The sequence below is a fragment of the Dreissena polymorpha genome, chromosome 12 (assembly GCF_020536995.1).
Source record: "Dreissena polymorpha isolate Duluth1 chromosome 12, UMN_Dpol_1.0, whole genome shotgun sequence".
Lineage (NCBI taxonomy): Eukaryota > Metazoa > Mollusca > Bivalvia > Myida > Dreissenidae > Dreissena > Dreissena polymorpha.
Window position 1 is genome coordinate 13,056,371 of NC_068366.1, and position 129,000 is coordinate 13,185,370.

At 36.4% G+C, this 129,000-nt stretch overlaps 4 protein-coding genes across 35 annotated transcripts; all 4 read right to left on the reverse strand.

Moving 5' to 3' along the window:
* Positions 1 to 204: 204 nt before the first annotated feature.
* LOC127852283 (sushi, von Willebrand factor type A, EGF and pentraxin domain-containing protein 1-like) lies at positions 205 to 34,300 on the reverse strand. 17 transcript variants are annotated; one of them, XM_052386182.1, is made up of 21 exons: positions 34,133 to 34,300; positions 30,373 to 30,588; positions 29,958 to 30,173; positions 27,635 to 27,811; positions 25,554 to 25,730; positions 24,851 to 25,027; positions 23,860 to 24,036; positions 22,905 to 23,081; positions 22,193 to 22,369; positions 21,201 to 21,377; positions 20,249 to 20,425; positions 19,539 to 19,715; positions 18,547 to 18,720; positions 7,986 to 8,162; positions 7,121 to 7,297; positions 5,891 to 6,012; positions 5,210 to 5,542; positions 4,661 to 4,862; positions 1,917 to 2,086; positions 1,453 to 1,574; positions 205 to 1,328 (listed from the first exon to the last, which is right to left on the reverse strand). In XM_052386182.1, exons 1-21 carry the CDS (start codon positions 34,224 to 34,226, stop codon positions 1,076 to 1,078), a joined length of 3,849 nt encoding a protein of 1,282 aa, XP_052242142.1. In that variant the 5' UTR covers positions 34,227 to 34,300; the 3' UTR covers positions 205 to 1,075. The 17 variants fall into 17 exon arrangements, with proteins under 17 accessions (XP_052242142.1, XP_052242143.1, XP_052242146.1 ...); XM_052386183.1 differs by lacking the exon at positions 34,133 to 34,300 and adding an exon at positions 32,203 to 32,317; XM_052386186.1 differs by lacking the exons at positions 24,851 to 25,027; positions 25,554 to 25,730.
* A 3,141-nt stretch (positions 34,301 to 37,441) lies between these two features.
* LOC127852288 (mucin-like protein) lies at positions 37,442 to 43,263 on the reverse strand. 2 transcript variants are annotated; one of them, XM_052386207.1, is made up of 10 exons: positions 43,123 to 43,263; positions 42,479 to 42,599; positions 41,910 to 42,044; positions 41,456 to 41,581; positions 40,508 to 40,629; positions 39,876 to 40,208; positions 39,329 to 39,530; positions 38,766 to 38,935; positions 38,259 to 38,380; positions 37,442 to 38,108 (listed from the first exon to the last, which is right to left on the reverse strand). In XM_052386207.1, exons 2-10 carry the CDS (start codon positions 42,591 to 42,593, stop codon positions 37,709 to 37,711), a joined length of 1,725 nt encoding a protein of 574 aa, XP_052242167.1. In that variant the 5' UTR covers positions 42,594 to 42,599; positions 43,123 to 43,263; the 3' UTR covers positions 37,442 to 37,708. The 2 variants fall into 2 exon arrangements, with proteins under 2 accessions (XP_052242167.1, XP_052242168.1); XM_052386208.1 differs by having other exon boundaries at positions 37,929 to 38,108; positions 38,236 to 38,380.
* An 8,237-nt stretch (positions 43,264 to 51,500) lies between these two features.
* On the reverse strand, positions 51,501 to 90,810 carry LOC127852289 (CUB and sushi domain-containing protein 1-like). Of its 15 annotated transcripts, XM_052386209.1 has the most exons (6): positions 70,964 to 71,177; positions 69,440 to 69,667; positions 60,302 to 60,529; positions 58,786 to 59,013; positions 52,137 to 52,329; positions 51,501 to 51,639 (listed from the first exon to the last, which is right to left on the reverse strand). In XM_052386209.1, the coding sequence occupies exons 1-5, from the start codon at positions 71,091 to 71,093 to the stop codon at positions 52,208 to 52,210; spliced, it is 936 nt and encodes a 311-aa protein (XP_052242169.1). In that variant the 5' UTR covers positions 71,094 to 71,177; the 3' UTR covers positions 51,501 to 51,639; positions 52,137 to 52,207. The 15 variants fall into 15 exon arrangements, 2 of the variants coding, with proteins under 2 accessions (XP_052242169.1, XP_052242170.1); XR_008036163.1 differs by lacking the exons at positions 60,302 to 60,529; positions 69,440 to 69,667 and adding an exon at positions 66,399 to 66,517 and having other exon boundaries at positions 71,083 to 71,195; XM_052386210.1 differs by lacking the exon at positions 60,302 to 60,529 and having other exon boundaries at positions 70,964 to 71,176.
* A 24,493-nt stretch (positions 90,811 to 115,303) lies between these two features.
* Positions 115,304 to 119,119, reverse strand: LOC127852292 (anoctamin-3-like). The gene is made up of 4 exons (XM_052386213.1): positions 118,902 to 119,119; positions 117,422 to 117,545; positions 116,203 to 116,316; positions 115,304 to 115,612 (listed from the first exon to the last, which is right to left on the reverse strand). The coding sequence occupies exons 2-4, from the start codon at positions 117,491 to 117,493 to the stop codon at positions 115,442 to 115,444; spliced, it is 357 nt and encodes a 118-aa protein (XP_052242173.1). The 5' UTR covers positions 117,494 to 117,545; positions 118,902 to 119,119; the 3' UTR covers positions 115,304 to 115,441.
* Between the last annotated feature and the right edge of the window lie 9,881 nt (positions 119,120 to 129,000).

The window sequence follows — 129,000 nt, forward strand, 5'->3', positions numbered from 1 at the left end:
AAAATGTGTTATAACCGTATTACCTATTGGGCATTGGGCGGTAGTTGCTTTTTGAACATTTTATGTATGTGTCGCATATTTTCGGACATGATATAATATGTTAAGGTCTCTAGTTTGCATCTATGTCAGTTACTTGTAAAGTGTCAACCGGTGGTCAGTTTGTTGATCTGGCTGACATGCATTTAATTGTCAATTAGAAAATAATAGCCGATGCAGATTTATTAATATTAGAAAAACCAATAGTTCAACTATGACGTTACTTAAATACATAATACATAAAATATGACATTCTTACATCCATAACTCAATTATTAAAGTTCAGTAACGTATACGTTTTATGCAAACAAAAATATAGAGGTTAAAATATAACTTTAAGTACGGTTTATATAAAGGAATAATTGTAACAATGTTGATAGGGTGCATTAGAAGCAACTAGATAACAAAATGACAGCGACATTTTTCCGTTATGAAAACCTTCCCTTTTTCAGGTCTACAACACAAAATTTGGTGAAATAAACGAGCGAGTTGTGCGCGAGTGTACAATATGCACGTGTAATGCTGTACATGAGAGATTATAAGAAGCACCCTTAAACTTACAAACTTCATTTCCAACATTAGTGTGTTCATATCGCCCGAGTTTAAGTTTATTGTAGAATGACTCAATAAGCGGCACAATTGAACACCAAGTATTGAACTGTTGCATATGTTAACACTGGATGTTTAATACATTTTCTCATCATCACCCAATACACACGCTACAATAATATTACAACATGTGTAATAAGTATGGAAACAATCATGTTTAGTACAGGACAAAATCAAAACATAAACTGCATCACACTTACACATAACATCACACAAATTATACAAATGGTAAATCCATTGCAAGTAATATGATTACCGTTGGGAGAAATTATATATGATTTTCTATCCGAACCCAAACATCTTCTTCAAATCTCTGTACATAGGTATAAACATCCGACACGTTATAAACACTGTCAATATTCGATTCGGATTTTCTCTGCTCACCATAATTTTGTACATTTCCCAAGACCCGATTTCGAAAATTGGTCGCTTATTTCTCCACATCCACCGACAAGTCTTCAATCTTTGGGCAGTCTTTTTTGTCCGCCATTTGTATTTCATCACTGATCGTGTATCTTGAGCAGTCATCAGGAGGGTTGATCTGCTGGTACAGGTGACAGTATTTCTGGCTTCCCTCAGGAGAGCAGCACTGGTAGTAACCCTCATGGAGGAGTGATGCAATGGTGGAGTTCTCAAACTCCGCTGCTACAGCCCCCGGATACTGAGACTCCAATTTGCTGAACCTGAAAACGTTGTATTTTCAAAAATTAAAACACAAGACGCTGCCCATAGTATGAACAAACGGGTATCGCCTGAATCGAATAAATTACTTATTTAAATTTACTTGAATCAAATATGTTAACTCACATGTAGCAGCATCTTTGTTTGATCCCGTAGACGCTGAAGAACCAGGACTCGTAGCATGTGGTGTGGGTGAACTTGGTTCCGATACCAGGTAATATCTCATCTTTCCGAGTAAACATGTAATCCTTAAACATAACAATGCTGAGGATGAATACAGCCACTACTCTATATCTGTATCTTGGTTAATGTTTCTAAGCTCAACACACATACACAAAATAAAGCATATCCTTGAAGTAGGTCTTATACACAGGCAATCTCATTTACAAATGACGAACACAGGAGGAAATGGCCTATAAGAAGTGTTCTTTTCTTGGTAACTGTATATGAACACACTTCATTCAACCCTATTAATATAGTAAATATAGTATATTGTACTAAATTAATCATCAATAATAATTAATATTTTAGGTCGTAATGCTGTCGTCTTCATAAACTTATTGAAGCTAATATATGATAACACCTCGTACCTCTAACATAAGCACCTCTTGGCAGGGACAGGGTAATGCATAGACTAGCTGTTCTGTAATCCAGCTCTTTAATGTGTAGTTATTTGCCATTACAAATTGCAAACATCTAGTCTCGTTCAACATGGAGACTGTTATAGCTGTAACGTTGTACAGCCATCGACCGGGGAACGCTATAAAAAATTCAATAAATGAAAATTCAATATAAAAATCATTTATATAAAATAATAAATAAATAAAGCAACTTTTGAAATAGATGATCGAGCTACAAAATAGACCCTTTTCACAATAGGCCAAAATTGATAAGAGCGCAAAGTCACGTGACTCGCAGAACTCCAGAACGAGGCTGAACGTGTATAAATGTCCAATACTCCCGCGCAACGCCGCATCTGATTCCAGCCTTTCACTTTTTTGAACATTCGGCGATTCAACGACTTAGAAAACACAATATGACATTGTCAGAATAAGTTATAAATATGCAATTCACATTATTAGTGTCAATACATTAAACAAATTGTATTGAATAATTTAATAAAGTACTTGTTTTTCTCCTTTTTTTTAAACATTTGACACGCTTTGTTAGAGCTTTTTTATCGCGCTGTTTGAAAAAAAGATCTATCTTGTTTATTGATACATATGTGGTTAAGTAGCCCCTGTGTTCCGGATAAACCAATTATCTCGTTATGATCAGATACTGTGCCGACAAATACTAAATAAGAGCATGGTGTCATAAACCACCCGTGGTAGATGCCTGGTCATTGAACACCATGTTATGGTACCCCAATGTCTTATCGTGGTAGAAGTATTACGTAGTCATTTCTAAGACTAATGTACCGCCAAATACTCAAACTAAATACTGTATAGATATTAACCAGTTTTAATCATAATACTACAGTGAATGCTGGACATTTGTCCTAGCCTATTTTCCACACAGGCGGACATTCGTCCCTATGTTTTTGACAACCTGAACATTCGTGCCTTCTTTATTTTGACAATGCACATACTGATTCCTACATAATTTCGACAGCCTGGACATTCGTTCCTTCGTTATTTGGACAGTCCGTAGATTCGTTCCGGAATAATTGCTATCCCGGTCATTATTATCAAATTTTAACAAAATAATATGGCACTCTGGGCATTTTATCCGGTATTTTAATATGTCCTTATTGAAATAGTTAAAAATTATGTTCCTATATTTTGTGTATATTTTATATTGTGTATATTTAATATTGTTGTAAGATTTTATCGTGATCATGAGAATGATAACGTTAAAAATAATCGAATATATCGACTTACACTGAGATCTGTAATTTGCCAAAATGCAGAATTCTGGGCGTTAAAACTATGTAGGAGTATATATATCCGGTCTTTCAAAATAATGTTGGAACGATTGTCCGGGATGTCTAAATAGCGTGGGATTGAATGTCCGGGTAGTTAAAACAACGCATGAACTAATGTCCGCCTTGTCAAAATTAGCGTAGGAACAATTTTCCCAGTGAAAGAATATTCGGAAACATAATTAAGTGCTTAATACTTATATATAAATTTGAAATATTTATAAGCTTTTATGTTAAACCCGAAACCTATTTAGCGGGTACCGCTTACATAAAACTCCGTCCTTACATAGTCTTATTAAGAGTGTTCGTTAGTGTATGAAAGAACACAATTAAAACAAGAATTTTCATTGACCACAACGGGGTTAAAGAATGTTTCCGAAAAATCAAGACACACACACACACACACAAGAGAGATTTATGGCGTTCGTTTTTTCTCCTGTTTAAAAGAATTCTTCAATATTGTTTTTCACTGTAAAAGCACATTAATAAAAGTTAAACGTTAAACATGTATCACTTGCTTTGCATTTTCTATCGCTTTATCTTATGATTGAGTCAACACACATTTTACACGTTCAATCGTTCGTGAAAAATGGTACAGATAAACAAACATAACTTTGAGAATTTAAGTTATATAATAACCTTTTGTATTATACGACTTTTGTATGTCTTTGTTTTGTGAAATTATCAATGTTTATACTTTAGATCACATATGCTTTGATGACAATGGGTATCTTGAATTTGAATCAAGATTAAATTAAATGTATATACACGTATACACTAGTGGTACTATATACTATGGCTTTGAAATATGACTTGGGTGTGAGAATGTTTATTTCATAACCCATCATCAATATATTGACTAAACAACACATCCATGTATGCATATGTTTGCCGTAATTGTAACCAGTGTCAGTATTTATGAAAATTCCGAATAAAATCATAAAACTAAACTGGTTCATAATCATCGATATGCTCCGCCAAAGATCTATACACGTTCATCCTCGTTCTAAACTTCGACGCGTCACGTGATATCTAAAAATAGCAACAGCGGTAGTATTGTGAAACTGGTCTATTGATGTGTTACTCCAGCAGCTGGAGTTTTACTTCTTTATATTAAGATATGTAACCAAAAACAAATCCCAAAGTTATTGCATATTATAGATTAATCTTACACATAAACACTAACAAGTACCTACTATAACAATTTTGCGATGTTATTGTTTCATTACAAATAATAATGTAGATATTAAACTTAAACTAAAACAAAGTCTAAAATGTCTGTACTCCTTACGCGTTTATGAAAATGTGTAACTGTTTGTATCTTCAATGAAAATAATCTGATTAATATTTGATCACACTTTATGATGGCGTCCGCACTCACAACATATAAAAGTTGTCAAATAAAATTACCAGGGTTCACGTTGGATTCCTTAATTAGATTTGTAAAGTTGTTTCTTGTAGACAGAACGGATGCGGAATAGTCCAAATGCGTGTAACCACTGGCAACAGATACTTCCGGTAATGGTCTGATGCTGAACTGTTCTCTGTCGTAGTTGAACATAATGTACGTAAACATACCGTCTGTCACTAATATAACCTGCATCGAAAGGTTCTGTAAACAAACGAGCATAACTCAAAACTACATAACAATTGATGTGCTGAAAGAGAATAAAAAATATTGACAATAAAAGAAAAAACATTAAAAATGCATCTTAAAATAAATAATAACCATATTTAATATACCTACAATGTATTCATGTTTGTGACGTTTTTTAACTAAAGTACTCTAATTTTAGGCGTGGATATATGAAAAACTTCACAAAATTTGTATCACAATAACGCAAACAGAATCTAATGTACTGATATTATAATCGGTTTACACGTTATGTTCTAAGTTGAAAGCCATACAAGTATTGATAAGCGTCACGAAGATAAATTACAAAGTGTTTTGTGATTAACCTGATGATTGACGAGTTCATATCCGGGTTCGTATGGCGAGTGGACAGTCACGTGTTTCCACGTGGCGACCAGGGCCACACTGACATTGAACTCAGTTTGGTTAGTGTATTGGCGAACGCGGTCCTGAATTTTTAAAACGTCAGCCTTGTCTCTATCAGTTAAAACGTGGATCCACAGTCCACCATTAGATATATTTCTGCTGTCAATGTCAGTCCACAGCGGAGCAATGACGATATGTTTCTGAATGGCAGCTGTCCACTCGCTGGGAGTTTCGCCACCATATTGATTGTAGAGTGGCTGGAAGTCGAGAGCGATGAACCCATTCATGCTTGGCTGGAACAAACAGCAGCAACAAAATGGCAGCTCGTTAAAGTGACCAAATGCTAATTGTATAGTAACGAAAGTCATAATGAGAAATATTTATAATTTAATTTAATCATAATGTGCTAGCGTCATCTAGGTAGGGTCGGTATCCTGTATTCCATGGTACTTGTTTTAATAAAATACTACTATTTATGGATTAGAAGAACGTTTTAATAAATGACGATTTGACACCAGTTAAAGAACAATATTGAATGAAACATTTCGTAATTAAGAACTGTTTTATATGTTAACTGTTCAGTTTCCATTTGTTGAATACGTAACGTAAATACGATAGGAACATAATAATAAAAATGATACCCTGAATAACGTGTAGTATGTTCCAAAGTAAGGAAACCTGTTGGGTATTTGAAATGTATCCAAGATGTTGTTGTCACCATTGAATCTTGTTCCATTTGTTTCAAATGAAATGATCACAGGCTCTAAAACAATGAGAGTCAACATTAATACAGAATCGATTGAAGTGACATATTGTGATTATGATTCGACCAATTTACATTGTCAAATACCATAACTTAAAACGACTATACAAACCAAGTATATATGGACAAGAAGACCACAAAATGATTTGTTTAAGCCAATAACTATAATACGTGTACACATACATAATAAAATACAATTTTGTTTCCAATGACGAGCTTATACACAACATATATTGAACCTAATGTTAAAGTCTGAACAAAAGCAAATCGAAGAAGAATAAATAGGTATTACAGGAGATTAAATAGGTTTTAAGAAGTGTCATAGCATGTGTCAAACGATTAACTTATGCATACCGAAACAATCGAGAAAAGCGTTACCTTGCACAAGTTAAGGCGGACATGAATAGTTATAACTTCCCATAAGGTTTACACAACGAGCATGTTCACCACATGGGTGTGGTTCTAAACATTCATTGATATCTACATAATATAACATTATATATAGATGTTTAAATACACAGGTATTCAGTGCGAATCCAAAGGCGCTCGACTTTGATTTTAAAACGTCTTTGAAATGTGTTTATTCAATAAACAAAATCGTATTTGAATTAATAGGAAATAAATTAATGTGTGTTTGTTCGGTAGTATTTTTATTGATGTATTTGTGCTTAAAAGTCGGGAAAGTTTATAAACATAAACATATTCGCTTACGGATTCATTTAGAACACGGTGCACTATCATTATGCGCTTCCTTTATGTCACCAGCAGACACTTGGTGATAACCTTTTGACACTGCACTATGTCAAACTGACGTGCAATTTACTATGTGTAATATCGTCCACTGTATATTACCATTTAGGCCACCATTAGGCCAATTGATTTATCTGATAAATCCACAAAATTAAACGTCACGTGCTTGCTGTTGTTACTCAATGACATAAATAATACTTGTATGTATATGTGTTATGATTGTGTATTTATTCGAATTGAATCGTTTTTGAATACTATTATATTAATGTTTCATCGATTTTCTCTGAAAACAAAATGCATATGACATTTTCCTAAAACGGAGTTTCGCCATGGAATGGTTCAACTAAAATAAGATGACCTTTTATAGCGCAGCTTCCATCGAGACCCCTCCATGATCCGTTCGAAAGGCATTTAGTACTGCTATTTCTTCCAGTAAAATGGTATCCAGTGGTACAGGAACAACGTCCAATCGATCTGAACGTAGTGCTGGTAGCTATACATGTGCCGTGTGCTAAATCAGGAGGAGGTCCACAGTCTGTTGAAACAAACGTATAATATTTGACATATAGAGACATGTTTCATTTGCAATCTTATGCCCTGTATATACATTACACGTAAGCATCGCCACGCTTTGAAAAGCATACAGGAATTGATGTGTGTTTTGAAAGTGCGATGCAATAAGATAAATCTTGTTTTTCACAAAGCGTTAAATTAGTATAGCTGGGCTTCAATGACAGTTCAAGTACCCATCAATGTATACAAACTGACGCCAGTGTGAATGGACTGGTTAAAGGTGGCGATACAAAATATTCATGTGTGTCATTTTATTGCGAGTCTTTGAAAATTCTCGTAGTTTTTACAGTTGATGACTTGTCAAAAGCCAATGACTTCGAAACACAATGACTATTGTGGGTTTTTCTTTTTTAGTAGTTTAATTAAACATGTAAGTAAATTAACTTTACAAAAACAAAGATCAAAATAAGTTTTCGTAAACAACCCCATAAAACATTAAAAAAATAAATTAAAAATATCTTTATTGTCCTTTGTGGCTTTGAGGCAAGATTAGCAAACTCTATTATGCTAATTTGGTTAAAGAACGTCAAATCGTCCCCTTTTTAAAAAACAATTGTCAATAGAAATGTATTGTTTAAAACACAATTATAACGTGCAGTTAATTGCGTGCTTCGTTTACATCGTCCTGTGTTTTAAATATATATCGTCACCTTTTATTTTGCAATTTGGAACTTCTGGTCGCCATGTAGATAATGCCGTACAGATTGATGTGTTTGCTCCCACCAGCTCGTAGCCATCGTGGCATGAAAATGTTACCGTTGACAAATAAACTGTGCCGTTTGAAGTGTCATCATGGCGATTTGGATCAGCGATTGGATTTTCACAGTCTAAAATTAACGATTTTGAACTCATGCGGAAAATGTAAAATAGTCTACTGCGGCGATGAATAAAACATCGCGTATGACAAAATTAATTAGACAAAGGGACAACTTCATTCAGCAGAATACATAATATTGCATGACACATGTTCGATAAGAATTGGGAAACCCGCCACTCTTGTCTGCTTAATATATGTGACCGGGTCGACTTTCTCCCGATTTGTTTAGTGGTTAATAACCCTTACCTATTATTTTAACATTATATCGTCCCATTGGTGCAAAAAATTTCTAATTTCAATGTTACATGGTATCTTTTTGCACCAAAGGGGCGATATTTTCTTGATCGTGGTCACATGATCAAATTGGTGGGAAATGCAAGCAGATATTTGCTTTTATGTAATAATCGAGTTCAAGTTCACTCTAGTGGTCAGTTTTGGTTCTTGTGTTTGTATTTTATTGTATGTTATTGAAAACGGTTGCAATGCATTGTTTTCTTGGTATGTCGTTTGAGGTTTGAACATCTTTAATGTTCAAATCACAGGATTTCGCGAATGTTCAGAATTGCAGCAAAAAAAAAAAAACACTTTTAAATAGCAACTTATACATTCAGTTGAAACTTCATAATATCTGATTGCATGCTCTAATTTACAGCACCAGTATGTTGAAAGGAGAGAGACGGATGTGAAGAGAAAAGGGACTCAATTCCATAAATTGATCCTGTCAGATTTTCTCTGGGATAAACTGATTTTTGAATATTAGTATGTTTTATTAAATAACATTATTGAAAAAAAGTGATCTGTGAACTATAATATCTTGTTTATGATATTGTCATGTTAATTGGGACAATACACACTCATAACCACGAGGGTTACAAATGGCGCCCAACGGAAATAACCCACGGATGTAGGACTCCCGTCAGAAAACGCATTCTGTTTGACCATCGTCACCGGTATGCAGCTGTCAGGTGAGCCTAGGCTACACTTTGTACATGTACAAGACATCACCACTCCTCGCGAGGATTTCTTCTAGACCCAGCACTTCATGTGAACAATTTTAAACGCACACAACTATTGTGCAATCAGGACTTGAAACAGTGTTTCTATTTTAAGGCATTGTGTTGCAGTGGCCAAAAAAAGAAAAACATCAGATTTGTAAGTACTATTTTTATAGGAAATTTTGCAGTTGTTACAGTTTTTATTTTGGCCATATTTTATTATTTTCTTAAAAAAGGGGGGGGGGTGTTGAAAAAAAACTAAAACATCTTGTGTATTTCCATTGTGTATGATATTTTAATTGTGAAAGTGTTTTTTGAAGAGCTTTCACAGGATACACTTGAATTAAATGGTGGCCGAATACAGTATTTAATATTGGCATTCTTTTAATACTAACATTTCATTAATTGTCACATTGCTGCTATATTGAATTTACTTTTATTACTGTTCATACCATTTCATAGTGTTGCAACCGTTTCAGTTATTCAATTGCTGACCCTGACCCATAATCCATATTTTCTGTTGTCGGATTTGTGAAAAAAATCCATGATTTTGGTGTTCCCGGTTATTATCTGGAATATCTGTCCGTGTTGACCTTAAAGTGTACAATTTGGACCTGACATTTCATGACGATTGACAAGTAAATAGTTCAGTAGTTTTTATTATGTAGCATTCGAATTGTAGTTAGAATTTGTAGTTGTGCAGACTATAAGAATAATTACTTAAACTCCTTCAGTTTTCGAACAAAAGTATTTTATTGCAGTATGTTGTAATACATATTGTAATTTTTAAATTAATAAACAATTATTCAATCATTATCAATATTAATATTGTTCTGTTTAAATTTCAGTTTTGTCAGATATTTGGCCAGAATAATATTACGTTCTTTTCAGAAATAAGAGTTCATACATATATATATATGCAAATACATGTATGACCGACACATTTCATAGTTTGATAAAGTGTTTTGTTCATCGTACTCTGAACGACAGGATATATTACAATATAAAGAAGTAAAACTCCAGCTGCTGGAGCAGTATTGAATTTTCATTAAAAACAATTAGTTGGTCCTTTATTTAAGGCAAGTGACCGATTGCCTTAACAGTACAAAACAGCACAATACAGCACAATACAAACCAACATAAACACAAAATATGAATAAAGCTGGGGTCACCGCCTTGGAACGGTCAATGCAAAGCATTGGGGGTTTGAACCTGGTTATGAGCGCTCAACCTCACAAGCATGATTTATTTTACCGTAAAGTTTTTCTACTTCATAATAAGCGAACATTTTGCAATGCCGTAGTTACCATAAAGTTATTTAAAATAATTTAGTAAATTAAATCAAAGTCAATAATTTAATTAAATACACTTAAACTGTTCAAAGAGATACATATTTTAATAAAATTAATTTAAAACAGAAAAAAGTTATTTAATTAAACTTTGCTAATTGAACTAGAAATTGTTCTTAATTACATTGATCATAGCAGTGATAAGTGTATGCCAGTTATAACTTTAACATAAAGTATACCGCTATTACATTTCGAGATAAGTGAATTTTATTGTGAATGAATGTTATCATGATTGTACTATTTTGAGTTGTTTGAATTTTTAAGTTTTTGTACAATAGGTTGTTTTGGATATTGAAATTTACCGCCATAGTGATAATCTTCTGCCATTCAGTGCACCACAGGTGTATTAAAGACTTATTAAAAAGTGATTTTGACTTTTATTTGTTAAATACTATCAAAAGTGAATGACATTAAGTGTGTGTGTATAGTTAAAGACATTTAAGTGCTTACGTGGAAATATTTGTGAAATGGATCAGGAACCTGATGTGCAACAAGAAGAATGAAAATTCAACATGGCGACAGGCCATGAAGTCTTAACAAAGGACGAAGTTAGGTTGTTGGAAGCCTTGAAAATGTTCGGTTTCCAACCGAAGTGTGACACTCCACAGGATATGCTGAGGATTGCACAAGCGTTTGGAATTGTGAAAGGTGAAGAGTCGGAACATGTTGTGCCTAAAGCAACTGAAGTTAAAGTGGGACATCAATATACAAAACTGTCTACATTCTTCAGAGATCAAGGGAAAAGGGAAGTCACATGGGATACTTTCAAGTATGAGGTGAAGGCGACAGTTAACAGCAAAGTGTTAAAATCAGAACAAATTTGATTGGGTGTTCGACGTGCTGTGAAAGGAAGTGCTGGGGATGTACTGCGTCTTCTAGGACATGATGTGACTCTTGAACAAGTTATGCAGAATTTTGAAAGGCACATATGGTAGTATAAAGTCGCGGGAAAGAATAATGCGGAAATTTTATTCTAGCCAGCAAGAGACAGGAGAGTCTGTGACAGTATTTGTCGCTAGGCTAAAAGAACTGTTTGAAACTGCCATACATTTGAAGGCTTTGAAACGATCCGACATGGATGTGTTGAAAACTGTTCTGCATGCCGGATTAAAAAAGGATTTGAAACATCTGTCAACTTACCAATGCGACAAGTTAGTAGAGTACGATGAATGTAAGCGTGAATTACGGAAGATAGAAGCAGACATGAAGGAAACTTGCTGTAAATGTTGACAAGAAAGAGCAGTCTGATCTATCAGAAATGAAATATTTTCTTAAACAATTGAACCAGCGAATAGAGCAGCTGGAGAAAAAGTAGGAAGCGCCCCAGTATTATGCAGGAAAGAATTATTACAGGGGTCAGGGTCGTGGTGCCTATGCAACAAGTAGTTACAGAGGTGGTTGTGGCACTTCTTATGATAGAGGCAGTGGCCGTTGTACTTCTTATAGGGGCAGGGGTGCTTATGCACCTAGAGGAAGCTTTAGACCTCAAAGCATAGCGTTCGATATAGAATGCTATCAATGCCATCAAAAAGGGCATGTTATGAATGACTGTCCTGCAAACGCAGAGGTCATATTGTTTCAAATGTAGAGAATAAGGGCACAAACAATTTAAATGCCCAAAAGTGTAAGTTCCTCGATTACAGGGTCGAACATTGGTAAAAATAGGATAGACCCTCAACTTGTTGGCATAACAAATGAAGCCATAGTTTATATTCATGACATCAAGACAACTGCACCTTTAGACACAGGCAGTTGTGTCAGTGTTTTATCGGAGTTTTTTCATAAAACTCAACTGGGAAATATTAAGATTCAACCTTTAAACACTCTAATGAAAATTGAATGCGATGATTGAAAAGAAGTGCCCTATATTGGATATATTGAAATTGATTTGAAGATTGATGAAGGTTTTCCTAGGTCTTCATTGAAACATTGTTTGTTTCTTGTGTCACCTGATACTCATTATTCTACCAGAGTACCAGTGACCATAGGCACCAGTATATTACAATAATATTTGACTAAATGTCAACATAACTTTGGAGATACTTTTCTGCAAAAAGTTAAACTACACACTCCTTGGTACCTTAGTTTTAGGACCATGGTTATAAGAGAAAAAGACCTTAAAAAGAATAAAGATGACATTGCAATAATAAGATGTGCAGTTCCGCACAAAGTTTTGATAAAGCCAAATGAATGTTTGGAACTAAATGGGTACATTGACCGGACTGTGAATTACCCTGATATAACAGCATTGTTGCAGGAGTCAGAACACAGCAACGTGCCATCATATGTCGATGTGACACCGGCAGTTGTGAATGTGAAGTCAGATCAGACAAATGTTATTGTTACATTATCTAATCTGACAACCAACACTGTTGTTATTTCACCAAAAGCTATATTGTGTGAACTGCAACCAGTAACGGTTACAAAAGAGGAAAATTGCACTCTCAATACTGAACATTAGAAAGTAATTGACAAATTGAACATTGATGAACACCGAATATTGTCAACTGAACAGAGAGAAAAGTTAAAAGACTTACTTAGGACACATAAAGGGATTTTGTCAACTTCAGAAAACGACATAGGAGTATGCAACAAAATAAAACATAGGCTAGACTTAATAGATGAAAGACCCTTTAAGCAAAGACATCGAAGAATTCCAGCTGCAATGATAAGAAGTAAGACAACACATTAACCAGCTTTTAGAGGGGGGGGGATAATTAGACCATCAAAATCACCATGGACAAGCAATGTTGTATTGGTAAGAAAGAAAAATGGTAATCTTAGGATGTGCGTTGACTATACAATGTTGAATAATAAAACAGTTAAAAACGCATATGCATTACCAAGAATCGAAGAAGTGTTTGGCTGTTTACATGGAGCAAAGTTTTTTTCTACTATTGACATGAAATCTGGGTATCACCCGGTTGAGGTAGAGGAAAGCCACAAGGAACGCACAGGATTCACAGTTGGTGCCTTATGATTCTACGAGTTCAACAAAATGCCGTTCGTGTTGAGCAATTCGCCCGCCACTTATCAAAGATTAATGGGGGAATGTCTACAAGGTCTGAACATGAAAATCTGTGTAATATTTCTGGATGACCAAATTATATATAGTAAAACATATGAAGAACATTTAGAGGGATTAAACATCATACTTGACAGATTGAAATCATGTAACCTGAAGCTGAGAAATGCTCTTTTTTCCAGACAAAAGTCAATTTTCTAGGTCATGTGGTCAGTGCAGATGGTATTGAAACAGACCCTGCAAAAATACAAAAAGTAAAGGACTGGCCTACACCTAAAAATGCGGATGAGCTTCGCTCATTTCTAGCCTTTGCGGGATATTACCGCAGATTTGTTAAGAATTTTAGCAAAATCACAAGGCCATTATCAGAATTGCTTCCTCCAACATCAGTTAAAAAGGGCAAAGCAAAACAGCATACACTTTGGAAATGGACTAACAATGAACAAGAGATATTTGATAAATTAAAGCAAATTGTATGCTCTCCTCCAATTTTAGCAAATCCTGATCTCAATAAATCATTTGCGTTGCATACTGACGCGTCAACAAAAGCTTTAGGTGCTGTTCTATACCAGACTCAAGAAGATAAGAAACGAGTCATTGCTAATGCAAGCCGCACCTTGAACAAAGCAGAAAGAAATTACAGTGCCTTTAAGTTGGAATTCATAGCCCTTAAGTGGACAGTGACTGAAACGTTTTCAGACTTCCTATATCTAAATCATTGTTCAGTAATTACTGATAATAATCCGCTTACTCATATCCTATCTAGTGCAAAGCAGGATGCAACTAATCAAAGGTGGGTAGCTCCATTTGGGTAGTACTCAGTTGATATAATTTACAGACCAGACTTGCAAAATAAAGATGCTGATGAGATGAGTAGGTATCCATATGAACTTATTGTAAATAACAATATAGAAATGGTAAAAATTGATGAACAAACTGTATAGGGCAATATGTAACGGTATGTTTACTGTTAATTCCTACATTGAAACTTTGCCAATGGGCACACTTAATTTTTAGAAAATAGATGAAATAGGTCAAGGACTTGCGCAAAATGAATTAAGAGAAATCAGAAAAATGCAAAGGCAAGATCAGTTCATTGATCGTTGGAGAAAATACCAAAAAGATGAGACAATTCCATCTGTATTTATGACAAAACATGATTTGATTATGAAAAAACAATTTAACAATTTTAAAATTAAACGTGGAATTCTTTATAGAATAATACATGATGAAGATCAAGTGATAGAACAACTAGTTGTACCAGACTGCTACAAAAATGATATCCTAATAGGAGTACATGACAATGAAGGACATGGACATCCCGGAAAAGAAAGAACTATGAGGTTGATAACGGAGTGATTTTATTGGTCAGGGATGTCATCTGAAATAGATAAGTATGTGACAAACTGTGATAGATGTTTAAAACGGAAGTATGTTGTAGCTAGAGCTCCACTTGTGAGTATTACCACAACATATCCGTTGGAATTAGTCTGTTTTGACTACTTGACTCTGGAGCCATCAAAAGGAGGCATCAGTAATATCTTAGTTATCACAGATCATTGCACAAAATATGCTGTTGCCTTACCAACAAAAAAATCAAACGGCGAAAACAACTGCAGAAGCGTTTTACAACAACTTTGTAGTGACTTATGGAAATACTCACACGTTTACATTCGGATCAGGATGCTAATTTTGAGAGTGACATTATAAAAGAACTCTGTAAATTAACAGACATTAAAAACAGCCATACAACAGCTTATCATCCTCAAGGCAATTCAGGCCATGAAAGATTTAATCGAACCTTATTGGATATGCTTGGAACTTTGAATATTGAACAGAAAGAGATTGGAAAAAGTACATTGGACATCTTGTATATTTTTATAACTGTGTACCGCGTGACTCAACAAGGTATTCACCATATCAATTAATGTTTGGAAGAAAGCCAAGTCTTCCTATTAATGCAACGTTTGAAAAAATCAGAGACCAAACAGTTAGTAAGGAGACAGATGGCTACATTAAAGAGCTGAAGGAAAAAATTAAAACTACAAGAAAGATAGTACAAATTCATATAGTAAAAGCCAAAACTAAACAGAAAAACGGCTATGACAAAAAGGCAAAAGCAGTCAAAATATATGTGGGAGTTAAAGTACAGTTAAACGACTGGCATTTGATGGCAAACATAAAATTGAAGACAAATATGAAAATGAAGTATATAAAGCTGTACAACAGCGAAGGGATTACATACCTGTATTCAAAGTCAGAAATAAAGATCTTGGAAAAGAAAAAGTATTGCATCGAAACCATGTGTTTCGAATAGAGGGACAGGAGAATGAAAGTGACGAATTGATTGCTGAACAGTGCAAAGAATATGAAACCGAGGTTTCAGTGAAACGGAGTTAGGTGACGTCACCAGAAATGATGATTCCGAAAGTGAAGAGGAAGCGTACTTTGTAGATACTAAATTGGCACATGGGGACGCCCATGCTTCAGTCACAAAGAATCAAGATATTGAAAATCTGAGTGTTGATTCAGAATCAGTGTCTGGAACAAATGTAGAGTCAACTAATGTTACAGTGGGAGAAGCTGTAAGTAATCAACCTGAAGGGTTAGATACAACAGAGAATGTTGAGCACAAAGCTGATAATTCAGAGACTAGTGAGGATATTCTACAAGATGAAGCGTCTGCGAATACATGAATAGCATCTGAACATATAGAGGCAAATTATAAAGGAACACTGGATAAGAATAAAGGAAGATGTGGTTCAGAAATAAATGCAGAAAGTTCAAGACAGGAAATATATCATGCAAGAAGTGTTAAGAGTAAAACACCGCCTGTTCCTGAACTTCGTAGATCTGAGAGGACTAAAAAACCACCCGATAGATATGGTGCTTATCTTAGGACCTCAACAACACCAGAATCACTAGAAAGTAAAATACAGACTTTAAATGTTTTACTTAATTCAAGGGTTTTGGAGAATATGGATGTTGAAATGGCCAATAAGTTAGTTGCGGCAATATTTATTTTAACAACTGACATAATTTGATGTGTTTTACATTGATTTTAAATATGTGTGTAAACTTGTATATAGTTTTAACAATTTACAGGTGAAATGATTACATCAAAGAAGTATTATATAGGCATTATTGTCTGATTATAATATTTGGTTTCATAATTAATATCATTTCACAACATGTAAATGTTTAATGCTATGTTGGGTATTGAATCAGTTATATACATGTCATAATATTGTTGTACGTACATGAATGTTTTAGATTGTATTAATGTTTAATTGTGATACATGCATAACTGTGTATTGCTTACAGTTAGTATCAAGCTGTCACATAGTATATGATAGAAATTGCGTTTATCTTAAATATGAAATAAATATATTTTTGCATAACTGAAGAAACAAAACAGAAACAAAAAACATCATTAAAATATTATTAAATTAGTTATTATAATTTAAATTAATCAAAACAATATTAATATGAATTTTACGAAATATACTCAATGTAATTGTATGTCTTTAATATAAATGTATACAATAAGAAAACTAAATTTAATACAATGTAAATGATAAATAAATAAAATAAATATATTTTAGATTTTAAAAGACCTGCGAGGTCGCAGTTAAAAGGTGGGGAGGAGGAGTTCGGATACGTCGATGCAGTTACTATTATGTAGGGATTAAATGTAATGGGGTTGACATTGTTTAGTCGTTAAGATCTTGTATAGTATTATTTGTAATAAGTACAATGCAGTTGCTTTTAGTCAGTTCCTATAAGATAATTTATGGTAGACTGACGGTTTTGACAGATTGGGTAAATGGCGGGACGTTATTTCTCGAAGTGGGGGAGTATGTGACCGGGTCGACTTTCTACCGATTTGTTTAGTGGTTTATAATCCTTACCTATTATTTAAACATTTTCTTGAGTATGGTCAGTGGTCACATAAACAAATCGGAGGGAAAAGCAAGCGGACATTTGCTTTTATGTCATAATCGAGTTCAAGTTCACTCTAGTGGTCAGTATTGGTTCTTATGTTTGTATTTTATTGTATGTAATTGAAAACGGTTGCAATGCATTGTTTTCTTTGCATGTCGTTGGAGGTTTGAACATCTTTAATGTTCAGATCACAGGATTTCGCGAATGTTCAGAATGGCAGCAAATTAATAAATTCACTTTTAAATAGCAACTAATACATTCAGTTGAAACACAATAATATCTGTTTGCATGCTCTAACTTACAGCACCAGAATGTTGAAAGGAGAGAGACGGATGTGAAGAGAAAAGGGACTCAATTCCATAAATTGGTAAGGATCGTATGCATTGTATCATTTTGTTGAATGAAATATGTTTAACTCATTATTTGGAAGGTTTTTGATTCTGCGTTTCTGTATTTATGATTATTGTTGTCATTGTTGTACCTGAATCTTATATGAGCAGTTGAGTCGTATAACATACATGTTAAGGCCACTAGAACAGAACTATTGTTTTATTGTTGAGTATTTTATTATTTTATATATTTCAGATCCTGTCAGATTTTTCTGGGATGAACTGATATTTGAATATAAGTCTGTATTATTAAATAACATTACTAAAAGAAGTGAAATTTGAACTATGATATCTTGTTTATGATATTTACCTGTTAATTGGAATAATACACACTCATAACCACGAGGGTAACATATATACTATATACAGGAATTTGTGTTTTTTGTAAGTAACCATATTAGTAGTAAAATTGAAAACTGATAGAAAAGAGAAGATCCACTGCAAAAGCTGTTTTAATGACACTTACTTCACTTGTATGTATACGGTTGTTATTGTGGATTTGTTTTTCGAATTGAAAATTTTATTTAAACTACTATGTTTCAACACTCTAATGTTGCTCTGACAACATAATCCATTTGCATCATTTACAGCTAAACACAAAGGATACACTAACGACGCAATTTGTTCTTGCCACAAAAAATGTTACTTATGCAGGTTTTGTCATGAAACGGGTTAAATTTAATAAGATTACTTTTAATAGTACATATGCCATCGGGACCTCTCCATGATCCGTTCGCGAGACATTCGATGCTATTTTGTCCAGTCAAAGTGTATCCAGTGATACAAGAGCACAGTCCAATAGATTGGAACGTAGTGTTGGTAGCAATGCATGTGCCGTATGCTAAATCAGGAGGATGTCCACAATCTGTTGAAACAAAAGTATACCATAAGAAAAATAGAGATGTGTTTTATTTGCAATATTGATTTTTTTGTTTATGAATGACAAATTAGCCACCAAACAATATCGAAACATCAATCATGTTCATATTGAATTGCAATGCCATATGTGACATCGTGCTTTGCACTCAAAGATATATCTTAAACTAAAAAAACTTAACAGTGCACGTTGCCATAAATTTATACAAACCTACTTTAATATGAATTTTCTGGTTCAATGTTGTGATTAAAAATATGCATGTGTATGTCTGTTTATAGCGAGTTTTCGTTAGGTCCAGATGTGCTGAAAATTGATAACTTATCTCAAACAGATGACTTGGATACCCAATGACCATGGTATATTCACTTTTACATAGCATTAGTATTTCTGTTAAATATGTGCGAAATTTATCATCATCAAGACAAAAATCATAATGAGTGTGCTTAAACAAGCTCAGAAAGCAATGTTACAGATGCCCAGATCATTATCGCACTGTCGCAAATTACGATTGCCTTCGCTTTTACCTTATTAAATGTACTGTATAGTCTGAATCAAACGCTGTCGCACATTCGGAGGAATTAACCTGCTGATTAATAATATCAGAATCCATCCATTCCATTCTTAGGTGAGGCAATGCAGAATGTTGGCATTCAATCACATGATTTATTTCTTTCGCAAACTTAAAATCGTTTTATTTTCATCAAATAGAAATGGTAATTATTGCATATTCCTTTGGCTAATATTATAAAAGTAGTAAAAAGCGCGTTACGTTTACTTCGTCCAGTGTATGAAATGTAAATGGTCACCTTTTATTTTGCAATTTGGAACTTCTGGTCTCCATTTTGACAATTCCGTGCAGCCTGATGTGTTTGCTCCCACCAATTCATAGCCATCGTTACACAAAAATGTTACCGTTGACAAAAAAACTGTGCCGTTTGAAGTGTCATCGTGGCGATGTGGATCAGCCAGTGGATTGCCACAATCTTAAAACACAATATTGAACATTAGCGCAAAATGTACAATCGTCTACTTCAGCAATGTACAAAAAGTCGCGCATGGACACTTTAATCGGACATGTTGAGTTACTTGGCTAAAATCACGACGTAATATGGCATGAGATATTTTTACCTAATCTGGAGAAAAGCCATACCTATCAAAATATATATAATATTCAGGGAAAATGTGTATTTCTTTTAAGGAAGTAGTCCTACTATAATGTTTAAAAACTGAGTGCTTAATTTAAAACCCAAAAAGGAAAAAAAGGCGTCCCAAGACAAACGCTGTCTTATTTACACGAATATCACTTGAGTTTATACGTGTTGTAATTGTGTATTTTTCGCATTTACTTTTTAACAACTGCTTTTATTTTGTTCCATAGTATTCCCGTTGGTTTGACAACACAATACATTTAAATTATTAACAAAAACATTACGCCAACGAGGGATTTTGTTCATGCCTCTCATGATGTCACATATGCAGATGTTGTCATTAACCGGTTCAAATATAATACCATTACTTTTTATAGTGCAGTTGCCATCGGGAACTCTCCATGATCCGTTCGCGAGACATTCAATGCTGTTATTTCGTCCAGTAAAAGTGTATCCAGTGTTACAGGAGCACCGTCCAGTAGATAGGTACGTAGTCTTGGTAGTAATGCATGTGCCATATGACCAATAAGGGGGAGGTCCACAATCTGTTGAAGCATAAGTATAGTAAAGAAATAAAGATACGTTTTTCGTTTGCAGTCGAGAGCTTTGTTCTGAAATACAAACAATCGCCAGTACGCTATTGCAATAATATAGCAATTGATGCTCATTTTGAATTGCGATATTGTTGGATTTATCATTTTTTGCACACGAAGGTGTAGAATATATGATTGTGCTTAAAAAAACAGTTCAAGTACCCGTAAATCGGCACAACTACACGATACTGTGAATGACTGGTTTGAGGTGATGATATAACATAAAGCATTTGCAAATATGTTTATTTTGAATTCATTTTGGTCCTGTTGTGTGTAGTAATAAGGACTGGTTATAAGTCACTGACTTGGGAAGATAATTATTGTGCTGTTCTTAGATTTTTCAGAACCTAACCTAACCTATGAACAATTTGCATTTATTAATACAAAGATCTAAATTAGTGTGCTCAAACAATCCTATAAAACAAGCGTGAACGATTCAGAGAACATAATCGTAACGTCGCAAATAACAACACATTTGTATTTGCATTTCTTTTATTTTGGTCAGATTAAGTCAGAATAAACAAACGTCACACCTTCGGCGCTAATTAGGCAGTAAATAACTACTGAATCCATTTATTCTAGTATGTGAATACACGGAAAGATTGGCATACAATCTTATTCCAATTATTCACAAAAATATAACGACAACGACGAATTATATTCATTTCACCAATGATGTCACGTATGCAGGGTTTGTTATGGAACGGTTCAAATATGATAATATTACTTTTTATAGTGCAGCTACCATCGGGACCTCTCCATGATCCGTTCGCGAGACATTCAATGCCGCTATTTCGTCCAGTAAAAGTGTATCCAGTGTTACAGGAGCACAGTCCGATAGATTGGAACGTAGAGTTTGTAGCAATGCATGTGCCGTATGCTAAATCAGGAGGATGTCCACAATCTGTTGAAACAAAAGTATACTACAAGAAATATAGAGACGTGTTTTATTTGCAACCTTGATTTTGTTTAAGAAATGACAAATAAGCCACCAAACAATATCGAAATATCAATCATGTTCATTTTGAATTGCAATGCCATTTGAAAAATCGTGCTTTGCACTTATACGTATCATATCTAAAACTAAACAAACTTGACAGTGCACGTACCCATACATTGACACAAACCTACTTAAATATCAATTTACTGGTCCAAGGTTGTGATTAAAACTATGCAAATGTATGATTGTTTATAGCGAGTTTGCGTTAGATCCAGATGTGCTTAACTTTGATAATTTGTCTCAAGCAGATGACATGGATACCCAATGACCATGGTATGTTTACCTTTTCATTACATTAGTACATTAATTATATATGTGCAAAATATACTATCATCAAGACAAAAAGCCAAATGAGTGTGCTTAAACAAGCCCATAAAGGAAAGTTACATTTGCCCAGATCGTTATCGCACTGTCGCAAATTACGATTGCCTGCACCTTAACCTTATTAAATGTACTGTATAGTCAGAATCAAACGCTGTCGCACATTCGGAGGAATTAACCTGCTCATTAATAATATCAGAATCCATCCATTCTGAGGTGAGGCAATGCAGAATATTGGCATTCAATCACATGATTAATTTCTTTCGCAAACTTAAAATCGTTGTATTTTCATCAAATAGAAATGGTGATTATAGACATATTCCTTTGGCTAATATTATAAAAGTAGTAAAAAGCGCGTTACGTTTATTTCGTCCAGTGTATGAAATGTAAATGGTCACCTTTTATTTTGCAATTTGGAACTTCTGGTCTCCATTTTGACAATTCCGTACATACTGATGTGTTTGCTCCCACCAATTCATAGCCATCGTTACACAAAAATGTTACCGTTGACAAAAAAACTGTGCTGTTTGAAGTGTCATCGTGGCGATGTGGATCAGCCAGTGGATTGCCACAATCTTAAAACACAATATTGAATATAAGCGCAAAATGTACAATCGTCTACTTCAGCAATGTACAAAACGCCGCGCATGGAAACATTACTCGGACATATTGAGTTACTTGGCTAAAATCACGACGTAATATGGCATGAGTCATTTTTACCTAATAATCTGGAGAAAAGCCATGCTTATCAAAATATATACTATTCAGGGAAAATGTGTATTTCTTTTAAGAAAGTAGTCCTACTATGATGTTTAAAAAATGAGTGCTTGAATTGAAACCCAAAAAGGAGAAAAAGGCGTCCCAAGACAAACGCTGTCTTATTTACACTAATATCACTTAAGTTTATACGTGTTGTAATTGTGTATTTTTCGCATTGACTTTATAACAGCTGCTTTTATTTTGTTCCATAGTATTCCCGTTGAATTGACAACACAATGCATTTGAATTATTCGCAGAAACATTAAAATGTACGAGGGATTTTGTTCATGCCTCTCATGATGTCACTTATGCAGATTTTGTCATTGAACGGTTCAAATATAAAAACAGTACTTTTTATAGTGCAGTTGCCATCGGGAACTCTCCATGATCCGTTCGCGAGACATTCAATGCTGGTATTTCGTCCAGTAAAAGTGTATCCAGTGTTACAGGAGCACCGTCCAGTAGATTGGTACGTAGTCTTGGTAGTAATGCATGTGCCGTATGCCCAATAAGGAGGAGGTCCACAATCTGTTGAAGCATAAGTATAATAGAAGAAATTAAAATACGTTTTTCGTTTTCAGTCGTGAGCTTTGTTCTAAAATACAAACAATCGCCAGAACGCTATTGCAATAATATAGCCATTGATGCTCATTAAGAATTGCGATATTGTTGGATTAATCTTTTTTTTGCACATGAAAGTGTAGAATATATGATTGTGCTTAAATAAACAGTTCAAGTACCCGTACATCGGCACAACTACACGATACTGTGAATTGACTGGTTATAGGTGATGATATAACATAAGGCATTTGCAAATATGTTTATTTTGAATTCATTTTGGTCCTGTTGTGTGTAGTAATAAGGACTGGTTATAAGTCACTGACTTGGGAAGATATTTATTGTGTTGTTCTTAGATTTGTCAGAACCTTACCTAACCTATGAACAATTTGCATTTATTAATACAAAGATCTAAATTAGTGTGCTCAAACAATCCTATAAAACAAGCGTGAACGATTCAGAGAACATAATCGTAACGTCGCAAAAAACAACAAATCTTTATTTGAATTTCTTTTATTTTGGTCAGATCAAGTCAGAATAAACAAACGTAACACTTTCGGCGCTAATTAGGCAGTAAATAACTACTGAATCCATTTATTCTAGTATGTGGATACACGGAAAGATTGGCATACAATCTTATTCCAATTATTCACAAAAATATAACGACAACAACGAATTATATTCATTTCACCAATGATGTCACGTAAGCCGGGTTTGTTATGGAACGGTTTAAATATGACATTATTACTTTTTATAGTGCAGCTACCATCGGGACCTGTCCATGATCCGTTCGCGAGACATTCAATGCCGCTATTTTGTCCAGTAAAAGTATATCCAGTGTTACAGGAGCACAGCACAATAGATTTGAATGTAGTGTTGATAGCAATGCATGTGCCGTATGCTAAATCAGGAGGATGGCCACAATCTGTTGAAACAAAAGTATACTAAAAGTAAAATAGAGACTTGTTTTATTTTCAACCTTGATTTTGTTTAAGAAATGAAAAATAATCCACCAAACTATACCGAAACATCAATCATGTTCATTTTTAATTGCAATTCCATTTGAGAAAGTGTGCTTTGCACTCATACGTATCATATCTAAAACTAAACAAACTCAACCATGCACGTACCCATAAATTGACACAAACCTACTTTAATATGAATTTACTGGTTCAAGATTGTGATTAAAAATAAGCATGTCTATGTTTGTTTATAGCGAGTTTGCGTTATGTTCAGATGTGCTTAACTTTGATAATTTGTCTCAAGCAGATGACTTGGATACCCAATTACCATGGTATGTTTACCTTTTCATTACATTAGTACATTAATTATATATGTGCAAAATATACTATCATCAAGACAAAAATCAAAATGAGTGTGCTTAAACAAGCCCAAAAGGCAATGTTACAGATGCCCAGATCATTCTCGCACTGTCGCAAATTACAATTGCCTTCACTTTTACCTTGTTAAATGTACTATATAGTCAGAATCAAACGCTGTCGCACATTCGGCGGCATAAACATGCTTACTTATAATATCTGAAGCCATCCATTCTGAGGTGAGACAATACAGAAATTTGCATTCAATCAAATGATAAATTTCTTTCGCAAACTTAAAATTGTTGTCTTTACATCAAATAGAAATGATGAATATAGACATATTCCTTAAGCTAATATTATAAAAGCAGTAAATAGCGTGTTACGTGTACTGAGTTCAGTATATGAAATGTAAATTGTCACCTTTTATTTTGCAATTTGGAACATCTGGTCGCCATTTAGACAATTCCGTACATACTGATGTGTTTGCTCCCACCAATTCATAGCCATCGTTACAACAAAATGTTACCGTTGACAAAAAAACTGTGCCGTTTGATGTGTCATCGTGGCGATGTGGATCAGCTAGTGGATTGCCACAATCTTAAAACACAATACTGAACATAAGCGCAAATGTAAAATCGTCTACTTCAGCAATGTACAAAAAGTCGCGCATGGAAACATTACTCGGACATATGGACTTACTTTGCTAAGATAACTACGTAATATGCCTTGAGACATTTTTACCTAATCTGGAGAAAAGCCATACCTATCAAAATATATATACTATTCAGGGAATTGAGTATTTCTTTTCGGGAAGTAATATGATGTTTAATAAATGAGTACTTGAATTGAACCCTTAAAAGAAGAAAAAGGCCGTCCCACGCCAAACGCTTTCTTAATGACACTAATATCACTTGTGTTTATACGTGCTGTAATTGTTTATTTTTCGCATTTACTTTTTAAAAGATGCTTTTATTTTGTTTCATAATATTCCCGTTGGTTTGACAACACAATTCGTTTGAATTATTCACAAAAACATTACGCCAACGACGGATTTTGTCCATGCCCCTCATGATGTCACTTATGCAGATTTTGTCATTGACCGGTTCAAATATACTAATATTACTTTTTATAGTGCAGTTGCCATCGGGAACTCTCCATGATCCGTTCGCAAGACATTCAATGCTGTTATTTCGTCCAGTAAAAGTGTATCCAGTGTTACAGGAGCACAGTCCAATAGATTGGTACGTAGTGTTGGTTGCAATGCATGTGCCGTGTGCCCAGTCAAGAGGAGGTCCACAATCTGTTGAAACAAATGTATAAAAGAAGAAAAACAGACACGTTTTTCATTTCCAGTCGAGAGTTTAGTTCTGAAATACAAACCATCACCAGTACGATATCGCAATTATATAGCAATTTATGCTCTTTTTGAATTGCGATGTTGTTGGATAAATCTTTTTTTTGCACACGAAAGTATACAATATATTATTGTGCTTAATAAACAATTCAAGTACCCGTAAAAAAGTACATCTAATCGATACTGTGAATTGACTGGTTTTAGGTGATGATACAACATAAGGCATTTGCAAGTATGTTTATTTTGAATTTAGTTTTGTCCTTTTGTGTGTATTAATAAGGACTGGTGGTAAGTCACTGACTTGATAAGACAATGATTGTTTTGTTTTTAGTTTTTTCAGAACATAACATAACATATTAACAATTTACATTTATTAAGGTAGCGCACCCGTAATGAGCACTTCGCAAATAGTATCATATGTATGATTTTCCTAATCAGAATCATTTCACTGAACTACATGCAAATGTTTGGGTAGGCTTTCCATGCTTTAAAAAAAAAATATACTGATTTTTTCAAAACAACCCCACGCTCGGCTTTTGTCCAGTTTATTTGCACCCCTGGAGTATATGAAAGTTCCATAATTCATCTAGATTTCCAAATATGGGCATGCAGTTGGCGTGTACCAATGCCGTAAAGGTGTTTAAAGTTTAAACAATATGAAATAAGTATTCATTTACAGACATTTATTTTTTATAACGTGTTATCTACGGAACAGCGCCATGAAAAGTAAGTGGTTTCAGCAAAGTAGAAAATGGGTTGGTTAAAAAGAACGTGTCATAAAATTCAAAATAGTATCATTTAAGTAATATTTTGAACTTAGTTTTATAGAAAATATCAAGAAATAGAGACATTAAGTGTTTACTTTTTGAAATAAAAATAAAAAAGCAACATGCATTATTCGTATTTTCAGCAGTAAATCACCCAATTTAGCCATAACGTTGTTTTAATTTTAATAATTGAAGAATGTGCATAAAAACTGCAACATATTTAACAATAAACATAGCTTATATGCTATATTAAATCAAATTACGTTAGAAAAAAAAAAACGCGCCGCAAAAAGTATGCGAGGTTGGCAGGATTCGAACCTGCGCGAGGAGATCCCAAAATATTTCAAGTTTATCGCCTTAACCACTCGGTCACGACAGCTTCCTATTAGTAAAGGATTAAATTTGATATAAACACGTTAACAGTTAAAAAAGACTGATATTTAAAGGCATCGCGAAATTGTATTTTTTTAGATGATATTTGGATCAAAGTCAATATTTTAGTAAACATACTGTATTATAAAGGAATTACGTAAACATATATCAAAATTCTAAGTTTGAAAAAGATAAAATTCATCTCTCGGAAATAACCGAACATTGAAGATCGGCAATGATCGTAAAATAAATCGCGGGAAATCATTACGGGTGCTCTACCTTAAGACAAATATGTAAATAAATGTGCTCGAATAATCCTATAAAACAATCGTATACGATTCCCAGAACATTAGCGCAACGTCGGAAAAGACAACAAATGTTCATTTGACTTAATTTTATTTTGGTTAGATCGATTCAGAATATAAAAAACGTCACCCTTTCGTCGCTAATCGGGCAGTAAATAAATACCAAATCCATTTATTCTAGTATGTGGATACACGGAAAGATTGGCATACAATCTTATTCCAATTATTCACCAAATAATAACGCCAGTGACGAATTATACTAATGTTAGCAATGATATCACGTAGGTTTTGATATGAGACGTTTCAAATATAAACATAGAAACATATTTCTGTAATCAATTTTATTACTTGCTGTAGGTGGCGTGTCAATTGTATATTGTGGAGCGTTTAAAATCTATATTGTCACCTTTTATTTTGCAACGAGGAACTTCTGGTCGCCATTTGGACAAATCCGTACAGAGGGATGTGTTTGCTCCAACCAGCTCGTAGCCATCGTTACACGAAAAAAATACCGTTGACAAATAAACTGTGCCGTTAGAAATGTCATCACGGCGATTTGGATCAGGTAATGGATTGCCACAGTCTAAAAATAATATTGAACATTAGCTGAAATGCAAAATCATCTACTGCAGAAATGTACAAAATGTCGCGGATGAAAATATTGATCGGACAAAGTTAACTTGGGTAAGATGGCTTCATTATATGACACAAGACATTTTCCCTTAATAAGCTTTTGAATATTCAATAATTGTCTTACAAGATATAAAATTGAAGGATGTCAATTTCTTTTGAAGAATAGCTATATATGCAGCGCCACTTTTCCCTTTTCAAAGGCTTAAGATGTCATGCCCCTTATTTATAGCATCTTAATTGCCACGTGACTAAAATTCTTAGGTGAATAGTATCAGAGTTTGTCCCAAAGGCAGCGAAGGTGCGTGCGGTGTTGATTTAGCCATACGTGAATAACCCGCTATCAATATCAGTCGATAATGTTGATAGCTCTGTTATACCAAGTACAATAATTGGTCCGTAAATCGGAGACACTTATTTCGGAGACGTCTGATGAAAGTCTTGTGAAATTCTCGTTGAAATTATGCATTTCATGCATAAAACAGTAAAATCAAAACATGTATTTCTAAAATTAATTTGATTTAAAATAAAACAGCTGTGTCTGTATCGTAATGGTCTTTTGCATAAGTAATTATTGAAATAAGTATTGTACCGCATACTAATTAAACAAAATGTGAATCGCTTATTATGCGGTTTTAGATTGCTATGCGAACCTGTTACTTGCATAATTTAAACACGATGGCCGACAATATAGCAAAGAATTATGACTCGGCAAAAATGACAAATTACAATCGATTAACGACGGACATCTTACAGTTAAAAGGGATTATTGAATTGATAATTAACTATGCATTGCATTAATTACAAACAACGTATATCTACAAAGTGTATGTATGTCGCGGAAACGAGTGTCATATGACAAGATGGACGTACGAAAATAGGATAAGACAAACATGGTTTCATTTATATGTTAGTGGATCTGTGTTTTATCACATGCATGCGCATATATTGCTTTATTGTGCAGTTCGTGTTGAACCGATTACTAAAACAGCATAGAACTGAAATGGACGACAAGATAAAAATACAAAATTTGATTAGAGTTAGTTACATACATCAATTACACGTAAGTGTGCCTGTTTATGTTTTTATGTTTTTCCCACAACTGCTACGGATGTGATTAAATGTTTCTCCTGAAACCATTTTGTTTACGGATCGTTTCGCCCTTTTTTGCCTAAATTGCCAAAACTGCTCGTCATACCTCTTGGGAAAACTTTTTAAAATTTTTATTTTATATTTAATCATTGAGTGGTTAATTCAAAACCCAAAATGAATAAAGGAGGCGTGTCACGACAAACGCTGTATAAATGACACAAATATACCTTGGGTATGTGACCACCAAACACAAGTTTTATATTCACTTGAAGACTATTAAATTCCGCCACTAGAAATGTAAATTTGAATCGACATTGGAATGCCGCAGTCTCAAATACATATTTGTCTTTTTGTTTAAGTTGTTTATAGGATTCCCCATAATTACCATGCGATAATCAGGAGCATTTATGAAGAGTTATGAGTAATGGTAAAATAATTAATTTACAAGACTTTCTCCATTTTTCGTCTGCCAGACATTAAGACGTTCGTAGTGGTAGTCGCTTTAGCTGTAGTATGTCTAGTGGAAGTCGAGTTGGTTGTATAAAGTCTAGTGGTAGTGGCGTTTGTTATAGGATATCAAGTGGAAGTCGCGTTAGTTGGAGGATGTCTAGTGGTAGTCGCGTTAGTTGTAGGAGGTCAAGTTGTAGTCGCGTTTGTTGTAGAAAGTCAAGTAGAAGTCGCGTTAGTTAAATTTGGTATTGTGGCAGTTGCATTTATTGTAAAAGGTATTGTGGTAGTCGAGTTGCACGACATATACAGAAAAGTTTAATCGCACTTGAATCACTTATAACCATATATTAAAATACCGTTCTATAGACCTTAAGCTTTTAAATAGTTTAAAACGCGAAATTGTTTTGTTTACTATGATCTACATTTCTTGATGTACCCGTATAAATGCACGCATTTCAAAATGTGTTTGTAATAGGTAAGCTCAACGTGGTAGCTTAAATCAAATCATCGAATTTGTAAATGCAAAAAACAACTAATATAGAAGTTTGGTTCGTTACCTTTTTTTTGGCATGCGCCTTCCGCTACTTCGGCCACCCAAACACCTTGCTCGCATTTAACCGAGAAATGATCATTGGAACTATTATGAGAAATTGCTTCATATCCATTCAGACAGTGTGCAGTTACTGTTGACAAAGAACTTGGCAAATATTCAATGCGTTGTATATTTTCCCCGTTTGTTTTCCATGTATCATTGTTGGAAATGTCTGGGCAAACTAAAAATGTCGTTTATACTCATTCAAAGTAAACATCAATAACCGTACATTCATGTATAACAATGACCTAGTGTGATATCATCTTCATTAAAATAACACGTTTTACAAAATAAAGTTTGATTAAATAATATGTTGGTCGAATGTATATGCATATATGATACCTTAATGTCGTATTGCTTATATTTCTTTTAATACGTACCAACTTCCATGCAAGGTGAAGCAAACGTCCATGACCCATTTATGCAGTCCATTGGAAAACGATTGCTATATTTCTGTTGAAAAAGCACAAAACCTTGATAGCCGGGCTCACATTGCACAGAGGCTCGAAAGCGGTTTGAGGAACGTACATACTTGATTTCTTGTATGTGTGGTCCGATCGCTTGCCAATTGGTATGATTGTCGAGGTCTAGACAACCTATGAAAAAAAACAACTTAAATAGTACAATTTGTTAATAAAATAAATATACATATCCTTTATCGACATAAATGAAATGTTGAGAATTTGAAACTGTGGTCCTAAATATTACGGTATCATGTGGTATCGTTTCCTTGAAATCCAACTGAGTCTCTTGGATGTAGCGCTTACAAAGTGGTTGCGGCACAAATATTTTAGGTTAAGTACCACAATTTTGATAACAACATACGTCGTTTAATATACATGAGTCATGTTTTCGTGTGTTTATTTTCATTTCTAAGACATAAATATTTTTCAGTTGAGTTGTATTGAAGTTAAAAACAGATTGCGCCATTGGTAAAATCAATGCGTAATTAAGTTCGTTTACATCGTGAAGGCGAATTCTGACGTTACCAATATTTTTTTTTAACGCCAGTAGTGGTAGCACAAAATACATATACGCCGATTGCCGTTGTTAATGATATTTCTCTTGTGAATTATATTTTTAAAGCAATATTCAAATCTGTTAAAGTAAAGGCAAAACAGTCTTTATGAGATTAAATAACACCTTTTTAAATTTAATGGTAACAACTATACTCATTTTATGTTATTTAAAACGTGGCACCGATATACATTATAAGTTTTCTATCCGATATGATAGTATACGCGAAAACTTATAAAACAAAGATAGTTATTGTAAAACAAACAAACAGAAATCAAATAAACACACAATTACCCACACTTTGATTACGACTCGAATCCAACGCACAGTCGAATAATTATAATAATTCAGTAAGGGGTTGGTTAAGGGTAAGATCTAGGATAACCTATGTGTCAGTTTAGAGTTTATTGTTAAATTGTCTAATTGGCATGAAGCCATGTTCATTTGTTAAATATATTTTTATGTGGACATTTCAGAAAGTCGCCAAATATAATTAACTATAAGCAGGGTGCTGCACAATACTATCGCGCTTTTAATCTCTATTATATGTATTTAACTTTGCATACATAAAACACATTTATCACACAGCTGTTATAAGCAGACACATTATTAATACAAATAATAAATATGTACTCGTACTTGGCATATAAAACGATTCAGTTGAACTTAAAGTGGTAACATTACTATTTAATGTTACTTTTTACAACACTATAGTATTAATTCAATTAACTATTTAATTTAAAACATATGCGGTTATGAAATATTTATATTTACGTGCACTGCTACTTATTTACCACTTTACATGAACAAAAATTAAGTAATTCCTGGTGCGCTGAGGATTTTAGAGCAAACTGAACTGTTATAGCTTTTGTTTAACGTACCTTTTCAGTTGTTGCTTTTTGGTCTGTTTTTAATATGCAATCAATAAATTACATTTAATAAATTCATATCGAATGCTGGGAAGTTTTACTCCGTTTTTTCCTCGGATCATTCACATACATTTGTGGAATAAAAATAATTAATTACGTTTAGAAAACACGAAAAAAGTACGTGTTAATGATAACAAGCCATGTACTTTAAACATTTCTTCCATTAAAACGTATACTACAACCTTTTTTAAACTGCAATGTGTTTATTACACTATTAATAATTTAACGATACATCAACTGAAGTTAGAAAAACAAACAACATACCAAAAAGGTCAATGCAGTTGGATAAATTTAATCCGGAAAACAGAAACATCAACATACGTAACATGATTGCCCCAATGATGTCTGCACGCAATACAAATAATTTCGGAAACGAGGAATGTCCTTATCTTTGATTCGTGTTCCATTCGATGACGTAATCAACTGCCCGACATATTAGAAAGTAAAGACGAATTGTATTTCATAGGCGTAAGCGTCGAATTGTGCCTCCGGTGCATACGCTGCATTTAGCGCGATTTTAATTATGATCGGACGCACTCGCACATAACTTTTATAAAATTATTATACAACAAATGATAATAGATATTGGCATTTTCTTAAGTTTGTCACTAAATGCCTTTGATTGATAGCGGTAAATATCGACAAATATCGTAGCCTATACCTAAAATACAATACATGAACAATAAAATACAAAGAAGAAAGTTAACCTCCATCGAGATATGAATTGAAAAGCGACTGTATTGATAACTCGGCCATCCGTACTTTTATATTTTTACTGAATTAAACTTTCAACTGTAAAGGCTATGGATTTTTATAAGAGGTTAAAGAAACAACAAACATACTCAAACGTACTTAATCGTGTGACGTTCGTATTTAATAAATTTCAAATGATATTTGCTCATACACGATCAGGTATTTTTAGTTTTTGTCTAACATTTTATCTTATTTAGAGGTTCTGTAATTAACATTCGGCTGGTTAACAATACATTTACACTTAAAACGTCTATCGAGTCGGGGAACAATGAAGAACCCTTAAAATGTGGACCACAATTAAATGATTTCATTCGGATTAAAACAACGTTAATATTACGGTATACCGTAAGTGCCATCCTGTTTACACAATAAAAGCCAGAGAGCGACAATGCGATAGCGCGATAGTAAGTTAGCGAAAATGCGATAGTACGATTGCGACAAAACGATAAAACGATGGCGACAATGCGAAAGTACGATGGCGACAATGCGACAACGCGATAGTCCGATGGCGACAATGCGAAAATACGATGGTGACAGTGCGATAATGCGATGGCGACAGTGCTATAGTACGATGGTGGCAATGCGAAAATGCGATATTGCGATAATACGATGACGTAAGTGCGACAATATGATGGCGACAGTGCGATAGTACGTTGGCAATAATGCGACAATGCGATATTGCGATAGTACGATGGCTGCAGTGCGACGATACGATGGCGACAGTGCGATAGCACGATGATCACAATGCGATAATATGATAAAGAAAGTACGACAACGCGATAGTACGATTGCGACAATGCGATCGTACGATTGCGACAATGCGATGATACGATGGCCACAGTGCGATATGACTTTCGCATTGTCGCCATCGTACTATCGCGTTGTCGCAATGTCGCCATCGTACTATCGCGTTGTCGTACTGTCGTCATCGTATTATCGCATTTTCGCCATCGTACTATCGCATTGTCGCCATCGTACAATTGCATTGCCGTCATCGTACTATCGCGTAACCTCGATGGCCCTAACGGTATTCCGTATAATATAGATATGTTAATATGTTCTGCATTATAACCATTAATAGGAAGCTTAGTTTAAAGCAAGTGTTTTACATTATTATAAAATATCCTTTTGAAAAATAAATTCCACCGTTAATACAACATGAAGAAGCAATTCGTCGGTGTCACAATGATTGTGTTTTATAGCAAGAAAAATATATTCTTCTTTTTAATTGAATTTATCGTTTAAATTATTAATGTTTCTATTATTTTAGGTAAACTAGTAAAAAAACCAATACTAATTATGTTTAGACCAATATCCATGACGACTGACATGCTTATGTTCATTCTTTTTGTACTGGCTCAACGTATTCAATAAGTAAACTTACTTAAGAATATTTTTTGACAAAAGCTGATAACGGAAAATGTAAGATCTAAAAAATTACCGTTATTCTCTGCATTAGATGATGCGCTACAGAAAACCCCTATGTAAATCGCGACTAGAAATGCTGACATCGTTGTCGTCTTGACATTCGCCATAACACAATTGTCACATTGTCATCGGTGAAATTGATTCGTGTTATCTTATCTATTCACCACAAACTCTCTGAGTAACGAGATCTGGTCATGGTTTTGATTAAGATTGCAGAGCTGTCTTTTAAACATTGCCAATTAAATGCAGTCGACAGCCAGTATTTTCGTATGACATAACCTTTATAAACTATTGTGCGTTCCATTTGAATGAATATTCATTTAAAAAACCTCTAAAAGCAAACTAAATATTTTGAGTTAAATGTATGCAACACATATTATCAAGGTATCTCTAATATAAAAAGTTGCAGAATAAATGTACACATTCACAAGCCGCTTTTGTCTTCCGTTTGCAGGGATGTCAACATGCAACATGCATCTTTTCCTAAAAGATGTTTTCTATCTATGATTGTTATATCATTTGATATTGTCTTGCAAACTAAATGTCTTTATCCGACCAACGTTAAGTTTAACTTAAGCATTATATTATTAAGGAGACATCGCCCGAACGTTAAGCCGTCGGTTGTCAATTTTACACGTTCGGCGTGTCTTTATTTCAACAGTTGATGGGTTCACAGTCAGAATGGCATTTAGATGCGACACAGTTTGAGGTATTGCAAAACCTACGTTAAATGTGTATCGATTTAGATGACATACAAGGGTACAAGAAATGCGAGTAATACGTATTCCGAAAACATGACAACGTTCCTGTCTGCACATTCTACCCATATCTTCTATTTATAATGAAACTGTTCATACGCCATGGGTTGCAATGCATCCCAAGACCAGAAACTTTCGATGCCCCCCAAATAGGAATCGAGCGCGCCCTTCTTACATACTCTCCTGACTTGAACAAACCATGCGTATAACAACACCGTGTCAAATTATACACCAATATACACAATCATTCAGTTCTAAAGTTTTATTGAGTGATTTTATTTACTTGCATTTCTCTCTGTGTTTAAGCAAGTAAAATATCCTGTCCTGGACTTTCTTTAGGTCAACTGTAGATTACAATACTGGCTATCAATTTTACTGCATAAATATATTTAATAAGATGAAATTGGCGACAGTCTTGGCGCAACGTTATTTCCGTGGCCAATCAATTATTTTAATATCTTTATTTTGAATTCTGGTGAAAAAGAATTAAAATACACTTTAGCGTCCTATGTATACATCGCAAATGCGCGAGATCTTCGTGCCTGTTTTTGAAAGCAAAATACATATACATTGGAGTTCGCGTTGATCTTTTTTTTAAATGTATATGCTCTTTTGCTTCAGACAAGGAACCTCAAGTAGGACGTGTCTTACGTATCGTGTATTTCTTTCTCAGCCATCTCCTGATTAACGTCAGTTTTTGAATATGATCCTTAATAAAGTTAGTGTATGTTTGTCATTTCAATCGGTTGCATTTCTGCATTTTCGAATATAAAAGAAATACGTATTATACATGTTTGCTTACAAATGATATTGCTTTTTTTTTAAATCACCGGGGAAAACTCAGAGACATTCGGACATTTTCAATTTCAACATATTAACAATATTAAACAAATCTGTTATGTAAAACATCATTCACTTTTAAACGTAACTTAATGCAGTTTTCACAAGTGAAAGATGATTTTTTGGATAGGATGATATTTAAACGGCAATGTTCTCAAGTATAGCTTGGTTTACGACGTGCATGAAGGCAAGGTGGCACAAATAGGTGCGGAGCTTCCCTCTTAAGGATTGTATTTAATTGAGATACAACATCTACAGATATGGTAAGTTCATATGTAGATAATCATTGAGATGGAACGGCGCCAATTGCCGCCGTTATGTCATACGTCAGAATAATATTATTTTTAGACAAAGGATATGTATAGAATAATTGATTGCTGAAATACAAAGCTACAGATGCTAGAATTGAGTGTGGCAACATCCGAGACAGATGCTATCTCTGACATTTTAAGTTTGTGCCGAGCTGGTTGGTTGACGAAAGGATTATTCTTTAAAAGTCTCGTTCTTAACCGTTACGAGTCTTTAGAAGTTAAACCTGTCAAAATAACTTCGTGTATTGCATACACTTACACGAATGTGAGATGTTCCCTGTTTAAGCCTCACTCTCTGCTCTCTGTGTTCGTTCTCAGGTATCTTTAATAAGTCCTTTTCAAAACGTGCTTACATCAAGCAGAACACCTTACTGTTTAAAATATAATTTCCATTATGTTTCTTATCGCAATATTCCAATTTTCATATTTATCAATACAACCAAGATTGTTGGCGTCAAGAAGCTGTGTTAGGCATCAATAAACATTTATGATATGTTTTCATATTTTCTTCAAATTACATTGATAATGTACGTTTGGTGTATGCCATGGTGTGAATGCCAGAAAGGTGTGACATTTTGATGCTAGTTTTGCGCGGTAAAATATGTTGTTATCGTAGTATTAAATGGGCCATGACAAAAGTTGCTTTGGATATATTTTAGGTTTGTGTAGTTAGTGTTCTTTTTGTAAATCGTAGGTCAGCGTGCTTAGATTAATATTAGTTAACTATTATGAAAATGTGCAATCGTCGGATATGGTGTTATTGTTGTATGTTTCACATATTTTAGGACATAATATTTTAAGAGTTTCATGGGTCAGTGGTAGTTACTTTTTCAGGCTGTACAACTGATTGTCATTTTGTTGCTATGTCTGACGTGAATATAATTGTCAATTGCTAGAGAATAGCCGAGGCAGATTTATTATTTTTTGAAAAAAGAAAGGTAAAACAATCACGTCGGTTTAATCAATCATACAAAAATGATGAATTCTAACATACATGAATAATTTTTTGCTAAGTTCAAAAAAGTGTACGTTTAATGTAATCACAATTATAGAAGGTTTCATATGACGAGTGTGTTTATTTAATTAAGGTATACATGTAGGGATTAATGTAACTATTTTGATACAGCGCAGCAACTTGATAACACAAATGACATCGAAAGTCTTGCCGTTAAGAATGTAAACCTTCTACCATAAAACCTTAAGTGAATTAAAGGAGCAATTGATGAGCGATTTGTACAACTTGTACGTGAAAGGCTCTTAATGAGGGGCAGATAATTATAAATAGCCTTACACTTAAAACTTCATTATCAACATTAGTGTGTTCATTTCGCCCGATCTTTAGTTTATTACTAAATGAAACAATACGCGGCTCAATCGAGCACCAAGTATTGAATTCAATAAAGGGAGAAGACGTTTTAAAATTGAGAATAATGTGTATATATTACTACCTTTTCTGATTAATATGTCAACACACGATGTTAATACTGTTATCATCATCACACAATACACACACTACACTAACACTGCAACATGTTCTATATGTATGGAAACTATAATGTTTATGACTGGAAAAAAATCACCACATATATTTCTTCAAACTTACACGCTACTGCACACAAATTATGCAATACGTCAATTCATGTCAAGTTATATGATTACCTTCGGGAAAAATCCTATTTTTTATCCGAACCCAAACATCTTTTTCAGATTTCTGTACATAGTCATAAACATGGACACGTTATTAACACTGTCAACATTTGATTCGGATTTTCTCTGCTCACCATCACTTTGTACATTTCTCACGACCCGATTTCGAGGATTCGTTGCTAATTTCTCCACATCCACCGACACGTCTTCAATCTGTGGAGTGTCTTTCTTGTCCTCCAGTGGTATCTCATCGCTGATCGTGTATCTGGAGCAGTCATCAGGCGTGTTGATCTGCTGGTACAAGTGACAGTATTTATGGCTGCCTTCAGGAGAGCAGCACTGGTAGTAGCCTTCCTGGAGGAGTGATGCAATGGTGGTGTTCTCAAACTCCGCTGCTACAGCCCCCGGATACTGAGACTGTAGTTTGCTGAACCTGAAAACACGTTATTTTCAAAGTAACAGTTAAAAACACGGATTGAACAATTAAAACACAAGACACACAACACAATATGAACACACGGATGTCGCCTGAGTTAAACAAATTCCTAATATAATTTTACTTAAATTAAATATGCTAACTAACAAGTAGCAGCATCTCTGTTTGATCCCGTAGGCGCTGAAGAACCAGGACTCGTAGCATGTCGTGTGGGTGAACTTGGTTCCAATACCAGGTAATATCTCATCTTTCCGAGTAAACGTGTAATCCTAAAACATATAACAATACAAAGGATGAATACGGCCACCAGTTTATATCTGCCCCGTGGTCTATGTTTATAAGCTAAATGAACGAAATACTTAATAATGAAGTCCGTGGATATTATGACACTTAGCACAAATGGATAAACATATGCTTGTAGTAGGTCTTTCATACAGGCAATCCTATTTAAAAATAGCATACAAAGGAGAAAATGGCCTATAAGTAATGCTCTTCTATTGGTTACTGTATATAAACACACTTCACTTAAACCTAGTAATTGAATAAATATAGTTAATTGTACTAAATAAATTATCAATAATAGTTAATATGTAATTCTTGAATGAAGCTGAAATCATACACAAATTAGAGCTAACACACAGTTGAATTTCCTACCTCCAGCATAAGCACCTCTTGGCAGGGGCATGGTAATGCAAACACAAGCTGTTCTGTTATCCAGCTCTTTAATGTGCGGTTATTTTCCTTCACAAACTGCAAACATCTGGTCTCATTCCACATTGAGGCGGTTATAGTTGTAACGTTATACAGCCATCGGCCCGGGAATCCTATGCAAAAGACAACATTGAGTAAACACTTTTATCAAATTATAACGCAAACAAGCAACTTTAAAATGATGATAACAAACTTACTGAGTAATTAACTATTGAATAAAACCAGACGGCCTTTTCCAAACGTTACCATATATCATATTTCTATCCGAAACCATAGCCTATTTAGTCAATAACTTAAGCGCACTTGGATTTGTTTTCGTAACAAAAAATAAAGGTTATATTGAATATTTAATATCATTTTTTAAACTGTAGTATTGCTACAAAGTCCTTACAAGTTTCCTGAAGTTGCAGCTGTTTATATCTGTATTTAGTCTGATTAGATTACAATATAAACACTCTTCATGATAATATTCATTCTTCGAATATTGTAGTGGTATCATAAATTACCCGGGTAAACGTTTGATTCCTTATTTAGATTTGTAAAGTTGTTTCTTGTTGACAGAACGGATGCGGAATAGTCCAAATGCGTGAAACCACTTGCAACAGGTACTTCCGTTAGTGGTCTGATGCTGAATTGTTCTCTGTCGTAGTTGAACATAATGTACGTGTACATACCATCTGTCACTAATATGACTTGCATGGAAAGGTTCTGTAAATGCAATAGCAAAATTCATATATAAATAGAAGTGGATGTGCTGAAAATAAACCATGCATATTTTTAATAAAAAATACATTAAAATTGCATCTTCGAATCAACTGTAATTAACTTAAATGTACTTGTAATTGTTTTATTGTGTCTTCGTTTTAAACGAAGTTACACTAATTTCTGTCTGATTATGGTCAGTGTTAAATGACGAATATTGCGAAAAACTTCAATAGATTGGTTATAACAAAAAGCGAGCAGAAACTGGTGTACTGGTGTGATGTGCACAGGTAAGTCATACATATTTCATAATTGTCAAAAATATCGATTAAAACACTATTTGTAATTAACCTGATGATTGACGAGTTCATATCCGGGCTCGTAAGGTGAGTGAATAGTAACGTGTTTCCACGTGGCGACCAAGGCCACACTGACATTGAACTCGGTCTGGTTGGTGTATTGGCGAACGAGGTCCTGGATTTTTGCCACGTCAGACTTGTCTTTGTCAGTCAACACGTGAATCCAAAGACCACCATTTGATATATTTCGGCTGTCAATGTTAGTCCATAGCGGGGCAATGACGATATGCTTCTGAATAGCAGCTGTCCATTCGCTGGGAGTTTCGCCCCCATATTGATTGTAAAGTGGCTGGAAGTCGAGAGCGAGGAATCCATCCATGCTTGGCTGGAACACACAACGCTTTTGTTTGAAACATTGCACAGTTTAGATAAATCAAAATGTGCGAGCGTCATCCAGAAAGGGTCGGTACACTTCTATTACATTGTATAAATTTAAATTAAATGCTAGCATTTATTGAATACACACGATGTTAAAATAAGGTAGGATGTGACATCAGTTAAAGAACAATATTTAGGGACAAACCTGTAATTACACATTGTTTAATATCGGTAAGGCTTTGCTTCCATGTGTCTAATATGTAACGTACATACCATTGGAATATTATACTAAAATGGATACACTACCCTGAATAACGTGAAGTATGTTCCAAAGTACGGAAACCTGTTGGGTATTTGAAATGTATCTAAGATTTCGTTGTCACCATTGAATCTTGTACCATTGGTTTCAAATGAAATGATTACAGGCTCTAAAACAATGAGAATCAACATGAACGGACAATCGATTAAAATGATATATTGTGTTCATGACCAATTAACATTTTCAAATACATAACCTCAAAGCGACTTAACAAACAAGGCATATATAAGCAAGTAGAATACACAATGGATTTTAAAAACTTAAATTAGAATACACATAAATGTATCCAATTGAATACACGTTTGTGCCCAATGAGGTTCAAATGCACAGCACATATTTATTTTACTGTTTTAATCTATAACAAAACTTATCGACGAAGAATAAATAGGTATTAAAGGGGCCTTTTCACGTTTGGGTAAATTGTCAAAATTGAAAAAAAGTAGTTTCAGATTCGCAAATTTTCGTTTTAGTTATGATATTTGTGAGGAAACACTAATACTGAACATTTACCATGCTCTAAAATAGTCATTGTATGCATCTTTTGACGATTTAAAAACCCGAAAATTATAAAGCGATGCAACGCAAAACGAATGAATAATTTGGTTCTGTTGTTGTCCTTATATTTCGTGAATCTAAGAGGATTGCTTATATAAATTAAACAATACACCTGGCATTGTATTTGGAAGAATGGCCGAGTGGTCTATGTGATAGACTTTTTACTCCAGGACTCCAGGGGTCATTGGTTCGAGCCTTGGGTTACCTTTTTTGTTCTTTTTTTTATTTTATTCTTGATTTTTTACTGGAGCTTTTTGTATCCAATGTTTACATTTATCAATATAAAGCATTTAATGACAAACTTCAAAACATGCCAAAATCTGTGAAAAGGCCCCTTTAATTAGTTTCATAACATGTTTTAAACGATAACTGATTCTTACCGAAACAGCCAAGGAAAGCGTTACCCTGTGGGTATTGAGGTGGGCATGAGCAGTTATAACTTCCAAAAAGGTTTGTGCAATGAGCATGTTCACCACATGGGTGTGGTTCCAAACATTCATTAATATCTGCAAAAAATACATAATTATAGATGTTAAATGACACAGATTCTCAGTTAGTCTTTGACATTAAATAGTTTTTGAAATGTACTGAACACTATGTCAAGTTGTGTGGTGATAATAAAATGATTCCTTAAAATGAAAATAACTTATATTCAGTTGAAATAACATGCGAGCATACAGTGCACCGTCTTGTTATGGCAACACGTTAAAATAACATTTTTCAACATTGAGCTCATCCGTTTTCACATATGCTTCACAGATACAGATGTATACGTTTTGTTCGCATTACAAATAAACTAATAAGATAGTAAAAAATAACACAATTCGCCCATACCATTATCACATTTTGTGCCGTTCCATCCCTTGTTGCATATACAAATATAACCACCCTGCAAGTTAACGCATGCGCGCGTTTTGTTGAGCCAGAAACTGCACTGGGTATTCGGAGGGTCCTCGCATTCGTTGTGATCTGTAGTAATTTATTGATGAAATAAACATAACATAATCCAGCGTTTTGGATATTGCACATTGATAGCAATCGGTTTTCGATAAGGAAGCTTCACAAAGGAAACAGCATTTGCCTCAGAAAGACGCGTACTAGTTTGTCTTTTTGTCAACGAGACAACGTGCATTTTGTTTTATAGTTATAACCAAACATGCCATAGTGCTGCTAGTTCTTAACTGAAAGGCCGTATTTGTCTAAAATAATAAGACTTATTGCTTGACTTGGATACTAGGTACGTTCAAGATGTGCGGTTTAGAAGTATTACCTTTTAATAGTAAATAAAGGATCTTATATTAAAACGATATTCCATATTTTATTCTTAAAGAATAAATATAAATGGTCAGTCGAATATGACTTTATGATTTTGCTAAATCGGAAAATATGTCCAATGATCTCACCTTCACACCTTCGACCTCTGTTCCCTTCTAGGTCATCATAACCCTCGATGCACTTGCACGTGTAGCTTCCCGGAGTGTTAGTGACAGTCGTTTTGATCGCGCTTTTGGCATTCATCTATATCTATGTGCATAGGTAAAAATCAAGTCATACAGGATGTTGAACAAAAAAGTGAATACCAATTTTAATCTTAAACTTGTATTACTGCTACTTCTACTTTAACTCGATAACGAAGTGATTCTTAAATGTACTAACATAGTTATCCGAATGTGGTATGGTATTATAATTCAAGTCAAAAGCAACAATTATTCCAAAAATAATATAACAGTAAATAAGCTAGATTTGTTATTAAAACCAAATTTAATGTGCATGTTTTTAAATTATTATATTAATTAACACGTGCACATGAAAGAAAACATTTAGTTTTTTTTACAAAACAATAAACCTTCAAAAAAACTTCGAATGATGACAACTCGTGGCTTACCTAATAAAATACGTATAACCTCAAAATTCAGCTTGCAACAAACGAGAATATTATAAATGGCTATTAATCATGAATGTCAAAATTACCAAATACGACAACACATATTATTTATACAACGTATCCTTATACATTATCAGCGAGCGTTGTTTGTAAAACAATTACCAGTGCAGTTTGGTGGATTATTATTCCACAGACCACTGCTGTTACACTTCAGAGTGGTTACGTCAACGGTGTGGTAGCCAGTGTTACAGGTATAGTTTACAGTGCTCTCAAACGTCCAAGGTCCACGCGATACTTTTCCGTGATTGATGTCATGAGGTCTTTCACATTCTGAAGGATAATGTATGTTTAGTTTTGGGATATTACTTCAGTATTAAAAGAACGGTGAGGAATTATTAGATAATACATTTGTAGGTATAACATGCGGCAAAAACAATGTTTATGTATGCAATAATGGACCCTTAGCGACATAAACAGTGAAATAAGTATAATCTAATGATAATGACATTCAAGAACACGTATCGAATGTTAATTTAATAATAAATTTAAATTTTGGTCAGGTATACATGGCTAATAAACACACGTCAATTAATTAGGCTTATTAATATAAACAAGTAAACAACAACAACAACAACAGTAAACTTGTTGGCGTGAACCTGTTTCACATAAAGTGTTAGACTTTAACATCTATTTGAAATCGTAGGAGTGTGCTTTGGCTTTGTAATACCTTTTCTTTCGCACCCATGTGGCACGTCCCAAAAGCCGCTATCAGTGCATGGAATGTGTTCGACCGTTTTATTGTTGTCGTATAGCCCATGTAGACGGTATCCGTCAATGCACTGAACCTTGGCAGATGACTGATACGTTGTGCCATTAAGAAACGTCACGTTGGCATTTCCTTGGTTCAACTCTCTTCCACAATCTTTTAAAATAAAGTGCTTGTTATATAGCAATACACATATACATGAAATATGATTTTTTTAAACTTAAATAAATGCATACTTGCTATTAAAACTATTATTTTTATTATACATGTATCCGTATTTTACTAATGTAATGACGCGTTTGTTTTTGGTCATTTTAAAGTCTTTCTTAATATTAGCAGATATTAAATAATATAACTAAGAACTTAAAAAATGATAATATGATTACAGAGTTACCTAATAAAACCATACCTTTGATTTAATTTGACTATACCTACACACAAATGTACATAAAACGCATGTTTTTACGGATCAAATTTTAAGCTCGTTTCAAAGTGTTCAACCTTTCCGTTCACAGCCCAATGAAATTTGCCAGGATCCGCTTGAGAGACACTGGATTTGTTCATCAATTTGATGATTTTCATGAAGTATGTAGAGCCGATACCCGGTAAGGCATGCCACAGTGGCGTGGGCCTCGTATAAAGTATTGCCAGATGGTTGGAGGCTAACATTCGCGTTGTTAATGGTTACAGGTGATCCACAGTCTATAATATAACAGTCTATACTATAACATAATTCTACACATGATAAATATGTAGAGCATATTTGTTCTAAAGACGATTCTGCTCTTTAGTTAGGGACTTTCAAAATTATAACTAAAAAGTTTCGGTAAATAAGCTAACGCTATTGTTACCATGTACATTTTTATAAATAAAAATAATAACACATGCATTCAGGGCAAAATATATTAGGCAAAATTGACTGCCTATGCTTGATGAATGTGTGAAAAAATTTCAAATAGAAAACACAGCAAAAGTACAGTTATATAAAAAAGAGATCAATAAACACAACACTCACAAGTCATGTACTTAAGCAAGAACTCAATAGCCATACATTTAGAAACAAGACAAACACATGAAACAATAAACAACAATGTATACAACTGAGATAGCAGCCAAGTCAGCCGTGTGGATATTTATATTTAATAATTGTTCATTTGCATTGCATTTGAAGTTATATTTTTACCATAGTATCACACAATGAAACAAAATCGTTTGAAATACATTATATTATTAAGCACCTTTTCGTTCACATCCTAATGCTTGAGACCATTTCCCCGTGTCCAGACACTGTATTTCCTCCGATACGTTGTCATTCGTGTTTCTTCCTTTGATGCGGTAACCCTCCCGACATGTGCTGACTGCTATTGCTTCGTAAAGATTACCGTTCAAGTAATTAACACTCGCATGAACGGGTTGTTCTTTGTCTAAACAATCTGAAATTCATCACTATTTTAATAATGTAATTATTCACTTCAACGAAGACATTGAATAGTTCTTAGCGAATTGCAAACCATGTATATTATTTATACGGAATTAAAAGCGTAACTTTTTTACGGAATGGTTATGGTAAAACATGTTAAGTTAATATAATGGTTTGTGCTTGATGATTTAGCATTATACTTTCAAAACGAAACTTGTATTCATATTATAGTGATTCCGATGCGGAGTTCGGTTATACATGTAAGAATTAAACAGGTAAGTTTCAGAGTATGTTAAATTATAAAAACATTGATATAACGTTTATATTGGGAGTGATACGTAGGTTTGTAAGTTATAGATACAAACATACCTTTTCGTACACAATCACTTGGAAGTTGCCATCTGCCCGTAGACTCACACTTCACAGTTTGATTGACGATGTTGTTGCCTTTAGTGCCGTTAATTACATAGCCAGGGGAGCATTTTATAGAGGCAGTGTCATGGTACAGTCGCCCATAATATGTTACATTACCGTTATTAACTTTGATATCCGTTGGACATTCTAATAATAATAATAATAATAATAATAATAATAATAATAATAATAATAAAAATAATAATCATAGTAAGAAAAAGCATTCTTATTATTAAATATTTATAAAACCATTATTATACACTATATATCTTCTAAATTATCTTGGTAATAATTATACGAACATCATTACCTTTTTTGATACATCCTAGTGGTGTCGACCAATGACCATCCGCCTGGCATTTTATCTCTTCTTTAGTAACGTTATTGTTATGACTACCATTTATTCGATATCCTTCTTCGCACTGAACTATTACCGAAGATTCAAACCGTGTCTCATTTGTCCAGAGCACATAAGCGTTATCGTATGACTCTTTTTTTCCGCAGTCTATAATAGAACGTGAAAGTCATTTATAACACTCACACATTCACACGAAATAATAATAAATTAACAATAACAAAATGCCTGCACGAAAATATGTTCGATAATGTATTCAAAACAAGTAAACTATATACAAAACATCCAACCTAAATTCCAGAAGAAAGTAGTATATTTTGACTTAAACATATGCAGCTCTTCGACAATAACACTTGTACACAATAACACCATCGTTTGAAATTAAATAAATGAACAAGTGTGTTCTGACATCTAAAATACCGTTCTATACATGATTACATGCGTGCACTAGCACTAATTGTGCAAGCATTGACGAAAAAACCTTATTTTAAAGCAATCAATTAATTGAAAGGTATATAGGCATGCATCAATACCTTTCTTTTCACAACCATCATATTCAGACCAGTTGCCGTAGGAAGTGCACGTTATGTTTTCCGCTGTTAACCAGTTATTGTTACCACCGATTATTCTGTACCCATCTTTACATTTTACAGTTGCTATTGACTCGTACACTGTTCCGGTCCAGAAAGTAACATTCGCGAATTCGGGCAAAACTTTATCAAAACAATCTGAAATTCAAGGGGCTTATATAAAGTTTACAACATTAACAAATGAACAGAGGGTCATACCATATAAGTTATTTTAAAGAATTAGGCCGTTATGTACGAAAGATCTGGGCCGAACGTCTATAACAAGCCCACTGCCGAAATTATCGTTCGAGAGCTTTTTCCCCGAGACGCGTTATACAGCTAGGGTCAATGATAGACGTTCGACCCAACTCTGTATTATTGTATAAAACACACATTATCATATTTTGTTAATTCACTATAATGTTTTACAAAACAAGTGCTCCACACTTTTATGTCCATTCTACTGAATCTGATGACTTAAATTATATGATGAAACACACAATTTTTAGATAGACTATCTGCATTATCGGGATACCAATTTTGACGACGTATTTTTGTTTTTGAAAAGTAAAGTAATAAAACAAGTTGAATACATAAGCAGTTAACGCATCCAAAATAAATGTCGGATTGCGTGTATTTCAGGCATAATTTGAAACTGTAATAACAATTACATAAATCGATATGACCAGAGAGTAAATCGTGTTTGTTGTAAGAATGGTTGGCATTCGATACAGATGTTTTCAAAAATATACTGTCGTCTACATTAAATTCAGATTAATGTATGGAGGAACAGAAAATGATACAGCAGAGCGCTTTATTGTTTTGTTATAAATTATCATTAAAGGTATCATTGAGTTAAGCGCCCTGTTCATAAGATTTTGTATGATGACTCATTTTAAATCTTAAACAGTTTGATCGACCTAAACAACAGTTTCAAGTGTATTCAATAAGTCAAGTTTACAAATTATGTGTTTCTTTGAATCATTGCATTGTCTATGTACATGCTTATTTGTGGCTTAATTTTATGTATCACCATTTACTAAATACTGAGCGTGGACATTTTGATCAGTTGACCTTCCTCGATCGGATTCATTTCATTTTAATTAGCGATAATGACGTTAATGACTTTAAACGTGTCACAAACGCTGACATATTTTCTTTTGAAGATACGCCCACACGTATCCCCGGAAAACAAACCTTCTCAACACTTTATTATTTGTTTACTCGCAGCGGGCCGCTTTTATTATATCAAAGGCAATTACCGCTATCAGACGCTTTAACCGCAAAATAGACGGACACATGATGTGCTGTGTTTTTAAGTTTCGCGACTCGAGACTACTGACGCGTGACCGTTGATTTCAGTTCAAACATGAATTTTGGAGTGGAATATAGTGGCCGTAAGCCGTTATGGACAGGTGGCCGTTATTTTCAAGTGAAATAGAGAGTGTTTTTCGTCGGGGGGATTCCAGACTGACCGTTGCCGTTAATTTCAGGTGGCCGTTAGGTCAGTTTCGACTGTATATAAATCAGATCGGGCCGATGTGATCAGCGCTTAATCAAAACATATAAATAAAACATTGTGTTTTACTGGCTTATACGCGAAAGTGCACTGAATTATACCCAAAATTAACGTTGACATATGCGGAAGATGCAGCGTATTCCTGGCTAAATTGTCAACAAAGACAGGTAAGTATGACAATTACTGATGTTCATTAACGTAACACTTTGGCATAGCAACTAATGATATACGTCAAACGTCAATATGTAAATTAAAGATTATATAAGAAGACCCGAAAACAAATGAACAGCACTATCTCATAAACATGAAACAGGATAAGGAAATAGCATTTTTGCAAATGGAGAGAAAAAAATATACATGACTTCTACTTTACAATATTGAAAAAGTAATTCATATTTATAATGAAATCATTAGAAATATCAGGCAACTGCAAAAAAACGCAAGCGTTTGCGTTTTAAAAAGGTCCGCATATTGATTTACTAATCCGCTCGTGACGTCAGTTTGTGGTTATTTTAAGTTAAATTTTTATCAATCGTTAATAATCAGGGCTGTTATTGGATATACACTCTTTTGCATATCAAGTGTTAAGACCGAGTAGCGCAACGCAATGCTATCTGTGAAAGTAACCGGGACCACACATAATCTAATATGAAACAGTTTTCACTTATGTGTACAATGTATACTTAACAATAAATAAATTACAGTATAACTACGCATGTTCATTGAATGTTGTCGACGTTTGATGTTGCTTTTAAACAGTGTATACCCTGTGTCGCCTGAATGATACATCTTAAACGATGCGTTCGTTTATTGAAGTACTCCGATACCTTTAATTGTACAGTTGACATCAAGTGGTGTCCAGCTACTGTTGGCAAGACAATGTCTTATGTCGGTACCGTACAGCGTATACTCCGCGTCACACGAATACCGAACCGTCGACTCGTAGGTCGTTGTGCCGTTCAAAAGGGTATAGTTACCATTTGAGATCGGGCTCGGATCTTTACAATCTGCCAAGAATGCCAATATGTGACTAATTCCCTTACCAAAATGACTTACTCCCGCTTGTATGCGGCTTATATGCGAAGTATAAGGGAGTTATATGCGGTTTATAAACCGTTTATAAGTCGCATATAAGCATTCAAATATCTTGTATAAGCGAGATATAAGTATAAGGCAGTTATAAGCGAGATGTAAGTCTAGAAATGTTTCGCATATAAGCGGCTTATATTCGGTTTATAAACTGCATATAACTCCCTTATAATATAGCCAAAGCTATCCACCCTTTTCTTTCGCTTATATGCGGCTTATACACCGCTTATATCCAAGCCTCAAACTGACCAATCAGTTGACATTTTTGTCACATGACCAAGATTGACCAATCAGAGCAACACAATACAATAACAAGTTTGAAATTTTCCGTCAAACACTGATGTCCCACGCTGTGGGAGCGTTCTTTCGTTCTCCCATATAGACACCAAGTACTGGTTCTAGGCCCAGGAAACGGACTCGAGAGCATTTCAAATAAGTAGGAATTACTTTCTATGCAATCGAGCTAAAATAAATAGGTTTAAACTAAACTAAACTGATGTGTGTCTTTTTAATGATTTCTAACAATGATGCCCAATAAAGAGGTAAATATATAAATCTTTCTAATCAGATACTGTTAATGCTGTGTATTTCATTATAATTTAACAAAATAACACATTCATTTTGATGAATAAGGTATTAAATTAGGGCATAGTCACAGTTTGTCAAAAGTGGGTGGGGTAATGGCCAGTGTTTTCTTGAAAACAATGTCATAAACTCAATAGAATAATTGGTAATATTTATCTATTTTATTAGATAAAATAATGATATATAGTTAAATGATGTCCGTCTGACTAATAAAATGTTATCATGATTTTGAGTTTTTTTTGTTTTCAAGAAGGTTTATATATGCGCGCGTGACGTATTCGTTATTTACATGTAAGAAATCTTAAGTGATGAAAGTGATGTTTGATCGCCCGTTAAGTGACGTTTGCTATTGTAAGTTATTACTTCTTTTCTAAATATATTTTTAACTTTTATTGGTTGCAATACACTCGTTGAAGGCTTATCTATTTGGTTATGTAACATTCAAAGCATGATAACTTGAATAAAAGGAGTTTATGACAAAACAATTTTTAACAGGTTCCCTACCCACTTGCAGGTGTGATGAACCCTTAAACTGATAAAGCAGCAAAAATTTAATTATGTTGCTGTGACGGGTAAATGTTTTCTAGCATATGCCGTTTTTTAGCTCTACTGACCGAAGGCTGCAAGAACTTATGTGATGGTATGGTTTACGTCGTCAGTCCGTGCGTCCGTCCGTGTAAGCGGCTTATATGCAAACTGCTCAATTTCTTTATAGCTTGCATATAAATCGCTTATATGGCGCATAAGCGGCTTATATGCAAACTGCTCGATAACTTTACAGTCAGCTTATAAACCGCATATAAATCGCATATAACTCCCTTATATCCCGCTTATATGTATCCAATTTCTATATGCGGCTTATACGTCGCTTACATCTCATTTGCATGTAAAATCCCAACATGCGGCTTATAAGCGACTTATATGCGAAACTTGTAAACCGCTTATATGCGACATATATTTTTTGGTAAGGGTAAGCTCGAATAAATTATTTGAAACAGGATGGAATTAATTTAATGAAGCATTTATTATGTATGTTAACAATAAAGATAAACTTATGAACGTTTTTACATACTAAATATATATGGGAGAGATTGTACAATTGCTAATTAATTTTTAATGTGAACAAAAGTAAATCATTTAAAAATGTATAAGCACTTTAAGTCGTGCGTATTCAATAACAGCACATTGCACATACTTTTAATTATGCATGTCGGTGGTAGATCACTCCATTTCTTGTTTGCGTAACAAAGACGGGATACATTTCCAAGCAGCGTGTATCCAGCCTCACACGAGTACACGGCGACCGAAAGATATGTTGTTCCGTTAGAGGTATCCACATGTCCGTGTTGCGGTTGTGTCAAGTTCCCACAATCTAATAAAATTTGGACAAACAAATTTCGTTGCTTTTATTTTCTGGCAGCATCGCATTAATTATCAGTTATTACATAATTTGTTTGCATAATGGAACAATTTAATATGAATTATGTATTTGACTTATTAATTGTGTATTTATTTGCTTTACTGATAATTTAGGATCAACCTTTGAGTCTTTTCTTGTCGGTTTTATAAGCTCAAACAGCTGTCTTATGTTATCTTGTTACTTTTGTGGATACGATACATTTTGATATGATGAGATTCTCGATATAAAACGTGTTTCATCATTTGTTCCACTGCGTTATATAAGCTATGTAAACCTTTCCAATGTTTCAAGTTGTTTCTTACAATGACTTTCTAATTAATATATTGCGTGCTTATGCAGAATCAATAAATGTGAGTTTTGTTTTACCATTGACTTTGCACTCTGGTGTCGGGCGGTTCCAGGTGTTGTTGTTAAGGCATGTTGTTTTACTGTTTCCGACTACAGTGTAGCCAATATCACAGTAGAATGTGGCCGTGTTTCCTACAGCGGTTCCATTCGAGATATTCACCCAGCCATGGTCTGGATCAAAGGTCTTCCACAATCTGTAACATTGTGAGTATAGCTCGGTATCCTAAGATAATATGTATTTAAAGCACATCAGTATTTCTTTTTTGAGCCGATTATATGTCAAATAAAATCACCATGAACTTGTCATGATTATTTAAATCACGTGAGTAGGGAATGAATGGAGGAATGTCTCCTATGTTGCAAGTAGTAAACAAAAAAAGAATCCAAAACAAAGGCGAATATGTTGCGCATTAAAAAAAAAAGAATGCAACGTAGAATGTTTTTATTTAATTGTTGTTTTCTACCTCGATATATTACTATTATGGTTTTGTTAATGTAATTATATTTTTTAATAAAAATCTTGGAAATTCTGAAAACTTGGATCTAATGACTTCATATAATGCTTTTTAGTCTGGTTTCACAAAATATGCAATGAGTTCTTTAACGATGTTCTGTTGTTTTACGACAACAATTGTTGTGTACGGATGCACTGTAATAGTGAAAAACACAACTATTTTTAGGATCAGTGTACCTTTTGGTTCGCAGCCAGACGTTTTTCCCCAACGGCCATCGGAACCACAAGTTATATTCTCCGATACATGTTTATGTGGGGTCCCACGATTCTGTATCCGTCATTGCAATGACATCTCCAAAGAGGGTTCCACTATGCCATGTTATTTGTGCATAATCGGAGTTTTGGTCATCGAGTGTAAATTTACCGCAATCTAAAACATATAGATATTAACGTTTAATTAGTATATTACGCGTTATAAACACACTCGTTTATAATCAGACATGTTTCGCAAGATATAATTTCGTAAGACGATCATCGCAACTCAGCACGATCATCTACGAATGTAAAATGATTAACCTCTCGTGATAATATGTAAGCAATAAGCAAAATTGATTATTGTGCATCAACATTTATGTTAACAATACTGTCATCGAAATGCAAAGATAGTTTTTGTGTCGCCTGTCTATGGTCAGGGGTTATTTAGGTGCAACTTGCTTCGGCGGTGTCGGCGGCGGCGTCACACTTTTCGAAAAAGGCTCATAACTTCTGTGTCCCGTCAGATATTGCTTTCATATTTGGTATGCATGTGTATATGGAAAACACCGTTCCATGCGCATACAATTTTTGACCCCTGTGACCTTTACCTTGAACTTGAGGGCAACGTTAACGTTTCGAAATCTGCGACCGCGATTCAAAAAAGGCTCATACCTACTGTGTCCCTTCAGATATTTCTTTCATATTAGGTACGCATGTGTATCTTGACAACACCTTTCCATGCGCATGGAATTTATGGAACTTGGGGACCGCGTTCAGGTATCGAAATATGCGACCGCGATTCAAAAAAAGCTCATAACGTTTGTGTCCCCTCAGATATTGCTTTTATATTTGGTACGCATGCGTATCTGGACAAGACCTTTCCATGCGCATAAAAGTTTTGACCCCTATGACCTTGACCTTGAACTTAGGGTCCGCGTTTAAATTTCGAAATCTGCGACCGCGACCCAAAAAAGGTTGATTACTTCTATGTCTTGAGCTTTACTTCAAACATTTTTTGATAGCTTTTGTTTTGCCCCTGGCATCTACGATGCGGGAGGCATGTAGCGTTTGTCCTGTCCGTCCGTCCGTCAGTAAGAAAATCTTGATTAACCCATTTTGACCGTTTCGTCTGACCTCAATACCGCTTGCTACAGAGCTTCGATAATTGCATGGATGTTGTCTTTCATCACCCTGCACACATGCTACCATCAGGCGACACATCCAAATCGCGGGGTTCTAGTTAAATATATAAGTAATCATTTAGTTCGGAATAAAAAGTACATCCTGAAAAAAGTTCACGTTCATGAATATTATTAATTACTGAATATAACCGCAAAAGTAATTTATATTAATGTTTTTTTTACAACCAATTGAGCTTATCCATTACATACATTTATTCAAATCTGAAATGATTATTGTTATAGCTAATCACCAAAATGAATCTAATTCCAAGTTTGATATCTTATTCCACATTCTCATAATACAGCATGAGTTGTCATTACTGTTATGTTCAATGACACGGAATATTTTTTTTTCAATCCCATCCAATACTGAAATACTTACGCAAGTCATTGATTGCTATTGATTATTTGATAGAGTAAGCATTACTCCTGATTTTATTGATGTGTTCTTAATAGAATTATAAACATGTAACCTAAGTGTTTATATAGCAAGAGCATTAGACTTCTTGGAAACCTCTATTAAAGTATCTAGCATTGATTGATCATTTTATTTAGCTAGCATTGTTTGATCATGGATCAAAACATATTATAAGATGCATTACTTACAAAATCAGTAATTAAAATAAGTACGTATCTAGTACAACTTATAGACTTTTTAATTTTATTATAAATAAAAGAAGATAAATACATAAACAAAAATACATAAACAAATAAATTAATAAATAAATAAATAAATATATATATATATATATATATATATATATATATATATATATATATATATATATATATATATATATATATATATATTATTGAATATATGATTATATTATGTTATCACACGAATCTGTTGAAAAACGATATATTAAATTATATTATGATGTAGTAATAGTAAATAACACTTAAACTTATAATAATGATGATTATACTAATTCTAGTTGTAGAAGCAGTAGTGATAGAAGTAGTAGTATTGCTGTAATAAATAAATAAATATATATATATATATATATATATATATATATAGGCATTTCCCCAGGCGGTTTTAGCACAGCGGGCCCGCGGTGCCTGGACTTCAAAATCCATTTCGCCGCGGCGCTTGATTTTCCGATCATGATGCCGAAACGCCGAAAAGTTTACAGTCCCTTGTAATTTCTGATCCGTCTGTATTCGGCCAACGACCAATCCGTATAAGCTGTGTGTGCAAAGGCTTAGATAAGACGCGAGCACGATTTACGGGTCGTTTATAGGTGTCAACTATGGTGTTTGCCCCCTAATAATGGTCGATAATGATCGATTATTACTGGTGCACATGGCTTAAGAGCAATTAAAGGTATGCGCGATTTTGTTGATGTTTTATTTTAGTTGCAAACAACTATTTCAGCGGTGTTTCAAGAGTAGTCACTGTTGTTTGTTGCGGTAGTGTGTACTATAATAACAGAACAGAAATTGTGTTTTATTATGACGTGCAGTATAATAAAACAAACAAAGCATGATTAAGATGATTCATGTCACGTCAATCATATAATTTTTGTAAAATACGGTATACATTTAAGCGTAATTGAAGTTATATTTACGGTTAATTGAAGTCAACTCTCATTTGATTGCTCCCTAAAACTTAAATGTTTTCACACTATTTCAAACGCGACTAAAATTAACAGCACCAACATTTAATGCATTCACATCAAATAGTTTATTCGATATTTTCGGAATACGATATATATCTGCAACAAAGTTATCTTTAGTTTGTGGGCACGCCAGAATGCTACGATCTAAGATACGACCAGTCCCTGTGCCTGGAAAATCTTCAGTTACCCATTTCATTGTCAGTACTACTAATAATCGTGTCTGTCAGAGAGTGCAATGAATGAAAGTTTCCAGGACGTTTAAATGATCCTCTAACCTCTGACCCACCAAACAAGCGACTCAAACAGCGAGCCAGTGGGTTCGACAGTAGTTGGACGAAATATTGTCCATGGGTAACACATTTTGAAGGAGGTTAGAATATCTTTACTTTTTATAAGTTTGTAGTGAAAGCAACACTAAATGAAATCGCAAGTGAATAATAATTGAAAACAGACAGATATTGTGTTGCATCAATTATAAGACTCTACAGATGATAACATTTCAATATGAATGTCACTTTATAAACATATAATATACTATTAAATAAAACAGTTGTACGTATGATGTGCTCTTTGTGTATTCGTCACATGTGCAGATCAGTACGTTCTAGATGAAGCAGTCGGTACTGCTCCGTTGGTACTTGACTAGACTGTCAAGAATATAAAAACACACGAAAAAAAGCTTTTTGCTGAAATATCTCATTGTGTTAAATCGAAGAGATTTAAAATTCTAATTTCAGTGTAATTTGACAAATTGTGTGTATTTTAAACTGCGAGAGGGCATCAGCACAATAAAAAGGGTAATAACAGAAAATCGTGCTCTCCCAAAGTCTGATGTCCTCAATGTTCTGGTGATGGTCATCATTGAAGGACCTGCCAATGAGGCAGTGGACTTCGGAAGAATGGTGGATGCCTGGCAACAGGAGTAGCCTCGGAGAACAGTTCTTCCAAGTTAACATTTTATATATGTATACGTGTGGTAAAATATGTAATTGTCGTTGTGGGTTTTTTTGCAATAATTTTGTAGTGCGTTCTAATGCCTACTGTTATTTTTCTTGTTATTTCATATTATAAAACATAACTTAAATAAAATAAATTGTGGAAAAATAAATAAACAATAAAATAAATAGTAGTGTTTAAATAACTCAAAAGTAGTGCGTATTTTATAAAAGAACATGTAGAGAAGTGGTTAAATAGCTCCAAAGTATTGTACATTGCGATTAAGAAAAAAAAAATAGAAAATAAATAAAACATTGAAAGCGAAATGGGCACCCTTCCGTACCAACCCCCATTCCGCGATGTCATGCCGCTGTGACTGACCAAATTCCTGGGGAAATGCCTACATTTACCGTTTTGTGTACGTCGACTACATTGTATACTACTACTGCTGCTGCTACTACTATATTAAGTTAATACATATTTATTATATATATATATATATATATATATATATATATATATATATATATATATATATATATATATATATATATATATATATATATATATATATATATATATATATTATATATATATATCTATATCTTATTATATATATCTATATATATATATATATATATATATATATATAATAAAATATGTATTAACTTATATAGTAGTAGCAGCAGCAGTTTTACACAAAACGGTAAATGTAATACTCATAATGCCTGCCAGCAAGTAAAAGTAAATTAAGGTCGAACATGGATACTTAAACAAATCAAGTCAAACATTGCAAGTGCATAAAAAAGGGAATGAATTAATCGTGGCTTGTTACAGACCATAATATTAGTGTAGAAATAATTATAAGAACTCTTATAACTCTTATTACGCCAAATGCGTTTCTATTTATTACCACGATTACAAAAAATGTGTAAGTAAAAGGAAGTGATACTTTGAGATTTATAAATTTTCTAAAATTAAACAAAATAATGAAGTTAATAAAGTAAATGTCCATATACAATTGAAGTCACGATATTCACGTTTTTGTCAAACACTGTAGCAACGGTTATTTGCTGTTGCGCGTCGTCAGTCATCAGGATTTACCTACTAAACAGTTCAAATGCACATTTATTTTCCAATCTTTACATAACTCTTTTTAAAACCTGTTTCGCCATGATATCTTTTTTAATTTCAAAATTGATTACGTCGGGTACAAAACTTAGCCAATAGGCAAATTAAAGACAATACTTGTAACAACTCTAGAAATCACGTGTGTTTCCCAGTGCTCCCTAATGTTGATGAAACCTGTTCAGAACGTGTGTAATCATAATGCCTCAGCTGTGTATTAAAATTGCGTTTGAAAATGGTTCCGAACCGTTGAAAAAAGGAATTGTGTTCCTACTTAGGTCGGCGGAATCAAAATAATGCTTATTTAAATATAAATAAAGTATGTGAAGTTATAATGAAATTAATAAAGAATAAAGATTTGTGCATCTAGATATGTGCTCCAATGACCATAAGACGTTTACTGAATGTAAAAGACGATCGAGTGATTGTTATTTTCTTTGACAAAATTCAGTGTTATTGTATAATTTTGAAGGGGTCGTTGTAAACATTTACTGAAACAAGGAATCCAGTAAATACACATTAATGAAGTGTGTTGTATTTATGTTCAGCACAAGTTGTAGTGTTTTTGTTCAGTTTTATTATAGTTTATTTTAACATAAGTAAATAGGATGTGTTTACTTCGAGTTGCAGAAATAAGAATACTCTACTTATATATTGAAAGTTCGGTTCAGAAACATCGTTTTACCCTTTTCAAATAGACAAACCAAATGCAAAGCTGACATTCCATTTCACCATTTCACGCATATTGCGGAATGCGTGTTCGTATTATTAACAAATGCTAGCTTTCTGAGAAAACCTACAATTGTAGAGGAACATTAAAACAATTAAATTGATATTGATTTATGCATATTAGCTAAGTTGTATAGAGCATGATTATCAACCATTCCACGTTGAGCAAACAATCACGATGTACAGTATCGATTGCGGTATTCGGACGAAGTACCAGGGCCGACTCGCTATACAGCTCTGACAGGTCATCGCTACTCTTTAGTTACAACACTAAACCGATAGATTCTCCATTTCAATCCCATAGACAATTGCTGACTTTGCCAAAACGTTATACTTTATATCGAACATTCTTCTTCAATGGCTGAACTGCACGCATATAGTGGTGTGTCATTGCCCAATTACTAACTGCATTGCACGCATATTGCGGAATTCGTATTAATTGCAGATAGATGGCTGGATATCATGCAAATAGCGGCGTGAGTGACATATGCCTGTTGCTTAAATAACTGGATTGTACGCGTGTAGCGTGTATTAATTCAATAAATTTTGCGTAGACTGCAAAAGGTATTTCGTGAAACATTTAAGCGGCAACGAGGCACATTTTGAAGACTTTGCAGACTGTAATGTGATCGGATAATACGTTGCATCATGTTTCGTTATTAAATGCATTTAGTATGCAATCGGTGTTTGTCGGATTATTCAACTGACAATGGCTATTGTTGGTTTTCTTGTCATATAACAAAGGACAGTGCACAAACTATGGTAAGAGCTATAACATAACCAAAGCCTACCTATAATGAGAAACCTTAAGAAGACAATTGATATTAAACGAGATAAATTGCTATTCTTGCACAAAATGTATCGTCAGATGACTATGATGTTCATTCAATTTTCTCACATATTGCCAATATAATATATCAAAAATTGCCAAAATAGTGTGATGTTTATACAAGCCAGAAACGACTTTCTAATGTTTTTACGGGTGTTGCACTACAGAAAGCGTTGTCAAAAAATTATCACATAAATTCATACTTATCATAGAGCAGTCTTCAGCAGGTGTCCAGTCCCCGTTTAATCTGCACTTCACTCTTTGGGTTGTATTTGGGTTGCCATGGGTTGATGTGTTTTGCAACCAGTATCCATCGTCACACTTGAGTTGCACGTTTGCGTCATAATTCATCTTCGTAGCATTGCTTAACGTAGCATTAGCCAACTGCCAGTGACTAGCTTGGCTCTGCTTGGTCCAGAGGGCAGGGCAGGCTATGCGAAATGGTATAAAATTAACAATTCGCGCAAATATGTGTTCACATAACCAATTGTGAGTCATTAGAAACAACAAACACGTGCTAACACATGTACCAAATTAATAAAGCACATATTTAAGGAATATGAAAATAACACTCCAAAGCTATGTCGTATTATGCGTTGAGAACGTTCAAGTTAACCATTAGTTTGTCTAATAACCGATGTGCATATTTAAAAGTATATTTTACTCACTAAAAGCGGATAAATTAGCCGTATAGCGACCCTAGAAAGGCGTTCGTATCGTCCAAAAATAAAACATTTCTAACATTGTATATGGTCCACAAAACATATGAATGCACATGTACCTCATACAATCATATTGAAGTATGTATATTGGCAAAGTTGTCGTATAAAGCATTCATGTCAAACATTGCCCTATGGCGAACACTCACGATGTTCGGTATGGCTTGTGCCATTTAGACTAGGTACCAGCTCCGACTCGCTATACAGCTCTGACAGTACAGTGGCACCCAACAGTTATAACCCCTATAATGGACCAATGCTCCATGATTTCAAATCCATATACCATTGCTGACTTCGCCCAAAAGTTATACTTTATATCGAACATTCTATAATGGCTGGATTCCACGCATAGAGAGGAGTGTGTCTTAATTGCCAAATGCTTAAATAGCTGCATTGCACACACATTGCAAAACGCGTGTTAGTTGCATGGTAGTTTACTGGAATCCATGCATATAGCGGAGTGCGTGACGTTTGCATATTGCTTGCAACGCTAGAGTGTACGCGTAAAGCGTGCATTTATTGAAACGAATTGTTTAATACTGCCAAAAGTATTTGGTGCATTATTTTAAAAAAGAGGTATACGTTAAAGACTTGGTAGCATGAATACTTATCTGATCGTACGTTGCACACTGTTCCGTTATTGAATATATCAATTCTGCAATCGGTGGGTTTATGATTATGCAAAACAAAAAAAATGGTTCTCGTTGGTTTTTCTGTCATTTGGCAAAGAGCAATATGCAAAACATGGTGAGAGTTAAGCATTGCAAACATGTACCTACATGCAGACACTTTAACAAGACAAAAGAAACCAGCAAACTTGCTATTCTTGCACATTATGTATCGTCAACTGAGTACGATTTACAATCAAGTTTCCCTCCTATTGGCAATACAATATTTAAGAAAAGACAGAAACGTGTGCTGGCTATCAAATGGACAATGAACGTCTTTTTTTACTTTTATTACGGGAAACGACGTCAAACAATTCTCACAAAATGCATACTTATCATAGTGCAATTTGCAGCAGGTGTCCAGGTCCCGTTTAGTCCGCACCTCACTGTCTGCGTGGTCTGTGGTTGGCCGAACTTCGACGCAGGTTTCAACCAGTATCCATCGTCACACCTTAGTGTCATTTGTGCGCCGTAGTTCTGCTCGGTAGCATTGTTAAACGCAGCATCATCCGAATGCCAGTGACTATCATTGGTGTGTTCGCCGTTGAGGGCCGGGCAAGCTATGCAAAATTGTATGAAATTAATCATTCGTGCAAACGTAAGTTCACACAAATAATGCTGAATCATACGAAACCACAACACAGGTGCGCACGCAGGTACTACACTGATAAAAGAATACATACACGGAATATACAAATCACATTAACAAAACCAGTCATGTTTATCGGCGAGAACGTTTGTTTTTACCAATAGTTTGTCTATAAACTGATTTATGCCTCTAAAAGCATTGTCTACTCACTAAAAGCGGATAAACGAGCCGTATAGCGATTCTAGAAAGGCGTTCATATCGTCCAAAAATGTAATATTTCTAAAATTGATATGGTCCACAAAACATATAAACGCTCATTCACATGAACCTCATACAATCATATTGAAGTATGTATATTGGCAAAGTTGTCGTACAAAGCATTCATGTCAAACATTGCCCTTTGGCGAACACTCACGATGTTCGGTATGGCTTGTGCCATTTAGACTAGGTACCAGCTCCGACTCGCTATACAGCTCTGACAGTACAGTGGCACCCGACAGTTATAACCCCTATCATGGACCAATGCTCCATGATTTCAAATCCATATACCATTGCTGACTTCGCCCAAAAGTTATACTTTATATCGAACATTCTTCGATGGCTGGATTCCACGCATAGAGAGGAGTGTGTCTTAATTGCCAAATGCTTAAAGAGCTGCATTGCACACACATTGCAAAACGCGTGTTAGTTGCATGGTAGTTTACTGGAATCCATGCATATAGCGGAGTGCGTGACGTTTGCATATTGCTTGCAACGCTAGAGTGTACGCGTAGAGCGTGCATTTATTGAAACGAATTGTTTAATACTGCCATAAGTATTTGGTGCATTATTTTGAAAAAGAGGCATACGTTAAAGACTTGGTAGAATGAATATTTATCTGATCGTACGTTGCATACTGTACCGATATTGAATATATCAATTCTGCAATCGGTGGGTTTATGATTATGCAAAACAAAAAAATGGTTCTCGTTGGATTTTTCTGTTATTTGGCAAAGGGCAATATGCAAAACATGGTGAGAGTTAAGCATTGCCAACATGAACATTCATGTAGACACTTTAACAAGACAAAAGAAAGCAGCAAACTTGCTATACTTGCACATTATGTATCGTCAACTGAGTACGATTTACAATCAAGTTTCCCTCCTATTGGTAATACAATATATAAAAACAGACAGAAACGTGTGCTGGATATCAAATGGACAAGCACGGAACGTCGTATTTTTATGTTTATTACGGGAAACGACGTCAAACAATTCTCACAAAAATGCATACTTATCATAGTGCAATTTGCAGCAGGTGTCCAGGTCCCGTTTAGTCCGCACCTCACTGTCTGCGTGGTCTGTGGTTGGCCGAACTTCGACGCAGGTTTCAACCAGTATCCATCGTCACACTTTAGTGTAATTTGTGCGTCGTAGTTCTGCTCGGTAGCATTGTTTAACGCAGCAGCATCCGAATGCCAGTGACTATCATTGGTTTGTTCGCCGTTGAGGGCCGGGCAAGCTATGCGAAATTGTATCAAATTAATCATTCGTGCAAACGCAAGTTCGCACCAATAATGCTGAATCATACGAAACCACAACACAGGTGCGCATGCAAGTACTACACTGATAAAAGAATACATACACGGAATATACAAATCACATTACCAAAACTAGTCATGTTTATCGGCAAGAACGTTTGTTTTTACCAATAGTTTGTCTATTAACTGATGTATGCCTCTAAATGCATTGTCTTCTCACTTAAAGCGGATAAAAGAGCCGTATAGCGATCCTAAAAAGGCGTTCATATCGTCCAAAAATGTAATATTTCTAAAATGGATATGGTCCACAAAACATATGAACGCACATTCACATGAACCTCATACAATCATATTGAAGTATGTATATTGGCAAAGTTGTCGTATAAAGCATTTATGTCAAACATTGCTCTTTGGCGAACACTCACGATGTTCGATATGGCTTGTGCTATTTAGACTAGGTACCAGCTCCGACTCGCTATACAGCTCTGACAGTTCAGTGCTACCCGACAGTTATAACCCCTATCATGGATAAATGCTCCATGATTTCAAATCCATATACCATTGCTGACTTCTCCCAAAAGTTATACTTTATATCGAACATTCTTCAATGGCTGGATTCCACGCATAGAGCGGAGTGTGTCTTAATTGCCAAATGCTTAAATAGCTGCATTGCACACACATTGCAAAACGCGTGTTAGTTGCATGGTAGTTTACTGGATTCCATGCATATAGCGGAGTGCGTGACGTTTGCATATTGCTTGCAACGCTAGAGTGTACGCGTAGAGCGTGCATTTATTGAAACGAATTGTTTAATACTGAAAAAAGTATTTGGTGCACTATTTTGAAAAAGAGGCATACGTTACAGACTTGGTAGAATGAATATTTATCTGATCGTACGTTGCATACTGTTCCGTTGATGAATATATCAATTCTGCAATCGGTGGGTTTATGATTATGCAAAACAAAAAAATGGTTCTCGTTGGTTTTTTCTGTTATTTGGCAAAGGGCAATATGCAAACTATGGTGAGAGTTAAGCATTGCCAACATGTACATACATCTAGACACTTTAACAAGACAAAAGAAACCAGCAAACTTGCTATTCTTGCACAGTATGTATCGTCAACTGAGTACGATTTACAATCAAGTTTCCCTCCTATTGGCAATACAATATTTAAGAACAGACAGAAACGTGTGCTGGCTATCAAATGGACAAGCACGGAACGTCGAATTTTTATGTTTATTACAGGAAACGACGTCAAACAAATCTCACAAAAATGCATACTTATCATAGTGCAAATTGCAGCAGGTGTCCAGGTCCCGTTTAGTCCGCACCTCACTGTCTGCGTGGTCTGTGGTTGGCCGAACTTCGACGCAGGTTTCAACCAGTATCCATCGTCACACCTTAATGTCATTTGTGCGTCGTAGTTCTGCTTGGTAGCATTGTTTAACGCAGCAGCATCCGATTGCCAGTGACTATCATTGGTGTGTTCGCCGTTGAGGGCCGGACAAGCTATGCGAAATGGTATGAAATTAATCATACGTGCAAACGTAAGTTCGCACAAATAATGCTGAATCATACGAAACCACAAAACAGGTGCGCACGCAGGTACTACACTGATAAAAGAATACATACACGGAATATACAAATCACATTACCAAAACCAGTCATGTTTATCGGCGAGAACGTTTGTTTTTACCAATAGTTTGTCTATTAACTGATGTATGCCTCTAAATGCCTTGTCTACTCACTTAAAGCGGATAAACGAGCCGTATAGCGATCCTAGAAAGGCGTTCATTTCGTCCAAAAATGTAATATTTCTAACATTGATATGGTCCACAAAACATATGAACGCACATTCATATGAACCTCATACAATCATATTGAAGTATGTATATTGGCAAAGTTGTCGTATAAAGCATTCATGTCAAACATTGCCCTTTGACGAACACTCACGATGTTCGGTATGGCTTGTGCCATTTAGACTTGGTACCAGCTCCGACTCGCTATACAGCTCTGACATTTCAGTGCTACCCGACAGTTATAACTCCTATCATGGATCAATGCTCCATGATTTCAAATCCATATACCATTGCTGACTCCGCCCAAAAGTTATACTTTATATCGAACATTCTTCGATGGCTGGATTCCACGCATAGAGAGGAGTGTGTCTTAATTGTCAAATGCTTAAATAGCTGCATTGCACACACAATGCAAAACGCGTGTTAGTTGAATGGAAGTTTACTGGATTCTATGCATATAGCAGAGTGCGTGACGTTTGCAAATTGCTTGCAACGCTAGAGTGTACGCGTAAAGCGTGCATTTATTGAAACGAATTGTTTAATACTGCCAAAAGTAGTTGGTGCACTATTTTGAAAAATAGGCATACGTTAAAGACTTGGTAGAATGAATATTTATCTGATAGTACGTTGCATACTGTTTCGTTATTGAATATATCAATTCTGCAATCGGTGGGTTTATGATTATGCAAAACAAAAAAATGGTTCTCGTTGGTCTTTCTGTTATTTGGCAAAGGGAAATATGCAAAACATGGTGAGAGTTAAGCATTGCTAACATGTACATACATGAAGACACTTTAACAAGACTAAAGAAACCAGCAAACTTGCTATTCTTGCACATTATGTATCGTCTACTGAGTACGATTCACAATCAAGTTTCTCTCATATTGGTAATACAATATTTAAGAACAGACAGAAACGTGTGCTGGATATCAAATGGACAAGCACGGAACGTCGTATTTTTATGTTTATTACGGGAAACGACGTCAAACAATTCTCACAAAAATGCATACTTATCATAGTGCAATTTGCAGCAGGTGTCCAGGTCCCGTTTAGTCCGCACCTTACTGTCTGTGTGGTCTGTGGTTGGCCGAACTTCGACGCAGGTTTCAACCAATATCCATCGTCACACCTTAGTGTCATTTGTGCGTCGTAGTTCTGCTCGGTAGCATTGTTTAACCCAGCACCATCCGAATGCCAGTGACTATCATTGGTGTGTTCGGCGTTGAGGGCCGAACAAGCTATGCGAAATTGTATGAAATTAATCATTCGTGCAAACGTAAGTTCGCAAAAATAATGCTGAATCATACGAAACCACAACACAGGTGCGCACGCAGGTACTGCACTGATAAAATAATACATACACGGAATATACAAATCACATTACCAAAACCAGTCATGTTTATCGGCAAGAACGTTTGTTTTTACTAATAGTTTGTCTATTAACTGATGTTTGCCTGTAAATGCCTTGTCTACTCACTTAAAGCGGATAAACGAGCCGTATAGCGATCCTAGAAAGGCGTTCATATCGTCCAAAAATGTAATATTTCTAACATTGATATGGTCCACAAAACATATGAACGCACATACAATCATTTTGAAGTATGCATATTGGCAAAGTTTTCGTATAAGGCATTCATGACAAACATTGCCCTTTGACGAACACTCACGATGTTCGGTATGGCTTGTGCCATTTAGACTAGGTACCAGCTCCGACTCGCTATACAGCTCTGACGGTTCAGTGCTACCCGACAGTTATAACCCCTATCATGGATCAATGCTCCATGATTTCAAATCCATATACCATTGCTGACTTCGCCCAAAAGTTATACTTTATGTCGAACATTCTTCAATGGCTGGATTCCATGCATAGAGCGGAGTGTGTCTTAATTGACAAATGCTTAAATAGCTGCATTGCACACACATTGCAAAACGCGTGTTAGTTGCATGGTAGTTTACTGGATTCCATGCACATAGCGGAGTACGTGACGTTTGCATATTGCTTGCAACGCTAGAGTGTACGCGTACAGCGTGCATTTATTGAAACGAATTGTTTAATACTGCCAAAAGTATTTGGTGCACTATTTTGAAAAAGAGGCACACGTTAAAGACTTGGTAGAATGAATATTTATCTGATCGTACGTTGCATAGTGTTCCGTTATTGAATATATCAATTCTGCAATCGGTGCGTTTATGATTATGCAAAAAAAAAATGGTTCTCGTTGGTTTTTCTGTTATGTTGCAAAGGGCAATATGCAAAACATGGTGAGAGTTAAGCATTGCCAACATGTACATACATGTAGACACTTTAACAAGACAAACGCAACCAGCAAACTTGCTATTCTTGCACATTATGTATCGTCAACTGAGTACGATTTACATGCAAGTTTCCCTCCTATTGGCAATACAATATTTAAGAACAGACAGAAACGTGTGCTGGCTATCAAATGGACAAGCACGGAACGTCGTATTGTTATGTTTATTACAGGAAACGACGTCAAACAATTCTCACAAAAATGCATACTTATCATAGTGCAATTTGCAGCAGGTGTCCAGGTCCCGTTTAGTCCGCACCTCACTGTCTGCGTGGTCTGTGGTTGGCCGAACTTCGACGCAGGTAACAACCAGTATCCATCGGCACACCTTAGTGTCATTTGTGCGTCGTAGATCTGCTCGGTAGCATTGTTTAACGCAGCAGCATCCGAATGCCAGTGACTATCATTGGTGTGTTCGCCGTTGAGGGCCGGGCAAGCTATGCGAAATTGTATGAAATTAATCATACGTGCAAACGTAAGTTCGCACAAATAATGCTGAATCATACGAAACCACAACACAGGTGCGCACGCAGGTACTACACTGATAAAAGAATACATACACGGAATATACAAATCACATTACCAAAACGAGTATTTTTTATCGGCGAGAACGTTTGTTTTGACCAATAGTTTGTCTTTTAACCGATGTAAACCTCTAAATACCTTGTCTACTCACTTAAAGCGAATAAACGAGCCGTATAGCGATCCTAGAAAGGCGTTCGTATCGTCCAAAAATGTAATATTTCTAACATTGATATGGTCAACAAAACATATGAACGCACATGCACATGAACCTCATACAATCATTTTGAAGTATGCATATTGGCACAGTTTTCGTATAAGGCATTCATGACAAACATTGCCCTTTGGCGAACACTCACGATGTTCGGTATGGCTTGTGCCATTTAGACTAGGTACCAGCTCCGACTCGCTATACAGCTCTGACGGTTCAGTGCTACCCGACAGTTATAACCCCTATCATGGATCAATGCTCCATGATTTCAAATCCATATACCATTGCTGACTTCGCCCAAAAGTTATACTTTATGTCGAACATTCTTCAATGGCTGGATTCCACGCATAGAGCGGAGTGTGTCTTAATTGACAAATGCTTAAATAGCTGCATTGCACACACATTGCAAAATGCGTGTTAGTTGCATGGTAGTTTACTGGATTCCATGCACATAGCGGAGTGCGTGAAGTTTGCATATTGCTTGCAACGCTAGAGTGTACGCGTACAGCGTGCATTTATTGAAACGAATTGTTTAATACTGCCAAAAGTATTTGGTGCACTATTTTGAAAAAGAGGCATACGTTAAAGACTTGGTAGAATGAATATTTATCTGATCGTACGTTGCATACTGTTCCGTTATTGAATATATCAATTCTGCAATCGGTGGGTTTATGATTATGCAAAACAAAAAAATGGTTCTCGTTGGTTTTTCTGTTATGTTGCAAAGGGCAATATGCAAAACATGGTGAGAGTTAAGCATTGCCAACATGTACATACATGTAGACACTTTAACAAGACAAACGAAACCAGCAAACTTGCTATTCTTGCACATTATGTATCGTCAACTGAGTACGATTTACATGCAAGTTTCCCTCCTATTGGCAATACAATATTTAAGAACAGACAGAAACGTGTGCTGGCTATCAAATGGACAAGCACGGAACGTCGTATTGTTATGTTTATTACAGGAAACGACGTCAAACAATTCTCACAAAAATGCATACTTATCATAGTGCAATTTGCAGCAGGTGTCCAGGTCCCGTTTAGTCCGCACCTCACTGTCTGCGTGGTCTGTGGTTGGCCGAACTTCGACGCAGGTAACAACCAGTATCCATCGGCACACCTTAGTGTCATTTGTGCGTCGTAGTTCTGCTCGGTAGCATTGTTTAACGCAGCAGCATCCGAATGCCAGTGACTATCATTGGTGTGTTCGCCGTTGAGGGCCGGGCAAGCTATGCGAAATTGTATGAAATTAATCATACGTGCAAACGTAAGTTCGCACAAATAATGCTGAATCATACGAAACCACAACACAGGTGCGCACGCAGGTACTACACTGATAAAAGAATACATACACGGAATATACAAATCACATTACCAAAACCAGTATTTTTTATCGGCGAGAACGTTTGTTTTGACCAATAGTTTGTCTTTTAACCGATGTATACCTCTAAATGCCTTGTCTACTCACTTAAAGCGAATAAACGAGCCGTATAGCGATCCTAGAAAGGCGTTCGTAACGTCCAAAAATGTAATATTTCTAACATTGATATGGTCCACAAAACACATGAACGCACATACAATCATTTTGAAGTATGCATATTGGCAAAGTTTTCGTATAAGGCATTCATGACAAACATTGCCCTTTGGCGAACACTCACGATGTTCGGTATGGCTTGTGCCATTTAGACTAGGTACCAGCTCCGACTCGCTATACAGCTCTGACGGTTCAGTGCTACCCGACAGTTATAACCCCTATCATGGATCAATGCTCCATGATTTCAAATCCATATACCATTGCTGACTTCGCCCAAAAGTTATACTTTATGTCGAACATTCTTCAATGGCTGGATTCCACGCATAGAGCGGAGTGTGTCTTAATTGCCAAATGCTTAAATAGCTGCATTGCACACACATTGCAAAACGCGTGTTAGTTGCATGGTAGTTTACTGGATTCCATGCACATAGCGGAGTGCGTGACGTTTGCATATTGCTTGCAACGCTAGAGTGTACGCGTAAAGCGTGCATTTATTGAAACGAATTGTTTAATACTGCCAAAAGTATTTGGTGCACTATTTTGAAAAAGAGGCATACGTTAAAGACTTGGTAGAATGAATATTTATCTGATCGTACGTTGCATACTGTTCCGTTATTGAATATATCAATTCTGCAATCGGTGGGTTTATGATTATGCAAAACAAAAAAATGGTTCTCGTTGGTTTTTCTGTTATGTTGCAAAGGGCAATATGCAAAACATGGTGAGAGTTAAGCATTGCCAACATGTACATACATGTAGACACTTTAACAAGACAAACGAAACCAGCAAACTTGCTATTCTTGCACATTATGTATCGTCAACTGAGTACGATTTACATGCAAGTTTCCCTCCTATTGGCAATACAATATTTAAGAACAGACAGAAACGTGTGCTGGCTATCAAATGGACAAGCACGGAACGTCGTATTGTTATGTTTATTACAGGAAACGACGTCAAACAATTCTCACAAAAATGCATACTTATCATAGTGCAATTTGCAGCAGGTGTCCAGGTCCCGTTTAGTCCGCACCTCACTGTCTGCGTGGTCTGTGGTTGGCCGAACTTCGACGCAGGTAACAACCAGTATCCAACGGCACACCTTAGTGTCATTTGCGCGTCGTAGTTCTGCTCGGTAGCATTGTTTAACGCAGCAGCATCCGAATGCCAGTGACTATCATTGGTGTGTTCGCCGTTGAGGGCCGGGCAAGCTATGCGAAATTGTATGAAATTAATCATACGTGCAAACGTAAGTTCGCACAAATAATGCTGAATCATACGAAACCACAACACAGGTGCGCACGCAGGTACTACACTGATAAAAGAATACATACACGGAATATACAAATCACATTACCAAAACCAGTATTTTTTATCGGCGAGAACGTTTGTTTTGACCAATAGTTTGTCTTTTAACCGATGTATACCTCTAAATGCCTTGTCTACTCACTTAAAGCGAATAAACGAGCCGTATAGCGATCCTAGAAAGGCGTTCGTATCGTCCAAAAATGTAATATTTCTAACATTGATATGGTCCACAAAACATATGAACGCATGCACATGACCTCATACAATCATTTTGAAGTATGCATATTGGCAAAGTTTTCGTATAAGGCATTCATGACAAACATTGCCCTTTGGCGAACACTCACGATGTTCGGTATGGCTTGTGCCATTTAGACTAGGTACCAGCTCCGACTCGCTATACAGCTCTGACGGTTCAGTGCTACCCGACAGTTATAACCCCTATCATGGATCAATGCTCCATGATTTCAAATCCATATACCATTGCTGACTTCGCCCAAAAGTTATACTTTATGTCGAACATTCTTCAATGGCTGGATTCCACGCATAGAGCGGAGTGTGTCTTAATTGCCAAATGCTTAAATAGCTGCATTGCACACACATTGCAAAACGCGTGTTAGTTGCATGGTAGTTTACTGGATTCCATGCACATAGCGGAGTGCGTGACGTTTGCATATTGCTTGCAACGCTAGAGTGTACGCGTAAAGCGTGCATTTATTGAAACGAATTGTATAATACTGCCAAAAGTATTTGGTGCACTATTTTGAAAAAGAGGCACACGTTAAAGACTTGGTAGAATGAATATTTATCTGATCGTACGTTGCATACTGTTCCGTTATTGAATATATCAATTCTGCAATCGGTGCGTTTATGATTATGCAAAAAAAAAAATGGTTCTCGTTGGTTTTTCTGTTATGTTGCAAAGGGCAATATGCAAAACATGGTGAGAGTTAAGCATTGCCAACATGTACATACATGTAGACACTTTAACAAGACAAACGAAACCAGCAAACTTGCTATTCTTGCACATTATGTATCGTCAACTGAGTACGATTTACATGCAAGTTTCCCTCCTATTGGCAATACAATATTTAAGAACAGACAGAAACGTGTGCTGGCTATCAAATGGACAAGCACGGAACGTCGTATTGTTATGTTTATTACAGGAAACGACGTCAAACAATTCTCACAAAAATGCATACTTATCATAGTGCAATTTGCAGCAGGTGTCCAGGTCCCGTTTAGTCCGCACCTCACTGTCTGCGTGGTCTGTGGTTGGCCGAACTTCGACGCAGGTAACAACCAGTATCCAACGGCACACCTTAGTGTCATTTGTGCGTCGTAGTTCTGCTCGGTAGCATTGTTTAACGCAGCAGCATCCGAATGCCAGTGACTATCATTGGTGTGTTCGCCGTTGAGGGCCGGGCAAGCTATGCGAAATTGTATGAAATTAATCATACGTGCAAACGTAAGTTCGCACAAATAATGCTGAATCATACGAAACCACAACACAGGTGCGCACGCAGGTACTACACTGATAAAAGAATACATACACGGAATATACAAATCACATTACCAAAACCAGTATTTTTTATCGGCGAGAACGTTTGTTTTGACCAATAGTTTGTCTTTTAACCGATGTATACCTCTAAATGCCTTGTCTACTCACTTAAAGCGAATAAACGAGCCGTATAGCGATCCTAGAAAGGCGTTCGTATCGTCCAAAAATGTAATATTTCTAACATTGATATGGTCCACAAAACATATGAACGCACATACAATCATTTTGAAGTATGCATATTGGCAAAGTTTTCGTATAAGGCATTCATGACAAACATTGCCCTTTGGCGAACACTCACGATGTTCGGTATGGCTTGTGCCATTTAGACTAGGTACCAGCTCCGACTCGCTATACAGCTCTGACGGTTCAGTGCTACCCGACAGTTATAACCCCTATCATGGATCAATGCTCCATGATTTCAAATCCATATACCATTGCTGACTTCGCCCAAAAGTTATACTTTATGTCGAACATTCTTCAATGGCTGGATTCCACGCATAGAGCGGAGTGTGTCTTAATTGCCAAATGCTTAAATAGCTGCATTGCACACACATTGCAAAACGCGTGTTAGTTGCATGGTAGTTTACTGGATTCCATGCACATAGCGGAGTGCGTGACGTTTGCATATTGCTTGCAACGCTAGAGTGTACGCGTACAGCGTGCATTTATTGAAACGAATTGTTAATACTGCCAAAAGTATTTGGTGCACTATTTTGAAAAAGAGGCACACGTTAAAGACTTGGTAGAATGAATATTTATCTGATCGTACGTTGCATACTGTTCCGTTATTGAATATATCAATTCTGCAATCGGTGCGTTTATGATTATACAAAAAAATGGTTCTCGTTGGTTTTTCTGTTATGTTGCAAAGGGCAATATGCAAAACATGGTGAGAGTTAAGCATTGCCAACATGTACATACATGTAGACACTTTAACAAGACAAACGAAACCAGCAAACTTGCTATTCTTGCACATTATGTATCGTCAACTGAGTACGATTTACATGCAAGTTTCCCTCCTATTGGCAATACAATATTTAAGAACAGACAGAAACGTGTGCTGGCTATCAAATGGACAAGCACGGAACGTCGTATTGTTATGTTTATTACAGGAAACGACGTCAAACAATTCTCACAAAAATGCATACTTATCATAGTGCAATTTGCAGCAGGTGTCCAGGTCCCGTTTAGTCCGCACCTCACTGTCTGCGTGGTCTGTGGTTGGCCGAACTTCGACGCAGGTAACAACCAGTATCCATCGGCACACCTTAGTGTCATTTGTGCGTCGTAGTTCTGCTCGGTAGCATTGTTTAACGCAGCAGCATCCGAATGCCAGTGACTATCATTGGTGTGTTCGCCGTTGAGGGCCGGGCAAGCTATGCGAAATTGTATGAAATTAATCATACGTGCAAACGTAAGTTCGCACAAATAATGCTGAATCATACGAAACCACAACACAGGTGCGCACGCAGGTACTACACTGATAAAAGAATACATACACGGAATATACAAATCACATTACCAAAACCAGTATTTTTATCGGCGAGAACGTTTGTTTTGACCAATAGTTTGTCTTTTAACCGATGTATACCTCTAAATGCCTTGTCTACTCACTTAAAGCGAATAAACGAGCCGTATAGCGATCCTAGAAAGGCGTTCGTATCGTCCAAAAATGTAATATTTCTAACATTGATATGGTCCACAAAACATATGAACGCACATGCACATGAACCTCATACAATCATTTTGAAGTATGCATATTGGCAAAGTTTTCGTATAAGGCATTCATGACAACATTGCCCTTTGGCGAACACTCACGATGTTCGGTATGGCTTGTGCCATTTAGACTAGGTACCAGCTCCGACTCGCTATACAGCTCTGACGGTTCAGTGCTACCCGACAGTTATAACCCCTATCATGGATCAATGCTCCATGATTTCAAATCCATATACCATTGCTGACTTCGCCCAAAAGTTATACTTTATGTCGAACATTCTTCAATGGCTGGATTCCACGCATAGAGCGGAGTGTGTCTTAATTGCCAAATGCTTAAATAGCTGCATTGCACACACATTGCAAAACGCGTGTTAGTTGCATGGTAGTTTACTGGATTCCATGCACATAGCGGAGTGCGTGAAGTTTGCATATTGCTTGCAACGCTAGAGTGTACGCGTAAAGCGTGCATTTATTGAAACGAATTGTTTAATACTGCCAAAAGTATTTGGTGCACTATTTTGAAAAAGAGGCATACGTTAAAGACTTGGTAGAATGAATATTTATCTGATCGTACGTTGCATACTGTTCCGTTATTGAATATATCAATTCTGCAATCGGTGGGTTTATGATTATGCAAAACAAAAAAATGGTTCTCGTTGGTTTTTCTGTTATGTTGCAAAGGGCAATATGCAAAACATGGTGAGAGTTAAGCATTGCCAACATGTACATACATGTAGACACTTTAACAAGACAAACGAAACCAGCAAACTTGCTATTCTTGCACATTATGTATCGTCAACTGAGTACGATTTACATGCAAGTTTCCCTCCTATTGGCAATACAATATTTAAGAACAGACAGAAACGTGTGCTGGCTATCAAATGGACAAGCACGGAACGTCGTATTGTTATGTTTATTACAGGAAACGACGTCAAACAATTCTCACAAAAATGCATACTTATCATAGTGCAATTTGCAGCAGGTGTCCAGGTCCCGTTTAGTCCGCACCTCACTGTCTGCGTGGTCTGTGGTTGGCCGAACTTCGACGCAGGTAACAACCAGTATCCATCGGCACACCTTAGTGTCATTTGTGCGTCGTAGTTCTGCTCGGTAGCATTGTTTAACGCAGCAGCATCCGAATGCCAGTGACTATCATTGGTGTGTTCGCCGTTGAGGGCCGGGCAAGCTATGCGAAATTGTATGAAATTAATCATACGTGCAAACGTAAGTTCGCACAAATAATGCTGAATCATACGAAACCACAACACAGGTGCGCACGCAGGTACTACACTGATAAAAGAATACATACACGGAATATACAAATCACATTACCAAAACCAGTATTTTTTATCGGCGAGAACGTTTGTTTTGACCAATAGTTTGTCTTTTAACCGATGTATACCTCTAAATGCCTTGTCTACTCACTTAAAGCGAATAAACGAGCCGTATAGCGATCCTAGAAAGGCGTTCGTATCGTCCAAAAATGTAATATTTCTAACATTGATATGGTCCACAAAACATATGAACGCACATGCACATGAACCTCATACAATCATTTTGAAGTATGCATATTGGCAAAGTTTTCGTATAAGGCATTCATGACAAACATTGCCCTTTGGCGAACACTCACGATGTTCGGTATGGCTTGTGCCATTTAGACTAGGTACCAGCTCCGACTCGCTATACAGCTCTGACGGTTCAGTGCTACCCGACAGTTATAACCCCTATCATGGATCAATGCTCCATGATTTCAAATCCATATACCATTGCTGACTTCGCCCAAAAGTTATACTTTATGTCGAACATTCTTCAATGGCTGGATTCCACGCATAGAGCGGAGTGTGTCTTAATTGACAAATGCTTAAATAGCTGCATTGCACACACATTGCAAAACGCGTGTTAGTTGCATGGTAGTTTACTGGATTCCATGCACATAGCGGAGTGCGTGAAGTTTGCATATTGCTTGCAACGCTAGAGTGTACGCGTAAAGCGTGCATTTATTGAAACGAATTGTTTAATACTGCCAAAAGTATTTGGTGCACTATTTTGAAAAAGAGGCATACGTTAAAGACTTGGTAGAATGAATATTTATCTGATCGTACGTTGCATACTGTTCCGTTATTGAATATATCAATTCTGCAATCGGTGGGTTTATGATTATGCAAAACAAAAAAATGGTTCTCGTTGGTTTTTCTGTTATGTTGCAAAGGGCAATATGCAAAACATGGTGAGAGTTAAGCATTGCCAACATGTACATACATGTAGACACTTTAACAAGACAAACGAAACCAGCAAACTTGCTATTCTTGCACATTATGTATCGTCAACTGAGTACGATTTACATGCAAGTTTCCCTCCTATTGGCAATACAATATTTAAGAACAGACAGAAACGTGTGCTGGCTATCAAATGGACAAGCACGGAACGTCGTATTGTTATGTTTATTACAGGAAACGACGTCAAACAATTCTCACAAAAATGCATACTTATCATAGTGCAATTTGCAGCAGGTGTCCAGGTCCCGTTTAGTCCGCACCTCACTGTCTGCGTGGTCTGTGGTTGGCCGAACTTCGACGCAGGTAACAACCAGTATCCATCGGCACACCTTAGTGTCATTTGTGCGTCGTAGTTCTGCTCGGTAGCATTGTTTAACGCAGCAGCATCCGAATGCCAGTGACTATCATTGGTGTGTTCGCCGTTGAGGGCCGGGCAAGCTATGCGAAATTGTATGAAATTAATCATACGTGCAAACGTAAGTTCGCACAAATAATGCTGAATCATACGAAACCACAACACAGGTGCGCACGCAGGTACTACACTGATAAAAGAATACATACACGGAATATACAAATCACATTACCAAAACCAGTATTTTTTATCGGCGAGAACGTTTGTTTTGACCAATAGTTTGTCTTTTAACCGATGTATACCTCTAAATGCCTTGTCTACTCACTTAAAGCGAATAAACGAGCCGTATAGCGATCCTAGAAAGGCGTTCGTATCGTCCAAAAATGTAATATTTCTAACATTGATATGGTCCACAAAACATATGAACGCACATGCACATGAACCTCATACAATCATTTTGAAGTATGCATATTGGCAAAGTTTTCGTATAAGGCATTCATGACAAACATTGCCCTTTGGCGAACACTCACGATGTTCGGTATGGCTTGTGCCATTTAGACTAGGTACCAGCTCCGACTCGCTATACAGCTCTGACGGTTCAGTGCTACCCGACAGTTATAACCCCTATCATGGATCAATGCTCCATGATTTCAAATCCATATACCATTGCTGACTTCGCCCAAAAGTTATACTTTATGTCGAACATTCTTCAATGGCTGGATTCCACGCATAGAGCGGAGTGTGTCTTAATTGACAAATGCTTAAATAGCTGCATTGCACACACATTGCAAAACGCGTGTTAGTTGCATGGTAGTTTACTGGATTCCATGCACATAGCGGAGTGCGTGACGTTTGCATATTGCTTGCAACGCTAGAGTGTACGCGTAAAGCGTGCATTTATTGAAACGAATTGTTTAATACTGCCAAAAGTATTTGGTGCACTATTTTGAAAAAGAGGCATACGTTAAAGACTTGGTAGAATGAATATTTATCTGATCGTACGTTGCATACTGTTCCGTTATTGAATATATCAATTCTGCAATCGGTGGGTTTATGATTATGCAAAACAAAAAAATGGTTCTCGTTGGTTTTTCTGTTATGTTGCAAAGGGCAATATGCAAAACATGGTGAGAGTTAAGCATTGCCAACATGTACATACATGTAGACACTTTAACAAGACAAACGAAACCAGCAAACTTGCTATTCTTGCACATTATGTATCGTCAACTGAGTACGATTTACATGCAAGTTTCCCTCCTATTGGCAATACAATATTTAAGAACAGACAGAAACGTGTGCTGGCTATCAAATGGACAAGCACGGAACGTCGTATTGTTATGTTTATTACAGGAAACGACGTCAAACAATTCTCACAAAAATGCATACTTATCATAGTGCAATTTGCAGCAGGTGTCCAGGTCCCGTTTAGTCCGCACCTCACTGTCTGCGTGGTCTGTGGTTGGCCGAACTTCGACGCAGGTAACAACCAGTATCCATCGGCACACCTTAGTGTCATTTGTGCGTCGTAGTTCTGCTCGGTAGCATTGTTTAACGCAGCAGCATCCGAATGCCAGTGACTATCATTGGTGTGTTCGCCGTTGAGGGCCGGGCAAGCTATGCGAAATTGTATGAAATTAATCATACGTGCAAACGTAAGTTCGCACAAATAATGCTGAATCATACGAAACCACAACACAGGTGCGCACGCAGGTACTACACTGATAAAAGAATACATACACGGAATATACAAATCACATTACCAAAACCAGTATTTTTTATCGGCGAGAACGTTTGTTTTGACCAATAGTTTGTCTTTTAACCGATGTATACCTCTAAATGCCTTGTCTACTCACTTAAAGCGAATAAACGAGCCGTATAGCGATCCTAGAAAGGCGTTCGTATCGTCCAAAAATGTAATATTTCTAACATTGATATGGTCCACAAAACATATGAACGCACATGCACATGAACCTCATACAATCATTTTGAAGTATGCATATTGGCAAAGTTTTCGTATAAGGCATTCATGACAAACATTGCCCTTTGGCGAACACTCACGATGTTCGGTATGGCTTGTGCCATTTAGACTAGGTACCAGCTCCGACTCGCTATACAGCTCTGACGGTTCAGTGCTACCCGACAGTTATAACCCCTATCATGGATCAATGCTCCATGATTTCAAATCCATATACCATTGCTGACTTCGCCCAAAAGTTATACTTTATGTCGAACATTCTTCAATGGCTGGATTCCACGCATAGAGCGGAGTGTGTCTTAATTGCCAAATGCTTAAATAGCTGCATTGCACACACATTGCAAAACGCGTGTTAGTTGCATGGTAGTTTACTGGATTCCATGCACATAGCGGAGTGCGTGACGTTTGCATATTGCTTGCAACGCTAGAGTGTACGCGTAAAGCGTGCATTTATTGAAACGAATTGTTTAATACTGCCAAAAGTATTTGGTGCACTATTTTGAAAAAGAGGCATACGTTAAAGACTTGGTAGAATGAATATTTATCTGATCGTACGTTGCATACTGTTCCGTTATTGAATATATCAATTCTGCAATCGGTGGGTTTATGATTATGCAAAACAAAAAAATGGTTCTCGTTGGTTTTTCTGTTATGTTGCAAAGGGCAATATGCAAAACATGGTGAGAGTTAAGCATTGCCAACATGTACATACATGTAGACACTTTAACAAGACAAACGAAACCAGCAAACTTGCTATTCTTGCACATTATGTATCGTCAACTGAGTACGATTTACATGCAAGTTTCCCTCCTATTGGCAATACAATATTTAAGAACAGACAGAAACGTGTGCTGGCTATCAAATGGACAAGCACGGAACGTCGTATTGTTATGTTTATTACAGGAAACGACGTCAAACAATTCTCACAAAAATGCATACTTATCATAGTGCAATTTGCAGCAGGTGTCCAGGTCCCGTTTAGTCCGCACCTCACTGTCTGCGTGGTCTGTGGTTGGCCGAACTTCGACGCAGGTAACAACCAGTATCCATCGGCACACCTTAGTGTCATTTGTGCGTCGTAGTTCTGCTCGGTAGCATTGTTTAACGCAGCAGCATCCGAATGCCAGTGACTATCATTGGTGTGTTCGCCGTTGAGGGCCGGGCAAGCTATGCGAAATTGTATGAAATTAATCATACGTGCAAACGTAAGTTCGCACAAATAATGCTGAATCATACGAAACCACAACACAGGTGCGCACGCAGGTACTACACTGATAAAAGAATACATACACGGAATATACAAATCACATTACCAAAACCAGTATTTTTTATCGGCGAGAACGTTTGTTTTGACCAATAGTTTGTCTTTTAACCGATGTATACCTCTAAATGCCTTGTCTACTCACTTAAAGCGAATAAACGAGCCGTATAGCGATCCTAGAAAGGCGTTCGTATCGTCCAAAAATGTAATATTTCTAACATTGATATGGTCCACAAAACATATGAACGCACATGCACATGAACCTCATACAATCATTTTGAAGTATGCATATTGGCAAAGTTTTCGTATAAGGCATTCATGACAAACATTGCCCTTTGGCGAACACTCACGATGTTCGGTATGGCTTGTGCCATTTAGACTAGGTACCAGCTCCGACTCGCTATACAGCTCTGACGGTTCAGTGCTACCCGACAGTTATAACCCCTATCATGGATCAATGCTCCATGATTTCAAATCCATATACCATTGCTGACTTCGCCCAAAAGTTATACTTTATGTCGAACATTCTTCAATGGCTGGATTCCACGCATAGAGCGGAGTGTGTCTTAATTGCCAAATGCTTAAATAGCTGCATTGCACACACATTGCAAAACGCGTGTTAGTTGCATGGTAGTTTACTGGATTCCATGCACATAGCGGAGTGCGTGACGTTTGCATATTGCTTGCAACGCTAGAGTGTACGCGTACAGCGTGCATTTATTGAAACGAATTGTTTAATACTGCCAAAAGTATTTGGTGCACTATTTTGAAAAAGAGGCATACGTTAAAGACTTGGTAGAATGAATATTTATCTGATCGTACGTTGCATACTGTTCCGTTATTGAATATATCAATTCTGCAATCGGTGGGTTTATGATTATGCAAAACAAAAAAATGGTTCTCGTTGGTTTTTCTGTTATGTTGCAAAGGGCAATATGCAAAACATGGTGAGAGTTAAGCATTGCCAACATGTACATACATGTAGACACTTTAACAAGACAAACGAAACCAGCAAACTTGCTATTCTTGCACATTATGTATCGTCAACTGAGTACGATTTACATGCAAGTTTCCCTCCTATTGGCAATACAATATTTAAGAACAGACAGAAACGTGTGCTGGCTATCAAATGGACAAGCACGGAACGTCGTATTGTTATGTTTATTACAGGAAACGACGTCAAACAATTCTCACAAAAATGCATACTTATCATAGTGCAATTTGCAGCAGGTGTCCAGGTCCCGTTTAGTCCGCACCTCACTGTCTGCGTGGTCTGTGGTTGGCCGAACTTCGACGCAGGTAACAACCAGTATCCATCGGCACACCTTAGTGTCATTTGTGCGTCGTAGTTCTGCTCGGTAGCATTGTTTAACGCAGCAGCATCCGAATGCCAGTGACTATCATTGGTGTGTTCGCCGTTGAGGGCCGGGCAAGCTATGCGAAATTGTATGAAATTAATCATACGTGCAAACGTAAGTTCGCACAAATAATGCTGAATCATACGAAACCACAACACAGGTGCGCACGCAGGTACTACACTGATAAAAGAATACATACACGGAATATACAAATCACATTACCAAAACCAGTATTTTTTATCGGCGAGAACGTTTGTTTTGACCAATAGTTTGTCTTTTAACCGATGTATACCTCTAAATGCCTTGTCTACTCACTTAAAGCGAATAAACGAGCCGTATAGCGATCCTAGAAAGGCGTTCGTATCGTCCAAAAATGTAATATTTCTAACATTGATATGGTCCACAAAACATATGAACGCACATGCACATGAACCTCATACAATCATTTTGAAGTATGCATATTGGCAAAGTTTTCGTATAAGGCATTCATGACAAACATTGCCCTTTGGCGAACACTCACGATGTTCGGTATGGCTTGTGCCATTTAGACTAGGTACCAGCTCCGACTCGCTATACAGCTCTGACGGTTCAGTGCTACCCGACAGTTATAACCCCTATCATGGATCAATGCTCCATGATTTCAAATCCATATACCATTGCTGACTTCGCCCAAAAGTTATACTTTATGTCGAACATTCTTCAATGGCTGGATTCCACGCATAGAGCGGAGTGTGTCTTAATTGCCAAATGCTTAAATAGCTGCATTGCACACACATTGCAAAACGCGTGTTAGTTGCATGGTAGTTTACTGGATTCCATGCACATAGCGGAGTGCGTGACGTTTGCATATTGCTTGCAACGCTAGAGTGTACGCGTACAGCGTGCATTTATTGAAACGAATTGTTTAATACTGCCAAAAGTATTTGGTGCACTATTTTGAAAAAGAGGCATACGTTAAAGACTTGGTAGAATGAATATTTATCTGATCGTACGTTGCATACTGTTCCGTTATTGAATATATCAATTCTGCAATCGGTGGGTTTATGATTATGCAAAACAAAAAAATGGTTCTCGTTGGTTTTTCTGTTATGTTGCAAAGGGCAATATGCAAAACATGGTGAGAGTTAAGCATTGCCAACATGTACATACATGTAGACACTTTAACAAGACAAACGAAACCAGCAAACTTGCTATTCTTGCACATTATGTATCGTCAACTGAGTACGATTTACATGCAAGTTTCCCTCCTATTGGCAATACAATATTTAAGAACAGACAGAAACGTGTGCTGGCTATCAAATGGACAAGCACGGAACGTCGTATTGTTATGTTTATTACAGGAAACGACGTCAAACAATTCTCACAAAAATGCATACTTATCATAGTGCAATTTGCAGCAGGTGTCCAGGTCCCGTTTAGTCCGCACCTCACTGTCTGCGTGGTCTGTGGTTGGCCGAACTTCGACGCAGGTAACAACCAGTATCCATCGGCACACCTTAGTGTCATTTGTGCGTCGTAGTTCTGCTCGGTAGCATTGTTTAACGCAGCAGCATCCGAATGCCAGTGACTATCATTGGTGTGTTCGCCGTTGAGGGCCGGGCAAGCTATGCGAAATTGTATGAAATTAATCATACGTGCAAACGTAAGTTCGCACAAATAATGCTGAATCATACGAAACCACAACACAGGTGCGCACGCAGGTACTACACTGATAAAAGAATACATACACGGAATATACAAATCACATTACCAAAACCAGTATTTTTTATCGGCGAGAACGTTTGTTTTGACCAATAGTTTGTCTTTTAACCGATGTATACCTCTAAATGCCTTGTCTACTCACTTAAAGCGAATAAACGAGCCGTATAGCGATCCTAGAAAGGCGTTCGTATCGTCCAAAAATGTAATATTTCTAACATTGATATGGTCCACAAAACATATGAACGCACATGCACATGAACCTCATACAATCATTTTGAAGTATGCATATTGGCAAAGTTTTCGTATAAGGCATTCATGACAAACATTGCCCTTTGGCGAACACTCACGATGTTCGGTATGGCTTGTGCCATTTAGACTAGGTACCAGCTCCGACTCGCTATACAGCTCTGACGGTTCAGTGCTACCCGACAGTTATAACCCCTATCATGGATCAATGCTCCATGATTTCAAATCCATATACCATTGCTGACTTCGCCCAAAAGTTATACTTTATGTCGAACATTCTTCAATGGCTGGATTCCACGCATAGAGCGGAGTGTGTCTTAATTGCCAAATGCTTAAATAGCTGCATTGCACACACATTGCAAAACGCGTGTTAGTTGCATGGTAGTTTACTGGATTCCATGCACATAGCGGAGTGCGTGACGTTTGCATATTGCTTGCAACGCTAGAGTGTACGCGTACAGCGTGCATTTATTGAAACGAATTGTTTAATACTGCCAAAAGTATTTGGTGCACTATTTTGAAAAAGAGGCATACGTTAAAGACTTGGTAGAATGAATATTTATCTGATCGTACGTTGCATACTGTTCCGTTATTGAATATATCAATTCTGCAATCGGTGGGTTTATGATTATGCAAAACAAAAAAATGGTTCTCGTTGGTTTTTCTGTTATGTTGCAAAGGGCAATATGCAAAACATGGTGAGAGTTAAGCATTGCCAACATGTACATACATGTAGACACTTTAACAAGACAAACGAAACCAGCAAACTTGCTATTCTTGCACATTATGTATCGTCAACTGAGTACGATTTACATGCAAGTTTCCCTCCTATTGGCAATACAATATTTAAGAACAGACAGAAACGTGTGCTGGCTATCAAATGGACAAGCACGGAACGTCGTATTGTTATGTTTATTACAGGAAACGACGTCAAACAATTCTCACAAAAATGCATACTTATCATAGTGCAATTTGCAGCAGGTGTCCAGGTCCCGTTTAGTCCGCACCTCACTGTCTGCGTGGTCTGTGGTTGGCCGAACTTCGACGCAGGTAACAACCAGTATCCATCGGCACACCTTAGTGTCATTTGTGCGTCGTAGTTCTGCTCGGTAGCATTGTTTAACGCAGCAGCATCCGAATGCCAGTGACTATCATTGGTGTGTTCGCCGTTGAGGGCCGGGCAAGCTATGCGAAATTGTATGCAATTAATCATACGTGCAAACGTAAGTTCGCACAAATAATGCTGAATCATACGAAACCACAACACAGGTGCGCACGCAGGTACTACACTGATAAAAGAATACATACACGGAATATACAAATCACATTACCAAAACCAGTATTTTTTATCGGCGAGAACGTTTGTTTTGACCAATAGTTTGTCTTTTAACCGATGTATACCTCTAAATGCCTTGTCTACTCACTTAAAGCGAATAAACGAGCCGTATAGCGATCCTAGAAAGGCGTTCGTATCGTCCAAAAATGTAATATTTCTAACATTGATATGGTCCACAAAACATATGAACGCACATGCACATGAACCTCATACAATCATTTTGAAGTATGCATATTGGCAAAGTTTTCGTATAAGGCATTCATGACAAACATTGCCCTTTGGCGAACACTCACGATGTTCGGTATGGCTTGTGCCATTTAGACTAGGTACCAGCTCCGACTCGCTATACAGCTCTGACGGTTCAGTGCTACCCGACAGTTATAACCCCTATCATGGATCAATGCTCCATGATTTCAAATCCATATACCATTGCTGACTTCGCCCAAAAGTTATACTTTATGTCGAACATTCTTCAATGGCTGGATTCCACGCATAGAGCGGAGTGTGTCTTAATTGCCAAATGCTTAAATAGCTGCATTGCACACACATTGCAAAACGCGTGTTAGTTGCATGGTAGTTTACTGGATTCCATGCACATAGCGGAGTGCGTGACGTTTGCATATTGCTTGCAACGCTAGAGTGTACGCGTACAGCGTGCATTTATTGAAACGAATTGTTTAATACTGCCAAAAGTATTTGGTGCACTATTTTGAAAAAGAGGCATACGTTAAAGACTTGGTAGAATGAATATTTATCTGATCGTACGTTGCATACTGTTCCGTTATTGAATATATCAATTCTGCAATCGGTGGGTTTATGATTATGCAAAACAAAAAAATGGTTCTCGTTGGTTTTTCTGTTATGTTGCAAAGGGCAATATGCAAAACATGGTGAGAGTTAAGCATTGCCAACATGTACATACATGTAGACACTTTAACAAGACAAACGAAACCAGCAAACTTGCTATTCTTGCACATTATGTATCGTCAACTGAGTACGATTTACATGCAAGTTTCCCTCCTATTGGCAATACAATATTTAAGAACAGACAGAAACGTGTGCTGGCTATCAAATGGACAAGCACGGAACGTCGTATTGTTATGTTTATTACAGGAAACGACGTCAAACAATTCTCACAAAAATGCATACTTATCATAGTGCAATTTGCAGCAGGTGTCCAGGTCCCGTTTAGTCCGCACCTCACTGTCTGCGTGGTCTGTGGTTGGCCGAACTTCGACGCAGGTAACAACCAGTATCCATCGGCACACCTTAGTGTCATTTGTGCGTCGTAGTTCTGCTCGGTAGCATTGTTTAACGCAGCAGCATCCGAATGCCAGTGACTATCATTGGTGTGTTCGCCGTTGAGGGCCGGGCAAGCTATGCGAAATTGTATGCAATTAATCATACGTGCAAACGTAAGTTCGCACAAATAATGCTGAATCATACGAAACCACAACACAGGTGCGCACGCAGGTACTACACTGATAAAAGAATACATACACGGAATATACAAATCACATTACCAAAACCAGTATTTTTTATCGGCGAGAACGTTTGTTTTGACCAATAGTTTGTCTTTTAACCGATGTATACCTCTGAATGCCTTTTCTACTCACTTAAAGCGAATAAACGAGCCGTATAGCGATCCTAGAAAGGCGTTCGTATCGTCCAAAAATGTAATATTTCTTACATTGATATGGTCCACAAAACATATGAACGCACATGCACATGAACCTCATACAATCATTTTGAAGTATGCATATTGGCAAAGTTTTCGTATAAGGCATTCATGACAAACATTGCCCTTTGGCGAACACTCACGATGTTCGGTATGGCTTGTGCCATTTAGACTAGGTACCAGCTCCGACTCGCTATACAGCTCTGACGGTTCAGTGCTACCCGACAGTTATAACCCCTATCATGGATCAATGCTCCATGATTTCAAATCCATATACCATTGCTGACTTCGCCCAAAAGTTATACTTTATGTCGAACATTCTTCAATGGCTGGATTCCACGCATAGAGCGGAGTGTGTCTTAATTGCCAAATGCTTAAATAGCTGCATTGCACACACATTGCAAAACGCGTGTTAGTTGCATGGTAGTTTACTGGATTCCATGCACATAGCGGAGTGCGTGACGTTTGCATATTGCTTGCAACGCTAGAGTGTACGCGTACAGCGTGCATTTATTGAAACGAATTGTTAATACTGCCAAAAGTATTTGGTGCACTATTTTGAAAAAGAGGCACACGTTAAAGACTTGGTAGAATGAATATTTATCTGATCGTACGTTGCATACTGTTCCGTTATTGAATATATCAATTCTGCAATCGGTGCGTTTATGATTATGCAAAAAAAAAATGGTTCTTGTTGGTTTTTCTGTTATGTTGCAAAGGTCAATATGCAAAACATGGTGAGAGTTAAGCATTGCCAACATGTACATACATGTAGACACTTTAACAAGACAAACGAAACCAGCAAACTTGCTATTCTTGCACATTATGTATCGTCAACTGAGTACGATTTACATGCAAGTTTCCCTCCTATTGGCAATACAATATTTAAGAACAGACAGAAACGTGTGCTGGCTATCAAATGGACAAGCACGGAACGTCGTATTGTTATGTTTATTACAGGAAACGACGTCAAACAATTCTCACAAAAATGCATACTTATCACAGTGCAATTTGCAGCAGGTGTCCAGGTCCCGTTTAGTCCGCACCTCACTGTCTGCGTGGTCTGTGGTTGGCCGAACTTCGACGCAGGTAACAACCAGTATCCATCGGCACACCTTAGTGTCATTTGTGCGTCGTAGTTCTGCTCGGTAGCATTGTTTAACGCAGCAGCATCCGAATGCCAGTGACTATCATTGGTGTGTTCGCCGTTGAGGGCCGGGCAAGCTATGCGAAATTGTATGCAATTAATCATACGTGCAAACGTAAGTTCGCACAAATAATGCTGAATCATACGAAACCACAACACAGGTGCGCACGCAGGTACTACACTGATAAAAGAATACATACACGGAATATACAAATCACATTACCAAAACCAGTATTTTTTATCGGCTGAGAACGTTTGTTTTGACCAATAGTTTGTCTTTTAACCGATGTATACCTCTAAATGCCTTGTCTACTCACTTAAAGCGAATAAACGAGCCGTATAGCGATCCTAGAAAGGCGTTCGTATCGTCCAAAAATGTAATATTTCTAACATTGATATGGTCCACAAAACATATGAACGCACATGCACATGAACCTCATACAATCATTTTGAAGTATGCATATTGGCAAAGTTTTCGTATAAGGCATTCATGACAAACATTGCCCTTTGGCGAACACTCACGATGTTCGGTATGGCTTGTGCCATTTAGACTAGGTACCAGCTCCGACTCGCTATACAGCTCTGACGGTTCAGTGCTACCCGACAGTTATAACCCCTATCATGGATCAATGCTCCATGATTTCAAATCCATATACCATTGCTGACTTCGCCCAAAAGTTATACTTTATGTCGAACATTCTTCAATGGCTGGATTCCACGCATAGAGCGGAGTGTGTCTTAATTGCCAAATGCTTAAATAGCTGCATTGCACACACATTGCAAAACGCGTGTTAGTTGCATGGTAGTTTACTGGATTCCATGCACATAGCGGAGTGCGTGACGTTTGCATATTGCTTGCAACGCTAGAGTGTACGCGTAAAGCGTGCATTTATTGAAACGAATTGTTTAATACTGCCAAAAGTATTTGGTGCACTATTTTGAAAAAGAGGCATACGTTAAAGACATTGGTAGAATGAATATTTATCTGATCGTACGTTGCATACTGTTCCGTTATTGAATATATCAATTCTGCAATCGGTGGGTGTATGATTATGCAAAACAAAAAATGGTTCTCGTTGGTTTTTCTGTTATGTTGCAAAGGGCAATATGCAAAACATGGTGAGAGTTAAGCATTGCCAACATGTACATACATGTAGACACTTTAACAAGACAAACGAAACCAGCAAACTTGCTATTCTTGCACATTATGTATCGTCAACTGAGTACGATTTACATGCAAGTTTCCCTCCTATTGGCAATACAATATTTAAGAACAGACAGAAACGTGTGCTGGCTATCAAATGGACAAGCACGGAACGTCGTATTGTTATGTTTATTACAGGAAACGACGTCAAACAATTCTCACAAAAATGCATACTTATCATAGTGCAATTTGCAGCAGGTGTCCAGGTCCCGTTTAGTCCGCACCTCACTGTCTGCGTGGTCTGTGGTTGGCCGAACTTCGACGCAGGTAACAACCAGTATCCATCGGCACACCTTAGTGTCATTTGTGCGTCGTAGTTCTGCTCGGTAGCATTGTTTAACGCAGCAGCATCCGAATGCCAGTGACTATCATTGGTGTGTTCGCCGTTGAGGGCCGGGCAAGCTATGCGAAATTGTATGCAATTAATCATACGTGCAAACGTAAGTTCGCACAAATAATGCTGAATCATACGAAACCACAACACAGGTGCGCACGCAGGTACTACACTGATAAAAGAATACATTACACGGAATATACAAATCACATTACCAAAACCAGTATTTTTTATCGGCGAGAACGTTTGTTTTGACCAATAGTTTGTCTTTTAACCGATGTAAACCTCTGAATGCCTTTTCTACTCACTTAAGCGAATAAACGAGCCGTATAGCGATCCTAGAAAGGCGTTCGTATCGTCCAAAAATGTAATATTTCTTACATTGATATGGTCCTACAAAACATATGAACGCACATGCACATGAACCTCATACAATCATTTTGAAGTATGCATATGCAAGTTAATACTTTATGTCGAACATTCTTCAATTGGCTGGATTCCACGCATAGAGCGGAGTGTGTATTAATTGCCAAATGCTTAAATAGCTGCATTGCACACACATTGCAAAACGCGTGTTAGTTGCATGGTAGTTTACTGGATTCCATGCACATAGCGGAGTGCGTGACGTTTGCATATTGCTTGCAACGCTAGAGTGTACGCGTACAGCGTGCATTTATTGAAACGAATTGTTTAATACTGCCAAAAGTATTTGGTGCACTATTTTGAAAAAGAGGCACACGTTAAAGACTTGGTAGAATGAATATTTATCTGATCGTACGTTGCATACTGTTCCGTTATTGAATGTATCAATTCTGCAATCGGTGCGTTTATGATTATGCAAAAAAAAATAGGTTCTTGTTGGTTTTTCTGTTATGTTGCAAAGGTCAATATGCAAAACATGGTGAGAGTTGAGCATTGCCAACATGTACATACATGTAGACACTTTAACAAGACAAACGAAACCAGCAAACTTGCTATTCTTGCACATTATGTATCGTCAACTGAGTACGATTTACATGCAAGTTTCCCTCCTATTGGCAATACAATATTTAAGAACAGACAGAAACGTGTGCTGGCTATCAAATGGACAAGCACGGAACGTCGTATTGTTATGTTTATTACAGGAAACGACGTCAAACAATTCTCACAAAAATGCATACTTATCACAGTGCAATTTGCAGCAGGTGTCCAGGTCCCGTTTAGTCCGCACCTCACTGTCTGCGTGGTCTGTGGTTGTCCGAACTTCGACGCAGGTAACAACCAGTATCCATCGGCACACCTTAGTGTCATTTGTGCGTCGTAGTTCTGCTCGGTAGCATTGTTTAACGCAGCAGCATCCGAATGCCAGTGACTATCATTGGTGTGTTCGCCGTTGAGGGCCGGGCAAGCTATGCGAAATTGTATGAAATTAATCATACGTGCAAACGTAAGTTCGCACAAATAATGCTGAATCATACGAAACCACAACACAGGTGCGCACGCAGGTACTACACTGATAAAGAATACATACACGGAATATACAAATCACATTACCAAAACCAGTATTTTTTATCGGCGAGAACGTTTGTTTTGACCAATAGTTTGTCTTTTAACCGATGTATACCTCTAAATGCCTTTTCTACTCACTTAAAGCGAATAAACGAGCCGTATAGCGATCCTAGAAAGGCGTTCGTATCGTCCAAAAATGTAATATTTCTAACATTGATATGGTCCACAAAACATATGAACGCACATGCACATGAACCTCATACAATCATTTTGAAGTATGCATATTGGCAAAGTTTTCGTATAAGGCATTCATGACAAACATTGCCCTTTGGCGAACACTCACGATGTTCGGTATGGCTTGTGCCATTTAGACTAGGTACCAGCTCCGACTCGCTATACAGCTCTGACGGTTCAGTGCTACCCGACAGTTATAACCCCTATCATGGATCAATGCTCCATGATTTCAAATCCATATACCATTGCTGACTTCGCCCAAAAGTTATACTTTATGTCGAACATTCTTCAATGGCTGGATTCCACGCATAGAGCGGAGTGTGTCTTAATTGCCAAATGCTTAAATAGCTGCATTGCACACACATTGCAAAACGCGTGTTAGTTGCATGGTAGTTTACTGGATTCCATGCACATAGCGGAGTGCGTGACGTTTGCATATTGCTTGCAACGCTAGAGTGTACGCGTAAAGCGTGCATTTATTGAAACGAATTGTTTAATACTGCCAAAAGTATTTGGTGCACTATTTTGAAAAAGAGGCATACGTTAAAGACATGGTAGAATGAATATTTATCTGATCGTACGTTGCATACTGTTCCGTTATTGAATATATCAATTCTGCAATCGGTGGGTTTATGATTATGCAAAACAAAAAATGGTTCTCGTTGGTTTTTCTGTTATGTTGCAAAGGGCAATATGCAAAACATGGTGAGAGTTAAGCATTGTCAACATGTACATACATGTAGACACTTTAACAAGACAAACGAAACCAGCAAACTTGCTATTCTTGCACATTATGTATCGTCAACTGAGTACGATTTACATGCAAGTTTCCCTCCTATTGGCAATACAATATTTAAGAACAGACAGAAACGTGTGCTGGCTATCAAATGGACAAGCACGGAACGTCGTATTGTTATGTTTATTACAGGAAACGACGTCAAACAATTCTCACAAAAATGCATACTTATCATAGTGCAATTTGCAGCAGGTGTCCAGGTCCCGTTTAGTCCGCACCTCACTGTCTGCGTGGTCTGTGGTTGGCCGAACTTCGACGCAGGTAACAACCAGTATCCATCGGCACACCTTAGTGTCATTTGTGCGTCGTAGTTCTGCTCGGTAGCATTGTTTAACGCAGCAGCATCCGAATGCCAGTGACTATCATTGGTGTGTTCGCCGTTGAGGGCCGGGCAAGCTATGCGAAATTGTATGCAATTAATCATACGTGCAAACGTAAGTTCGCACAAATAATGCTGAATCATACGAAACCACAACACAGGTGCGCACGCAGGTACTACACTGATAAAAGAATACATACACGGAATATACAAATCACATTACCAAAACCAGTATTTTTTATCGGCGAGAACGTTTGTTTTGACCAATAGTTTGTCTTTTAACCGATGTATACCTCTAAATGCCTTGTCTACTCACTTAAAGCGAAATAAACGAGCCGTATAGCGATCCTAGAAAGGCGTTCGTATCGTCCAAAAATGTAATATTTCTAACATTGATATGGTCCACAAAACATATGAACGCACATGCACATGAACCTCATACAATCATTTTGAAGTATGCATATTGGCAAAGTTTTCGTATAAGGCATTCATGACAAACATTGCCCTTTGGCGAACACTCACGATGTTCGGTATGGCTTGTGCCATTTAGACTAGGTACCAGCTCCGACTCGCTATACAGCTCTGACGGTTCAGTGCTACCCGACAGTTATAACCCCTATCATGGATCAATGCTCCATGATTTCAAATCCATATACCATTGCTGACTTCGCCCAAAAGTTATACTTTATGTCGAACATTCTTCAATGGCTGGATTCCACGCATAGAGCGGAGTGTGTCTTAATTGCCAAATGCTTAAATAGCTGCATTGCACACACATTGCAAAACGCGTGTTAGTTGCATGGTAGTTTACTGGATTCCATGCACATAGCGGAGTGCGTGACGTTTGCATATTGCTTGCAACGCTAGAGTGTACGCGTAAAGCGTGCATTTATTGAAACGAATTGTTTAATACTGCCAAAAGTATTTGGTGCACTATTTTGAAAAAGAGGCATACGTTAAAGACTTGGTAGAATGAATATTTATCTGATCGTACGTTGCATACTGTTCCGTTATTGAATATATCAATTCTGCAATCGGTGGGTTTATGATTATGCAAAACAAAAACATGGTTCTCGTTGGTTTTTCTGTTATGTTGCATAGGGCAATATGCAAAACATGGTGAGAGTTAAGCATTGCCAACATATACATACATGTAGACACTTTAACAAGACAAACGAAACCAGCAAACTTGCTATTCTTGCACATTATGTATCGTCAACTGAGTACGATTTACATGCAAGTTTCCCTCCTATTGGCAATACAATATTTAAGAACAGACAGAAACGTGTGCTGGCTATCAAATGGACAAGCACGGAACGTCGTATTGTTATGTTTATTACAGGAAACGACGTCAAACAATTCTCACAAAAATGCATACTTATCACAGTGCAATTTGCAGCAGGTGTCCAGGTCCCGTTTAGTCCGCACCTCACTGTCTGCGTGGTCTGTGGTTGGCCGAACTTCGACGCAGGTAACAACCAGTATCCATCGGCACACCTTAGTGTCATTTGTGCGTCGTAGTTCTGCTCGGTAGCATTGTTTAACGCAGCAGCATCCGAATGCCAGTGACTATCATTGGTGTGTTCGCCGTTGAGGGCCGGGCAAGCTATGCGAAATTGTATGCAATTAATCATACGTGCAAACGTAAGTTCGCACAAATAATGCTGAATCATACGAAACCACAACACAGGTGCGCACGCAGGTACTACACTGATAAAAGAATACATACACGGAATATACAAATCACATTACCAAAACCAGTATTTTTTTATCGGCGAGAACGTTTGTTTTGACCAATAGTTTGTCTTTTAACCGATGTATACCTCTAAATGCCTTGTCTACTCACTTAAAGCGAATAAACGAGCCGTATAGCGATCCTAGAAAGGCGTTCGTATCGTCCAAAAATGTAATATTTCTAACATTGATATGGTCCACAAAACATATGAACGCACATGCACATGAACCTCATACAATCATTTTGAAGTATGCATATTGGCAAAGTTTTCGTATAAGGCATTCATGACAAACATTGCCCTTTGGCGAACACTCACGATGTTCGGTATGGCTTGTGCCATTTAGACTAGGTACCAGCTCCGACTCGCTATACAGCTCTGACGGTTCAGTGCTACCCGACAGTTATAACCCCTATCATGGATCAATGCTCCATGATTTCAAATCCATATACCATTGCTGACTTCGCCCAAAAGTTATACTTTATGTCGAACATTCTTCAATGGCTGGATTCCACGCATAGAGCGGAGTGTGTCTTAATTGCCAAATGCTTAAATAGCTGCATTGCACACACATTGCAAAACGCGTGTTAGTTGCATGGTAGTTTACTGGATTCCATGCACATAGCGGAGTGCGTGACGTTGGCATATTGCTTGCAACGCTAGAGTGTACGCGTAAAGCGTGCATTTATTGAAACGAATTGTTTAATACTGCCAAAAGTATTTTGTGCACTATTTTGAAAAAGAGGCATACGTAAAAGACTTGGTAGAATGAATATGTATCTGATCGTACGTTGCATACTGTTCCGTTATTGAATATATCAATTCTGCAATCGGTGGGTTTATGATTATGCAAAACAAAAAAATGGTTCTCGTTGGTTTTTCTGTTATGTTGCAAAGGGCAATATGCAAAACATGGTGAGAGTTAAGCATTGCCAACATGTACATACATGTAGACACTTTAACAAGACAAACGAAATCAGCAATCTTGCTATTCTTGCACATTATGTATCGTCAACTGAGTACGATTTGCATGCAAGTTTCCCTCCTATTGGCAAAACAATATTTAAGAACAGACAGAAACGTGTGCTGGCTATCAAATGGACAAGCACGGAACGTCGTATTGTTATGTTTATTACAGGAAACGACGTCAAACAATTCTCACAAAAATGCATACTTATCATAGTGCAATTTGCAGCAGGTGTCCAGGTCCCGTTTAGTCCGCACCTCACTGTCTGCGTGGTCTGTGGTTGTCCGAACTTCGACGCAGGTAACAACCTGTATCCATCGGCACACCTTAGTGTCATTTGTGCGTCGTAGTTCTGCTCGGTAGCATTGTTTAACGCAGCAGCATCCGAATGCCAGTGACTATCGTTGGTGTGTTCGCCGTGGAGGGCCGGGCAAGCTATGCGAAATTGTATGAAATTAATCATACGTGCAAACGTAAGTTCGCACAAATAATGCTGAATCATACGAAACCACAACACAGGTGCGCACGCAGGTACTACACTGATAAACGAATACATACACGGAATATACAAATCACATTACCAAAACCAGTATTTTTTATCGGCGAGAACGTTTGTTTTGACCAATAGTTTGTCTTTTAACCGATGTATACCTCTAAATGCCTTGTCTACTCACTTAACGCGAATAAACGAGCCGTATAGCGATCCTAGAAAGGCGTTCGTATCGTCCAAAAATGTAATATTTCTAACATTGATATGGTCCACAAAACATATGAACGCACATGCACATGAACCTCATACAATCATTTTGAAGTATGCATATTGGCAAAGTTTTCGTATAAGGCATTCATGACAAACATTGCCCTTTGGCGAACACTCACGATGTTCGGTATGGCTTGTGCCATTTAGACTAGGTACCAGCTCCGACTCGCTATACAGCTCTGACGGTTCAGTGCTACCCGACAGTTATAACCCCTATCATGGATCAATGCTCCATGATTTCAAATCTATATACCATTGCTGACTTCGCCCAAAAGTTATACTTTATGTCGAACATTCTTCAATGGCTGGATTCCACGCATAGAGCGGAGTGTGTCATTAATTGCCAAATGCTTAAATAGCTGCATTGCACACACATTGCAAAACGCGTGTTAGTTGCATGGTAGTTTACTGGATTCCATGCACATAGCGGAGTGCGTGACGTTTGCATATTGCTTGCAACGCTAGAGTGTACGCGTAAAGCGTGCATTTATTGAAACGAATTGTTTAATACTGCCAAAAGTATTTGGTGCACTATTTTGAAAAAGAGGCATACGTTAAAGACTTGGTAGAATGAATATATATCTGATCGTACGTTGCATACTGTTCCGTTATTGAACATATCAATTCTGCAATCGGTGGGTTTATGATTATGCAAAACAAAAAAAAATGGTTCTCGTTGGTTTTTCTGTTATGATGCAAAGGGAAATATGCAAAACATGGTGAGAGTTAAGCATTGCCAACATGTACATACATGTAGACACTTTAACAAGACAAACGAAACAAGCAAACTTGCTATTCTTGCACATTATGTATCGTCAACTGAGTACGATTTACATGCAAGATTCCCTCCTATTGGCAATACAATATTTAAGAACAGACAGAAACGTGTGCTGGCCTTCAAATGGACAAGCACGGAACGTCGTATTGTTATGTTTATTACAGGAAACGACGTCAAACAATTCTCACAAAAATGCATACTTATCATAGTGCAATTTGCAGCAGGTGTCCAGGTCCCGTTTTGTCCGCATCTCACTGCCTGCGTGGTCTGTGGTTGGCCGAACTTCGACGCAGGTAACAACCAGTATCCATCGGCACACCTTAGTGTCATTTGTGCGTCGTAGTTCTGCTCGGTAGCATTGTTTAACGCAGCAGCATCCGAATGCCAGTGACTATCATTGGTGTGTTCGCCGTTGAGGGCCGGGCAAGCTATGCGAAATTGTATGAAATTAATCATACGTGCAAACGTAAGTTCGCACAAATAATGCTGAATCATACGAAACCACAACACAGGTGCGCACGCAGGTACTACACTGATAAAAGAATACATATACGGAATATACAAATCACATTACCAAAACCAGTATTTTTTATCGGCGAGAACGTTTGTTTTGACCAATAGTTTGTCTTTTAACCGATGTATACCTCTAAATGCCTTGTCTACTCACTTAAAGCGAATAAACGAGCCGTATAGCGATCCTAGAAAGGCGTTCGTATCGTCCAAAAATGTAATATTTCTAACATTGATATGGTCCACACAACATATGAACGCACATGCACATGAACCTCATACAATCATTTTGAAGTATGCATATTGGTAAAGTTTTCGTATAAGGCATTCATGACAAACATTGCCCTTTGGCGAACACTCACGATGTTCGGTATGGCTTGTGCCATTTAGACTAGGTACCAGCTCCGACTCGCTATACAGCTCTGACAGTTCAGTGCTACCCGACAGTTATAACCCCTATCATGGATCAATGCTCCATGATTTCAAATCCATATACCATTGCTGACTTCGCCCAAAAGTTATACTTTATGTCTAACATTCTTCAATGGCTGGATTCCACGCATAGAGCGGAGTGTGTCTTAATTGCCAAATGCTTAAATAGCTGCATTGCACACACATTGCAAAACGCGTGTTAGTTGCATGGTAGTTTACTGGATTCCATGCACATAGCGGAGTGCGTGACGTTTGCATATTGCTTGCAACGCTAGAGTGTACGCGTAAAGCGTGCATTTATTGAAACGAATTGTTTAATACTGCCAAAAGTATTTGGTGCACTATTTTGAAAAAGAGGCATACGTTAAAGACTTGGTAGAATGAATATTTATCTGATCGTACGTTGTATACTGTTCCGTTATTGAATATATCAATTCTGCAATCGGTGGGTTTATGATTATGCAAAACAAAAAAATGGTTCTCGTTGGTTTTTCTGTTATGTTGCAAAGGGAAATATGCAAAACATGGTGAGAGTTAAGCATTGCCAACATGTACATACATGTAGACACTTTAACAAGACAAACGAAACCAGCAAACTTGCTATTCTTGCACATTATGTATCGTCAACTGAGTACGATTTACATGCAAGATTCCCTCCTATTGGCAATACAATATTTAAGAACAGACAGAAACGTGTGCTGGCTCTCAAATGGACAAGCACGGAACGTCGTATTGTTATGTTTATTACAGGAAACGACGTCAAACAATTCTCACAAAAATGCATACTTATCATAGTGCAATTTGCAGCAGGTGTCCAGGTCCCGTTTAGTCCGCACCTCACTGCCTGCGTGGTCTGTGGTTGGCCGAACTTCGACGCAGGTAACAACCAGTATCCATCGGCACACCTTAGTGTCATTTGTGCGTCGTAGTTCTGCTCGGTAGCATTGTTTAACGCAGCAGCATCCGAATGCCAGTGACTATCATTGGTGTGTTCGCCGTTGAGGGCCGGGCAAGCTATGCGAAATTGTATGAAATTAATCATACGTGCAAACGTAAGTTCGCACAAATAATGCTGAAACATACGAAACCACAACACAGGTGCGCACGCAGGTACTACACTGATAAAAGAATACATACACGGAATATACAAATCACATTACCCAAACCAGTATTTTTTATCGGCGAGAACGTTTGTTTTGACCAATAGTTTGTCTTTTAACCGATGTATACCTCTAAATGCCTTGTCTACGCACTTAAAGCGAATAAACGGGCCGTATAGCGATCCTAGAAAGGCGTTCGTATCGTCCAAAAATGTAATATTTCTAACATTGATATGGTCCACAAAACATATGAACGCACATGCACATGAACCGCATACAATCATTTTGAAGTATGCATATTGGCAAAGTTTTCGTATAAGGCATTCATGACAAACATTGCCCTTTGGCGAACACTCACGATGTTCGGTATGGCTTGTGCCATTTAGACTAGGTACCAGCTCCGACTCGCTATACAGCTCTGACGGTTCAGTGCTACCAGACAGTAATAACCCCTATCATGGATCAATGCTCCATGATTTCAAATCCATATACCATTGCTGACTTCGCCCAAAAGTTATACTTTATGTCGAACATTCTTTAGTGGCTGGATTCCACGCATAGAGCGGAGTGTGTCTTAATTGCCAAATGCTTAAATAGCTGCATTGCACACACATTGCAAAACGCGTGTTAGTTGCATGGTAGTTTACTGGATTCCATGCACATAGCGGAGTGCGTGACGTTTGCATATTGCTTGCAACGCTAGTGTACGCGTAAAGCGTGCATTTATTGAAACGAATTGTTTAATACTGCCAAAAGTATTTGGTGCACTATTTTGAAAAAGAGGCATACGTTTAAATCATGGTAGAATGAATATTTATCTGATCGTACGTTGCATTGTTTATGACAATAATGCTTTATGAAAGTTTGTGATAATTGATTCATAAATTATTTGTATTTATTAACAATGTTGACGGAATACTCGGGTGTCGACGATGGAGCGACAGGGGCGGTCGCCAAAATTTCCAAAATTTCGGGAAATAATCAACTTAATGGTCACCTAGACGTACTCATTGACTGGTTACTTTATTTAAATGGCTAATTTAAATCACTATAGTAATGCCGTATTTTGAACGGTACAAAGAGTCTTATTAACTATGGCTTCATTGTTTAAATAAAGCGGTTCGATTCGACTAAATATACACCGCATCACATTAATATATTATATGAATGGAACTTGCTCTTGTTCCATTGTAACTAATACTCGCTGCTAACATTTTAAAATGGAAGTTACATTATTAAATGATTGTTTTTCTGATGTATGGCCTATCGTTCAGAAAACAAAATGGTTGCAAAAAGTGGTTTCTAAACTCGCCTCACAACTGGGTTCAATTCCCGTTCCCGGCGCGCATGAGTTTGATTAGTGGACAACATACACGACCGGTGTGATTTCCTTATGAAACTCAGGTCCCCGACCCTCACAGCTCACGTCCATACAATAATCGAATATCATTCAGTAAAAAACTCAAAGCAAGTAGATAACTTGGAAATATCCCTAACACAATGTAGATTTAAGTGCGAAAGGACCTTCAAAACGTCGAAATACAAACGTTAACTATGGCAGGAATCGGACTCGGACTCGAACCTATGAGTCCCCGATTATTGACCCTTCACGCTATCAACTTACATATTTATTTAGTCCATAATAATAATAATAGAATAATAAACGTTAATGTCGTTATACTACAAACCTAATGTTCAGTTATTGTGACATTTCAGGTTGGATATTCCCACTAGTTTGTCGCAGTACCCATATTTTTACGGTAAAAACAAAGGTCTTTATGTGTAGACTATATCTTTCAGTTAAGTCGCGGTAGTATACTTTTCGACAAATCAGATTTTAAGGTTTTAAATGTCTGTCCACTTATCGAAGTAGTTGGTAGAGGTGTTTCTTAACTCGTGGACTTGTGATTAATTCTCGCTCTCCGCGCCGCCATCTTGAATTTTACGGCATGTGATACTCAGAGTGTTTGAGCGTTTATCCTTCACGTATGCACAAATAGTTAAACATCAACGACACACAAACTAACCCATCAGCTGCACCAACAGGAGAGAATTCTCCTAAAGAAAAGTACCAGACAAGACACACAAGTACACACTTAACACACATGCATTAATAAAACTTGGGAAGCCGCTCGAAGGCGACGTTTTGATTGGTTATCGAAAGGTCATCTGAACGTGAATTGTGTAGAAGCGTCAGTATGGAAACGATTTTTATAAGATTGAACAAACCGCAAACATAATAAAATTCGCAGGTAATATGAAAACAGTTCGACTTCAATTGCACAAAGATGAGCTTGGTTGTTTTAATCGTTAAAAATCGGAATCAACAGTGCCACGACTATATCGCCTCACATATGTAAATCCAATGGTCGGTGACTGCAACATGACCGAACCTCGAAGTAAGTATGTGTCTTTTTTACGAGGCGAGTCCAACGGTATTTCGTTACAAGAAGGCTCTTTGTTTCATTTATTTACATAAATATATGATATAGTGTGTTTGGATGACAACAACACAAAATATGTGAAAACTAAATCTTACCTGCTGTTGAAACATTTGGTGTTTTTGAATCATTTGTCGGGTTTGTAGTGGTAAGCGTTGTAAATGTCGGTGTTGCTGTACCTGACGCTATTTGTGGAACTGTGTGTGATGATTTTCCAGTCGAAGTTGTATTGGGCGCTGCGAAATATATATATCGTAGAATATTAAGACATAGTGCCAATTTGTATCATGAATTTAATAACTATCCCGATTTTAATTTATTTAAATGTGGATCATGAATCGTACGAATGTCCGATGTATTTATTGATTTATTTACACGTGCGTAGTCCTTAAGTGCTTTTTCAACCGTCTGCAAAGCAAGTTGTGTATCACAATAATGCTTTATGACATTTTGTGATAATTGATTAATAAATTATTTGTATTATGCGCGAAAGATTTTGACGAAATACTCGGTTGTTAAACGATGAAGCGACAGGGGCGGTCGCCAAAATTTCCAAAATTTCGGCAAATAATCGACTCAATGGTCACCTAGACGTAGTCATGTAGCTTCATTAAGATGCGTTCAGAAAACAAAATGTTTGCAATCCTTTTGATCGAATGATTACTGTAGTTTTAAGAAATAGTGCGTGAGAACGCGGTATAGTGATCTCAAACCACTGCAGCCTAATTAAAATCAAATAATAACCTGTGATCCATTAGGTATCGCTTACAGGATAGTAGGACATCGCTTAAGAGGACAAGTTCATGTGACCTTTCAATTATTTGTTAACATAGACCATGAGGTCACTATGTTATAGTCGCGTGTATATTTAGCGTCTTAACGCATCGCAAATGAATAATCCCGGCATATTTTTACAATGCTGTTTACTTAATTACGGATTGGGCTGTCAGGTTAGCGAAGTGGTTTGTAAACTCGCCTCACAACTGGGTTCAATTCCCGCTCCCGGCGCGTATGAGTTTGGTAATTTGACAACACACCGGACCGGTGTGATTTCCTCATGAAACTCAGGTCCCCCAACTCTCACAGCACAAGCCAATACACAATTCAAATATCTTTCAGTAACACAAACTCAAAGCCAGTAGATAACTTGGACATACTGCTAAGACATTGTAGCTTTAGGCGCGAAAGGACCTTCAAAACGTCGAAATAAAAACATTAACTATGGCAGGAATCGGAATCGAGCCCATGACTTCCAGATCACTAGCCCGTCACTCTCTCAACTGACACATTTATTTATTCCATAATAATAGAAGTGCGTAAAACACTTATGTCGTTATGCTTCAAACCGAATGTTAAAGTTATTTTGACATTTCACGTTGGATATTTATACTAGTTTGTCGCAGTACCCATATTTTTGCGGTAAAAACAAAGGTCTTTATGATCCGATGTGTAGGCAATAACTTTGAGTTAGGTCGCGGGTGTAAACTTTTCGATCAATCATATTGTAAGATTGTAAATGTCTGTCTACTGTTGGAAGAGGTTTTTCTCACCTCGTGGACCTGTGATTAATTCTCGCTCTCCGCGCCGCCATTTAGAATTTTACGTCATGTGATACTCAGTGTGTTTGAGCGTTTATCCTTCACGTATGCACAAATGGTTAAACATCAACGACACACAAACTAAACCATCAGCTGCACCAACAGGAGACAAGTCTGCGAAACAAATGTAGCAGACAAGACACACTAGCACATACTTAATACACATACATGCATAAAACTTGGGTCGCCGCTCGAAGGCGACGTTTTAATTGGTTATCGAAAAAATTTCTGAACGTGAATTGTGTAAAAGCGTAAGTTTGGTAACGTCTTCAATGAGATTGAACAAACCGCAAACATAATAGCATTTGCAGATACTTAACAGTTCGACTTCAATTTTTACGAAGATGAGCTTGGTTGTTTTAATCGTTTAAAATCGGAATAAACAGTTTCACGACTATATCGCCTCACATATGTAAATCCGATAGTCTGTGACTTCAACTTGACCGAACCTTCAAGTTATAATGTGTCTTTTTACGAGGCGAATCCAAAGGTATTTCGTTACAAGAAGGTTATTTATTTCATTTACATAAATAGACGTATGAATGTGATATAGTCTGTTTGGATAACAACAACACAACATATGCGGAACTAAATCTTACCTGCTGTTGAAACATTTGGTGAGTTTAAATCATTTGTCGGTGTTGTTGTGGTAAGCGTTGTAAATGTCGGTGTTGCTGTACCTGACGCTATTTGTGGAACAGTAGGTGATGATATCCCCGTCGAAGATGTATTTGGAGCTGCAAAATATATATCGTAGAAAATTTAGACATTGTGTCAATGTGTATCATGTATTTAATAACTATCCCTATTTGATTGTATTTAAATTAGGATCATGTATCGTACGAATGTCAGGTGTTTTCATTGGTTTATTGACACATGCAAAGTCCTAACGTGCTTTTTCAACCGTTTTCAAAACAAGTAGTTTATCACAATAATGCTTTATGACATTTTGTGATAATTGATTCATTAACTATTTGTGTTATGCGCGAAATGTTTTGACGGAATACTCGGGTGTCGACAATTGAGCGACAGGGTCGGTTGCCAAAATTCCCAAAATTTCGGCAAATAATCGACTTAATGGTCACCTAGACGTAGTTGTGTAGCTTTATTAAGATGCGCTAAAAGAGGTTGTGGTTGTCCATACTCATTGACTGGTTGCTTTAATTAATGTCTAATTTAAATCACTATTGTAATGCCGTATTTTGAACGGTAAAAAGTGTCTTATTAACTATGGCTACATTGTTTAAATCAAGCGGTTCGATTTGACTAAATATACACCGCATCACATTAATATATTATATGAATGGAACTCAAGACATCAAGCTCCTGTTCCACTGTTACTGTTACTCGCTGATAACATCTTAAAATCGAAGTTAAGTTATTAGATAAGTGTCCTTTTGATGTATAGCTTATCGTTCAGAAAAAAAAAGTTTGCAATCCTATCGATCAAATAATTGCTGCACAATTAAAGGGGCCGTCCAACAGATTGGTAAATTGACAAAATTAAATACAGTTGTTTCAGATTCGCAAATTTTCGTTGTTGTTATGATATGTTTGAGGAAATAGTTATACTGACCATTTAACATGCCCTTAAATATCCATCTTTTGACGATTTGAAAACCTGAAAATTATAAAGCGTCGTGCGACGCGAAACGATTGAATAATTTTGAAAGTTCTGTTGTTGTAGTTATATGTTGGCAAACTACGAGGATTGCTTATATAGGTAAATAAAAAATACATCCGCTCTAAGCATGAGCATGGATGGTTGAGTGGTCTAGGCGGGAGACATTTTACTCCAGGACTCCAGGGGTCAGTGGTTCGAGCCCTGTTGAGGGTTACTTTTTTCCCTTTTTAAATTGTATTCTTGTTTTTTTTTACTGGAGCATTTTAGGTCAAATTTTTAAATTTATCAATATAAAGCATTTAATGACATGCTTCAATACATGCCAAAATCTGTTGTACTGCCCCTTTAAGGAATAGTGCGTGAGGACGCGGTATAGTGATCTCAACCCACTGCAGTCTCATTGAAATCAACTAATAGCATGAGCTAAATTAGGAATCGCTTTTCATGATAGTGGGACATCGCATAAGAGGTCAATTTCATGTGACCTTTCAATTATTTGTTAACATAGACCATGACGTCATTATGTTATTGTCGCGTGTAAATATAGCATTTTAAACGAATTCCGTGGACATGAATAATCCCGGCGATTTCATACAACTGATGGCTACTTAATTACGACATGGGCTATCAGGCTAGCGAAGTGGTTTGTAAACTCGCCTCACAACTGGGTTCGAATTCCCGCTCCCGGCGAAAGTTAGTTTGGTAAGTGGACAACATACCGGGCCGGTTTGATTTCATCAGGGAAACTTGGTCCCAATACCATCCCAGCTCAAGAAAACGCGAACATTGAATATCTTTAAGAAAACACTATGACTATTCTTCTGGATTACTGGGCCATATTCCTTACACAATGTAGCTTCAAGCGCGAAAGGACCTTATAAACGTCAAAATGCACACGTAAAATATGGCAGTTGTTGGGCACGAACCTATGACTCCCGGAGTACTAGTCCGTCACTCTATTAACTGACACAATTATTCCAAACTTATAGAAATTCGTAAAACATTAATGTCTTAATGCCTGAAACCGAGTTGAAGTTATTTTCGCATTTCGGATTTTGGAAATTCAAAATAGTTTGTCACAGTACCCATAATACTTTGCGGTTAAAATTAAAGGTCAGTTTGACCCGTTGTGTTGATGTTCAGTTAAGTCGCGGGTGTTCGACCAATCCCAGAAGTCGTTATGAAAAAGCGTGTGTTTACTATTTCTGCCAAGGTCGACAGTCAGCAAGTTTTATTATAAAATTCAGACCATGTACAGGGTGCAGAATCAACTGGGTTTTCAGGGGTTTACAGACGGGCTGGGCAAAATGTAATCATACCGTTGAGAACATTTTTTTGCAAATATCTCAAGTTATTGGAATACATTTGCAAAAATCTATAGTGCATAAAAGACAGTTTTTCTTGCAGTTTGTGCTGATATCTTTAGGTATAAGAATACATCATTCAATACGTCTATTAAAACTCGGTGACAAAATTGCGTGATGCTTAAACGTGTACAACGAATGCGCTAACAATGGAATTTTGAACAAGAACACATGCTTATTAAATAAAGTAATTCTGTGGTATTTCACATTGCCACAGACAACATAAAAACCTCTATTGTATGCACTAGTTGAAATTCTTAAGAAAACTTGTTTTAAAAAGTTATTTGAAATAAAGCACCACTTTCCGTCGTGTTTAAATCCATAAAAGTTAAAAGGTAGAACCCCAAAAAGTCACGTGATCCTGCACCCTGCGTAAGATTGTATGTGCGTGTCCAATTTTCGCTGGCGTTGGTACAGATTTGTACCACCTCGTCAAATTGGGTTTAATTATTTCTCCGACATTTTACGACATTTTATACACAGAGTGTTTTGGCGTGCAACCTTCGCTAATACACATACAGTACAATATACACACACTTAAACGTTAATTACACCAGCAGTAGAGAAGCCTTAACAGTTAGACACAAAACAAATGTACTAGGCAAAACAAACAAGTACATACTAAAACCACGCACATAAAAAACAACTCTTCGCTCGGAACGGTGAATGCAACGACGTTTGAAGGCGAAGTTTTGATTGGTTATCGGATGGTCACCTGAACGTGAGTTCATTTGCGATGTCATTTGATGCCGTGTGTTAATTGTATAGAAGCGTCATACTGATAATGATTTTCAACACTGCAAACATACTAAAGCCACAAATGTAATGTACAGAGTTCATCTACAATAACGAAAGGATGACCCCAGTTGTGTTAATCGTTTTTAATCAGAATGTACAGTGTCCAGACTGTATCGGCTCTCGAATGTAAATCTAATAAGCCGTAACGGCAACTTGACCGAATCGTTATGTTATACGTTATCTTTATTTACGATTAGTCCGAAAGTATACCGTTACACGAAGGCCCTTTGCTTCATCTACATGTGTTCACTTATTCATGTTATAAGATGTGTCAGGATACCAAAAACTCAAAAAGTGTAAACAAAAAAGTCTTACCCGTTATAGAAACATTTGGTTTTGGTGTTGTCGAACCATGTATTGATATTGTTGTGTTCAGTGTTGCTAAGTTTGTTGGTGCTGTTCCTGGCGATGTTTGTGGAGCAGCTTCTGATGAATTCCCCGGCGAAGATGTGTTGGCATCTGCTAAATACAAATCTTAGAAAATGAAGAGATTTTATTGATTGTTGATCATGTCGTGAATGAGTATCCCGAATTATGTAGCTGTTGATTTACACGTGGATATATCGCAAAAATGTATGTAAACACGTTTTAAGGCGAGTGCTTTTTAACAACCATGCTTTATGACATCTGTAATAATTGATAAAAAGCGCATTTGTGTTGTGCGTAAACATACTTTAACAGCATACAATAGAGACGTCTATGGAGCCGCACAAAATTTTCGGAAAGTAAATATACGATTATGTACATACGTTTTTGCTGTTAAATGTATTTATGATAAATTTGTGTTCACAATTCTAAACATAACTTGACATTGTCCATACATGCTTAAATACTATTTCATTAACGTTATATTACATTGTGATATATAAATAGTATTATCACGATGTTATTTCATTTTGTTAAAATTTCTCTTAACTACATTTTCTGTTTGGATGCACAAGAATTAAAACACATCATAATCTGGAAGTTAAGGCTACAAGAGTCATGAATGCGGTCCCACACTTAAAAATTGCCCGTCTCCTCATACAAATAAGCCGTACAATTCTTGGGATTGGAGTATTATATATTTTAATATTTGTATGCTAGTCTGTTTTTATTTCAATTACAGCGCAGTCAAAATAATCTTTAATTTTTACCTGAGTACGAATCCCACTGGAAGTAATATTAGTTTGTGTAGTTTCGTTGATTTTTGTTACGATTTTGAATATGTAGTTCGGTAGAAGCTTTGAAGTAAATTCGATAAATTCGCCATAAGCGACAGAATATGGCATTTTGTTAAATCAATTTATATCTAGAGTGAAGTAATGTGATCATTTAAACGGTGGTTTCAAATGTATACTGACTACTAAGCTAGGCTAATGTCTATCTCATTTAATGTTTGCCAATTCTAAAAGTTATAATCTACTCTTTGTGAACACGGCGTTGAAGAAATAGATACATATGCATTTTACTGTTTCTTGTTCTATAATCAGATAATATAATAACAATGTACATGAACAAGTAATTATGCACTTAATGCTTTACACGAGTATTGCACATGTTGGTAGCTATTGAGGAACGCTTACGAAACAAAAAGTAATGGTAATTCGGACAGGTGGGCGATTGACAAATCGCACATATTTTCACTGCGATACCGCTTGGGTTAAGTTGTTAAACAATTAGAAATCACTACGACAATCTTACATAACCAAATGGTAGCGAAATACATTTTAATCAAACATGTGATGTAATGTATAACTTTATCTTCCTATCACTCACGGTTTCTATAATATATGTTTGTTCTCTCCAAAGCTGGCCCGGATAAAGTATTCATTATATGCGTTTAGAAATAACATACAAAACATACATTCGTATTTAATCATTAAATGGTCGATAAACACCTTCCATTAGTGCCTTAGTATACAGACATCTCGTTAATCTCTCACGCCTTTAAGTGTCATGTACCTGTCAACCTTTGAAAATGTGAAGTTTGTGGTTAAGAAGACAAAGATCACTTTGCTGTATTATGCATTTTATATGACATATACCGGTACATACCATTACAAAAAAAAAGAAAAGAGAACGACCATACCGATATATGCAACATAGTGTATGTCACATGACTGCGAAACAAGCTTAAAGAAGACGGGCGCACACCATTGATACCAATGCTTATAAAATATATATTTGCGATTAGTTAAGTTATACAATAAAACATAATCTATACATTTAATAAAATACCTTGTACATTTGCCAACACATTGCAAACAAATAAAATATAAATCCACAATCCAAGTTTGTGGTAATCCATCTCTATGTTTTCTACGATCAAGACATTTCTTCTCATTTAGAGATTTAATGTAAACTAAAAGGCCTTGTCGGCAGATCGCAGTGACTGGGTACATACACTACGTGGGTGATAAGAAATCCAGGAGGTTAATTCAACAGTAGGTCATGTGCCCCAAGATAAGGGTCAGGTTGCACAATATGTTCGCATAAATCCACAAGACAAATAATCCTTTTATTTTAATCGTCTGGATTAGACAATCACGTCCGGTTTTTTAAATGTCGTATTTTGTTTTTGTTTCTTTAAGCGATAAAAATACACATGACGTTCTGACTGTTCTGTGTGTGGTGAAATTGAATTGCCTATATCTATGTAAAAGCATGAAAAAGCATTACATTAATGTGTGTTTCTGTCAACCAATATAACAGTTTTTATTTTATGTACTTTTTTTATGAAAGCTGTTTTCTTCAAAATGGGACATGTAATATGGTAATGCTATTAACTTTAATTACTACCAGTTAATATGAACACTTCCTGTTTAAGCCATGCCAGATTGCTTCTAGATTAAAGCAAGCTAAAGACCTTGGCCTCAAAGGTGGTTATCAGTGTATCTATTTACAGTTTCAATTGGAATAACAAATGACTGTAATCGAACTTGTTGAAATGGGAAAGCTACATAAGAACTTTAACATATAACAAATAAATCAACGCAAATAACGAGTACCAATGTTTAAACTGTTAGGTTAATATAATTCAGTCAAATATAGAACTGATAAGGTAACTGATTAATTAAACCCATGCAATGAAATCAGACAAAGGTCTTAGATGACCAAGTTGTTCGTAACTATCAGCTGAAGACAGCGTGATTTATTTCACGGTACACATTGAACAGTTGCCTATGATCAGAGTTGAATTGACATAAATACTTCAATATTGCGTCTAAGTAACAGTCATCAATCAAACATCAATATTATACACCTCAGCAATACTTCATAGCCAAATCGACATTTAATCCGTTGAAAATTATTTGTTTGCATTCGTGTTGGAGAATAATACAGCATTTGACGTAATAAAAACAAAATAAACAAGCAAATTCAGTGATTTCAGTGATCAGTGATCATATATATATATATATATATATATATATATATATATATATATATATATATATATATATATATATATATATTATGGTATCTGAGACATAGCCCTGGAAAGTTTTTGAACTAACGGACGGACTGATGGACGGACAACGCCAATTCTATATCCCTCCGCCTTTGGAGTGCGATACAAAGCCAATATTTATTTTATCAAAAGAGGGGGCCGACATATAAAACACTTAAGGGGGGTACAATAAATAACCACTATATGAATTGATTAAATGAGTAATAACTTTCTGTGAACATAATGAGTGTGTGCATGATAATATTATAATTACTTTAGAGAACAACATTTAAGAAATCTGATAATCTGACAAAGACCACAGTATGTAATTCACCAGTGCTCGGCAAACAACTCCATACCAATGATAACCTATGACTCAATTCATGTGTAAGCTACATTGCCATTCATTTTTCAAGTGTTAATTGGTGTCTGCATTTGATGAAAGATATCAGTTTGAGTACACTTTGCACAACTATGAACGGGCATGTCTAGTTATTCGCTCTGAGTGGAAAGCGTTTAAGAACATGAATAACTGACAAAAGTTAAAAGGTTTGGCTTTCAAGTGCAGTACAGTATGATAAAACATCCTTAAATCACACATAAATGCAGTTTGTATTAGATCTCTTTTACATTATCATAAAAGAAATAGTGGATTAACATGTGTTCTGATATATAAATTTTGGTCAATTCCAAAAGTGCACTGAAAATAGTACTTCTCAATTCAGAATCGAAGAGTTTCTTTTTATAATAATCGAACATTTGAGATTCTTTATAGTAAATGCAAATAAATACAAAGACATGAATATAAGAAGACCAATGTTGATATTATGAATAATATTGAAAATTAGTGTTTATGTCAGCCAAAGTTATTAAACTATTCTAATTTTTTTAATTATACCTCAAACACATTGAATAATACAAGTCACACTGCTTATATTGTTCCTTAAACCGACGATGTAATGTCTAAAAATACAAGGGCTTTCTAGTACAGACTTCCTGATGGAAGCATACCAGTGTTACTTGTTTACTTTTATATCGGGGATGGGACATTAATTCTTAATGCTGTTGCAATCATACTTTTACCCTTTTTGTCCAATTTAGTAACATATTGAATAAGCTTGTTTTATGAATGACCAACATAATTGTGTATGAATATTGTAAATCTAATAGCGAACACACAAAAACACACAGACAGACCAAACACAATATGCCCTCCTTTGTGCCATAATTTGTGAATTCTCTTCAATTCTAATCTGCTATCCGCACATGTTTTTGGTGACTGTAGTACGTTTCTAGTTCACAAACATCTTTATTACCGTCAAAGTTCACAAATATGAAATCGTTTATTATTATTATTTTTATTATTAATAAAAATGTTTAAAGTAAAGCTCAAGACATAGTAGTTATGAACCTTTTTTGGGTCGAGGTCGCAGATTTCGAAATCTCACCGCGGACTCTAACTGCAAGGTCAAGGTCACAGGGGTAAAAACTGTAATGCGCATTGAAAGATCTTGTCCAGATACACATGCATACCAAATATGAAAGCAATATCTGAAGAGACATACACTTTATGAGCTTTTTTTGAATCGCGGTCGCAAATTTCGAAACCTAAACGCGGACCCCAAGTTCAAATATTTCATGCGCATGGAAAGGTGTTGTCCAGATTCACATGCGTACCAAATATGAAAGCAATATCTGAAGGGACACAGTAGGTATGAGCCTTTTTCGAATTGCGGTTGCATATTTCGAAATCTGAACGTTGACCTAAGTTCAAGGTCAATGTCACAGGGGTAAAAAATGTTATGCGTATAGAAAGGTTTGGTCCAGATACACATGCATACCAAATATGAAAGCAATATCTGAAGGGACACAGTAGTTATGAGTTTTTCGAATCGCGGTCGCAGATTTCGAAACCTGAACGCTGACCTCAATTTTAATGTCAAGGTCACAGGGGTAAAAAACTGTATGCGCATGGAAAGGTGAAAGCAATATCTGAAGGGACCCAACAGTTATGAGCCTTTTTCGAATCACAGTCGCATACTTCGAAACCTGAACGCTGACATCAAGTTTAAGGTTAAGGTCACATGGGTAAAAAAATGTTATGCGCATGGAAAGGTGTTGTCCAGATACACATGCATACCAAATATGAAAGCAATATCTGAAGAGGCACAGAAGTTATGAGCGTTTTTCGAAAAGTGTGACGCCGCCGCCGACAACGCCGACGACACCGCCAAAAAGTAACACCTATATGTCCCCTGACCATAGTAAGGCGACACAATAAAAAGGTTTAAACTAATTACATTAAGCGTAAGGATACATCATCAATCCACTCTTGACTGCAACTCCAGATCAATGTTTGATTCATCAATAATTTACAGAAAGTACAAATGCTAAACTTGTTAAAAATTTTTAAACATTTTAAGTGCCTTTAAAACCCGTCCATCAGTTGTACATTAACTGGATCAGATAAGGTTACATTTCAGCACTAAACTGTTCGAACAGCATGAATGAAGTATTATGAAAGATTCTTACATTTGACACAACTTCCAGCCGTGATATAGCGTACGAAGTTTCAAATAAGATTATAAATGGATTAATAAATAAATTCATGGGTGAAAGTTGATAAATCCCAAAATACTGAAAATCAAATCTGGGGGCCGATAGGGCCCCCGATGGGTCCAGGAAACTCCTGCATTTAAGCTTAGTTGAAACAAAGAAATCACTTCTCCTGAGCTTAAACTTTAAGACATCTGTATTTTTAAGTGATTCAAAACAGAAAAAACAGTTAGTTTGGCTAAAAAATATCACAATCTATTTCTTTAAATTTTCATGTAGATAAAATGTGATAGGCAAAATCTTTACTTAAAAATACAAGACAGACAATGTATTGCCATAACATGTTCATTGATCTATATTATACTGTAAATATGTGTATATAGTTTAGAAATATGAGTGTTATCTTAATTTGTTTGTATATCTTATCTAGTTATTTTCTTATGATTTGATTTACACGTCCGGTATTTTTTTCACATGCGTAACGTCCTCGGCGTGAGACTTGAACGCCTTTTTCCCATTTGATTGATACTTGATCGTTTTGAAACAGGTATCACAATATGCGCTACCTGGAGTGCTTTGTTTTTAAACCAGTCTTCCCATTTCTCTCCACGAGAGTCTCTTTCAATGGGCCATTCCCATCGCCACTTGTTTTTCACACCACATTCAAGCTCTTTTGTGTTGTACCCCGGAGGCAAATACATGATTTGATCATGTTTGTTTTGGTTTCAGAAGTAAAGTTATTTTGACTTGTCCGCCATATTTTTTTTTGAGAGATAAGACCGTTTCGTAACGTCGATTTCCATTTGTTGACCGATTTATGTAAACCAATTGAAACGCTTTTTTTGAAACCGAGTCAGATTCTCGATTTACTTCGAGTTATTCCGTGCGGTAAACCAGTTCATAGGCAAAGGAATCGTAAATTATCGGCAGATTTAGCCAGAATATTCTAATGAGGTCATGCTGCCTTCTGCACGCACGGAGGGTCTTTTGGCTCGATTCCTTTTGCGGAAGACTTGTTATTTTGGCTCGTAGTCGTTACTGTTATGATGTTAAACTTCAGCTCCGATCAAAATCAAAGGCAGGGGTTACCCCCCCCCTCCCCCCCGCCCAATATCTCCTCGGATTTATACGATTTTGAAAAACGACCTGACTGAAGATCGAATTTACGGAAATCCGTAATATTACGGAAATTTTTCACCCATCTGGATAACAAATGGTTTATTTTCTGATTTGACATAAACAAAAAGACATGCGTAACATGTTTCTTAGTCAGGAGTCTTCGTTTGCTTGTATGATTTCAATGGATACATTCTTTCTAGAATTTAAGGCAATCTTTAAAAAATAGCATTTTTTCCCAAACTGTAAACTGGGCCCTTTAAAGGTGGACATTTGTATTTGCAACAACTTAAATAATGTTGCCATAGTGAAGCATATATGGTGTCTGCCTAGCGACCAGGAGGACCTGGTTCAATCCCAACTATGGAAGCGTTCCTTCTGTCTTCCTCAAAGACAACAAGTACTGGTTCTTAGTGCAAGGAGACAGATTCGAGAGCATTCAAATAAGCATCGTGCTTGTCGATGCAATCAAGCTAAAATAAAAAGGTTTAAACTAAATTCAACCAAATAAAAAATGATTTACTCATTTGAAAAAGGTTTATTTTGCTTTATTGTCAATCCTTTTAGGCTGATGTTCCGTTATGGGCGAAGTACAAAGTTCACCACAAGGTATTCTCATTTTTCTTGTATGTGTATACACGGGTGACGTTGTTTTTATAAGATTTTGCACTTCTCATTGAAGGGTATGATTAAAGAGAAATTCAAATTACTTTTATACTGCTTTTTATAATTTATAAAAGATAGAGATATCAACATGGTAAGATACACATAAGAGATTCATGCATACAGTATCAAATAGTTTGAGATATTTATATGGTACACACTTATATATTATGAACAACACACCACTTCACTTCACGGTAAATGCTTTAAGGGCTGTGGGAAGGGCTGTGCGAAGGTTGGCATAGGCTTTAGCAATACATCAACAAATGAAAACAAATTAATCAATATCTCAAATATTTCAAAAATATTTCAGGCATTTGTAATAGTTATGCTTGGGTAAAAGAACTCTAAAGATATTAAAACAATTAACTTCACACTTTTATAACTGCGAAAATATCAACAATACATGCATTATAGATTCAGTTCTCAAATTAATGTTCCTATCCACACAAATGGTTATTCAGTTAATTCAAATTAGGCTAAATACAATAGATAATAATGTTTTCTTAACATTCGGATTGATAATTTTTTAGTTCACTAACCTTAATTGTGTTAACCCCCCAAATCTATTGTTTACCTTGTTCATTATGTCGTATTTTTTCTTGATAAATTATCATACATATGTCAAACAATGCATATAATCTGAATAGGTGGTTATCAATAAAAAAAGACCTGAAAAGGGTGAATGATTGATAAAGAAACATTCAAAAATAAACCAACCAGATCTTAAATTTAAAGAAGTAATATAATGCTAAAACATGTGTATAAAGAATAAAATAGTATATTTGTTCAATGATATCACCCATTAATACAAACGTAGGTAACATAGTGTTTAACAAAATAGAAAACAAGCATTGTGTGCACCTTTTTAAGTCTTATGTTACATAAAAATGAACCGTAATAAAATATACACATATTGCACAGTATACACATACAAATATTAGGTATCAGTTACATCCATAAGTTGAAAGAATATATTAAAACAAAAATGTTGTATAACAACAAAAACATAAAACAGTTGGGAATAATGTTAAAAATAATAATATCATACTAGAGAATAAAATAAATGAAATACTACACACATTGTAATAGAAACTGAAATTTATTTGTATATTACTTCAAATCAAAGTGTGCTAATTTGGTAAGCCAACATATATAGAGGAAGTTAATAAAAGCAATTATAATCGCTGAAAGGAATATAAGTACATTTATGTGCTTTGAGTTTTATAACTTAATCATCATTATTATTGATAAAATGGTTGTGAACACATAAAGACACAAACATTTACAATTTAAGTCAATTTTTGACAAATTGTCATACATATGCTAAGAACAGACAACCTAATATTGTATTTAAAAAATATACACTATTCTTCTTCATGTTTATCATAGAACATGCAATATAACTAAGATAATAAATCTATTATAACCTTAACATGTAAATAATTGAATACCAAAGGCTGAATGCTTAAAAAAACAAGAAGCATTTATGTTTGAGCCTTTGTATAGCCACAGGAGGTAGACATCAAGCCCTTGCAAATACACGGCAGTTAATGGGATCAGGATGAGCACCATGTGTTACCAGCATGGTGCATCACAACCTACTTGAATGTAAGATAAATTTTCTTAGTTTATTATCATCCAAATGTTTACTGATATTTTAAATGTTCGATAGATGAAAGCAGGAATAAATTGATCATAATCTATGTACATATCAACACAATTAAAAAGTTAATGTACATATCAACACAATTAAAAAGTTAATGATTAAAATGTTAAAATATACTAAAACTTAGACAACTCTGGCCAATTACAACCAGTGTCATTTATACTAATGTTCAAAATATACTAAAACTTAGACAACTCTGGCCAATTACAACCAGTGTCATAATGTTCAACTAATTGTATCTGTAAAACCTTAGTAAGATAAAGCAACATTAAACATTATTTATACAAAAATAAGGCATTACAATGAAAATAACTATGAATATATAAACACTAAAATTTTATCAATGACTACAAATATTATTATTAAAACAAAGTAAAACTTTGTATCACTTTACAAGTGGTTACAAGTGTAAACTAATACACATCATGTATGGAAAATAGTATATATGTCATACATAAAACACTAAATACCTTAAACAATTATATCTTTACTGAGTACGTGCCTGTGGACAAATAAACAATAATCAAAACTAATATAGATATTCGTCGGAGATAAAATACTTTTTGGCTCAACCAATTAATATACAAATTTAAATGTGTGTAATCTTAAACTGCACCTAAATTACCAAAACTAATTAACAGTCGTTTGCATGGTGAATCTTTAGTCTGTATTTGAATTCTGTTAAAACAATTTGAGATATTAAAGAGATATATAAAGAAGCCATGTGACTCCTGTATTTCATTTTATCGGTCTTGTAAAAAAGCAAAAGCACAATAATTACAATGAGGATACTTAAATTACATATTATATAAATAAGACAATTACACAACCAATGTAGATCCTGAAACAATCTAATTATAAATGTATGCATAAACAATCATATAATCACAAAAGGCAATCATATGAAAAGTGTTGCATCTTTTTAAAATTTCCTTATCAGATCATATAGTTCCAAACTTAATTCTAAAAGGTTTTAACCACCAATCCCTACAAAAATCATTGCAAATGCAGTTTGGTTGAACACGCCCATATATTTACACCACTTCTTTAGGGCAAAAATATGTTACATGTTCCATCTACAGAAATATTAGTGCTCTCAGCAGGCCTTAAACATATTACAGAGTCTTGTCCAAGTTTCGAATTATCCTCATATCTCTCATCAAATGTTTGACACCGACACTTCATCAACCCGCACAATCGCATCATCGTCTCCACCCCTCCCATTGCGTTTCCGCGCGCTTGACCCGTTCTCCCCCTTTGCACCTCCCTTCCGCAGTTTTCCGAGCAGGATGTCCGTTACTGAGTTTCCCTTGGCCTTCTGCAGCTCAGTCTTATTGGAGATAATTTCCATTATAATATAAAGTGATAGGAAGTTTTACCCTGGTTTTATTAAGTAATATTTTAAGTGATTGTTTCAATGTAGTGTTTATTTATGGATGGGAAATGTCATAAAATTTAAGTAGACAATACAAAGAATTACACAGAATTTTATTTTATATAATATTTGAAATATATTTTACTGTCGGGGAATGGCGCAAAATCTTAATACAATTTTACGCAAATACGAACACATAGACTGGTAGCTGCTTCAAAATAGTCTTCAAAGAATCCGAGAGAACAGTGGGATTTGGAGTCATTACATTTTGGCTTAGCAAATGATATTTAGCCTTGCTCTGTGAAAAGATGTTTAATGCATGTGCATAAAGTGTCCTCAAGGATTAGCCTTTGCAGTCCGCACAGGGAAATCAGGGACAACACTTACCACTTTTAGTGTATTTCTTTCTTTTTAAGAAAGACTTTTCATGACAAAAATTAAGTTACGTCTGAAAGTGTTATTCCTGATTGGCCTGTGTGGAATGTACAGGCTAATCTGGGATGACACTTTGAGCACATGCATTTCACAGAGCGAGGCGTAATTACCTGTATGACGATCTCACTAGAGATGTACGCCTCCCTCCTTATCTCCTTCTTCACCATGGCCGGCACGTCTGGGATCAGGTAGGCCACCAGGCTTGTGGTGACCACCACCAGGTTCTAGAATAGGGGAGAGAAATCAGAGTAAGTAGGGGATAGAAATCAGATTGAGAAAGGGATAGAAATCAGAGTGAGTAGGGGAGAGAAATCAGAGTAAGTAGGGGAGATAAATCAGAGTGAGTAGGGGAGAGAAATCAGAGTGAGTATGGAAGTGAAATCAAAGTAAGAAGGGGGAAAAATCAGAGTGAGTAGGGGAGAAAAATCAGAGTGAGTAGGGGAGAGAACTCATAGTGAGTAGCGGAGAGAAATCAGGGTGAGTAGGGGTGATAAATCAGAGTGAGTAGGGGAGATAAATCAGAGTGAGTAGGGGAGAAAAATCAGAGAAAGAAGGGGTAGACATCAGAGTGAGTAGGGAAGAGAAATCAGAGTGAGTATGAAAGTGAAATCAAAGTAAGAAAGGGAAAAAATCAGAGTGAGAAGGGGAGGGAAATCAGATTGAGTAGGGGAGAGAAATCATAGTGAATAGTGGAGATAAATCAGAGTGAGTAGGGAAGACAAATTACAGTGAGTAGGGGAGAGAATCAGAGTGAGTAGGGGAGAAAAATCAGAGTGAGTAGGGGAGAGAATTCAGAGTGAGTTGGGGAGAGAAATAAAGATTATACAATGAAATGACTTGAATAAAAGTATCTGTTTTATGAGTCATGGATAGGGGGAGATATGTCTTATGACAACAGATTCTTGGGAAGGGGAGAGATATACATTACATTATGGGAATGAGCGGAAAAATATAGCTTCTATTTTGATCAATTAGTAATGGATGGGATAAAATGTTTTATGAAGTAATACAACTGAAAATTCAATAGTATCTAGTTTAAGGGAAAAGTTTTCACAAATGAAAGAAACATTTAAGTACTGATATATGTATAAAGTTAGGAAAAGACACTCGTGTAACAACTGTGCAACAACAATAGATAAAAATAATTTCCCATTTCTGACTCTTTAATAAAAAAAAACATAATTTACATAAGCAATATAACAAAATTATACAAATACATATGTAGTGAAAGCAGATCATAAAGGTGAAAATATTTTCCCATTTTTTACTCCATAATCATCAACAACAAAAAAAGCATTCATTACCAATAATACAGTGTGAGCATCTCACCTCAAAGACTACGACAAAAGAGAAGCCAGCAGCCAGGACATGCCAGAATTTCTCAGAATACTCATACTGCATTGGCTCTCCTGTCTCATCCTTGTAGCCAGGAGGGTAGCGGAAATCTCGGTACCTGAAATAGAATTCATATGAGCCTCCAACTGCAAAAACTGGGCTAAATGCTTGAGCGTAAAGTGTAGTCCCAGATTAGCCTGTGCAGTCCTCACAGGCTTATCAGGAACGACACAACCGCCTGCACTTTATTTTCATTAATAAGAGACTTCCTTTAAATGAAGAATACTATAAAAGCAAAAAGGTACGTCCCTGATTAGCCTGTGCAGACTGCACAGGCTGATCTGGGATGACACTTAAAGCACATGCATCAAGCCCGATTTTCCCAGAGCATGATTAGATTATTGAATAATTATTTTAAAGAGAAAGAATTTTAGTATAAGGATAGGGGTAGTGAAAATCTTAGCAACTTGAATAGTTATCGTATGAGCATCCTCTGGGTTATCTGGGCTTAATTCAAGTGTGTAAAGTGTCAACCCAGATCAGTCTGTGCAGTCCACACAGGCTAATCTGGGACAACACTTTCTGCCTTCACTGGATTTTATTTTTGAGTCACCTCCTTTAAACACAAGTTCCATACAAGTGGAAAGTGTTGTTTCTGGTTAGCCTGCATGGATGACACTACGCACATGCATTAAGCCCTGTTGTCCCAGAATGTGGCTCATGTTAGTAGATATTGAATCAATATTCTAGTTTCAAAGAATCTAAGAACAAGGATGAGGGTCATGTCATTTAGTGGAAATCTCGGCAAATGGAATAATGCTGATTATGAAGGTATTTCAATTGATACCCTTACAGACTATCATATATATGATAATGGATTGGGTCACAATCAATTATGTTACTGCACCTTGTAAGAATAGTTTTGAAAAAGAAAGCTTAAAATCTTACATAATTTGACCTGAAGAAAATCGCATGAAATACAAGTAACTACCTTATGCATATTCAACTTCAGCTTTACACCCAAGTGATGAAATGGATGTGTGATTTGGATTTCATGAGTGTAAACTCTTTAACTTCATTCAGGAGAAACAGATCTCTTTTTTTACCACGTCAAGTATTTGATCAACTCACAAAATAGAATTGAAAATGTCAATGTCTATCAGAACAAAATATGTTATTATATTGTTATATTATGTGTCTTGTTCTGATACAACTGGGCATAATGCATGTGCGTAAAGTGTCGTCCCAGATTAGCCTGTGCAGTGTGCACAGGCTAATCAGGGACGACATTTTCCGCATTAACTGAATTTTTGCTAAAAAGATACTTCATTTACATGCTAAATGTCATAAAAGCGGAAAGTGTCGTCCCTGATTAGCCTGTGCGGACTGCACAGGTTAATCTGGGACGACACTTTACGCACATGCATTATGCCCAGTTTTATCAGAACACGACTCTAATATTTTTGTCACGCACCAACAAATATCAGATCCTTGTACTCTCTTGTCCGGCTGAAAGTCTGATGTGTTAAACTTGGAGAGCCCCCACTGTGTGTAGCCGACCAGGGTTTGGTTGTCACTGTAGTAGTAGACGTAGACCAACCAAGGGATGAAGTCTGATGTAAGGGCTATAATGAACGCCTGCAAGAGGAAAAACGCATGATTGCAGTCTACATAGGCTAATCAGGGACAAAAATTTCCTCTTAAATGGTATTTTTGTTTAAAGTAACTCTCTTCTTAGCATTAGGTAATTGGTGTGAAGGAACACCTGGATAGTTGGGCCATCGGTTTAAAAAATGAGCATTGCTCAAGGGAAATTGGGCTTAATGAATGTGTCTTAAGTGTCGTCCCTGATTAGCCTGTCCCTCCTTAAGTGGATTTTTCCCTTAGAAAAGAATTGCTTGAAACAAACAACACAATAACAGCGGAAAGTGTTTTCCCTGATTAGCCTTTGCATACTGCACTTGCTTATCTGGGATGACACTTTACACACATGCTTTAAACCCCATTTTCCCCGAGTGAGACTCAAGTATTTGCGCCTCAATTAAAAGTCCATGTGTGTGATGTTTCCTCCTTTTGGCTGATTTCTTCTCTTTCAATGTGAAACTTTTTTTTACAAATTAACTTTGCTTGATCTATAAACAAATGAAGAGTTTAGTTGAACCCTTTTAGGGAGGCAGGGCATTTTCCTCTCCTGAAGAGGGTCTTTACCCTTTATCGCTCAAAAACGCACTTTGACGCATTTGTTATCCTTTAGAAAATCAAATTCAAGATGAGGTTTTCTTAATTGATTCGCATTTTAAAGGTTTCATTTTCAACTATTAGGTACTGATGAGCAGCAAACCACATCAGACCTGAACAGAATGCAAGCTACTTGCAGGCTCTTCTGGTTTTATGCTGGTTTCATATAATCATTTTCACTTCCCCCTTTGAGCGGTTAAGGATTAAATCACACCTCTGATGGCATTACAGATGGCGATAGCGGTGGGAGGTGTTGTGGGGGTGATAGCGTACCGGGTGTCCACACTGGCCGCTCTACAGCTCATTGAGAAAGACGGACCGAAGAACGGCACCATGGGCAGCACCCAGCATCTTATCCAAAATAATGCCAGCATCATCACCACCATCACCGCTGCATGCATTAACTTGATTCTGATCATGATACTCAACTTGGTATGTCAGAGTAGAAAGCTTTCTTTATGGATAAAATTATATGTGTTTTTTGCTTTAGCTTATAAAATAGGCTCATATCTCTTATCTCAATCAGGACTTGTTTCAGACTATTTTTAAGCAACATATTTTCCAATATGTACTCAGGGTTGTGATTTTTTTTCTCTTTTCAGCTGTTTTTAATTTGTTTGTTTACCCGATAAAAAACACCGGGTAATAATGTTATAACCAGAGCCGGGTCTTGCATCCGGAACTCTTCTTCCTCGAAGAAAGGAAAGCGTTTTCTTTTGAAATATGTTAATTTCATACAAGCTTCAGATTGTAGCATTGATATAATTTAATTTTAGCATTGATGTTTCTCAGCGTAGTATAATGACGTGTGACCAGTACTCCTGTCTGAGTACGAAAGAATATAAAGAAGTCGCTTTACCACCGCATTTATGCCACAACCGGACAAAAATGGTTTGAAACAATATACCATACCACAAATGTATGCACTTGCGGCAATCACGAAAAAATGTACATTGATAGTTTATCTAGAAAATCTTCCACGCTATTTGGGCACGGCTAAATTTGTATTAGCGTATGTTTGTAAAGTATTGAGTTGTGTGCCAAAGTAGAGACTGAAATCTAGACCTTTACAATCCCCCAGCGTTTTTAAAAGGTGAAACAGTTTGTTGACAATTGTGAACTTTTCCTCCAAGGTTTGCTTCGAGTATATTTATGTTAAACCTGTAGTTACCTGAACCATATTCAGTCATCATTCATAGAAGAATAATTATAAAATCTACATTATTAATAGTTTAACTTTTAACAGAAACCAATTGGTCCGTTTAAATAATGTTCAAGAGCCTTCTACTACCAAGTACTAGTAATATAATATTTAGACCAAACTAAAATTTCTGTCAGATTTGATCACATTCTCCTCTCGGTAAATACACGTGTGCTGTCGAAGCAATTTCTTACGTTATTAGTAGATTTGTTAACATTAGCGAATTGATCGTAATGCTTTTATTTGGGTTAATTGGTAATACAATTGTTAATAAAAAGATGCATTCAAATAACCAGGTTTTAACCCGATGTATCGTAAAATTCAAATTTATGTTTAATTTTGTAATGCTCCCGATCGTATATTTGTTATTTAAAATACGTTGAATGCGTTTGTTCAGTTTGAACAAGATTCTTGTTCTTATATGGCTGTGAGCCCGTGGCAGAGGTGTACGAGAGAGCAAGGAACGACAACTCTGCATGGATATTGCTGTATACGTTGGGAGATAAATCATAAAGTTCAAATTGCAACACTGTCGTGGTTAGTTCCCTTATATTTTATTCAAAGACATCATTTTCGCTTAGGGTTTGTTTACGTAAGGTCAAGTTAGCGGTTTGTTTACGTAAGGTATTGTTCATATACATTAAATGTTAACAGTTGACACTTCCAACATCTAGTCAGTGTAGTTTGTTCATAAATGAATATGTCTGTTATCAACAATAAATTGCTGTTGAACTGTGAATGCACCTTAAGCGGTTATTTGTTATGAGCTACGATGGTGTAAACAGTTTACAATATAAGTCTTTTGGCATCATTGGTTTGTGTCAAATATATTTAAGGATTTTGGGACAATACTAGGTGACATTATTCCAGATAATTGTTTTTAATTTTTAATTCGAGCAATCCATGTGGACACGAAAGACTGACCAACAATGTTATGTTTACACTGCAATGAAGGAATGGTGTCCACTTAGCAGCCGGGAGCTCACTGTTTCTGAATAAAACTAAGGTATTCTGTGTAACAAACCTAAAATCAATAACTTTAAACTACAACATCTGACTCACAGAATATCGCATAACAATAAACCCCCATAATATGTGAGATGCGAATTATAACTGGGTTATTTTTGAAAAACCTATTAAGATTGCACACTTTAGCCTCTATATAAAACTATGTATTAAACTGTTAGTAACTGATGGTGTATTGGTATTCTGGTATATTCAGTCCTTTCTGACTTTAATTACATCGGACGTCTTTAAGTGAAATTTAAGGCAATTTGAAAAAAGCGCGAGCATGAATTTCCATTCCCCCACCAAGTGCCTAGTAGTTTCCACCATACTGTACAGCTACGCGCCATTGAAACGCCGACACATAATGCAGGATACAGGCCTTTTAACACGTGTCAACAAAAACCTCCCTGCGACTGTCTTGGTGTGGACACGTCACTAGTGCAAGGCTGTGCTCCAGGGAACGATAGAAGGAGGTTGCCTATAGTCATTCAACTTAATTGTGTTTTGTCCCTGGGATATGTGTTTCTCATTATCAGAAACAATTGAAGTGATGTATACTAGTATTTAACATGACCACGTTATAATGGCCAATTGTCAGTTTTGTGCATATTGTATTTAAATTTAATTTTTAAATAGTTAACAATTAAAGTATATGATTTTTCTAAATATATTAATCTTATTTAGCCCATTATTTAAACTGTTCAATCTTGAAATGCGAGTACTTTGTATTGTTATCACAAGCATTTGCAATTCAAAGAAAACTCTTAGAAATTAACCAACATAAGATATTTCTAAAAAAAGATTGAAATAATTCTGATACATTTAATGCCCCACCCGAAGCCCTTATTAACAAAAAAGAAATATGTGACGTGTAACATTGCTTATTGTCTATGATTTTCTCTAATTAATAGAAAAAATAATTTTTAATAAACCATTAATTATTTGAAATCTAGGAATAGTTCAAAACCGGACATTGGTCTTTTAATGTATTACTTTTTGACAAGACAATTGCACTATTTTCATCTGACATAACCTTTATAAACTATAGTGTGTTCCGTTTGAATGCATATTCATTAAAAACATATTTAGGTCAACTAAATATTTTTAGTTAAGTGAATGCGAAATATATTTTCATGGTCTCTATGAAATATAAAGTTGCAGAATAAATGTACACATTCAGAAACCGCTTTTGTCTTCCATTCGCAGCAATGACAAAATGCAACATGCATCTTCGCCTTAAATATGTTTTGTATCTATGAGGGTTATATTGCTTTATATTGTATGGGAAACTAAATTTCCCCATCCAACCAACTTAAGGACTATATTGTTCAGGCGACTTCGCCCGAACTTTTAAGTCGACGGTTGTCAATTTTACACGTTCGGCGTGTCTTTATTTCAAAAGTTGATGGGTTCAAAGTAAGAATGGCATTTTGATGCGACACAATTTGATGTATTGCAAAATCTTCGTGGAATATATATGATTTTGATGACGGTACCGGTCATACAAGCTACCGGAAGTGCGGGCAACAAGCATTCCGAAAACACGGCCACGTTCCTGTCTGCACATTCTACTCATTTCTTCTATTTATAATTTACCTATTTATTCGCCATGGATTTCAATGCATCCCAAGAAAAGACACTTCCGGCTTTCCAAAATAGGAATGCACCCACCCTTCTGATTTACTCTCTTGGCTTAAACAAACCATGTGTATAACAAAACCGTGTCAAACTATACACTTCTATACACAAAAATCTAGTTCTAAAGCTGCATTTAGTAATTTCATTACCAGCATTTCTCTTTGTGTTTTAGCGAGTTAAATATCCTGGCCTGGACTTTCTTTAGATCAGCAGTAGATTACAAGTATGTATGTTTATCGCAGATTTTCTGTTATAATCGGCGGGACGATCTTCAAGGAACACACTTACCGAAAGAGTTTCAATGATAGAACACTTAATTAATTCGCAATTTTTAAATCAGCTTTATTTTATGGTTAAATATAATGTACTTTTAATTTTTTTTAAACGCATAAAACATTACAGACATATCAAGCGTTTATTCAGTTAGATATTACACATTTGTTTATTCGTCTTTTATTATATGGCGATACTTTATGTCCAAATAGGCGACAGTGTCCGGCGACTTGCTTTAAAGCCGTCGACTTCGTAACTCTAATATTGGTGTATATACACAATATTTTTGTTGGTTTATTTAAATGATTTTTATTTGCTTTGATATCGCGAATAACGTCACTATACTGTGTTGGGTGGGCAATATACGCACACAGCATTCAAACGATCTTATGTTTGCTTACGCGCGCCGTCATTGTTTTTCGTTTTGCAAATTCAGTATTGCACATTCAATCAGTTCATGCTGCTGTTTTTTGTTTGTTTGAAACATGAATAACGCATGCATTTTACCTTTTTTGTTTATTTGTTTAACATGTATATAACACATGAACCTACTTTTTTCTGGTTAAATGTCTGTCTGTCATTACATACTTATTCGTAATAGAACAGTTGTTCATCCGTTAGTGTCATTTAGTATCCTCGTGTTGGGAATTGTCCAATATGGGAGGAAATTAGGCTGCCACAATTTCTGTCAGTGGTACTGTCGTTTGTGTGTTGTTTCAACTATGTGACGCGTGTATTTAAAACTGTTCTTTAAATCCATGGCTGATCTCTCACAAGCTTTCACAAGACCGTAATGTGTGGATGATCATAAAAACAGCTCAGCAGAGACAAGGGTTGGCATAATTATGGTCCTTGTTGTGGGGGCACATTTCTGTTTTTTTCTCACTAGAATATATTATTCAAAAAGTGTGTATTAACTCCTTTAACTGCTTGACAGATTTACTCTTAACGTTCACAGCAGAATGTGTAGACAAGCGTTATGGAAGGAATTTTATTTGTTACCAGGTTTGACCATTTAATTTTTCTCCGCTGTAGATACATGCATTAAGTGGATTTGTCTGTGTCATTTTTAAAGTCCTTTTTAATAACTGAGTATTTCTTACTCAAACATTTAACGTCGAATAGCCTTAATGTTTAGATGATCGAAAAATACTTTACCATTAATGTTTGGCAGAATTATGACCCTTTGGGTGTTAGTCGACATAAATATATCTATTGTCAAAAAACTTTCATTTGCCAATTATTAACTAATGGTTATATCATGTTCAAACTTTCACAATGCCCTGGCTTCCATATCGAGATTATACGATTCTGTCAAATATTTATGAATTTATATAAAATGTGTAAAATAATAATATTCATATATTTCAACATAAATTAAAATAAAAGTTGAGAAGAATATTTGTCGAAAAATGCGAAATGAGCCAGATATTTCATTCTGAAATCGAAAATTTATGTTCAGTCGAATTCGCAAGCATGTATATAATGCATGTACGATGTGAATCTAAATTACGTTTTACGGTTTATTTTAATTTCCTGAAACGATATCTATTCATACGACATAAGAACACTAACTCCGATCCTAATAAAAAGACGAAGGCTTCGGTTATTGTAGGAAAATATGAACGAAATATTTTCGTCACAATCGGCTCTGGGCGCTCATTTGTCTATGCTGCATTTGATTAAAATCGTGTTCAATGTATATTTATTCTTGCGTTGTTTGTGTTATTGTAACATAATTAAGCAATATATTAAAATTGAATACAAATAAAAATCGTAAATATGGCTTTACGTAAGGATTAGTAAATCATTTATGGCTGATATGTGGTCCGTTGTCATTGTGTCTACTGTAGAAAATAAAGTGGGTTTGTCTGTTTCTATGTGTTGTTGAGGCATCATTATCAGTGACACATTTTAAGTTGTGTTACCTGAAATTAAATTTTTTGTATGATGTATATAAGATGGCAGTACTACTTTATCACTGACAATTAACTGTTCCAACATAGAGGAAATTCATTTTATTCATTAAGAATTACTTGAATGTTTGAGTATGAATGCACTAGCAATTTATGTTTAATTGAATTTTGCTACTTAAACATTGACATGTTAAGAAAAGCAAAAGGTCGTCAACATAGGTAGCCTGAGGAAGATCAATTCATTTTCGTAAGTAACATCCTAAATAATGGGTACAACTGCAGAGTCAATCAGACTGTTAAAATGCTTATTCATATGCAAATGATTGTAAGCGTTAGTCATCTATTGATTTCCATACTATGAAATGATTTTTAAATATCTTATTTATTGATATGTCCTTCCATGTTTATGCCCCCGGTAGGGTGGCATATAGCAGTTGAACTGTCGGTCAGTGTGTATGTCAGTCTGTCCGTCCGTCCGAAAAAAAACCTTTAACGTTGGCCATAACTTTTGCATTATTGAAGATAGCAGCTTGATATTTGGCATGCATGTGTATCTCATGAAGCTGCACATTTTGAGTGGTGGAAATTCAAGGTCAAGGTCAACCTTCAAGGTCAAAGGTCAAAAAAATAATCAAAGCGGCGTTCTCATAAAGCTGCACATTTTGAGTGGTGGAAGTTCAAGGTCAAGGTCATTATTCACGGTCAAAGGTCAAAAAAATAATATTTGAAAGCGGCGCAATAGGGGGCATTGTGTTTCTGACGAACACATCTCTTGTTCTATATTTTCTATTCCACATTACTATCTCCAGAAAACCTTGAGTTGAACGGATAAATAACAGTGTTGGCATTTGTTAGCGGATGCTGCTGGGTAGAAAACTTGCTATTACTGGTAGCCATTGCTCGGTTAGCAAAGACAAAAGATAAAAGATAATGCTATGTGATGTTGTGAAAACACTGTACATCTGTACAAATCATTGATCTGGACTTAACCACGCCTGCTGACAGATTGTCCGGAGATCAAAATCATCGCAGACCAGCTCACAATCAAGTACGGAAAAAGTAAGGAGAGGCCTGCCGAACAAATTCTCTGGACAATGTTAATGAGAAAGTCATGAATAAACTCGGCGTGCAGGCTCCACCAAAAGTCGTATAACGTTCCGTTTGAGCCTGACCCGTCAGGAATGGGGCAGGACGAGAAACTCCTGGCTGAGAACATGCTGCTCGTCGTTGATGATGGCAAAAAGGGAGGAGCAAGCAGTGGTAGTGGAAAAGGAGGAGGAGGTGGCATGATGGTGCTTAGGCCTATTACCAGGTAGGATAGGGTGAAGTGTGGTAGCTGGTTACAGGAACAGTGAGATTGATAGAACTATGTTTTGTTATATAATTGATAAGTTGTTGTGTTCTATTTCTACATGTTTTTTGTGAATATTTTGTCATCTATTTTTGGGGAAAGCTGGGCTTAATGCATGTGTGTGAAGTGACGTCCTAGATTAGCCTGTGCAGTATGCACAGGCTAATCACGGATTATCTGCTTTTATGATAGTTTTATTTTTTAAGGAAGTATATTCTTATGGAACAAAGTTTAGGCTGAAAGTCCCTAATTGCTCGTTGTGGACTATACTGGCTAATATTGGACGACACTATACCCACATGCATAAAGTCCAGTTTTTCCAGAAGGAGGCTTATGCAAACACATAAGACAATTGTTATTCAAATGCAGCATAGAAAACTTGAATTATAATCCAAAATGTATCAGTCACTAGGCAATAATTTTCGGGAAAATGTCTCTTGAAAGGTAGATCATATTTGTGTGACCCGATCTGATATGAAGTAGGAAGAAAAGCTTAGCTGCATCTCTAAATATTGATGTCAGTATACAAATTAATGTATACATAATTAATGTGTAAGTGTTGTTTTAATTTGTACAATTTATAGAGCAATGACCTTTGCAATGCTTGCAATAAACCAAACTGTTATTTCTCAAAAGATTTGTGATACATTATGCATTTAACATCTAGTCACAATTTCTTGTGGTATTTTTGGTCACTAGTAACCGCAACCAAGCCATAGTGCGATGTATTACCCACCACCCTAACAACAACCATACCACCATCAACCACAACCGCCTAAGCAAATGGTGAGATGACCAGTTCCTGCTCAGAAGCAAAATGTTTAGTGCTTTATAAAAACAGAATAAAACCAGAACAACCTTCCAGTAACTTGCAGTCTCTTCATGTTTTTTGCTGCTCATCAGTATCTTAGGGTGGGAAACGAAGCCTTTAAAACTCGATTCTTGCCATTAACGGTTTTTAATTCATTTGTTTTTCTCTAAGGGATTCCAAAATTGTCAAAACATTTATCATAGTGGAAAAGGGTTTAGAGGACCATGACGTTACTTTACACACATACATTAAACCCTGTTTTCTAGAGTGAGGCATACATGTTGAACATTGTGTATTCCAGGCTGGGAAAGAGCCGCCGCCCCTCCTTAGTACACCGCCCTCATTACATGGAGCCAGTTACCGATTTTTAAATGTTAAACCACTTTGTTAAAATGAGGTTCATGTCTGTTTCATGTACAGAGGGTGGTGGAGGATACGAGGACAGTTTCCCAGAACTCCCTGCAGTTCCCAACAGTATCCTGCCTGACCCCCCGGGCTTCAAGTCTTCTCGGGGTGAGGACGTAGACTTTGTTGGCCTCTTACGCAGGTTTGAGGAGTTGAAGAGATAAAAGTGAACACTGTTTATGAACATGAACAATGTACATATTTACAATGTTTAGACTTCTGTGTTGTTACTGTTATTTTTTTAAATTTAATGCATTATTTGTTATGAATGCATGTTTTTTGTATTGTGTGTAATACTTTATATGTTAAAATGTATTTGATTCTATTAATTCAGTGATGTATTGTACTGTACCTGGTCTTCTGCTTATAAAATTGTTTATTAGACCCTTGTTGACATAAGGAAAAGATCTATGGTGGAATATGGGGCTGCTGCTTTGTCCATTTTTTGCCCAAAATCCCTCTGGCTCCTATAGGCTGGTCAACACAAAAATGTGTTAAATTTCAATAAACTTTTGCAATGTTATATGGCTTATGGAGAGACTATGAATGTAAACCTTTTTTTTTTGACAAATGAATTTCTAGATTCATTAAATAATTTGTAATGTCACTTAGATGGTCCAGCTTTCCATCCTACCCCCCTTTTTAGCAGCCCATGTACATTTTGTAATCTTCAAACTTTTCATAGACACGATTTTAAACTCAATCACGTTTATCAGCATTATCGTTTATCGA

What these genes read in the sequence shown, in the direction of transcription:
- LOC127852283 (XM_052386182.1), bottom strand. Translation starts at nt 34,226, where the DNA reads ATGGCGAATGTCAAGACGACAACGATGTCAGCATTTCTAGTCGCGATT. An exon ending in TGGTAGCTGCACTATAAAAA is followed by an intron (nt 20,426 to 21,200) that starts GTAATATTATCA and finishes ATGCTTCAACAG; the next exon opens with ATTGTGGACCTCCCCCTTAT. An exon ending in TCCAAATTGCAAAATAAAAG is followed by an intron (nt 7,298 to 7,985) that starts GTGACGATATAT and finishes TTGTTTCAACAG; the next exon opens with ACTGTGGACCTCCTCCTGAT.
- LOC127852288 (XM_052386207.1), bottom strand. Translation starts at nt 42,593, where the DNA reads ATGAATGCCAAAAGCGCGATCAAAACGACTGTCACTAACACTCCGGGA. An exon ending in CGGCACAAAATGTGATAATG is followed by an intron (nt 41,582 to 41,909) that starts GTATGGGCGAAT and finishes TATTTTTTGCAG; the next exon opens with ATATTAATGAATGTTTGGAA. An exon ending in ATGAACTCGTCAATCATCAG is followed by an intron (nt 39,531 to 39,875) that starts GTTAATTACAAA and finishes TTGCATTTACAG; the next exon opens with AACCTTTCCATGCAAGTCAT.
- LOC127852289 (XM_052386209.1), bottom strand. Translation starts at nt 71,093, where the DNA reads ATGACACTAAGGTGTGCCGTTGGATACTGGTTGTTACCTGCGTCGAAG. An exon ending in TGCAAATTGCACTATGATAA is followed by an intron (nt 60,530 to 69,439) that starts GTATGCATTTTT and finishes AATTTTGCATAG; the next exon opens with CTTGCCCGGCCCTCAACGGC. An exon ending in TGAAGACTGCTCTATGATAA is followed by an intron (nt 52,330 to 58,785) that starts GTATGAATTTAT and finishes TATATGTTTTAG; the next exon opens with ATTGCGGTAAATTTACACTC.
- LOC127852292 (XM_052386213.1), bottom strand. Translation starts at nt 117,493, where the DNA reads ATGCAGTATGAGTATTCTGAGAAATTCTGGCATGTCCTGGCTGCTGGC. An exon ending in CTTTTGTCGTAGTCTTTGAG is followed by an intron (nt 116,317 to 117,421) that starts GTGAGATGCTCA and finishes CCCCTATTCTAG; the next exon opens with AACCTGGTGGTGGTCACCAC. An exon ending in CTAGTGAGATCGTCATACAG is followed by an intron (nt 115,613 to 116,202) that starts GTAATTACGCCT and finishes ATCTCCAATAAG; the next exon opens with ACTGAGCTGCAGAAGGCCAA.